Source organism: Rhipicephalus sanguineus, chromosome 5 (genome assembly GCF_013339695.2).
Source record: "Rhipicephalus sanguineus isolate Rsan-2018 chromosome 5, BIME_Rsan_1.4, whole genome shotgun sequence".
NCBI lineage: Eukaryota > Metazoa > Arthropoda > Arachnida > Ixodida > Ixodidae > Rhipicephalus > Rhipicephalus sanguineus.
In genome coordinates, this window is record NC_051180.1 from 77,717,380 (window position 1) to 77,850,688 (window position 133,309).

General features: G+C 46.3%; 5 protein-coding genes and 1 non-coding gene across 8 annotated transcripts in view; all 6 read right to left on the reverse strand.

The window, feature by feature from the left end:
- Positions 1 to 17,563: 17,563 nt before the first annotated feature.
- On the reverse strand, positions 17,564 to 26,436 carry LOC119393803 (alpha-tocopherol transfer protein-like). Its single transcript, XM_037660967.2, has 5 exons — positions 26,278 to 26,436; positions 23,105 to 23,344; positions 21,789 to 21,982; positions 20,099 to 20,209; positions 17,564 to 17,794 (listed from the first exon to the last, which is right to left on the reverse strand). The coding sequence occupies exons 1-5, from the start codon at positions 26,432 to 26,434 to the stop codon at positions 17,564 to 17,566; spliced, it is 933 nt and encodes a 310-aa protein (XP_037516895.1). The 5' UTR covers positions 26,435 to 26,436.
- Positions 26,437 to 28,597: 2,161 nt separating this feature from the next.
- LOC119393804 (alpha-tocopherol transfer protein-like) lies at positions 28,598 to 60,714 on the reverse strand. The gene is made up of 6 exons (XM_037660970.2): positions 60,562 to 60,714; positions 41,601 to 41,782; positions 40,175 to 40,417; positions 38,854 to 39,047; positions 28,958 to 29,068; positions 28,598 to 28,834 (listed from the first exon to the last, which is right to left on the reverse strand). The coding sequence occupies exons 1-6, from the start codon at positions 60,615 to 60,617 to the stop codon at positions 28,607 to 28,609; spliced, it is 1,014 nt and encodes a 337-aa protein (XP_037516898.1). The 5' UTR covers positions 60,618 to 60,714; the 3' UTR covers positions 28,598 to 28,606.
- Positions 60,715 to 63,040: 2,326 nt separating this feature from the next.
- LOC119392879 (alpha-tocopherol transfer protein-like) lies at positions 63,041 to 79,599 on the reverse strand. 3 transcript variants are annotated; one of them, XM_049416372.1, is made up of 5 exons: positions 79,366 to 79,599; positions 77,397 to 77,636; positions 73,304 to 73,497; positions 66,179 to 66,289; positions 63,041 to 63,306 (listed from the first exon to the last, which is right to left on the reverse strand). In XM_049416372.1, exons 1-5 carry the CDS (start codon positions 79,520 to 79,522, stop codon positions 63,073 to 63,075), a joined length of 936 nt encoding a protein of 311 aa, XP_049272329.1. In that variant the 5' UTR covers positions 79,523 to 79,599; the 3' UTR covers positions 63,041 to 63,072. The 3 variants fall into 3 exon arrangements, with proteins under 3 accessions (XP_049272329.1, XP_049272330.1, XP_049272331.1); XM_049416373.1 differs by lacking the exon at positions 66,179 to 66,289 and adding an exon at positions 72,765 to 72,875; XM_049416374.1 differs by lacking the exon at positions 77,397 to 77,636 and having other exon boundaries at positions 79,366 to 79,587.
- Positions 79,600 to 85,892: 6,293 nt separating this feature from the next.
- Positions 85,893 to 85,965, reverse strand: Trnav-cac (transfer RNA valine (anticodon CAC)). The gene has a single exon. It is a non-coding gene; the product is annotated as a tRNA-Val (tRNA).
- LOC119394732 (uncharacterized) lies at positions 85,956 to 113,715 on the reverse strand. Its single transcript, XM_037662039.2, has 10 exons — positions 113,284 to 113,715; positions 107,190 to 107,429; positions 106,090 to 106,283; positions 105,412 to 105,522; positions 102,352 to 102,580; positions 99,216 to 99,524; positions 95,564 to 95,803; positions 88,121 to 88,314; positions 87,817 to 87,927; positions 85,956 to 86,805 (listed from the first exon to the last, which is right to left on the reverse strand). Exons 1-10 carry the CDS (start codon positions 113,441 to 113,443, stop codon positions 86,575 to 86,577), a joined length of 2,019 nt encoding a protein of 672 aa, XP_037517967.1. The 5' UTR covers positions 113,444 to 113,715; the 3' UTR covers positions 85,956 to 86,574.
- A 2,645-nt stretch (positions 113,716 to 116,360) lies between these two features.
- LOC119393805 (clavesin-2) overlaps positions 116,361 to 133,309 on the reverse strand; it is a 20,419-nt gene continuing 3,470 nt past the window's right edge. Inside the window, exons 2-4 of the mRNA XM_049416378.1 lie at positions 125,808 to 126,001; positions 123,894 to 124,004; positions 116,361 to 116,790 (exon numbers count right to left, since the gene is read on the reverse strand). Of these exons, the coding sequence (XP_049272335.1) occupies positions 116,560 to 116,790; positions 123,894 to 124,004; positions 125,808 to 126,001 (536 nt within the window). The 3' untranslated portion in view covers positions 116,361 to 116,559. The remainder of the gene's footprint in view (positions 116,791 to 123,893; positions 124,005 to 125,807; positions 126,002 to 133,309) is intronic.

Here is a 133,309-nt window from a genome sequence, read left to right on the forward strand (position 1 = left end):
TTGTCCTTTCTTCTACATCGGTTGCTTGGTTGTAACTTTATCACATTGTCTTGCAGGTTTTAGGCGACACGGGCTCAGGCTTATCATGGGAGGATATTTCCAAAAAAATATATTATTACGTGAAATAGCCATTCTTGGTCGGCCCACTACAGGGCTTGGCTGGACTGGGGGCTTAAAATTAGCGATCGCGCGTCAATGGTCGTTATGAATGGCTGTCAGTCAGAGCGTATCTCCGCATAACCAGGTGTCCCCCGTGACTTCATTTCGGGGTCTTTGGTTTTCTTGATATTGAAAAGCGTAGATATCGGATTCTGATCTTCGTTTGTTGTATTCTTGGTATGAGTATTCAACGGTTGACTTTGGTGTCAGCATGCGCTTTCGGATGAAGCGGCATTCTTCGTGTTACCTGTTTTCCTTCTTTTTGTCCCTTGACCTCCTTCCCCCTGTGCGTGGTAGCGATGAAGCTTGGAAACTTGGGACAGTTGGTAGGGCATAATTGAATATAAGAACATCGCAATGGATAAGGACTGACGAAGAAAACACCACACAGGGCGGCGTGGGTTTCCGTTTCGCTTCTTTTCTCTGTCCGTATGTGTGGTTGCGCTGCCGGTAAATATGAAGTGCAACCAACTGGCCCAAGTTTCCGTTTTGTTACAGTCTTGTCTATTGCGCTGTTCTTGTATTCAGTTACGGGGTAACGAACCGGGCGGGCGTCTGGCTGACCTCCCTGCCTTTCCCTTTCCTTCTCTCTCTCTTTTTTACAGCGAAAGCTGTTATGAGATCATTTCAGCGGCTGTTTTTGGCGCCGTAGTTGTCCGCCGCCGCCGTCGGTGTCCGTAACCACTATCGGTCGAAATAAGAATTCCAGGATCGATCGAGGTTCGAACCTGGGCCCTCTGCGTGGGAGCCCAGTATTCAACCTCTGAGCCATGCCGGTGCTTGCGCGAGGCCTTCGTGTTAGTGCAGCGTGTAAGTTAGTTAGTTAGTTAGTTAGTTAGTTAGTTAGTTAGTTAGTTAGTTAGTTGGTTGGTTGGTTAGTTAGTTAGTTAGTTAGTTAGTTAGTTAGTTAGTTAGTTAGTTAGTTAGTTAGTTAGTTAGTTAGTTAGTTAGTTAGTTAGTTAGTTAGTTAGTCAGTTAGTTAGTTAGTTAGTTAGTTAGTTAGTTAGTTAGTTAGTTAGTTAGTTAGTTAGTTAGTTAAAATTGCGTATGTGCAGTTTTATTGCAAAATTGTTATTTCGTTGTTTATACTAATTCCTTATGTTGCATTACAGTGCATTAAGTTATAGATTGTTAGATTCTGAATACTTATGTTGTGTTAGAATAAACGACTTTTTAAATTTACGATACATACTTTTTCTAGACTGCACTGCGTAGATACATGTACCGTTTCTCATTTTTGTGCCTGGTAAATACTTGTTCTCTGAAATGTGCTGTATCACGTTCTACGCTCACGCTATAATAATATGACAGCCCGCTTTGCTCTCCATCTAGAGGCTTGCAGTATTGAAAATAAATGAAAAAAGTTTCTTACATCTCCTGGGGTAGAGTAGACAAAATTGAAAAGCACCCGTCGTGTGACTCTTTCGCGTGATACGAAGGTCACTGACTTGGGAAAGCTCCAGAATATAAGACGTCGATTCCGCAGAAAGAAAAAAAGGAGCATGAAGGAAGCTTTGTTTTATGAGCCCTTACAGTCATAGGAAAGTTAATTCCTCCATTATCTCCGTTTCTGTTGGGAAAGTTTCTTCTGCTGTCGTTCCGGTGTAGCCATACTGACTGTCAGCAGCGAAGAGTCTCTCTTCTGCGTCTACTCGTCTCCAGTAGGCCTCGTAATCAAGTGGTGGTCCTCGACCTCCGTATTCTTCGGGCAGCGCGCTGGGCGAAATTTCTTCGTGTAATCTTGCGTAGTTCTCTCCGTGGAAGTGAAGCTTTTTTTAAAGAAAGACAAACAAGAATAACGACGACTTGTTTACAAACAGATTCGTACAGGAACCCGATTCAATTTTTTTGGAATTCACTAATATTTATGATGTCTACGGAGCGAACTTCATTGAAAGTTTGAAAGCGATTGTATGTGCGCTCTGTTAAAGCGAGAACTTTTGAACTTACCAGATGTGGGACTGTATGTACGTATACCCGTATATATATAGTATATATTTTTGCTTCTTAATTTTTCATCCCAATAACAAAGAGCAAAAGGGTAGCCGTCGCCAAGAAATGGCGAGGGCAGCTCCTTCATTTATTTATTTTTATTTCAATACAAAAATAAACTCCAGACGCCATGTACTCCATGCATCCAGACATGTACGTACATTACAAAAAGATGCAGATGGTGTGGCGAGGTTGCCATGCTTTGTCACATGCTATGGGAGCGTCAGGGCTTAATACACAATTCGGACAGTGGCGATGCGCCGCCTCTTTCACCACCAGTCTCCGCTCGCGCTGGAAGAACGCACTGCTCAGCGCGAACCTGACAGCACAACTCTGGGCCGCCCAGCGTGCCGAGAAAGCCGCTTCGAGACAAGATCTCGCAACCGCGTTGTCTGCGGATGCTCAGACCCAATAAAAAGACTCCGCATTCGAGTGTTATTGATTCGGCATTAAAGCTTACGTTCATCTTCTTCAGAACATTCTTCGTTCATGCATTTCAACTCCTTGTGTAATTATGTTTCTGCACACGAATCCTCAAATGTTTGCCCTTAGGCACCTTACAGTTGTGATGTTGCACATATCAATTAACAGAGGAGGTATCCCGCAAGTGTCAAAGTGCACTCGAACCAGAAACGTATTGCGAGTTCGGCGGCTGATATGCTTACAAAACAAAGTTTGGAAGTGTTATCAATATTTTTTATTATTACATAAAGCGTACGGCTTTCCACACTATCATGGATTATGTCGTCACTAAACAACTCAATTCAGTGATGCCGTTGTACTCTAAATCCAATGCCTGGCTTTTTTTTCTTACATCCGGTGTGTCACGCGCGGGCATCAATTTAATGTGAGTTGTTTAGTTAAAAGATTATAATCTAAATTCTTGAAAGAAACAAACCTTGCTGTAATTTGAGCTGTGTTTCTACAAGCTCAAACAAATGAGACATGGTCGGTCAATAAATGTCGCCGGCGCCATAGTTTCATTAACAGGACTGGTCCTCGTCAAATGCAGCAAATTCTTTCCTTTGAAGCAGTTTTATGTACATGTTCCTTACTCTTCCCCGCCCTCAGCAGAGGAGAAGAAGGAAGAGCTTCGGGTAACCTCCTGCGCTGCTAAAGAAAGTAGGCATTTGCTGGTCGATGAAACAAGTCATCTAGCCGAAGTTGGCTGAAGCGACATTCTTTGTTCGATGACTTCTCACGCCTCCAAGCCTCCGTATTCCCCTGAACGTTTGTTTCGTTTGAACAGGTAAGAAAGTCGTCGTGCTTACCCTTTCCGATAGCTTGGGTTTTATAACGGGTTTGACCAGCATATAAAGGACGTCAAAAGCGTACGACTGGTTGATCATGTGCATTCCCTTCATCCTCATAGGCATGCAATCCTGTAACGGTAGGTAGAAGGAACCGGGGTAGCGTGGCAGTATAATGCATAAAGGTTTGTTGAAATTTCCAGAAAATCCACCTGAGCCCCAGTGTGCGTGTGCGTGTGTGTGCGTGTGTGTGTGGGGGGGGGGGGGGAGGGGTGGGGGGGGGGGGGGTCCTCGTTGTCCTTGTGCCGCTTGTAAGGTTGAAGGGACGGCCTTTGCATTCAGACACCGAATAGACAAAAAAAATAACGCTGAAGCAAACCAGAAGTAAAAAATAAGACAAAATAATTCTACACTTGTCACAGCGCTCGCTTGAAAGGTTGCAATTTTACTCATTTATTTCCTCTTATTAATACTGATGGTTTGCTTACGCATCTGTCAGTACGGTGCCATTTCAAACGAGTCTCTTCCCCTTTGTTTAAATAAGCTCGTCACAACTCTAGCACCAAAACAAAGCACTATTCACATGAGGAAGCCTGCTCAAAGTTGACATACATTTCCTTTTGTCGTCAGTTCCGTTCAATTTATTACCTTATAGTCTCCTTTTGTTGGGGCCGTTACATAAGGGGAGAGTTTTCTTGAAATTTAACAATAAGCAGGGAACATCGTTATTAGCAGTGAAGGTGATCAACAACGCGGACTTGAAAACAGGTGATGAAGCTATGGCGACGATGTCCTGGGGCAGCACGTTCCAGTCTGTAGCTTCTCGAGAAAAAAAAAGAGCCTTAAAGAAGTTTCTCGAAGAAACAAATATTTTATAGAAATATCGAGGTACAGTTTATACTGAAAGCAAAATGTTGTGATCGTGTGTTTCATGTTATGTGTAAGTATTTGTTTATTTTTCTGTCTATGTCAAGCCATAGAGAGCATCTGACTTTATACGCGTACAAGTGAACTTATTTTACTTGGTTGAACTCGTGTTCGACTATTTGCGACTCATGTGCTGTTCGATTGTACTGCGTTTGCACCTATTGAGTTCTACTGTATGACATATTTTATGCCCTTTTTTACTTTTTTAACATCTTATATTTCATCTGCTAAGCAAGAAGTAACCGGTGCCGCCATAAAGGCACCAACTACTCCTATTCATTATTTCAATAAAAACCCCAGGCCTGCGCTGAAACCGCAGCACAGTAACAGCGAAAGCTCGAAGAGCGGCGTTTCTAGAGCCCGTCAAGCTCTCTTGGGGCTACAATACAAGTACACTAGAAAGGTACCCACTACGCCATAAATCACAATTTTTGTCAAGTTGGGAAGCACCTACAAAGCCAATATTCATCATTCTGCGGAGAAGCGAGGCACCAGCTACACGTCTGTAAGGCATTATGTGCACTTTGTTGAAGCGACGACTGATGACGATGAAGAATTATGGCTCAGCCCTTTGTAATGGGTTGGGATCTTTAAACGGCTCACCAGTTATGTAATTTGCATGGGGTGACGCCCGGTCGCTATTTCCCTCTCCCGTCATGCTGTATAACATACGTTGACGTGGGAGAAAGACGGGGGGGGGGGGGCGGGGGGGCGAAGAACTTTACTGAGACCCCGAGGAAATGGATCATGCGCTTATGGGCTTCCTTGGCAACCAATACAAGTGCACTTGCGAGGAACCCACTACGCTATAAATCATTGTAATTTTTGAGAAGTAGGGCAGCAGGCACTGTGCCATTTTTCGTCATTCTTTTCCTGCTAAACGCATATAAGGCATTATGCGCACTTTGTTGATGCTGTGCCTCATGACGATGAAGAATTATGGCAGAGCCCTTTCTAATGGGTTGGAAGCATTCAACAACCTATTCGTTTCGCAATTCGCATTGTGTGACGCCTGCTTACAGATTCGCGTTGTGCGACGCTTGGTGCTTATTTTACTCTCCTACCACGCTATATTGCATATGCTAATGTGGTTTCTTCCCGACATGAAGCCTGTATAGGACCTTTTTGCAAAGCAGTTTCAAGCACCGGCATGGCTCAGAGGTTGAATACTGGGCTCCCACGCGGAGGGCCCAGGTTCAAACCTCGTTCCATCCTCGAATTTTTTTTTCTTATTTCGTTTTTTTTTCTTATTTTGAGCCATACTGGTTACGGACACCGGCGGCGGCGGCGGACAACTACGGCACCAAAAACGGCCGGTGAAATGATCTCATAACAGCTTTCGCTGTAAAATTCACACCATCTCCCGCTAAAGGGGACCATGAAGCGATGCGAAGCAGCGTTTCGGCATGTCGAGCCCGCGTTTCAGAGGGGGAGGGGAGAGGGAAAGTCAAAGGGGGAGTGGGGAGGGAAAGTGGAGAGGGAGCGGGATAGGGGTAGAGGAGAGGGGAAGGGAAAGGGGAGAGGGAAGTGGGTAAAGGGGGAGAGGAGGTGTGGGGAGAGGGTCTGCGCATGCGCAGTAAGGGTGGTCACGCCGCATACCACCACCACCACCGGATTGAACTCCTCCATAAGATGCTTCGCATCTAAAGAAGAGTTGTAGTGCGCGGTAATGGGCGGGTGACCTGAAATTGTTTACCGGTGCGGTGATATGTGAACGCTGCCGCTGTTATATAAAGTCCTGTTTGCCTGTTTTCTTGCCGCTAACTTATTTCTTGTCAGGTCATCAAACGAAGCGTGGGTGCAATTCGGTTTGGTCACCTGAACATATTCCAGAGCTTTCTTCAGCAGGCCGATACTGATACCAAAAAGCTTGTCTATGGTGAATCCCTTGTAGTCGAACAAAAGAACAACTCCTAAAACTTGTGTCACAGGATCAGACGCTATGTGGTCTACGCAGATTGCCCAGGCCTTGTGCAGTTCCGGAAATGGCAACTGAGAGGGTATCCACTCTCCTGAGAAAGAATTTAAAAAACAAGGAAAGAAGAAACAACAACGAACCGGCGTTAGAAAATACTATGCTCCGTTCTATGCATAGCAGTCAACGCTGTGGAGGCTACGCAAGTTCGGTCAGCAAAATGTATCACTCCGCTCGTCTTATAGCCGCGTTTCGTCGTTCTAAGTGTTCGTGCGAGTGGAGCAACGGCACGCGCGTCAAGCGTCGCGACACTTCAAGTGAAAAAGAAAGAAACTTTTGCAACGAAACGCTAAGAGATATAGAACAATATGTGGTAATGCACACGAAACAATGGAAACAGTAAGAAGTGTGAAAATACTTCGAGTTACCTCCACACAAGATATGCTTTGAGATGCACACATCGAATCGGTGTTAGGCAAATTATTCCGTGTGGTCGGCATGATGGCGCGTCACGGATTTATATTACCTTTTAAAATAAAGCTTCTTGTTTACAATACACTCTTTTTTTCTTCCTTATATTGTTGTTTTTGGTATGGGTTACGACGACATATACAAATCCCGAAAGGTTTCATATACTGCAGAAAAAGTTTGAACAAGCACTTTTTAATGTACCGTATAATTCCCATACTTTAGATATTTTAAAGGAAATATCATCCGCGTGTTTAACCTTTATAGTTATAAGTTAAGTCTAGCGTTCAAACGAGAGATAAAAGAAAACTTAGAAGTTTTTCCATGAGTTATCTAATCTTGCTAAAAACATGCCTTAATATGGCACTCGTTACATAGAACTGTGGAAGGTGGTCACTGCCAGGCAAATTATTCTATGCAGAGAATATCATACACACTACCAACCCATTTAAAATCATTTGATAAATTACACATTGAATTGCAAATAACTTCTGCACGAACACTGCGCGAACATTTCATCAATCCACGCTCACGAAGTAAATAAGAGTAACGTCTTGCATTCTTCTGATGCTTCTTCTTACTTTCTTCTGATTCTTTCTTACTGATGTGACTGTTTTAGATGCGAAGCATCTTATGGCAGAGTTCAAACCGGTGGTGTGCGGCGTGACCACCCTTACTGCGCATGCGCAAACCCTCTCCACACACCTCATCTACACTCCCTTTCCCCCACTTCCGTCCCCTCTCCTATTTCCCCTCTCCCAATTTCCTCTCCCTTTCCCCTCTCCGCTTCTCCATCTTCCACCCCTTTCCCCTCTCCCCTTTTCCCTCTGAAACGCAGGCTCGACATGCCGAAACGCTGCTTCGCATCGCCTCATGGTCCCCTTTATTTTTTTATGAAATTGTATAAATTTTGGGATCATTTGTATTCTGAATATGTGTTCTGCATGATTTTCTTCTTTTTTTTTTCGAAATCTGTGCTATCGCTGCCTGCATTGTAAAGGTGGCGGAAGGCCTCTGTCAAATTGCTTGTGTTCCAAGCAACTTTTACTCGCAGTCTCCTCCATCGTTGATGGAAATAAAGTAATTATTATTATTATTATTATTATTATTATTATTATTATTATTATTATTACTATTATTATTATTATTAAAAACTGTCTGTATTGTATTGTTTATTTTTATTGTTTTTTTTTGCGTGCGCCAGCACAAAGACCTTACGGTTGTTCCTGGGCACGTTAAATAAATCATTGATTGATTGATTGATTGATTATTATTATTATTATTATTATTATTATTATTATTATTATTATTATTATTATTATTATTATTATTATTATTATTATTATTATTATATTCACAGCCGTATAACAGAGTTTGTTTATCTCTAAACCATAAAAACTTCTAATTTATTACTCCGCATATAAGTGAAAGAAACCACATTGTGGGTGCGAAACAATAATGGACTGTCTTTTGGTGCGAACTCGTGTACTGCAAGAAGTGTCGCTAGCCTCCACGGCATTGACTACTACGTATGGAACGAAGCATAGTACATTTCCAGCATACCGGAAGAAAATCATCGGTAAATACTGACTGAGGAAGAGTTGTATCGGGGCTCGAAATATTTCGTAGTGATGCCTTCGGTTCTATTACATCCCACGCTTATCAACCACACCAGCCGATCCCATTCAATAGGCGGGCGTAGCGTCGATCCGACCACGACGAAGCTCGAGGCCTAGTAGTATCAGAGAAGGCATCGCTACAAAATCACGGCCAGGGTTACTTTTCACGCGTCTGTATAGAGATGACTGAATCTGCAGCAATGTTCAGTGCGGAAGTGTTGAATGAGTGTAAAGCGATGATTGGGGCTAGTCGATTTATGCGGACCTTGAGTGTGCGCCGATTGAAGATATCACAAGAACGACTGGGACGGGTAGGAACAACTCAAACCATAACAGTTTGGGACGTCCTGTTAACCCGTGCCTGCTGAGTTCGTGTGGTACTTGAATGATCGCAACGTTTACCTGCAAAATGGCGCGCAGGCAAGGTCGTAAATTCTCTCAAGACTGCATCAGCAACAACCGCGATTCAAAGGAACTGTTTGAACACACGGAGACAGGAAATGTAAAAAAAAAAGAAGTACCGTAGGTGGCACTGGGGAGCAATGCTAAAGAGACAGCGGAACTGATGGGCACCTATGTAGTCCTCGTTCTGCCGCTTCGCTAAGTTTTGCCAATTTTATATTTCTTTCTTCTTCTATTTCTTTCTTTCTTTCTTCTCTCTCCTTCCTGCTTTTTCTATGTCTTTTTTTCTCTATTTATTTCTATTTATTTGTTTCTCTCTATATTTCTCGCTCTTTCTTGCTCTTTCTTGCTGTTTCTATCTTTCTTCCAGTTTCATTCCTTTCTTTCTCATTCTTTCTACGCATTGCTTTACTCTCTCCCCTCCTTCTTTCCCTCGTCCTCACCATCGCATCTCTCCTCCTTACGCTCACTTCCCTTTCCAACCCCCTTGCTACGCTATACTATGCAAGTCTATGCTATGCTCTGCTAGCGTGCCTGGAGAGACGAGTGGTTACGGCACTCGATCGCCTTCGGAAAGAAATTTTTTTTCGCCATGAATTTCTCCTTTTCTCTTTATTTCTATCTCTTTCTCTCTCTCTCTCTCTTTCTTTCTCTCTGTACCCGTTCTCTCACCCATCAGGGTTATTACAGGCCACGCCGGAGAAATCGGCGCATGCGTTCTCGGGGCGAAGCAGAAGACGACAAAGATGAGGATGTAGAGAGCACGTGCCGGTTCACGATGATGTTCACGAACCGTGATCCGTGATCACGGTTCCGTGATCCGTGATTCGTGAACCATGATCATGAACCGTGAACCGGAAACAGTGTCTGTTTCCGACAGACACTGTGTAGTGGACAATTATATTGTAGTATTGGGATCAGGTGTGGGAATTCGCGCTGTTTCTGTAATTATTGACAACTTCACGATGAAAATTCTCGTGTAAGAAAACAGGAGTTGCCGGAGCCGCTCATAGGCACCAACCTCTGCTTAAACACATTTATTTTAGAAGCGTTTAATAAGGAAATGTCATCTTGGTTTGCTTTGCATTACCCCTTTTCCAACTTCACTTACCCTACTTAATAAGCTATTATCGCACCGCTGACACAAACAATGCGAATGTTATGGCTCTTTGGATATGGGGGAAGCGAATGGTCACATGAATAGGGCAAAAAGCTCCGCCGTGCATTAACACAACAACGTCAGCTGCAGGAAGCATTTTTCAGTGCTATAAGTTGTCGGAAGTGAAGTGTGCGTTCGAATACGCATTGAAAATAACGTGGAAAGGCACTCAGTGTTCTGACATTCATTGTTGCCACTTTAATGCTAATAGCACACTCTCATGCTTTCCTGAAAGTCGCGGGATAGAATCCCGTCCGCGGAGGCCGCATTTCGACGGATGCGAAATACTAGAGGCCCGTGTGCTTATGTTTAAGTGCACGTTAAAGAACCCCAGGTGGTTCAAGTTCCCAGAGCCCTCCACTACAGTGTCTCTCATAACCATATCGTGGTTTCGGGACGTAAAACTCCAACAAATATGTTAAAAGCACGCTCTTCCTACAGCTTGAAACTCGAATTTCCAACATGAAACGGAAAATTAGAGAAAAAACCCACTTTTAAAGGAAACTCAAATGTGCCGCAAGCGCTTCTTGTCTAACGTTGCTCACATCCAGTCTGCGGGTGTTATGAGAAAGGATACTTGCCTATCTTCAATAACAGGATTGGACGACCGTGTACGTCCTTTTCTGGCATCACCATTAACAAAGTCCGTGCGGCTGGAGATACCTTTGTCGGTAAAAAGTCTCGGTACACGGGCCCACAAGATAGGCGAACCTTGTAATATCTTCGAATAGTGTGCATGGCAGCGTCTACGTCGTACTTCCTTACGCGAAGAAAACGCAGCAGGAAATCATCGTCTCTTCTCGAGTTCAGTTCCGGTTCGTCTGCGTGAAATGAAATATCACGCCTCAGGCAAGCACAACAGTAAGCCTGGAATCACGCTTATTCAGTCATAGTTATCTGTACTTTGTTAGCAACATTTAACCCTTTAATGCCTGAATTATGAAAGCGCCGAAGAAAAAAATTTGTTTTTCGTTTTTCAGCTTTAAATAACAGCCGTAACACAAATCAGCAGTTGTATTATCCAAAATGCAACTTTAATGCATACTTTTAGGTATGTCGCGAATTCGCGACAACCGGCACTTAAGCCAATGGTAGCTCAATATGTTCAATGCAACGTAAGTATGGCATCGCCGCATCAGTGAAGCGGATCTCTTCAGGGCGACGTAACGTGGCGTCGTCATTGTTGTTAAATGCAAGTTTGACTTTATTGCCTCCTACCAATCACGTGACATCGTGTGGGCCACCACGTGTGCCCTAGACTCCGCCGCCCAGTATAGCCGACTTCATGGGAGCCGACAGAATGGCATGAAGGCACCGAGAAATAGATCTAGCTCACCACGCAACAGAGCCAGTCCTTTGTTCGGATTTTTCTGCGTCGCAAACAGATTGCTCTGCTGAACGATTTGTTCCGTGAAGGTGTCATAAAAAATCCCTTGAAATATTCAATAGGAGCTCGGACAGTGTCACACTGAAGATGAGCGATTTTCCAGTGTGGCATTTCCCGCTGTTCTTGACAGTCTTTCTTTTTTCCACCGCACTGCATGTTTTAGAGAGGCACTAGCTTGGCTGGTCTACCACATCTTCGTCTTCATCCTCACTGCTCGATGAAGACACTCGTGCTTGTGCATGAGGATCGACATCGACATTGTCGTCTTCGCTGTCATTGAGACAGCTGTCGTCACTTTTATCTTCAGGTAGCAAGCGCATGCGAAGCCTTTTTTTCTCATAAAATGAGCGGAAATCCATCATGAACTTGTCATACCGGCAGTCATCACTGACTGACTCAAATGCCGGATGTCGCGAATTCGCGACATGCCACAGAAGCGAGGATCGCGCAGAAAATAACGTACTTCAAAACAACGTGACATGTTGTGTGCAACCTCTTGTATGCGTACACATCGAAAACATTTTATAGGAGATGGAACTTACGTCCCTTGGGCAGAAAACAACGAAGTAGTGAGAGCTGTTGCACGTGCTTCGCGCTCTCCGGCAACTGATACACATCACTCGGTTCCAGCTTTCAATACCTTAATGCAATGGCGCTAGATGTCTAGTGCTGAAAGCTACGTTCGCCGCAAATACGCGACAGCCGCCGGTGAAGGCATCAACGCGTTTCGTGTGTTACTTAATCGGCGTCTTTCGGTATGTCGCGAATTCGCGACAACCGGCAGTAAAGGGTTCACAATAAGAATTACGCAACAAAACTCGGTGCGGTCAAGTTCGGACATCAAAGAAACGGTCAGAGCCAGATTGTTGTGCTTTTTCACGTATGAAGTTTTAACGCGATAGCGTTAAAGAGCTCGTATCGCAGAAATTCCGCCGTCGGCGTCGGCGCCGTTGGTTGTGAGCGAAAAATCATCATCTTGTCCGTGACCGAAAAATCGAAAAAGCTGCAAATAAAATAAATAATAAGAATGTTCGGTCCGAGTGAGAATCGAACCCAGGCCGTCTGCGGGGCAAGCAGGTGTTCTACCACACAGCCACGCCTCTGCTTGGCGCTGCACTGAAAGTAACTTTCATGCTTCCCAAAAATACGCGTGCTGTATGCTGGTGCCACAGTACGAGATGTAATATCGCAGTAATATTGCATGGTACAAGCGTACATTGCCATCGGGCGTCACACCATGTCATTGTCATAACGACTTGGTGGTTTAAAGACAGCCACCCATTACAAAAGGCACACACATTACTGCGCGTATTCTCTTAAGACCACGTAGTGGGGTGCATCGCAACTTCGAAAAAGTTTCTCGCGCATAATTGCTCCTGGTTTAAGGCATGCTACCCATTACATAAGGCACACACCTTAGTGCGCGCATTCTGTTAAACACTCGTAGTGTTCGTAGTGCGCACTAGGGGCAGGATATCGCTACGCGTTCAACTCATAAAGGCGAAGCTTAAGCGTCCCCCAATTTTTTTTTTTGTTCTTGAACCAAAAGACACTTTATAAAAAGTGAAAGGGGGTTTGATGGGTTTTACTGCGTGATGCATTTTATTTTTATGCGGCACACTTTAGCGAGAAATTATTTGCACGTTTCGACTTCAGCAGTATTTTCTCACATTATTAGCTCCTTGTGATTCCTAAGTCGTTTCACTTAAGTTCATATGCAGATGCGGTCAAAGACGAAATGTTAAAATATTTGGCAAAAGAGCACATATTATACAACATCAGAAATGTGTGCAAATTGTGTACTCCTAGAACCAAGAACAAATACAGCAGAATGAGTGACTTCAGAAAGCATTATTGAAACCAGGGTAATATTTCTAACACATCCCTTTCCAAATTGTAGTTACATATGATTACAGATTTGTGATTATTTGAAAGTTTGAATAATAATCGAAAAGTTTTGGTTTTTGGTTCTTATATATTTGAGTCGAGTATTCACTATTCAAAATTGTAAATAACTTTCTTAACGTTTCTACCTGGGCCTGTTGATATAGTGTGTTGGTCATTAGTATGTGTACCGTTACGCTTAAGGGGCACGCACGATGAAAATTAAGAAGTATCAGTAAATACGTAGTAAATAGCTATCAGTAAATAACAGTAAATAACTATTCCTCTTCAAACATAAGGAATAACTAGGTAAAAACCTTTTCACGCTCTCAGAACCTAAAGATCGATGCTAGTTCGGTTTATTCAAAATTAACTTCCCGAAATACAGCCTCCTGAATTGACCAGGTGTCAAGCGATCATGGTCAATACGTGCGCATTCCGACACATGTGTTTATAAACGACTTACCAAATTTACCCCAAATATTGTTAGCGAAGTAGCAAGATAAATATATTTAATTTTTTTTAATAAAAAGCAATACTCGGTCTTCGATTAGGTATTAAAAGAGAAAATTGACGACCACCCGCTTGTAGCACTAAGCTACAAGTAAATACGTACGGATTTCTCAGAAAGTAACTCGTCTTAGTTGAAAGATTCGTACTGCTACGGAGACAAGGGCGAATTTATTTCTTAACTAGGAAGTTTTACATTCTGAGAAATCAACACGGATTTCCTGGTAGCTTTGAGCTACAAACGGGTTGTCGTCAATTTTCCTTTTCATAACCCTACCGGCACCTTGCGGGACTCTGCAGAAGTGATTTACAATACGCGATTAGATATGCAAAGTATTTCTCCACTAGAGCTCTTATTCGGTGCAGTTCAACATCCTCAGTTTTGCAAGACATAAAATTATTTCCTTCGACATCTATTTCTTTTTCTCTAAAGTAAATGCCAGTGGAGGAGAAGAAAAACGGAAAGACAGGGAGGTTAGCCAGTTCTCAGACCGGCAGGCTACCCTGTGTTGGGGAAAGGGGAAGGGGGAGTGCCATTGAATGGCACACTGAGCGATGCGTCTAAGTGTAGCTCTTCATCTTCGTTTGCAGATAATGCGAAAATATGAAAAGACTGACACGTGCTAGACACATACCTCTTAAGTTAGAATTAAACTATTAGGATAACTCAAGAAGGTCATCGCGTGTCTCACCCGACACAAGCCGCACAAGTTTCTCTAGAGCATCTTTCCTTCTTGAAGGGGTTTCTCCGAGCTCTTCTTCAGCGACGCGTTGCAGGGCGAGCGGAAGCGCTCCATTGGACTCATCAAGAGTATCATCTAGCGATTTTTTTCTGTAGGCACCCAGCATAGCAGAACCTCGAGCAGACTACGCTTTCAAACAATGAAATCAAAATCGTCCAGCAGGGTTATACGGAGATGTCTCTACCACACATCTACGCAAACACGTCTGGCAGTAAAAATTTTGTGGAATGCGGCAACGATCCCAATTTTTAATGTGTCAGCCACGTATACGATCTCGCACATGGTGCTTTTGGCGACTAATTTAATGACCACGCGTGTTTTAAATAAATCAACACAGTATGGGCTACATCAGCTAAAGAAAACATTTGGTATTGCTTCTAAAGAATGCGAAAGCCTGCGTGTTTGTGGCCGCGAGTATGCGTCAGGCTATGACGATTTTCTTTTTTTTTTTCTTTTGTACGCGATCACTCACTACCAGCAGCCCAGGACGGCTTCAAAGGCACGAAATGAGTTCTGTCATTCAAGTGCACTTGACCAGCAGCGTGCCTTGATAAACTCATCCCTGAGCTCAAGTCCAACATTTTGTCAGTTTCTCCCCATAGCTATTTTTTTTTTGCTTTTCATTACTGGCACCTCCACTAATATAACGCCGTGATGCCCCTTCATGAAAATTAAAAGAATTAAAAACAGCATTACAAGTGTTCCCGCCGACCATACCTCTCGTTCTGTGCACTAGTGTCGTTGCATCTAGCAAATTAATGAACGGAATCCTATGGAGGCACTACATTCTCTCCCAAGGCTATGTACAGCGTCGCATGTGAAGTTTTACGGCATGTTCCACATATCTTGTTACGGTCGGCAGCTGTATATGCGGCTACAACTGCGGCTAAAATTCTATGATGCCTTTGGTTACAGCGCGTGACGTCTCTCTTTGATAGGTTTGCTTTGAACGTTGCTTTATTAACAAAGCTTTTTTTTTATATTGATGACGATCAGGCAGCGTTAAAGAGAAATAAAATATGATTTCAAAAGCCTCTAGAAGGAAAGAGCTCCAATCATGGCGCAGAAACTGCAGCGGATGCGTCTGCAGCCAATGACAGGTGTTTTACTTCGGCACATGTTTTACCACATGTGATAAGATATTTATCTCCGTACTCATTTCTGCATTCTTTTATATATATATATATGGCGATCAGGCTTAATGTCAATGAACTTACACTTACCCGAAAGAGAACGTTGGGTTAAAAAATTCGGCAGATCCCACGCCCTGTGGGAATCGGTTTCATAAGAAGCAGCCGGCCAGTGATTGTCTAGGCTGCATTTTTGGCTTTGAGCCAAGCGTCAGGAGGCGAACCGACGTGTTTTTGTAAGTTGTGTGCACATCGTGGGCTTATAATAGCAGCTTGCACCAAGTCGCGCAAGGCTTGGTCACATCAGAGCTGGTGGACTGGTGGTGGATTTGTGCAGGCATTTGTCATGTTCAGTGTGGTTGGCTAGAACCAATCGTAGTCTCTCCCGTGTTCTACAGGGTGAGTCAAATGTCCGCGGTCGAATCAACACATTCGTTGGTATCCTTGCGGCATGACTGAGAAGGGCAGAGGCGGGAGCAGACATCCAGATCGCTAAAAGACCATAAGGGAGGATTCCTTCTATTGGCCGGGGCGAATCGCGTAGAGCCACTTTCTCCCCTGGCAGTCAACCATTGGCGTAGCTAGGCGGGGGGGGGGGGGGGGGATTCAGTGGGTTCAGCCTCTCCGCCCCCCACAAACAAGAAACGAGCGGGGGTTGTCTGTCTTGTGCTTTCCCCGCGATGTCCGCGCTGAAGTCACAGAGCGTACGAAGGTCACTTCGCTCGCTGCAGCGGCCGCGTTTGCAAAAGAAACGCGCTGTTCAAACAAAAATAAGTAACAACTGTGACAGTTCGCGCTCGTCCTGTGTTTACCTGTTCGTTCGTTTCGTGCGTCCTGCTTTATGTGTGAGCAGTGCGCTTCAAGTATCGAGCTGTGACGCATGATAGTTCGCACTCATCCTGTGTGTGTTCTTTTCGTGCATCCTTTGCGCTTGAGCGACGCACTGGAAATTTCGAGCTGGTTTCCGTTCTTCGCGTTACATTCCAATTTGTTGCTATCGCATTCATTGCTTCGCCGTTGCGACAAAACTGTGACTTTTTTTTTTTTTTGGTCCTCACTCTCGTTTCCGCTGACGGCTCTCCACGGTTTCGCATTCGCCAACCGCTAGCGCCATGTCAGCGCGGCGGCGGTCCCACTTCGCTGCTTTCTAGCGGTTGTTTCCGGGAGTTGATTGATCTAGAGGACTAGGTTGAACCCCATAGTTCACAACAGTCAATGTTACGCGGTAACATGAAAAACGTTCTCTAACAGCACCCTGGAGCGAAACATGAGGCTAAATAGCGTTCATATAAGTGCCAATCTCGAAAATAGGCATTTATAGGCACTTGTAAGCATTTAGGCACGAACGCCAAAAATAGGCTCTAAAAGCCCTTCGTAACCTCTAATTCATGCTGATATATCAAAATGGCGCGATAGGAGCGCAAGGAACAAAATAGGCATTTACCTAAAATCCGGTCTCTAATGACCATTTTCTATCTACGACACACGGCCAACCTCGACTTTATCAGCTTTGCTGTAAAAGTTCAGGACGTCGAATGCCAGTGGCTAGTCAGGAATGCTGCAGCAAGTTTCAATCGACGTAGACTTGTACGTGTGCACCTGTGAATGATCATGTTATGCTTGGTATCCATGGTCTCGTCTTCGCTTACCTCAGGCACTTCTTTACAATGAAATTCCTGGCCCCGCTCAGGAAGAATTCTATGCATGAAGTATTATTGGCTGAGTTGTGAAAGTATCCGTCAGTTTATTCAGCATTTACTAGTGTTTATCTCGACAACGGCGCGCGAGCAGGTTTATTTTGCGCGTAATATCAATGGACCGTTCGCCAAGGCTACCTACACCATGTAAGTAATGTTACTAGAATTTATGACTAAATGCGCATCAATTATCTATCAGTGAAGTCTTGGTGGAACCCGGCATAAAACACTTTCGTGCTAAAATCTTTATTGTGATCTATTTCAGACACAAAAATACAACGTTATGCGGTTTCGTGTTTCTCCATGGCCTTGTTCTTATCATCAAAGCGTAGTAAGTTCATGCGGCATCTCAGTGTTGGCGACCATGTCATCCTTGTTTTGTGTGGCATAGCCGAAGCTGTTTCCACGCACGAAAACCCCTTCCTGTTCGTCTACTTGTCTCCAGTATGCCTCAAAGTCGAGTGGCGGTCCCTGGCCAGCGTACTCAACCGGCAGTGCGCTGGGCGGTATGTCTTCATGAAGCTTCTCGAAGTTCTCTCCGTGGAATCGATACTTGCATGAAGAAATAAGAGAAACAAACAGTATTCGAATACCGTCGAAGCGCATTGTCTAAGATGGGAAATTGTTGTGGATCACTGAAATGCGCCGGGTGATTTTGCGCAAGCTATAACGACGCCTTCTCGTTGCCCTTCGTGAAGCTAAGCGGACTCAAATGTGGGAATAGGCTAGCGGTGTTCGAGTATGAAAACTTGCAATTCTACTCAGATGCTAACATTTAGCAAAAATGACTCTCAGCTTATAAATCAAATATAAAGTTTCGCTTCGACGTTTAAAACGACATCAACCACGAAGCTTACCTGAGGTCTCTTTTGGTAAACTAAGCTTGTATCGAATGAAACAGGTATGTAAAATCACTCACGCATCAAGTGTTCGTATAACTGAAGAGCTTTTTAATGGTAAGTATTTTCATTTCTATGTAATGTCACTCATGAATTTGAAGTCAAGAAAGAGCTTGTTAATGACACGTCATTATGCTGAATCATCTTAGTCGTCTTGGCAATGATTCTTCTGAAACGAGGACACAGTACATTAAATGCCTGTACAATGTGGTTCCGCTGAAGGAGAACAAGTGTGGTGCTAGAGCAACTTCCCTGTTTGTAGATGGCAGCTATTCAATATATAAATTTTTAACGGCTAAGCAGTTTAAGCTAGCCGTAATTTGTGCGGCCTCTCAGAAAACCATCATCATCTTGAACGGGTGTGTGCAACAGAAATTGGGCAAATCTCACTACTCACCACTGGTGCATTAAAAAGGAAGACGGCAACAATTAGCCCAAGAAACTGCCATCATCACGGGTGTGTGCCACAAACATTGGGCAGAGCCCACTACTCACCACTGGTTCACTAAGAGAGAGAGAGAGAGAAAGCTATAGAAAGAAAGGGAGAGAGAAACACTGAAAGAGAGAGAAAGAAAGATAAATATAAAGATCAAGGAGAAATAAAGCGAATAAAAAAGAGGGAGAAAAAGCAGAGATAAAGAAAGGGGAGTAAGAGAAAATAAAATAAAAAGAGCGAGAAAGAGAAAGAAATAGAAAGGAAGAAATAGGAAGGAACAGATACGAAATACAGATAAAAGAAACAAAGAGAAAAAAAAGAGAAGAAAGGAAAAATAAAGAAATGATGAGAAAAAAAGAGCGCCTCCCAGCTGCGCTCTGCCTTCAGGCTTGGCACCATTCCCGCAGCCGGGGGGGGGGGGGGGGGGATAGAGGCCCGGGCCCCCTCCCCCCTGAAATTTTGGTGAAGTAGGCGTTTTTACCAAAAATGAATAATGAAAATAGGTGTTTTTCTCAAATAGTCAAGGTTTTCAGCAAGTGCTCCCTCCCCCCGCCCTCCCCCCCCCCCCCCCCCAAAAAAAAAAAAAAATTCCTGGCTACAGGCCTGCTTGGCCCGACTAATACGAAGCTGCCATGAACGGGAAAGGCAACGGCGGCTGCGAGAAGAGCCCGAAGCAATGGAAGCCCTGCGCCAACGACGTGTCCGTAGATCTATGAGAGGTGCGAACGCTCGGTTCTGGACGTTGGACGTCCGTGTCGTGACTAACCTAGCTAAAGCCTATAGCAATAACCTAGATGCAACCAGATTAGACTTCAGAATCGTCCAGTTTCGCTGTTTCAATCCTTGCGCGACTTAGTGCAAGCTTCGCCATTTTTTTATTTATTTATTTGTTTGTTTATTTATTTGTTTATTTATTCATTCGTACCTCAAGGGTCCCGGGGACATTACATGAGGGGTGGGCAAGGGAAAAAAGAGAGAGAGAGAAAAAAGAAAAACAGCAGTAGTTCATACGGACTCCACTGCGTTTTTCTATTACTTGTGTATTCGAAAGAAAAGAATGTTTGACATCTTAGAATATAACTTTGCGAAGCGTATAGAAATTGAATAAAACGGCGTACTCAATTCGTATTCGAAATAGCAAATATTTGCACGCGCTTAAATTTTGTTTTTCCTTGAACGGATATTTTTCATCAGTGATGATTGTGATGATAACTTCTGTTGGCATCTCCTTTGAATCATAGCGGCTACAAATAGTCACCTAGCCGGATTCAGCTAATGGTGTTTTACATTTTAAAAAAATTATAATTGTGCTAATTGTGTTTTTTATTACAACCTGTACGTTTATGTTTTACAGTTGCCTTGACTCCTGTACCGTATGTTTACGTCGGAAAGCTTACCTTTATGCGTAACATTCGTCTGGTTTGTTTATTTTCGTTGAATAGGAATGTGGTTTACTGCGTAGGCTTCAGGAAATAAACATCATATGAAAAACAAACTGTGTTGATTGATGCACTTGCTTACCCGTTCGGCCATCTTGGCCTTGATGAAGGGTTTGAAGAGTGCGAAAACCATGTCGAAAGCGTACGACTGTCTTACGATGTGCACCGCTTTCAGTCGCATCGGCATACCATCCTGAAAACCCCAGAAGTGTGTTGGTTGCATTTCACAAATACTGCATCGTTTATGAACCCGAGGCGGGTCGTATCAGAAGTCGAGCTCAGACGGCAGGCATCCCAACAGATTTTGGCTCAGAAATTGCTTTCGGGAGCTCGCATGCCAAACTGTCCTATAGTCTGTTACGACCTAAGAATAAATAGAAGCTCCGCCCTCAGAAATGCGGTGCACCTGCCATTCGTCCGTGCAAGATGAGTCGTGCTAGGTTATTTCCGTTGTACAGGGTCGACCACATCTAAGCTGAACACCTCATTAGTATTCACGACCTCATAGAAGCTGTTGTTTAATACATAATTCGGAAAATCATTACTGTGTTTGTCGACACCATGATTAGACGTTCTATAACGGGCATTGCACTCGTGAAGTATAAGAAACGTTCTAGTTTTACCGGTTTGAATACTAATGAGGTGTTCAGCTTAGATGTGGTCAACCCTGTACATTTAAGTGCTTTTTCGCTGCTAATGTAAATACTACGCATATTAATAACTAAAAGTTCGTCATCCCTACTTAAAATATTACGGTTCCTCGAACAGTGATGTCGGAACCTTTGCTGAAATTTGACGCAGGCAGTTCAATATTGCGGCCGAAATCCAGCGACAGAAACACGTCTGTAGAAGAAAATGGCCTGCCTGAAACAAAAAAGGTGTTTGAAGCCACGGAAATGAGCAAGCACAGCTGGATGGGACACGTATACAAATTTTCTCAGGCCGGGGTAGGGACGGCTGTGGGCGGAGATTACGTTTATTCTTAAGCTGTGACGGCTGTTGGGGCAACGTGTGTGGAGGCGAAAGAGAGTACAGTGCGTCTTGTTTAGCCTGATCGACTGTCGCCGTGGGGCTCGCCTGCCTTGCCCGTCCTCGTTAACGTGTACATTGTACATTGGCCGAGCTGAGTTGACCTACGCCTCAAGCAGTCGATCTGGCTTCTACCGTTTGTAGGATGGCGAGACGGCAAGCGAATTTCAGTTCCTCGATCCTTTCCGCTTTCCCTCCCTCTTCCCCCCAGGCTACTGCGACTATGACTGCGAACGGTAGCACACGTTCAAGAGCCGAATGAGTTGTGGAAGTGCATTACGCGGCAGCTGGTAGAAAAGTTGAATGCTTTTAGTACTGTAACCTCAACCGTAATGGCAGTAACCGTCAACTAATACAACAGGTAATTCAAAAAAGGCAGAAGTTCAGGGAAAGGTGGAAGCTTCAAGAGATGAGAAATTCTTCGGTGTGGCTGGAGCCAGCGTCACCTCGTGTTCAAGAATTTTTCATCTCTTCGACGGGTGATGTAATAGTTCGTACCGGTGTGGAACAAACATTTCCGGCTAATACGTTTACTAAAGGATTGCATGTAACAAGTAGCAAAAGATGACAAAATGCGCGTCACCACCTAGTTCGCACGCCGTTGCCTGCAGTACTATATGAGAAATGCAGCGTGCTGAAACTGCTCATTTTCAGCGCGCTGTCTGCAGCTCGTTTTTCCAGCAGTAATGCTGACTCTTCGCTACGAGCGTCACATGAAAAAAAAAAAGACTGCGATTTCCTACCTGTACATAACCTAGGGCTTTTCTAACGAGCCCTATGTTAACGGACAATATCTTGTCCGCCGTGAACTCGGCGTAATCAACCAAGAGAACGATTCCGGAGGTTTGTGTCGAAGGGTTCGGCGCCATGTGTTCCAAACAGAGCAGGCAAGCACGATGTAAATCAGCATACGGCAATTCTTCGGGCATCCATATGCCTGAAAAAAAAATCCCAGCAAGAGACAGTCGCAAAACAGATCCTTTCATACCCAATAGTCACTGCAGATTTTTTGCACCTTTGTTGTTGTTGTTTTTGCCACGAGGGATTAATAAAGCCAATATTAACTTCCTTCGTCGATCCACAGTACAACTTGAGATCACCTCCTGAGTATCGAACACGAGATTATAGAACATCGACCATCTAACAGCAGAAAAGTGTCTACCGAACATTCCCATTCAACTCTACTAAGTGCTAAACTAATGTGCCTTATGAGCGCAGATGTCCTATTCTCGTAAAGACGTTGGGTTTTCTGCCATCCTCGGCAGGGTTAAACTTCGCTATATCGGCACCCATATCATTCTTAGAATTGAAATGTAGTTCTCTAGTGCACGCATCACATGATTTACTGCAGCTGGCCCCGTATTCACAAAAACATCTCACGCTAAACATTTTGGCAAGAGAACATTTCAGCCAATCACGATGCGGAACATATGATTCGCGAAGCTGCCTCACCAACGGGAAAGCGCACTTACGAAAGAGACGTTTCATGCAGTCGACTTCTGGACTTCTCACCCCTCTCCTCTCGTCTATAGATAAAAATTTTTGCAGCTCTTCTAGAAGGCAGCCAACTCTAGCCCTGTACTGAATGAACTAGCATTCTAACTACGACAGTATCGTTTATCTTATTCTTATGGAAAGCTTCCAACCAGTGCCTGTTCACAGTGGTTTTGGCGTCACTTGCCCCGTCATTGGACAGATTTAGTTGAGCGTCCGCAAGAGCTTTACGGACGCAGCCTGACATAGGAAATGGCTGGCAGGCGGGGTCCTCAGAGCTGCTGTGGACGCGCGACTAAATCTGTCTATTATATTGGCAGCCCAACGTGTACTGCGCGAACAACTGGTGACTGGGTCCCAGATTCATCGAGCTTGCGTAGGTTAGTTATGTTGTATAAATAGGTAACGCAACATATTTTTTGCCTGTTGGACTTCCCTTATTATACTATGCGTTGGAAACTTAGTCGAATCAGCGTTTGATACTGATGATCAACGAGGGTCGTTTCCTGAGACGCGATACCGTGTGCGTAAGGTTCATTGACTAGACTAAGTACGTCGTGCTCACCCGGTCTGCAGAGAAGAATCAGCCTCCCGTGGCGATCCGTCTCGGGCATAACCATGACCAGATTTCGAGCAGCCGGAGGCACCTTGCTCGGAAGTAATTCCTGGTAAGAGGACGCGCTGACCACTCGGCTTCTGTAGTAGTTTCGAATAGTTTGCGCAGCCGATTCCACGTCGTACTTTCGCACCCGCAGGAAGCGCAGAAGAAAGGCAGGGTCTCTCTGAGAATTTAATTCCGCCTCCTCTGTAAAATGTGACGCGTACAACCAATGCGCGTTATGTAAAGATCTGGACACGAACATACAGCAAGGTTAACCAGCACAAAGGAGGACGACGCTAAGAAAAAAGATGGCTGATACCTCAGTCATAGGAATCGGTATAACACGAAAGTGACACGTGTCGTCACAGAAGTAGCTGATTGCTTTAGTGCATTGGTATATCAGAGCTTGTGTAATGTCTATTGTTGTTTGGCAGATGTAGCACCGCCTGATGTGGACGCACTCACGTTGACGCCTAGTGGCACATCTCCATACCGACGACTTACGCCCATGATCATGATTTAACCCTTGCGGTAGCTGAAGTTCTTAACATATACGTGGACACCGCATATGGTGAATTCCGCGCAAATATGGCATCAGCAAGCACATAATAAGCACTGATACTCGATATGCACTCCTCCAAAGCGTCGTGAAACGCGAAAAGAAACGCTGCGCACATCGTGTCTTCCTTTTAGCCTGGCAGTTAATTCTCACAAGGCGAGCGGGGAACGCGGTGCGACAGCAGGCGAGCGTCGGAGAGTGATTTTTCGATATGGATGGATGCTATGAGCGAGGCTTGGTTTAAAGCCACCACCTCGCGGTGTGCTAAACGAAATTACACTTCTATGGGAGTGGAACGGTCGCAGCAACGTCGCGTTTTTTTTTTTTTTTCGTGCCTGGTGGCACACATGTCACCACCCCGTTATAAAGGAGACTCTCATAGCATCCATTCATCTATCCATGCAAGAGCACTGTGAGAGGATAGTGTGAAAGATAAAACGCGTGTTCATGTAGCCTCCGTTATGTGTTTGACGGTAGCTCAGTGGGCTAAGCGCCCGCCAGCCACCGTCGTGGACCGAGAGGTCATGTGTTCGGCGCCTGTCAACGGAACTTTTTGTAATAGTTTTTTTTTTCTTTGCCATTTGATAGCGTTCATGTTGCTGACGTATTTCCGTGACGGAAGTACGTCATGAAAAGCTTGGTGAACCTCGGCATAAAACACTTTCGTGTTAAAAACGCGAATACACAGGACGAGCGCTTGCGCTGTGTGTTCGTGTTTTTCCTTATAAAGCCTGTCTTTGGACCAACTTGTCCGTACAGAAGTTTTCCTGAATAACATGCAGGGTGGTTTGCAGTTGAAGAAAACACTAGATTTATGCTCTGCTATCGAATACTGCTGAAATATCGATGCAAGCAACCAGACTATTCGTTTTATTGCTTAGATATTAGCCAAATGTGTACTATAAATCATTTTGTTCACTAAATAACGCAGATGTATTTCACTTATATTGGTTTTACTATCATCTTTAGGTGTCCCCTTTTAATAGTGAACCGTATTGTATATCAGTAACAAAATAAACTCGATAATCCAAAATAAACGATAATCCGCTCCCCATGTTTTCAGCAATACTTAAGTTGTATGCCCGGTGAGGTCATAATTTTCGGAGGTATCAGTAAATTAGTACTGAAGAATACCTTCGCTATTCAACCAATTATTAACTTAAATTATTTAATGCGATCATTAACTTCTCGAAATACTGCAGCACCAGTTGAGAAGCACAGCTCAGGCCAGCCAGTGCTCGAGGTGGTATCGCTTCACGGCAACGATCCTTAATTCAAATAGCGCGGTACACAAGAACAAGCACATTATGCCACGAAGCAGCAGACATATCTCGTGAATTGCGTAAAACATTAAAAAGGTTATGCTCGTCGAAAACTCGCTTAGCACACCGACGTACTTCGCAGGCTGCACCACGCTTTTTGTAAAAGAGTGCGGCATGCTCGCTTTCTTTCCCTTTCATGTTTTGTACAACGCTGCTAGCAAATCAAATACCTATATACAGAAAAGAACGCTACTTCTGTGTAGATGCGATTGTGAAGCGCACCTCGAGACTCGAGACAAGTGCACGGCTGCATACCTCGGACCCATATCTTGAACTACGCATCCCGTACGACGTTACTCTACCCTGCTGGTCTGTCTATGGCTTGGAGTGGACTTCTCAAATGCCTATTATTGGAATGGCTGAGAGCCCGCCATGTGAAGTCTACGCATCCCGTCCAGCTTATCACGACGTGACTCAACCCTGCTGGTCTGTCTATGGCTTGGAATCGACTTCTCAAATTCCTATTATTGGAATGGCTGAGAGCCCGCCATGTGAAGTCTACGCATCCCGTCCAGCTTATCACGACGTGACTCAACCCTGCTGGTCTGTCTATGGCTTGGAGTGGACTTGTCAAATTCCTATTATTGGAATGGCTGAGAGCCCGCCATGTGAAGTCTGCGGGTGCAGCGAAACAGTCGCGCACCTTCTCTGTCAGTGCACCCGCTTCATCTCCGAAAGAGCGGCCCTCTCAGCCGCATTAGGCCAGCTGGACAACCACCCTCTCACGGAGATCAAAATCCTAGGGCCGTGGCCTGCACGGTCTTCAACACGAGCCGCTCTGAGGGCGTTGTTGCGGTTTCTTCAATCAACAGAGCTCAATGACAAACTGTGACTGTTGGCAGAAAATGTTGCTGTGTAGTGCTTGGACTACGGTCATGACTTTGTTCTTTTGTTTTTTGTCGCGTGCTGTCGTCACAAACTATTCTTCTTCTTCTTTTTCATTCTTTTACATCCCATTTCCCCTTCCCAAGTACAGGGTAACAAACCGGAGAGTTCATCGGGTTAACCTCCCTATCTTTCCTCTCTCTCTCTTTCTGCGCATATGATTGGTCCAGCGGTTTGCGACTGCAGTCGTGTGACTGAAAAATCGAGCAGCGAGCAACTGAAGCCAAAGCAGTCACTTTGCGACTGAAGCGGCCACTTGCGACCAGTCGCTTTTCGATTAGCTTGGTCGCGGGACCGGCGCCAGTCGCAGGTATGAAAGAGCCTTAAGACCACGTACACTTAACCTTAGAAGCGGAGTGTCGGTTCCTTACCTTCCAAAAGTTGTGAAAGCCTTTCCAGGGCTTCCTTTCTCTTCGCAGATGTCTCTCCCAACTCTTCTTCAGCTATCCGCTGCAACTTGAAAGGAAGCGCTCCTTCCGAACTATCCCACACGTCATCGACACATTTCTTAGTGTAAATTCCAGACATCGTTGGGAAAATAGGGTGAACGAAAATATAACGATCCAACAAGCTGGCAACTAGACGCGTCGTCCCACAAGTGCTCCGACTGTGAAGACTGCGAACACTGTTCTACATACAGGAAAAACGACGTCTATGGGAGCCGCGTGAAACAGTAGAGGGAAGGTTCCTTAGCGGCTTGCTATAGTACGTAAACAGACGTGAACCGGTCTCGAAGGAAAGTTCGCCAAACGGCGCTTCTGGAAAGAATGTTAATTCCCTGGATATATGCACATATGCGCGTGCACGCTGACGCAAAGCATTTGTTTATGTCATCCTCGTCTACATTGGTCATCCCCCTTGACTGCTTTTCCCTTTAGGCGGAGCTTTCCATACAGTGAAGTGAGGCATGAACCGTAGTCAATAGAAGCCACATCAAGCAGCCGTGGTCAATGTGTACAGCTTCTGGCACTCTGCGAGCCCGTCACTGTATATAGTTTATGGCCCTCTGCCAGCTTTTTTCATGTTATTTTGCGCCTACCTTTTTAATTAGATCGCTATCTTGCTGCTCACGCCAAGCAGTAGCGAGTAGTAATTGAAACCATGGAGCCAGTTAAAATTATATATTAAGAGCTCGATACTAAGGTGCATATTTAGCCAACAAAATTCACGAGGAGGAAAAAATAATGAGATGGGAAGAGACGTGCTCAAAAGCAAGAGTGAAGGAGACAGAAATCATGACAGAAATTTCTATACTTGCTTCGTGGCAGTTCCGTCATCGCGAAATATGATTCGTTCAGTCGTCCTACTGCAGGCAATATTATACAAAAAAAAATAATTGCGGAGCCCTTTCACTACTGTGAACACGGAAGCGAGCAAAGCTGTGGTGGAAGCGCCGGTAGCGGCAGTGGCTGCCGCTGCACGTTCTGCGGCAGCGGTTTCACGTCGTTTTTGCGCCCATTCGAGCTTATGTGCTCGTTGGCACTCCTTCAGTTGCCGCTCTTCTTCCTCCGAGCGAACGACACGCATCCGTGCCATAGCGAGTCCAAAGGGAAACTGCTAATAACAGCGCTAGCGCAATCTCTACATCACGAGACACAGGAGCACAACGATTGGTCCCAGCACCACGTATCGCGACACCTGCGAACACAGGTCGACAAACTCACTCATGAGTCGACTCACTCAGACTCAGATCGAGCCGTGAGCAGGAGGCTGAGTGAGCAATATGTTGTTGAGTTTGAGTCCGGGTGAGTCTGGTTGAGGAAAAATTTAGTGAGCGGAGTCCGAGTGAGTCCGGTTGAGGAAAATATTGGTGAGTCTGAGTCCGAGTAAGCCACAAGCGAAAAATATATTTATTGTGTGAGTCTGAGTGAGCTCCACCTTCTACTGCTGACCGATGGCCCTACATACTCACCTATCGACATTATTATCAGCCTTATATCGGCTTACGTAAATACTCAAACCTATTCACGCATGCCTCAACGCACTAGCGTTCATGCTCCACCACAATGTTTATTGATAAGAGGCGTGAGTTGGGGGGGGGGGGGAGGGGAGGGAGGGCATGACATCGCAAACTCTTTCACGGGATGTTTTTCATAGAAATATCTCATGTGAGTCGCATATTTCATAAAAACGTCCTTACTGGATCGCAACCACTGATAACTCGTATGTGAAGGTACGAGATCAAAAGGCGTATTCTAGAGCACCGATTATGTGAGCTATTGGCGTTAAAGAGCATTTACACTATGATCGGAAAAGCTAATTTTACGCCAGCGGACTCATGAGTCGACTTACTCAGGCTCACTCAGACTCAGGTCAAGCCGTGAGTCTGAGTCTGAGTGAGTGCGTCTGAGCAATATGTTGGTGAGCTTGAGTCCGAATGAGTCCGGTTGAGAAAAAGTATAGTGAGTCTGAGTTCGAGTGAGTCCGGTTGAGTAAAAGTTTGGTGAGTCTGAGTGCGAGTGAGCTCTCAGAGCAAAATATATTTTTTTGAGTGGGTCTGAGTGAGTTCCAATATTTTTGCCGACCTATGCTTGCGAAAGAGGCATCGGCGGTGGTTAGGGGCACCTGTGCTGAGGCGCTTTATACATAAACCGATATATGTGTATATCCGCCGCCGAAAACTGTTGCTCTGCGCACGCGTCGTTTTGTCTGCGGACGCGATGTCCCATAACCTATAGCCATATGCAGTTTGAGTCTTTATTACAAAAAAGTGACTTCGTTTTCAATTTCCGCATCCGTGGCGAAATCGTGGTTATTCGTGATGTATCCGTAGTTATTGCCCTCCTTGTAGTCCTCCTCATAGGCCTCCAGTTTGCTCCAGAATCCATCAAAGTCGAGTGGGGGTGCGTCTCCACCGTACTCTTTAGGCAGAATTTGAGGGGATATGTGCTTGTGGAGTTCTTCAAAATTTTCTCCGTAGGGATGAAACTGCGCAGCAGCAAAAGAAAGAAAAGCTTGCATAGTATTGATATTGTCATGAAAATGTGACATGCACATTTCCCCCTACGAGAGATATAGTCGCTGTCGCAAGATATTTAGCTCACTCCTTACCCTTTCAGTCATCTTCTTCTTGAGGAATGGCTTAATCAGAGCGTAGAGCAAGTCGAATGCGAGCCCCTCTCGCACAGCATACATAGCTTTCATACGCATGGGCATGCAATCCTATAGACGAAGAAAAAAAGAAAGATTCGAAAATAACTGGCCAAATATCGCAAATATCATCCAGGTTCTAGTGCACATAAGCGAAATTATCGTAGCACGGCGGACCGTCATTTGGTAGACAGCTCAATCATCGGAGTGAAATTGAACGAAGACAATGTAGCTATCATAACATCCAATAGCCAACATTAGCCAAAGCCAACACAAGCAAAAAAAAAAAACATGGTTGATCCCTCCGTCATAGGAATCGGCATAACACGAAAGTAAAGCGTGCCCTTACAGAAGTAAGTGAATGTTTACTGCACATTGATATAAGAGAGTTTGCACAATGTATATTGATGTCTGGCAGCTATAGCACCGTTTAACGTGGATGTGCTCACTTTGATGATTGGTGGTACATCTCCATCCCGACGACTAACGTCCATGCTAAATGATTAAACAAACGCTTGTGGTAGCTGTCGTAGTTAACGGTGAAAGCCTAATCAGAGACGTAGGTGTGATAGCCAGAAGAGCGTCGCATATTGGACGCAGAACTTGGTCGCCATCCCGCGGCTTGTTAAAATGTGATTAAACACCACGGCCGGACTAGAGGGAAACGCAAAGCGCGTCGTGCCGCCCCGGTAGATCGGCCGCGACTTTAACACGAAAGTGTTTTATGCCGGGGTCCACCAAGACTTCAGTGACGTATTTCCGTCACGGAAATGACGTCGAGAAAATGTATACGATCAGATGGCAAAGAAAAAAAGTTCCGTCAACGGGCATCGAACCCACGTCCACTCGGTCCGCAACAACAGATGCCGGGCGCGCTATCCACTGCGCCACGGTCACAGACTCTATAGTCGGTGACAACCTAAGAATAAATATAAGCTCCGCCCACGAGGCCGCATTGCTCATATTTTGCATGCCTCCGCGCTACAAACGAAGTAGTTCCTTAACAATGGCAATAATTTTCACTCATATAAACCTTATTTTCCAATACTGCACTGATACTGAAATAAAGAAAGCAAAGCTAGATAAAATAAATTGTGAAGGCACAGAGTTCAGCGTCAGCATAACAATATATGTGTTGTTTATATCGCACCCCCCGCCGCGTTCATCTCGGAGTCTATACGAAAAAGTAATGTACATCTCAAAGGCGATGTTTCTGAGCAGTATCTAATATGGTATTAAAACAAAGGATGCCAGATTTAACATAAAACTTAAAATAAAGAAATCGTTGTTTCACGGTTTCACAGAACAAAATAGGGATATTATTCGCGTTTAATAAGGTCGTTTGTAATTTTTTTGCGAAACTCTCGCCGCCAGTTTTCTTCACTGTCTACTGTAACTACGGCAACTGTGACTCAAAGTGAAGTATGGCGAAGTGGTCTGAGATCGCCTTTGTGAATTTCGACTCTGGTGTTGCCGTAAACACCGCATTTGCGTTTCTAGTCGCCGTGCTTGTCATCGTGTTTGAGGAAGACGCCCATGCTTCATTGGAAGCCTTGTTTCATCGAAATAAAAGCATGTTGCACACATGGCGTTTAACTGTTGGGGGCCATTGCGTGCGTTGCCGTTCACGCCAAGGAGGGGCACGCGGCTAAATTGGCATTGACTAAAAGCTTTACGTGGGATTGTTTCTCGCTTCGACAACTTGCAATGGCACTGCCATTACCCCTTAAGCCCTTGAACATTCAGGTTTTTAGTTAATTTATTACTTATCTATTACATAACTGCGTCACCCCAGTGGAAATTACAGCAGGGGGGCCCACTTTTGCTAGAAGAGGGGCCCCTACCTTCTATATATGTGTGTATCTGTGCGAAGGTATATATATATATATATATATATATATACGTAGATTATGAAGAGGCTATCATCGGTTGCCTTAAGACAAATAGGAAAAGGATACACACTTCTCAAAAGAGTTTATTTGTCAACGTTTCGATCGGAGACCGATCTTTATCAAGGGAAAATTTACGAGGCTTCGATGCGCTTTTATAGCATCGTCCTCCGTGCAGGTAGAGCGACAAGAAAAAAAGAAAAAATGCAGAAATGAAAAAATCAGGAGGCCAAAAGATGACACATATACACTCGGACATAGAAAAAGCATGTGCATCCTCGAAGAAAAAAAAGGAAAACATATAAATGTCTACATAGGTAATCTCGGTGGACACAATCAGTAAGTACATTCCTTTCGTACATTGTCAAGCCCCAGCTCTCCGGCTCCCCCCTCCTCATTTGTTCGTGAAGCATAGTGAGGGGGTGAGGCTTCAGAAGAAGGGATAAGCGCTTAAAAAAAGGGTCTATGCACTATACGCTTCACGACTCTAATATAAACAAAATATCACTGCGTAGTACATGAACACGATACACGCGAAATGCTAAAAAACGCACGTTAGACAAAAACAAGGTATTCCAAATATGATATCATGAAATATGATGCAACGCCATTAAAAACAAACGCTTTTTTTCACTCAGTAATAGTTTTAGCGGCGTCACTTCAGTTACGATCACAATCCATGCAATCGACAATTCACAGCGAGCGCAGCATTTCACGGTTCGTAGACAACGATTACCTCGCATGGCGTTTCTCATTGCAAGGCGTTCGTGCATCGAGCGCGATACTTACGCAACGGACACTTCAACCTAGCACATCATTCTGGGCTGGTGGAACTGAATTCCGTTAAGACGACGCAACTGCGCCAATGGGCACACGTCACATAATCACACACGCACCAGGTTACCACAATTATCTTCTTATAATGCACACACCACTGCATATTCTCCACACCTGGTTTGTTTACTTTCGCATTGTGTTGCACTAACGGGTTATGTTGGTCGCTTTCTTTCTCGCACGCTTCGTCCGCACATACGTCGCTTATATAGGCGCACAGCACGGCGCATATCACAATAGATCACCAAGATTCCCATGTCGCGAGCTCCAAGCAACACACACACGCGCACATGTGGCAACGCTAATGCCATGGCTTTTGCGGGCGGTAAATCGTACACAGACGCGCACATTCCGACTTCACTTTCACCTCACTGCACACGAATGAACGCGACGACAATCGCCGATGTGGTGACCCTCAGGCGATATGCTTGATGTATCCGAGCGATGAAGGGAACACACGCCGTGTTGCAACTTGACGCTGCCGAAACGACGGAACGCGCTAAAGCGTTGCAAAACACTCCGAGCTGCTGCAACGTCGGTGCACTTCAAACGCGGCACAGTCACAAGGTTCTACTGCATCGAATGACGACCGGTGAGGACGATGCTGGGTACGTGCGAATAACTGTAGGAAATAGCACCTTCTGGAAGAAACAAACACCGCAGGAAATTCGAAATGACGGATTTCGGTCTCGATGCAGCGGTACCTCGCTCCTCGTTGCGAACGGCGCCATGTTGCATTTTTCATTGGTTCGTCTTAACTAGTCTTAACCGTTACGTCAATGAAAAGATCGGCCGTAGTTGGACGCGCATAATACAAAAGGACAGCGGCATAGTTTACTTTTTATTCTTAGCTTGTCACCGACTATAGACGTCAGACTCTGGAGTTTCCAAGATGTGTGGCGCCACCTGTCGGAGAAGTATTGAGTAGTGCATAGACCGACTCTCTCGCACAGTTTTCTATGGGACCAGGTGCAACTAGCGAGTGCGAAACAACGATTGAGCTTAATATCGCGTGTGTTTGCGCATTTAGCACTCAGAACGAGAGCTGTGAATTGCTCTCCGCTAGTCGGACGCGCCACCGAGCCGTCGTGAAGTGCTTGCTGGATCACTCGCCTGAACGACTGCGAAAACAGCAGCAGACGAGCGCCCTCCGCACGCTACGAAGAAACTCCGCAAAAGACGCACTGTTGCGTTGTGAATTGCCACGGACGTAAAAGACTGAATAACAACGTTCAGTTTTACCGATTTCCATAGTTGTCGTACAAAGAAGAAAGGCGAGAGCGCTGGATACGGGCCGTTGCGAGCGCGTTGGGTAAGCGAAGTGCCCGCGTTCTCCACAGCCGGTGGCATGAATGTGTGGCTCTGCTGTTGTTTTGCGTATCCCTGATGCAAAACCGTGGTAACCTTGACTATGAAGCTCAGCAGAGGTGCTTGTCGTGTAACACGAAGTGAGCAGCTAGAGGCAGACTGGAGACGCGTGATACGCACACCGCGACGAGTTGGTCGTCACAACACAGCATTGCGGACGTATGTACGTTTTGAAGGCTCAGAGTTCTGGTTCTAACTAGCTAACACCGCGTGCGTCATACAAGTAAATCGCAGAATGTTGGTCGTGACCCGCTTCAGGTTTGTTTCGCCCGTGTCCTCCGCGGTTGCCGTAGCTATCTCGGAGGCCACGGTTTTGCCTTTGGTTGTACCCCGCGAAAGTGGACACGCACGTATCCCCATTTGCAGTACATACAAACGGAAGACGACCATCAAGAGACCATTTGAGGATGCGTAATAAAACACTCCAATGCACAGGAAGCGAGAGATTAAGGGAGAATGCAAATGAAAAAGCGAAAATCGCCGGAGCCATTCGCCCCTGATGAATCGAGTTTTGTAGCACTGATCGTAAGATGCATAGCTAAGTAAATTGATCGTGTATGTAGGTACTTTATCGCTGTGGCATACGTATATACCCGATTTTAACGCATTTAGGCTCTAGAGAACGGATGTCGGAGGGCTTGCCTCGAACTCGGTGTCGTGTGATGCTCGCTTGTACTTGCGAGTTGCAGCGCGCGGGAATAACTAAAACTTATTTTGCATTGTACTCGCAGTTCGCTTTGATCAGCTTCCTTTGTTTCTGAAGCGTGGATTGGCGGAAGAAGCTTTCCAAGCTTTCCAGGTCCTTGATTTTCAGGAAACCGCGCCTCGACACCAACGAAAGAGGAGGGTTATATTGCGGCCTATGCACATTCGCTTGCGGGCGGCTCTCCTTGCACTACCCAGTTAGTGCCAGGGCTACGATGAAGGCGCTGGTGGCGGTGTTTTTCGCAGCGCCGCCTGGGCAGAGTCTGACGTCTATAGACGCTTTACAAACGCGCCTTTTATATCTACCACTCTCCCGGTCGGCGGGGCGGTGTTGCCCTCTGAGAGAGGCAAAGTAGAGTAATTCACGATTACTGTGGCTTCCGCGATTAGTACCTGCAGCGCGTTACACGTTCGTCATATTCGGCGCGTTTTCAATAGAAGTGCAATTTTGTCAATGCCTTAACACACCGCAAGGTGGCGACCTTAACGCAAGCGTCGTAAAATTGTTGGCCTCGCTCATAGCATCACGCTAATCAAACCAAAAATAGCTCTGCGACACGCGCCTGCCTCAGCTGCCTGTAACACCGCGTTCCCCGCCTACGCGCTCACCCCGAGAAAAACTGCGGCCGGGCTACCGGGGCGGCACGACGCGCATTGCGTTTCCCTCTAGTGCGGCCGTGGTGTTAATCACATTTTAACATGCCGAAGGATGGCGACCAATTTCTGCGTTCAATATGCGACGTTCTTCTTGCTATCACAACTCGTTCTCTGATTACGCTTTCACCGTTAACTACTGCAGCTACCACAACAGTTTCTTTAACCATTTAACATGGACGCTAGTCGCCGGGATGGAGATGTACCACCAAGCATCAAAGTGGGTGTGTCCACGGTAAACGGTGCTATAGCTGCCAGACATCAATATACATTGTGCAAACTCTCTTATATCAATGTACAGTAAACATTCAGTTACTTTTATAAGGGCACGCTTTACTTTCGTGTTATTCCGATTCCTATGACGGGGGATCAACCATGTTTTTTTTTCTAGGGGCGAGCGCGTGAGTGGGGAACGCGGTGTTACAGTCAGGTGAGACAGGCGCGCGTCAAGGAGCTATTTTTGGTTTGGATTAGCGTGATGCTATGAGCGAGGCCGATGCTTTTACGACGCTTGGGCTAAGGTTGCCACCTCGCGGTGTGTTAAGGTATTAACAAAATTGAACTTTTATTGAAAACGCGCCGAATGGGAAGGATGGGTAACGCGTTGCAGGTGCTAATCGTGGAGGCCACATTAATGATGAAATACCTTGCTTTACCGCTCCCAGAGGGCAACACCACCTCGCCGACCGGGAGAGTGGTAGATATAAAACGCGCGTTTGCAAAGCCTCTAGAGTCTGTGATCGTGGCGCAGTGGACAGCGTGCCAGGCATCTGTTGTTGCGGACCGAGCGGTTGTGGGTTCGATGCCCGCTGACTTATCTTTTTTCCTTTGACATCTGATCGTGTATATTTTTTCGACGTCATTTCCGTGACGGAAATACGTCACTGAAGTCTTGGTGGATCCCGGCATAAAACGCTTTCATGTTAAAATTTACCGTAATTTTGTAAACACTATTCACACTATCATTTAGCAACACTGACCGACATATCAGTTACGGAGTCGCCCTCTATCGGACGCGCCTCGATTGCGTGCTATGGTAGGACAGCACCAGCGCACTCCCCATAGGTTTTGCTGTCGGCGCTCTACAAAAACACCCCGCGGAAGCCCCTCCAGGACATTTGTGTTAGTACTTTCGAAACGAAATATGTTCTTTACTGTCAAAAGAATAATTTTCAACGAACAGAAAGCACAAGATAGTCTACAGTGGCTGTCTCTTTGCAGAAAATGGAGCGCCCGCTTCTCGCGGTCACCGCGTTGCAGACCCTTGAACCGGCTTCTTGCGTGAAAGGTAATCAGTCGCTAAGCGCAAGCAATGTGAAATATCTCGTTAGAGTACACGGAGCGTAACAGAAAGAAGCCTCAAGTCAGCGATCGCATGATTTCGCGGCGAGTGATGGTGCTTCTGCATGCATGAGTGTCTGCATGTATGTCCGTGCTCATGGTTTCGCTTTTGCAACGAGCGCGTTTTCGCACCGTGCTCTGAACTTTAGGCCACAAAATATGAGAATTTATGAGCACACAAACGGTCGTTGTTGCGCGGACGCTATCAGAGCAGTTCAAAAACAATTTCGTTGCAACTACGACTTTGGTGCGCCCATGGCAACTTTGTGATATGTGCCGTCCCGACGATTCAGTGTTTTTTATGTTTTTTTTTCGGTCTAAATTCGTCTACGTTTTAATGTCATTTGACAAGTTGTCTCGCACTGCATATTCATCGGTCTTCTCAGCGAGCAAATGCCGCTGCTTCTATTTCTTAATTCACTGCATTAGTTTCGTTTGGTGCTCAAACAAAGCGTGAGCAAATGCGATGCCTTTTATAATATGCTCCTTAATTATCGTTCCTGTTGCATTCCAGTGAACTTGCCGCTCTCTCTACCATCAACAAATTCATAGACCAAAGCTTCACCATTTCGAGATTGCTGACACAAGGACAAGCGGTCTACGAGGCCAAGCATGTAGTAGCATGCAACGCCAAGGAAAAGAAAGAAAATACAGTAACGTTCGCCGGACTTGCTCTGCAAACGTCGGATGTGAACAAGGACCCACATGAACTTGAAATAGCGATGGAAGAAACACAAGTTATTGCAGCAACCAGCAGCTGCAAAGCAGGGTAACAACAACACGTAAAGAGTAAAATGCAAGATTTTAATTCGCAGCATTATTTGGCGAGTACCCCAGCAGCATGTCGCGTCTAACGCAAACAACGCGGCATCTTTCCCACATAAATAAGTAAGGCTCCAAGAAAATACATGGGGCTGGAGACGCCCAACTTGTGTTTGAGAGTGGTACAAATAAATTTGGACTTTTTAGTACATAGTGTTTGCGTCAGGAGGATGTAAGCTTGACTGAAAGAATGTTACTGCCAACATAAATGCAGCACACATCAGCCGCAGCATTTGACTCGGTCGCTATGTGCATCCACCAGCAAATGCCGTCTAGCTTATGAAGGCGAAAGCCTTAAATGCCTCACCAAACGGGAAGATTGACCGTCGCCATCGGCGTCCCGCATCGGCGGCGTCAACACAACTGACGCAAAAAATCATCATGTGATGACGTCACCATATGATGTCATCATGAAGTCACAGATCGACAAAATGTGCGGCGTCATTATGACGTCATCATGACACCACATAACGTGACGTCACATGATGACGTATTCATGCGACGTGGTCGTCACTTTGTACTGCCTCCGTGATAGGTCCACCGATCGCGGAGGCAGTGAAAAACCGCGTTAGGTGCAGAAAGTTTTTGGAGGGGGGGGGGGGGCGGGGGAGAATCAGTACATCGACTGACAAGAAGAAGATGGCTTTCGCCTTCCAGTCATCTTTGGGGAATGTATAAGGGACCCTGTGAGTTCTTCAATCCAACGTATCTAAAGAATGACTTAAGTATCTGCAGACGATTTTGTGGACGCTGAGCACGGGGCCGACGATCAAGAGGTCGCACGGGAGGGTTCTGAGATGGTATGGCACCTTTCTGAGAAACTAGCGCCTTTTCCATCCTACGGATGATAAGCACCATTAGCCGGCGGGAAGCGCGCGCGAACGATCGTCTCAGTACACGCTTTACTCCCCGAACATCGCAGCCCCGACGCAGAAGCGAAAGTCTTCGTCGTGAATGTGCTTGTTGCACACATGACTCGTAGCCGATGGTTGCTTGCCGGTTCTTGTCCCGCGGGTACTGGTGCAGGCTGACACTGGGCTCCGTTGCGTAAGTCCGGCAATGCGGCACCGAGCAGTAGAGCACCATGTTCGTCGCCTTCGCAGGCAGCCACTCCTATTACAATGGCTTCACTTGTGTTCAAATTGCGAGAAAACCTCCGCATCTGAACAGACCTCAGCGCAGGTGGAACTTTAAAACTCGTTTTCAAAGCACGCGGCAGCGCTCCAAAAGCAGCCGACGTGGCCGCTGAGACCACGTGATTCTGCCAATCACGTCCCGCCGATGGCGCCGGCGTTTCCAGTGGTGGGCCTCGCGCCCAATAGTTCGGCTGCGCTAACCAGCATTGAAATTAATTTAACCTCCTTTAGTCGGTACCAATCAGTACTGGTAGTACCGTAAAATCCCTAGAAAGCGCCCCCCCCCCCCCTATACGGTGAAAGATAATGGAACAAGATAATGGGACTCGCTCGGTCATTGGCTGATATTTCAAGTCTCCAGAAAAAGGGATGGGGGCGCTTGCTCAAGTGGGGGCACTTGCTCAGGATTTTACGGTACTAAATTGAATACAATGTTGTAGATGAGTTCCGTCAGAAATATTTTTCGCAACCTGTTGCAGAATATGGGAGCAAGAGGCCTACCAAGAGATTCTCGTAAACACTGAGGCACAGAATATTCCGGACTTTAGCGATCTAGTCACAATCAAGGAGAAACATTTGATTGAAGACAGCTTACAGAATACAGTTCTAAACCATAGGCATGGCGCGTGGTCTTTCAGCAGTCAATTAACGCTGCAACTGCGACACATAAACTTTAACGGCTCAGCTTTGCGTACTTTCTAACTCTTTGACTTTGTGGGCTTGCAGTCTGACTCGGTGGTACAGTAACTATGGTGCTCGGCTACTGACCCGGAGTCGCGGGTTCGAGCCTGGCCGCGGCAGTTGCATTTCGATGGAGGCGAAATGCTAGAGGTCCGTGTACTACGCGACGTCAGTGCACGTTAAAGAACACCAGATTGTCAAAATTTCCGGAGTCCTCCCCTACGGCGTGCATCATAATCATATCGTGGTTTTAGCCCATAAAACCCTAGATATGATTGTTATTCTTATTAGACCAGCAGAAGAGGCCTGGAAGATGGAGATTCCATTAACCAATCAAAACTACGTGGTAATACCTGACTAAAGCAAATACAGTCGTTGTCCATTTTTAACGCGAACACAACGTGTTTCAAAACGTTCGCACACGTACCTGAAGGTACTCAAAGCCTTTTCGAATGAGGCCCACATTGATGGAGAGCACTTTTTCCGGCGTCAAGTTAGCGTAGTCGAAAAGCATGACCATGCCCAATGTTTGCGTCGTGGGATCCTTCGCTAAATGTTCCAGGCAAAGCATGGATGCCCGGTGCATTTCGACGTAAGATGTTTCCACAACGTCCCAAGAACCTGAAAAGTGGCAGTGTACAAAACGAAATGAAGTTAGAGTACCTTTTGTAGCACGTTTTTACACCTAATATTTATCGTTCGAATTCCGTGACCGTACGAAAGATCTATAACATTAGAGTATAACCATCAAATTACATAACAAATTTCTTGAGCATTGTAAAATGAAACAAATGAATACTAGTATCGCGTTTAGGGCTTTATAACTCCATAATAGAAAACAAGCCGGAGTCTCATACACTGCACGTGATGGTAAAGAAAATTGAGGAAAATTTGTTTGTTTTTATGCATTGCTCTGATATAGACAACTCGTTTACAATAGCATGCACGGCTAAGGAAAGCAGTCGCTGCCCTGATGAAGACAAGGCCCATTGTTGCAACGTTGGCTCCAGCAACTACGCCTTCTTCGAGGACTTCTCATTGCTTGCCTACGTTTGAATGAAGGTTTTGTAATATGCTTATAAACTTTGCAACAGTTTCGTGTAACCTTTAAACTTATTTAGTAAATTTGTCCGCTTGAAATCACGTGACAGGTTCCAGTAACTAGAACTGCGATTTCTTTATTTGATGAGTTACAAATTTGATAACTCCGTACATCAAGACTTTATGCGTTGCGATTTCGTAAATATTATAAATAGCATCTAGGCCCTAAATCGAAGTTATGCTTCGTACTGTCACTACTACTGAGCTAATCCTCCGAGATGCGAACAGTTTTCACTAAAAAAAAATAATTACCATACTAGATCAACCGAAACGGAAGCATTAGTTCTAGATTTTGCTGCGTGTGAACGCAGCAAACGCATCTTCCGAAGCTCTTCTTATTGTAACGCCTGCGCAGTCAACATAAGAGTGCTTTATGGTGACAGATGCGTTGGAAACCACTTCAAGCATGTCACTAACAGTCAACAGTTAGTTAGTTAATTAGTTAGTTAGTTAGTTAGTTAGTTAGTTAGTTAGTTAGTTAGTTAGTTAGTTAGTTAGTTAGTTAGTTAGTTAGTTAGTTAGTTAGTTAGTTAGTTAGTTAGTTAGTTAGTTAGTTAGTTAGTTAGTTAGTTAGTTAGTTAGTTAGTTTCTCGCGACAGGTCATGCGCTTATCACGGTGTGACTCTCGTAGATGACGCCATACACACCCATCTTGATGAAGAAGATGGGGCGTCCGTAAACGTCTTTTTCCGGCATTATCATCATGATCCGGCGCGTTGCTGGCGATATGCTGGATGGCAGTAAGTCCCGGAAGACGGGCCCGCTCGTGCTGTGGTTCCTGTAGTAATTCCGGATGGTGCGCAGCGCCGCCTCGACGTTGTACTTCCGTACACGTAGGAACCGCAGGAGAAACGCAGCATCTTTTCTCGGGCAGAGGTACTCTTCCTCTTCTAGGGAATCGGAAGCAGTGGTGTTGATTGCCGAAATATCTCGTCACTTATTCTCATGTACTGGCGAAAAAAAAAACATCAATTTACTCGCGTCTATGGTCTGTTCTTTAACTATCATTATGATGCCAATTATGTGGACACTCTCGGCGTCGTTTCCTTTTCTCGTCCTTTTCTTATTAATTAGTGGTTAGTGTTCGTCTTTTGCTTCTTGTGATGTCACTTCCTGGCCGGACAGGAAGTGACGTCAAAACCTTGACTTCATAAACCTGTTGTCAACGTAACGATTTGCTTTAAGTATACGCTTCGCTCGCTGCTAAGCAAGCATTCATAAGTGCTTGCCCGCTTACAAGAGCACAAAAGACTAGGGTAGTCTACTTACCATGAAAGTTAGGTTCTTGGTCCTGGTGCCCAGGCTGTTACAATCATTGAGGCAGCAGTGGTGACATGAAAAGCACTGCCATACATAGGTAGACGGGCAGTACTCAATCAAGTATCATGTAAAGTTACACAATCTTCCAAAATTTACAGTTATAATGTGTATCGTCTGAATAGGCTAAAAATGCCGTAATTAAACACGTTTAATTGGCGAGGTGTGCGCCCGTGAGGATGCATGGTGCATTACTGTCCCTTCACCGGCGACATAGTAGTGTCGCGAGCTCAGTCACAGGCGCAGTCTAACGTACTCCCTCTGATGCTTCAAAAGCGCCTCACACTTTCGAGCGCCCAGACACTGGCACGAAAAACAGGCAAAACATTGTCATGAAGTGTAATATCGCCAACTTGAAAAATGGATGACTGGTCTGAACACAGTGCACAATAGAGAACTTAGTGCGCCTTTGTGTTTAGCCTGCAGAACACAATGCACGACTGCCCGTATAGCTGTTTTCAACAACATATTTCAAGTTCAACCACCCGGGTCAATAGACAGTTTTAGAATAAGGTTAGTAGCATTAGAGTTCGTCGGGTACGACACGCTATTTTCGTAAATTAACCTGGGTACTCAATGGGATAGCGTGTGACGCATGCGCAGCGGCAACAAGCGCTAACGCAAGGCTTCGCGCTCGTTATTCTAAAAAGGTCTATTTCCTACAGCTTCGCTATTCAGTGCAGCATAAAAGGCGGAATTGTACATCTTTCGACGATCACAATGTTCAATACCTTTGTTCGTTTAGAGCTCGCTTACCTGATAACAATTGCCGCAGCTTTTCGAGAGATTCCTTTCTTCGAGCTGGAATTTCACCTAGCTCGTCTTCGGCAATTCGTTGCAGATTGAGAGGCAGCGCTCCTTCGGACGTGTCGATCTCGTCCAAGGGCTTTTTGATGTAGTACACGCCGCTCATGGTGCTTGGCGGGCGGCCAATGCGACTGAAATGACGAGCACAGTCAACAGCTTCTCGTAAACAGCTCTTTCTTTAGCGCACACTCTTTCCTCACTGAAAGCGAACGAGTTTCAGACATGTGGCGCGTGCCTAGAAAACGTATTCGGTTCAAAGAGCTTGTTGGAGATGACGAATGACGAATACCCGTTCACAGCCACTCACGGGCACAACGACATTCGTTCCGCATGGCGAACTCGAAGTGGTACCGGGTCTCACCTTCGCAAGCTGCGAGTCATTTGTATTGTTAAACCGTGACCTCAATATCGCCGCGAGAGGGAGCAGCAAGCGGTGCCCTTGACGCGAACGTGATGTTGTTTACTTTCGACTTTCTGCCAAGGCAGCCGTGAACTTCGTTCGCGCCCTCCACCGCCACCAGAGCGTGGTATTATTTATTTTATTATTAAGGCGAAAGCCTTAGATGCCTCATCAAACGCGAAAATTGACCGGCGTCTCGCGTCGTCGTCTCCCGTCGGCGTCCACACGAGTGATGCAAAAAATCATCACCACGTGATGACGTCACTATATAACGTCACCATGACGTCACAGATCGCCAAAATTTGTATCGTCATTATGACGTCACAGTGACGTCACATGATGACTTCATCATACGCACCTTAGCTAGGTCAATGGGGGGCCCATCACGGAGGCGGCGCAAAACCAGGAGACGCGCCTCCGATCCTGGAGGCAATGCAAAATCACATTAGGTGCAGAAAGCTTTCGGAGGCTGGCGGCGCAGGAACAATACGTCGACTGAGAAGAAAAAAAAGGTGGCTTCCGCCTTCTAGTCGTCTTAAGTGTGTGCATTAGGGACCTTGTGTGTTTTCTTATCTATTGATACTGTCAACCCAACAATGGGTGAATGCAGTGAACAACAAAATGTCAGGATGCAAAAATAAAAAGGCTCTACACTTTGTACAGCACAAATTAATGCGCAATATTGCTTTACAAATTGCAGGAACATTTGAACGGATGAGCACTGACCTTTGTCTACACTGCCGACATGCACACATGCGCTCAACAAATAACGACGGTCAGTGATAATAAAATTGTTGGGCTTTAACGTCCCAAAACCACGATATGATTATCAGGGACGCCGTAGTGGAGGGCTCCGGAAATGTCGACTGCCTGGGGTTCTTTAACGTGCACCTAAGTCTAAGTACACGGGCCTCAGGTATTTTCGCCTCCATCGAAAATGCGGCCGCCACGGCCGGGATTTGGTCCCGCGACATTCGCGTCACCAGTCGACAACCATAACCACTAGACCACCGTGGCGGGTCATCAACTGTCAGTACAACCAAAGCATATCGAAATCTGTATACTTTTTTGTCTCCCCACAAAAAAAAGCAATAATCTCGATACTACAGCACGAAATAATAGCGAAAGCTAACGAAAGTTGGTGACGGACTAAGCAGCACAGAAATAAATAAAAATAACGAGAAATAAAATTGGCCTGCCGACCGAAGCCGCACCAGAAGGTTTGTGACTTCCAGTGGTTCGTCCTGGTGACGTGAGCAGCGTCAGATAAATGTGGTCTAGAAGAGCGATTTGATGTTTTGTGCAGCACAACTTCGCGGTTGACTTCACTTAAGCGATGCAGCACTCCCTAGGCTCCTACGTGGATGTTCGACTGATCGATCGATACGGGTGTAAACTGTGCTAGAGGTTCTACAAAATGCCTTTCCATGGATATGTGAGTGATATTATGTTGTTTTTCGAAGTTGCGCTCCGGAATTTCCTAAAGATTGATGAGGCGCATTGAAGGACGCCGTGTTTATCTGGACCTCCGGCTGTGGCACTTCAGTGTGCACTTTTATTTTTTTCTGGTATTCGCTTGTTTTCCGCGTTCTGCCCTCTTTCTCAGTGCCACACAGGCACAAGGGCGACAGTTATTTTCGAGGTCCGCAATGGGCAGAATATATACGTATATGAAAAATTCAAGAAAAAGTGAGCACCATGGAGGAAAGAGAAAACATCAGGAGGGAGCGCGCGTAGCGTTCAGCAGCAAACCTCCTCTGAAGCCCCCTCCTTTCCTGCCTGTTGTATGGCGCGTTGCACGTTGGGAATTTTATTTAGACACATAATGAAAATAGAGGAAAGTGGAACCCGTGTGAGCGCACGCTTTACACAGGAAACAAGTGTGCGTGGAGGCCAGGTGCGCGGCGCGTCACTTGTTATTTTGCGGGATCACGAGTTTACGGCAGAGTTTGATTTTTTTTTTCTTTTCTCTCTCTCTCTCTCTCTCTCTCTTCTTTCCGGCAGGTGGGGCGCAGGATGGTCTTCCATGATGTCCTGTGAAGCTCCCTCTTATTATTTTTTTTTCATTGCTGCATGAACAGCTCAATTCTTGAAATGGTGGGGGGATCCATGCAGTCATATGGTTTAATTGCTTGGGATGGTGCACCACGGTACCTGCACAATGCAGCCTTCGGGAAGCTGGACATTTGCCACGGGAATAACTTCTCAGAAGTGTCGTAAGGGGGCGTTTAACAATCGCTGATGGAATCAGGCTAACCAGCCGATTTCATCTTTGACCACAGTAGAAGAAACCTAGTACATCAATAAACAACCACAGAGCGACGCTATTGGGTGAAGCTCCTTCGGAAAATAACGCTATATGAATGTGATGTAGTGGAAGGAGTCTCCTTAACGCATGTAATATTGCGTGGTCGAAGCGTAGAATTGCGCCAGGCTTCAAAACACGTGAATTGTGCAACGAGGTGCTGTTTTAAAGGCCCACCCATTACAAAGTGCTCAGACATATTGGATCATCTTCAGCTGCAAAAGCATCAACGAAGTGAGCAGCTGCGTACGTTCGCGTGTGCCCTTAGGAACGCATAGTGGGCCCTTCGCTGATTTTCAAAAGGAAGAATTATGTGGGCACTTAACAACTGTACTTGAAGTAGGCATTCTAGGATAGCTCGAAACGGCCAATGTTACGCACACAGTCGTTCGTTTCCTTAAGGTACGATTGAGGCATTCACCGAGAACCGAAGCTAGGCTAGCAAATGAGAAGGCGATGCACACGGGGCCCGATTACGCTATCGCGTTCTACTCTTGAAGGCGAAGCCCAAGCGTCCTCCAAGTATTTATTTATTTATTAAATGCGAAGCATTTCTTAGCGAACCTTTGGCACTTTGAGCGTTTCTATCTACGTATCTATCTATCTATCTAGCCGCCTACGTCTGGGTGCTCTCATGATCGCCTTCTGAACTGGGTGTATACCAAAATTGGCAGGGGAGGGTAAGAGGATTTGACGAATATGTCTGTCGGGTCATGACATGAATAACGTGAAAATCCTGTCGCCTACGTCGTCAAACCCTTTCCTCCAGACACGTGTGGCACATACCCGTTTACCACGGGCCGCGGTGTACGGGTGTGCGCCACAGGTGATTGATAATTTATCTCTACCCAGGAACGGCGAGAACAGACATTGGTAATTTAAATGAGGGAGCGTTAAAAAAAACCGAAATTGGCCGCGTTGACCCGACGAATGGAAAGAATAAGGATCCTAGCAGGAATCAAACCCAAGCATTCTGCGTGGCAATCAGGTATTCTACCACAGAGCCACGCCAGGTCGATAAACTGGTTTGGAAAAACAGCCTATGCAGGCATAATGTCGGTTCAACGTCAATTGTGTTTATGGTGCTGGCTGTCTAATTTTATAAGAAAGCAATAAACACTACATAAGTACTCCTACGATACAGGCGTCATATCAGATTAACATCTGTTGTTCCAGAGTTTCCTCCGCTTTTATAGCAGTCTAATAAACATTACACATGTATTCCTATGATTCAGCAAGCTATATTGAAGCATTGCTCGACCCCAGTGGAATACATTAACGAAAGTTACTTGTGATATTCACATGATTGCAGCCTAAAGCGCACTTAGTTTCGATAATACTGACGTATGTACTCTAACGTGAGTGCTGCCGTTACGTCGCACCATAAGTTACCCCTTAAACGCCAGTGTTGTCGACGTGCCTAGTAAGCTCACGATGTGCACACAGCTCCTACACTTACAAAAGCACGTTGATCCACCTCGTAACGCTTGGCCCAAAGCCATAAAATACTGCATAGAAGTCGCTAACTGCTTCGCATGAAACCGATTCTCACAACGCGTGGGATCTGCCGAATTTTTATTTATTTATTTATTTATTTATTTATTTATTTATTTATTTATTTATTTATTTATTTATTTATTTATTGCAGTGGTCTTCTAAACATTGCCCAACATCATCCAACTGTTGCTGCAGTGAAACACTTGTGACATGAGTAAACTTAGTAAACTGGTAACAAAGTGTATTCCTCTACAATCGCGACTATTCGTGATGAAATTTCATGTAATTGTGCTAAAATTAACCACTCATATTACAATTCACTTGCACAGTTAGCTTCTGCTGAATATTTGGCAACATGGTGCGTGTGGAAATGGTCCTCACATGTGGCCAGCTATTGCGAAATCAACTAAACAATTTTCATAACATCTTGTGAAGGGCAGCGCGGATGTAAAACGAAGACAAAATGAAGAGGAAACATTCATAACGTCACGAGCCAAGAGGTGCAAGAAAAAGGCAATGGGCAGGTGACTGTTCTTTTCTGTTCTCTTTTTAACAGTCATATGACAAGAATATAAATCAATAGGAAAGCGGCATGGGCCGTTGTCATGAAGAGAGCTAGCAGTGCATATCTGCGCAATGCGAAAGCACGTACTAAAATTTCCATGCAAATCGTGCCCCACTAAAGGTAAGGACAAGCATTAGAGTTTTAAATGTGAAGCATTTCTTAGCGAACCCAATGCACTTAAAGCGTTTCTATCTATCTATCTATCTATCTATCTATCTATCTATCTATCTATCTATCTATCTATCTATCTATCTATCTATCTATCTATCTATCTATCTATCTATCTATCTATCTATCTATCTATCTATCTATCTATCTATCTATCTATCTATCTATCTATCTATCTATCTATCTATCTATCTATCTATCTATCCAGCCGCCTACGTCTGGGTCCTCTCGTGATCGCCTGCTTAACATCGTGTAGACAAAAATTAGCATGGCAGGGTAAGAGGCTTTGACGAATATGACTGTCTGGTCATGACATGAATAACATGAAAATGCTGCAGCGCACATCGTCAAACCCTTTCCTCTAGACACATGTGGCATATATCCGTTTACCACGGGTCGCGGTATACGGGTATGCTTTGCAGGTGATTGACAGTTTTTATCTCCCCGCGAACGGCGAGAACAGGAATTGGTAATTTAAATGTGGGAGCGCTAATGAAAACCGTCATCGGCAGCGTTGACCCGGTGAATGAAAAGAATAAAAACTAGGATCCGAGCAGGGAATCGGAGCCAATCATTCTGCATGGCAGTCAGGTATTCTACCACAGAGCCACGCCAGGTCTGGAAACTGTTTTGGAGAAACATCCTATGCAGGCTTAATTTAGGTGCAACGTCAATTGTTGTTGTAGTTCTGGCTATCCGATTTTATAACAAAGCAATAAACACTGCATATCTACTCCTACGATACAAGCGTCATGTCAGGGTTAACGTCAGTTGTGGTTCTAGTGTTGGCTTCGTTTTTATCGCAGTCTAATAAACATTACATTTGTATTCCTACGATTCAGCAAGCTATATTAAAGCGTCGCGCGCCCCCGGAGGAATACACTAACGAAAGTAACGTACGATATTCACATTATCGCAACGTAAAGTGCACTTCGTTTCAATAATACTGACGTTTGTGTTCTAACATAATGCTCACTTTACGTCAGGCCATAAGTTACCCTTCAAACGCCGGTGTGGTCGACATGCCTGGTAAGCCCACGATGTGTACACAACTATTACACTTACAAAAAACGCCAGGCCTGCGCGGAAAGCGCAGCACAGTCACAGCGAAAGCTGGAAGAGCGGCATTTCAAGAGCCCGTTGTAAACTCTCTTGGGGCTACTAATACAGGTACACTAGCAAGGTACCCACTACGCCATAAATCACAATATTTGCGAAGTTGGGAAGCACCTACAACGCCATTATTCGTCATTGTGCGCAGGAGCGAGGTTCCAACTACACATATGTAAGGCATTATGTGCAGTTTGTTTACGTGACGACTGACGACGATGAAGGATTGTGGCTCAGCCCTTTGTAATGGGCTGGAGGCTTTAAACGGCTCACCAGTTACGTAATTCGCATTGTGTGACGCCCGGTCGCTATTTCACTTTCCCACCATGCAATATAACATACGTTGACGTGAGAAAGAGAGAAAGGGGGGAAGAACTTTATTGAGACCCTGAGCAAATGGATGATGGGCTTATGGGCTTCCTTGGCAACCAATGCAAGTGCACTTGCGAGGAACCCACTACACTATAAGTCATCATAATTTTTGTGAAGTAGGGAAGCAGCCACTATGGCATTTTTCGTCATTCAACGCAGAGCCGTGGTACCCGCTAAAAACACGTAAGCCATTATTGCGCACTTTGTTGGTGTTGTGCCTGATGACGATGAAGAATTATTGCCGAGCCCCTTGTAGTGGGTTGGAAGCATCCAACAGCCCGCTCATTGCGCAATTCGCATTGTGTGACGCCTGGTTACAGAATTCGCGTTGTGTGGTGCGTGGTTATTGTTTCACTCTTCTACCACACTAAATTACATATGTTAATGTGGTTCCTTCCGGACATGAAGCCTGTATAGCGTCTTTTTGCAAGGCAGTTCCAAGCACCGGCATGGCTCTGAGGTACAACACTGGGCTCCCACGCAGAGGGCCCAGGTTTGAACCCCGTTCCATCCTGGAAATTTTTTCTTATTTCGTTTTTTTTTTTCTTATTTCGAGCGATAGTGGTTACGGACACCGGCGGCGGCGGGCAACTACGGCGCCAAAAACGGTCGTTGAAATGATCTCATAACAGCTTTCGCTGTGAAACACGTCGATCTACCTCGTAACGCTTGACTCAAAGCCCAAAAATATGCAGCATACCACTACTCGCTAACTACTTCGCATGAAACCGATTCCAAACAAGGCGTGGGATCTACCGAATTTATGATGTGCCGCATTCAGCGCACGCTTTAACGGCTTGTCATTTTAGATTAAAGGGCGTACACGGTAGCACGTTTCAGACGTATATAGAAGAAACATCGAGAACACACATTTAGATTGGGCAATGCATGTTAAGAAATAGAACGGTTGCGCGGCGCATACTTCAGAAACACTGCATCTATTTGTCTAGTCTTCTTAATCGAAGCAGCTCCTTCAAGGATATAAATAAGTTTCTGCCCGGTGACATGGTTTCTTTAAATGTGCCATTATAAGGCTGTCCCGCTAATGCCCAGTTTGCTTTTGTGCCTGAAGATTAGTCACGCAAATGATTGGGACGGAAAAGAATAACAACGCGTATTTTAACTCGAAATTTAAGTTTTAAGGCCTCCCTCTAAGCTCCCGCTATCGACAGATGCCGCCAACTTTGCATATATGCTGTGTGATGTCATGAAATTAACTACCGCTGTGCAGTCTGCTTTGAAACAGTCAGAGCGACAACTATTTTTGTCCTTGCTGGGGTCAAGCGAGCGTCTTCGATCATTCGTCCCTGACAGTCCCAGACTGCATGCCCGAGGCGGTACGCTCAGCCTTTCAGTGCTGCGTATGCAGTGTCTCGGGCTCTCAAGGACACTCCGAGCGGAGTGTCCTGGACGACTCCGATGCATTAAAATTCAACGCATTTACAACGTTACCAGCGTAAGGGCCGCGCGATTCTCTATTGCGGTGGAAGACTGTCTGCAGATGGTATGGTATGACAAAATTTAATTCCTTCTTTCTTGGTTGTTCAAGTAAGACAAACTAACATGTTAACGAAAGATGGAGTGATATGCCAAAAGATAATATATTTTAAAATTCTATAAAACGTTTTTATCAAGGCATGTCATGCAGGGTCAAAATGGTCGAGCGTTATACGATCACACCAAACGAATTCAAGGAAAACGAAAATAACAGCATAGCGACAGAAACATGGATGCCATGAAGATAGGCGACAGCACTGCGAGGTATTCAATTATGTACCCAACAGTTTGCACTGTCGCCTTGGGTTCAGGCGTGTTCCCGGGGTACAGCCAAAGACTTCCGCAAACTCTGGCACAAACTGAAAGCTCATGTCGCAAAGCCCGTGGATGCTGCCCTCCTGCATGCCCACACACTTCAGATAGCAGGCAGCTATAAACAAGAGCTGCAGGTTGTCGTAAAATTCCAGTCCCACTAATCGGTCGTCACCATCCTGCCGCGCACCGCTCATATAGGTGTCAATCACAGCTTTGCTGGTGATGATCTCCGCCATGGTGTGTACGGGGTTCTGGCCGTGCGAGAAGCTACTGGCCATGATGCATTCCAACGTGGCATGGATGTACCTGTGCTTGGACGCGTTTTGTAAATACGCTGAGACTAATAGCATACCCAGCGCTTGGGCCACTCCTAAACCAAGGCCTCCGTAGTTAAGCGCCGCAATCAGGTCGACGTTGAAGTGCAGGAATGACAGGGAGTAGGGCATAATCTGAAAGTCTTCGCCCGGCCACAACGCAGCGAACTCGAGCGACGCCATGGCGCTTACGACGGCATCGTCCCACTGGCTCCAGTCGGCCACCAGAACCGACTTACGCCAGTTGGCAACGAACGAGTCGCCAAGGTCCAGCGAAGGCGACGGTTCCGAGTGGCTGGCTTCGTGGCTCTCATCGGCTTCGCTTTGGCTGCGGAACGCCCCGAACGGCGTGTCCAGCGAGCTCCAGTTGGCTACTACCGCGATGCCCTCGTCGTAATGAACCCACTTCGACAGTTGCTGGTGTACGGCTTCGCGGATCCGAAGAACGAGCCCTCCGGCAGCGCTGAGCGTGTACATGTTTAGAGCCCTTTCGCCGTATCTATTGGAAAGCGCGTGTTTCGAGAACCGGTAGGCTCTGCTCAAGCAAAAGGCACCTTGACGGACCAACGCCCAAACCTTCGTTCCACCGTAAAACTTGAGGATAAGGTCTTGGTTTGCGTACAGCGCCGCAACCTGCACGGTGCCCCAAGAGACTAGCCAGTACACGTCCACCTCTCCGAGAAAAGCCCACAGCTCAACGAATGCTTGCACGTATTTCAGCGTCAGTACGCGGAAGAAGAAGTCGCCGGTCACGTTGAAGTCGTGTTCCGCGAGGACGCGACGCCAGCTGCTCTCGGAGAGACTCTCGAACGATCCCTGACTGAAGTTGTTGGGCGGTAAATCGACCGAAGCCGTCGTGTCGTTGTATACCTGCGACAGCTCGCCCATGGCTCGGTACTCAATGTCCATCATTTCCCTGAAGGTCACTTCGTCTCCCACGTCGTCATTTTCGAAGCTATTCTTGAGCGCATAAAAGTAATCTTTCTTCTCGGTAAACGACCTCTGCGTCGCGAACTGATGGAACAGCTGCACGAAGGACGCCCCACGGCCGATGACGATTGCGTGGCGACCGTCCACTCGAGTGGGAATCACGCGCAGGAAGGCGTCCCAGCCGAGCTTGGCGCTGGTGTACAGGAGCACGTGAAGCACATCTACGCTGGCGGGACGGTGCGGCCACGTGATGCCAGCTTCGAGCAGGGCTTGCCTCACGGCGGGCAGTTCGTTTCGCGTGCCCTGGGCTACGTCGTAGCAGCTCTTGAAGGCGGCGGTCGCCCTCTGCAAGTCGTTCTGGCCCTTGTCGGGGACCTTGATGCGCTCTACCAGGCGTCTGATGCGGTCTATGGTCTCCCACACGAGGTCGTCGTGCACCGAGAGCATGTTATCGCGCCGCCAGCCGTCGCAGACGAAGTTGGTAAAGCTGTCGCACGGACTGACCGAAGTGTTCAGCGAGGCGGCCAGTCGGCGGCCGTACTCGCGGCACTCGTGCGACTTGCACGCGTTGTTGCTTACGCCAGGGAGGAACATCCTGCTCATCAAAATGCCGAGCGCGACCACGGCGGCGAGGAAGGCCGGGAAAGCCGTGACCAAGTACTGATGTTTCGACAGGCCACTATCGCTTCCCTGCGAGTTTAGTGTACGCATTAGTGATGCATGAAAGTAGGACTCAATGAACGACGCTGATAAATGCCTCGAACTTGGGGAGAATATACTAAACAGAAAGCGCTTTTACTAACCCAAATAAATACCCTGACCTATTTACGTCGTCATTTCTGTCCAGCTCAAACCTCCCCCCTACCCTCTTCCAACCCGCTTCGCATATTTCGTTCTATAAGTGCAGTCCTTTTAACCGATATTAGGTATTATCTCGCGTTCGCTCTCGCTCCGGTGTACACTACTTTTATCTCTATGATAAATTATTGGCACATGCTGTATTCGTAATCGAGTGCGGTAGCTTCGTAGCTAAACACAAGTGCGGGTTTGATTCCCGGCCACGGCTGCCGTATTTCAAAAGGGGGAAATGCACAAAAACGTGTGCGTGCTTACAGATTTATGTGCACGTTAAGAAACTCCCGGTGGTCAAAAGTAATCCAGTTTCTTCAACTACAACGTGCCTCACATGTCGGCTTCACAACATAAACTACCAGAATGCAATCATAAAGTTCTATAAAAAAGATACACAAACGTGCAGCGCCAGAAGAAACCGAAATGCACCTGTGCGTGAGTGTCTGCTTCCGTAAAGGCCTATTCCAGGCTAACTGACAATGAACACCAATAGAAGGGGGTTCGTGCATTCGAAAATTATACGAGCGGTATTCAAAAATAACCTAGAAATATTCCAAAAAATAATTTATTTGTATTCTGCATGGCTTTCCAAATTAGCATTCCCTATAACCCAGCACACGATCTATTCTTGATAATTGTGACGTGTTACGTGCCAGAGGCCCGATATGATTATGAGGCACACCGTAGTGCAGGGCTTCGGAAATTTAGACCATCTGGTGTTCTTTAACGCGCACTCACTTCGCACAGTACAGGGGCCTCTAGAATTTTGCTTCCGTTGAAATGCAACCACCGGGACCGGGATCGAAGCCGCGAATTTCGGGTCTGCAGCCGAGCACCGTAACCAGTATACCGCCTCGGCGGAGATCTATTCTTAGCTTCAATTTCATGAACGCATACGGAAACCCACGCACATCGATGAGACCCAAGAGACCTCGCTGAGAGCTTTTACGGCTCGGGACGGCCCCGCTGAGAGAGTTTACACCGTCGTGCGCCGAATTAGACGCGGCTGTCTTCATGGAGTCCGGCTTGGGCAGCGATCCCTGGGCTTCGCCTTCGGACATGGTGGTCAGCAGTGTGCGCACTTCCGCTGCCGTAGGTTGCGGGGCGGGTAGTGGCGCCGGCGCATTCAGGTCCTCTTTCTCGGGCTTGGGCAGCGATCCCTGGGCTTCGACTTGGGACATGGTGGCCAGCAGTGTGCGCGCTTCCCCTGCGGTAGGTTGCGGGGCGGGTAGCGGCGCCGGCGCATTCAGGTCCTTTTTCTCGGGCTTGGGCAGCGATCCCTGGGCTTCGCCTTCAGACATGGTAGCCAGCAGTGTGCGCACTTCCGCTGCCGTAGGTTGCGGGGCGGGTAGTGGCGCCGGCGCATTCAGGTCCTCTTTGTCGATCTGCTGTGCAGCGAGCCCCGGAGCCTTAGGCACAGCATCCGTCGCCGTCGACTCCGGGGCGACTGGCACAAAGGTCACCGGTAACCGGGGAATTGCTGAAAGAAAACAAAAAAAATGAGAAGTCAGAGCTGCTTTTTTTTTTCGGCAAATGCGAATGAGATGCGTTCAGCATTACGTCGCGAAATGGGGCATCGCCAGGGTTGAGCAAGTGTACTCTTCAAAGTGATCAACAGCGCTGCCAGTGGTGGCGCAGGCAACTAGAAGAAATAAATCACTCAAACAAAACAAATAAATAAATTCGCTATATCCGAGTACGTGTGCGTCAAAGAACATCGTACATACTACGCCTGTATCCACCAATGAAAGGAAATCGCCACTCCTATGACACGTCTATGCGTGTATCAGTGCAGCATCTAATAAACACTTGTCTAGCACCACACTTGTCTGGAGCAGCCCGTCGGCCACTTCGGCCGCCGGTATATAGCTTACAGCTAACGCGAGGTAGCAGCTGCGGACGGCGCCAACGTCCACAGGCTCGTGCTCGACCACTTTAGACAAGCGATTCAGACTGTACAGTCATCATCATCATCATGAGACTGACTACACCCACTGCAGGGCAGAGGCCTCTCCCATGTTCCGACAATCAACCAGGGCCTGTGCTTGCTGCTGCCACGATATGTCCGCAAACTTCTTAATCTCATCTGCCCAGCTAACTTTCTGTCTCCCCCTCGCGCGTTTGCCTTCTCTTGGAATCCAGTCAGTTACTCTTAATGACTAGCGGTTATCTTGCCTACGCGTTACACGCCCTGTCCATGTACATTTCTTCTTCATTTCGACTAAGACTAAGACTGTAAAGTACCTGAAATGGCAGGGGTGCATTGGTCCGCAGCGACGTCCGGGCTCTCAGCTATCGACTTTAGTTTCTTGGCGGCTGGAAGCACCTTGTGCCGTTTAATTGAAGACTTCGTTGACGCCTCGGTCTGCGTGGGAGCGCTAGGCCGACGCGAAGCCCCGACCAGTGACGGGTCTGTTTCCTCCACTACGGTCATGCTGGGAGAGACATCACGACGCGAAGTCACCAACAGCGACGGGTCCGCGTCCTCCCCTACGGTGATGGTTTGAGAGGCGCTACTGTCCCTGCCGCGCTTTGGCAAGCGCCGCTTGGACTTCTTCTTAGACTTGGACTTTGACTTGTCCTTGGACTTGGAGCGTTTCGAGGGTTCCTTTTTGGTAGCCGTGACAGACCGCTCCATACTCGTCGCCAGTTGCTTCTTCTTCTGCCCGAAGCTCGAGCTCACGAGGAGGTGCGTCGATGGTACGGGATTATGATGATGACGATGCTCCTGGGATGATTCGCATCTACCCACTCAGCGGGATTGGCCAAGAGTCGGGGGGATCATATTGCCTGAAATTTTGTAAGTGCTACTGAAGGTTACAGTGTCAATTTCAATGAAGGGTTATTTTTCAGAAATCCCAATTTTTGCCTAAGCCATGTTGCGTAACCTCTCAAAGGACCAAAAAATCTATTGTACTAGGAGGACACAATGTAAAAATTATTAGCGGTTGATGTATGACATAAATCGATTTGACCCGCATATGAATTTCGCTCCAGCGTTGCATATTGCACTGCATTGCATATATGGGGCGGGATCATGCAACACAAGTGCCCGAAAAATATGAAGTAAAAATAAATTAATCACTAAATTAAGTTAACCATTCACTTATTCACATGCAGCTCTAGCCTGACCCACCAGTCCACCAGTACCCTCTCTGTAATTTAATTGCGATAGCAATTATATGGGCACTCTCGGCTGTTTTTTTTTTTGCTGTCGCCGTCATGTACCGTATATATATATATATATATATATATATATATATATATATATATATATATATATATATATATATATATATATATAATTCAGAAGAAGGCTTTAAAGGTCGGGTGCACATGAAGTCGAAGAAATGAAGGAGCACACTTACGAAAATTGCATATTTTACGTATTTACGTTTCGGCCGTATATGTGTGTGTGTGTGTGTGTGTGTGTGTGTGTGTGTGTGTGTGTGTGTGTGTGTGTGTGTGTGTGTGTGTGTGTGTGTGTGTGTGTGTGTGTGTGTGTGTGTGTGGAAGCTACAAAGAAAAATAACCCAGAAAAATACTTTCCGAAGCGCGTATTCGAACGGGCAAACCCTCGCTACGCAGGACGCGGCTTTAAGCGGCTCGGCCATGGAGCGTACGTCCCTCAGCATACTAACGGCAAGCTATTTATATACACCATTTGCCGCTGGCGGTACGCAGAGCTCGGGGACATTTCAGCGTGTTCTCTGCATTACCAGCGAGAGCGCGAAGGGCACGCTTTAAAGGTCGTCGCTCCGCGCTCGTTGCGATGCGCGCACTCCGCTACCACTTGAACTTGGCACTACAGGGCGTAGTCGCCCGTGCGCGCGCTTATCTCTTGATAGGGGTGGTTTGTTCGTCTTGTGCTTTCACCGGAAAGTTTGCGTTATTACAGAGCGCACGAATGTCCATTCGCTTACAAGAATGTTTCACACTGCTGAAGCAAGGAAGGCATCAAAGAAGACGACGTGATGTTGCTGTGTGCGGCACGCTCTCCGCCATCTTGTCTAACGCTTAAGCGTTTTGTAAATACATTGTAAATACGCACTGCTTCCCTGTGTGCCTTCACGTAATATTTTGGTGGAGATGCGGGGTAGCAACGCACAACGGAGCTCCGCAGCGGCCGCCAAGTCGCCACTTCAAGCATGTCTACCGGCAGGGATCCTGCGTCAACAGCCGCGCCCACCGTACCAACGGCGCTCACCTCGCCTGTGGTCATTGTGGCCGCTCCACCCCGTGATCCTGGCAACTTTTCGGGCACTGACGGCGAGGACGTAGATGAGTGGCTTCAACTCTACGAGCTCGTGAGCGAAAATCACAGGTTACCTTGACGACGTTATAGTCTTTTCCCCGACCTTTGAAACGGACCTCGAACGTCTTTCCTCCATCCTTTGTTTTTCGCAATGCCGGTCTCCAACTGAACTCGTCAAAGTGTCACTTCGGACGACAACAACTAACCATGTTGGGCCATCTTGTCGACTCCTCTGGCGTACGCCCTGATCCTGATAAAGTTCGAGCCGTGCAGAACTTCCCCGTCCCGACCTGCACGAAGGATGTCCGCAGCTTTCTCGGTCTCTGCTCGTACTTTCGACGTTTTGTGAACAATTTTGCGGACGTCGCACGCCCTCTCACAGACTTACTGAGGAAAGATGTCCCGTTCTCCTGGGGCACTACGCAGGCTACGGCGTTCTCTACACTCATCACATTGCTAACCACACCACCTATTCTGGCTCATTTCGACGTTTCCGCCCCAACAGAAGTCCGCACCGACGCCAGCGGCCACGGAATCGGTGCTGTATTGGTCCAGCATCAAACCGGGTGCGCCCGTGTTATCGCCTATGCCAGCCGTCTCCTCTCCGCAGCCGAACAGAACTACTCGATCACCGAAAGGGAGTGTATTGCACTCGTTTGGGCGCTAGGCAAATTTCGGCCCTACTTACATAGTCGACATTTCACCGTCACAACCGATCACCACGCACTCTGTTGGCTCTCTTCTTTGAAGGATCCCACTGGACGTCTTGGCCGCTGGGCACTCCGACTCCAAGAATATAACTACTCCGTGTGTTACAAATCTGGCCGCTTACACCATGACGCTGACTGCTTGTCCCGCAATCCAGTGGACCCTCCTGAGGATTTGGATGAAGTGCCACCATGTGTACTCTCCATATCCGCTTTACGCAACATCCGTGATGAACAGCGTCGAGATCCCGTCTTATGTGACATAATTGAGAAGCTGAATTCTCCGACACCCGATCCGTCTACCCGACTGTTTGTGCTTAAGGACGGTACATTGTACCGTCACAACGTTCACACCAATGGACGCGAACTGCTCCTTGTCGTACCTTCTCATCTACGGGCGAGCGTTATCGGCCAGCTACATGACGCCCCCACTGCCGGTCACCTGGGTGTTTCTCGGACGTACGATCGTGTGCAACGTCGATTTTACTGGCCCTGCCTTCATCGTTCCGTCCGCCGCTACGTCGCCGCATGCGACCAGTGCCAACGCCGGAAGAAACCTCCTATGAGTCCCGCCGGACTCCTCCAGCCACTTGATGTTCCCTCTGACCCGTTCTTCCGAGTTGGCCTGGACCTCCTAGATTCTTTTCCTGCATCTATTTCTGGAAACAAGTGGATAGCTGTCGCGACGGATTACACAACCCGGTACGCCATTACACGAGCTCTACCAACCAGCTGTGCCACGGATATCGCCGATTTCCTCCTGCACGACGTCATCCTTCTTCATGGTGCCCCACGCCAACTACTCACAGATCGTGGACGCTATTTTCTCTCCCGAGGTATTGATGACCTGCTTCGCTCCTGCGAGACGAAACATAAATTTACGACGGCCTACCACCCACAAACTAATGGACTGACTGAACGATTCAACCGGACTTTAACTGATATGCTCTCTATGTACGTCTCCTCCGACCATCATGACTGGGACGTTGCATTGCCCTTTGTTACATATGCATATAATTCCTCACGCCACGATACCGCTGGTTTTTCACCTTTCTATCTTTTGTTTGGCCGCGACCCAACTTTACCTTTTGACACCATCTTTCCGGCAGCCGTCGATGCGCCGACTGAATACGCCCGTGATGCTATCACCAGAGCTCGCGAAGCACGAGAAGTCGCTCGTCAGCGCATTTTAGCTTCGCAAGACCACCAGAGGCAGCGTTACGACGCCCATCATCGCGACGTTTCTTTTACCCCGGGTTCACTTGTGCTGTTGTGGACCCCGACTCGGCGTGTTGGACTTCCTGAAAAACTGCTTCCCGATACACGGGCCCATATCGTGTATTGCGCCAGGTGACCGATGTCACTTACGAGATAGGCCCACTCGAGTATACATCTGCCTCCGCTTCGCTGCCTACAGACACTGTTCATGTGTCCCGCCTTAAGCTCTACCGCTCAGCAACACCATAGAAAGCACCGAGACGGTGCTTCACCACCCGGGGGTCATGTTACAAGAATGTTTCACACTGCTGAAGCAAGGAAGGCACCAAAGAAGACGACGTGATGTTGCTGTGTGCGGCACGCTCTCCGCCATCTTGTCTGACGCTTAAGCGTTGTGTAAATACATTGTAAATACGCACTGCTTCCCTGTGTGCCTTCACGTAATAATATATATATATATATATATATATATATATATATATATATATATATATATAAGCCACATAGAAAAGTAAATCAGAAAAATACTTTCCGACGCGCGGAATCGAACGGCCGACCTCTCACTCCGCAGCACGCGGCGTTAGACGGTTAGGCCACAAAGAGTACCATCTTTTACCATGATAACGGCAAGCTATTTATATACACCATTTACCTCAGCGTGCTTTCTTGCTCACCAGCAAGATGGCGCGCAGTGTGCGAGGGGCGCTATTTGAAGGTCATCGCCCCGCTCGAAGCGATGCGTGCTTGCCTCCGTGCACTTCGCCCTATAGGGCGTGGTCGCCTGCGCGCGCGCTTATCTCGTAAAAGGAAGGGGGGCGGGGTTGTATGCCTTGTGTTTTCACCGCGATGTCCACGCTGAAGTTACACAGCGTACAAAGGTCATTTCGCTCACTGCAGCGCCCGCGTTTGCGAAACGAGCACGCTGTTCAAACAGAAATACGTAACAACCGTAGCAGTTGTTAGTTCGCGCTCGTCCTGTGTATACCTGTGCGTTCGTTTCATGCGTCTTTCTTTATTTTTTGAGCAGCGCGCTTTATGTGTCGAGTTGTGACACCTGATAGTTCGCGCTCGTCCTTTGTGTGTTCTTTTCGTGCGTCCTTGCACTTTAGTGACAGACAGACAGACAGACAGACAAGTGACGCGCTGGAAATCTCGAGCTGCTTTCCGTTCTTCGCGTTACATTCCAATTTGTTGCTTCGCATTCATTGCTTCGCCGTTGTGCTGAAAGTGTGACTTTTTCCTTTTCTCTTTTTTATTGCGATAGCAATTATATGGACAGTCTCGCTGGATTTTGCCGTCGCCGCCGTCATGCACCGTATATGTATAAGTATGTTTATATATATATGTATATATATATATATATATATATATATATATATTTATATATTTATATATATATATATATATATCTATATAAAAGCCCCAAAGAAAAATAATTCAGAAAAATGCTTCCGAAGCGCGGAATCGAACCAGGGACCTCTTCCTCCGCAGATAGTGGCGCTAGCCACTACGCCACGAAACGCAGATCCTCCACGTAGGTAACGGCGAGCGTTATATACACACCCTTCACCGCTGGACGGACTCAGAGACGGCTGCGCTTATAAGCGTTTCTTCATTACCAGCGAGATGGCGTTATGAGCGCGACAGGCGCATTTAAAAGTCGTCGGCGAGCTCGCTCGCTTCTTCTTATACTTGCGCAGGGAGAACCTTGCCCTTCCGCTGTCTGCTCGCGCGGTTTTCTTGTGCTGAGGGGAAGAGGGATGTTTCACGCTTTCACCGTGATGTCCGCGCTCATGTTACGGAGCGTACGAAAGCCACTCGAGCTCAAGGGACGCCGCTAAACGAACAAACAGAAGATGAGCGCGAGCTATCAAGTGTCACAGCTCGACACTTGAAGCACGATAGTTTCCTTCGCTTCTTCGGCCGCCTTTGCAACAAGAGCGCTGTTCAAACTGAGAGTATCCATTGGCGAGCCTCACTTCATATAGCATTAGTTTCTTGCTATCGCATTCATTGCTTCGGCCTTGCGGCGAAACTGTGACTTTTTTCTCTTTTTTTTTGAGGGGACGCTACTAGCTTCCGTGATTTCCTTCTAGATCATCGAAATTATTGGTTCGAACAAAACCCACTATGAAGCAATAGCTGCTCAGACCAAAGCAAGATTGCATTAAACCTCAGTAGCTTTAGAATTGATTTAAAATGCGCTATGGTTGCAGTGCCATGACCGTCACTTTAATATAATATTTCCAAAGTAAGTATTAAAAGAAAAAAGGGCGAAAGCTTGCACTCGGCCGCACAAGGCTTGACGCACAGCGAAGTTGGCCGAGCATGTAGCCGCTCGTACTCGGCTTTCTGGTAGGCTGGATCCTGACGTAGACCTCGCATATGCGTAGCATTCCACTCACGGTGATCGGCGATGTCTTCTCGTAGTCTCTTGTTCTCCTTTTCCCTGGCCGCGCATTCTAGATATCGTCGTCGCGGCCGTTGCCGTTCTCTTACATCGACAAGCTTCGCATCACGATGCGCTGCTGCTTCTTCGGGAATACGTACTTCCTTTGCGCGTTCCATGGCTGTATCTGATCGAACGGCGGAAGCACGGCGGAACTCGATAGCAGCTGCGTGGTTGTCACTACTGCGCATGCGCGGCTTGGCATGATGTCATGAGGTTATGACAGGCGTTCTAGCAGCTGCAGCGTGGCTGGTTGCCATGGCTACGGCGCGGCTGGCTTTTCGTGAAACGCGCACGTTTTAACGGCGGCCTAAAGAGCTCCGCTGTTAAAGGAGCAGTGACATCAACTCTACGCATGTCGCGTTTTGTGCTTCCATGTGTAGTTATCGACCCCATTTACCGATTCACCGCTGATATTGCCACAGGGGGGGGGGGGGGGGGCTGAATAAATATAATATTTGTAATATTGACAAGTATGACCAGTAACGAGCGCGGTTCAAAACAGATGCAAAGCCCGCCACATTGTAGCGCTGGCCCCGCGCGGTCACGCCCCGAGAGGGCCCCCATCCGATTTGCGTGGCCACATAAAACAGTGACGGGAGTTTCAGCTGTCATTTCGTCTGCTAGGCGCGCACGTGCAGCCATGTCTCCGTCATCACCACCGTCGTCGCCGCCGTCATCAGTGTCTACAATTTAAAGAAAATACTGAGGTATTGGAAGTCGCTGCGATTCGCGACGTGTCGAGTCATTCTCGCGTCGATCCTCTGCAAAGAAGCATTTCTGAAATCGACGCCGGTCCGAGCAGCGACGAGTAGGCACCTGGAGACGAACGCTTGGGCCATGCTGGCTGGCACGAACACAGAACAGGAAGAAATGTTTTAGACAGGACAGGCGCTCCTGTCCGGCCCACAAAAGTAAGCAATCCGGTGACTAACTACAACAGATTTATTCAATGATTTATTAAAGGTGAAATACGTCCGCACTGCTCAGAACACCATTCGCGTCTGCCGATTCTTCCATTACGCCGGGCTCGCCTTCGTTCACCCCCCCCCCCCTCCCCGCAACACACACACATGCTCGCTGTCAACGCTCTGCGATCCTCGTCCCAAGCCAGGCGTCCGTGCTGGCGCGCTTCGCCTATGTCACCATCAAGCTCCAAAGAACAGCACATTTTTTGGGTGTGTAAGGCCAGCGCCTGAGGAGGCGCTGGTAAGGCCACGTTCAATGCATCGCGGAGACGCATGGAGAGGCGCAAATTGCATGCGCAGTCCTACCTGGAAACTTTTATAAACCAACTTTGCAGCTGTCCGCGACAAAGACATTCCTTCTTGTGGTACTTGAAACGCCACTGGCGTAAGACGCACACAACTGTTTCACGACATGCTGGCACGTGATGCAGTTGAGATCGTCGCTCCCAATTATCACACGCTGACGAGCACACGACAAATCATTCGAAGCGGCGCGGTGAAGACGCAGTGCTTGGAACAACCAACCCAGACAATCGAAGTGAAGCCGCTGTTAGGCGTCGCTGCTTGTCGGCACCACGACAACACTGAGATCGATGACCTTATCATTGCTAGCGCATCATCACTCAACGCCTGGGGCGCAGCCTGGGGGCCAGCTGAACACCTCATAATACTGTCGATGTCGCAGGTTGCTGAACGCACCTTTGAGCTTTCGTACGCTGTTCGCCCTCGAAATAAAATAACTTCTACGCAACGGGCGCAATTCATACTTGGCTCAAAAAGCTTCTACATGCCAAGCTATTGACTGAAGGTCACATCTCGAGCTTCAAATTGTGTCACTGCTCCTTTAAAACGTAACCTCTTGGTCTGCTTTTACGACTGTATAGCCTACAACGTAGAATGCAAACACAACCCTAGGTGTACGAGAGGGCTGGGAACACACATGATGCTAGGTAAAAACCGCTAGGGCCGTCGCTTGCGTTCCTAACCAATCAACCATTCGACCTCACTGCTGCAAACAACGCGAAAATATGACAAATAATACGGGTATACAAGACACAAGTACTAACTGCCAATCAGTGTCCTGTGTACACCGTTATCATGTTCCGTTGTTCGCTGTAGGATGTCATCGTACAAACCAGCCCGCCTAACCCAATATAACGTTCACCCTTAACAGGTGGAGTTTTGGGACAGAATCCACAGAACTTCTCTTTCGTCAGTGCTTCTTCTTACTGGCCAGCAGGCTCCGCTAATGAGATGTCCCATATCGTGACGAAAGATTTTTTAGTTTAAGATGTTATTGTGAATACGGCCTCTGTTTTTCGCCATAACGCTTACCATTACTTACTTGATGTATACATCCGTGATTCTTTGAAGCGCTGCTGAGCAATGCCGAACTGTATTTTTTTTTTATTTTGCCGAAAAAACGAGACACCTGCGACGTATCATTAGTCCGCTGACGACGTCGTAAAACTCGACGTTCGTGAGAATTCGTGCCGCAGTCACAGTGACGTCAGCTCCTGTTTCAGTTCCTCATTCTCAGGAGGCAAATCGTCCTGGTCTTTCATGGGGTACCCGAACCGGTTGGCCGCGGCGAAGTCCTCTTCCGCGGCGTCCACTCGCTTCCAAAATTCGTCGGGGTCGATAGGTGGGCCCTGACCTCCGTACTCCTCCGGCAGAGTCTTCGGGGAGATCTCCTCGTGGAGCTTCTCGAAGTTCTCCCCGTGGAAGCGAAACTGAGGAATGAAAAGCACGCAGGAACACCGAAACTGGAAGTAAGTTTTGCGACGCAGGTATTCTCACTTGTTCAAGCGTACATGGAACATTCTCGGCAAAGAGCGTAAATGTTTCTCTAGTTGCTTAAAAATTTCGAATAAGAGAGGAGCTCAGGGTAAGATGGAAGATGGAAACGATGAGATCTTTTGACAGAGCCAAGCTTTTGACAAGTTGTTGCTGCCCAAACGAAGATAAGTCCCTTTGCCGAAAACTTGTCTCCAGCGGCATTCCCTGTTTGGTGATTTCTTAAAACGTGTACTGACACGAATTTTAAATGTTTTCGTATTGTTGCTCTAAATAAAAACACAAGTGTCGAGAAGCCAAAAAGGATATCGTGGTGCGTGGAAGTACATCGAATATATTGCTAGTACCACTACGTTAAAAAAAAAACATTTTCGGTTTCGATATCAAGGGGGCGGTTTCAGTGACGAGTAAACGCAGTATGACGTCACGGGGAGACAGCAGCTCTGTCATCTGTCGTCAGTCGCACGTAAACAACGATGAGTAAATTGCCGTCCAGCAACTCCAGCAGACATTTCTGCGATTTAGGCTGCAGGCGTGACGCCAAGTTCGCAAAACCAACGAACTGTGTTGACTCGACGTGATGTCCAATGCAGTGGCGCTGGCTTTCAGAAGCTTGGTGTCGGAAACTTTAAAATGAAAGTAACATATTTTGTACGTGTCCGACTCCGGTGTGTAAAGGGCGTTAACTCTGCATACCAAGTAAACGAAAAATACGCCTAAAAATTGTGTCAGTATTCCTTAAAATAATGGCTTAGGTAAGAGAAAAAGCGTTTCAACCAACTCTGAAATAAATTTTTTGAGCAAATAAAAATCGATTAAGCTGGAAGACATCATTATCTTCTATACATATATTTTTGACCGCTGGCTTTTAACAATGAACCTGTTTAAGCCGGCCGTAAAAACTTTGGTGTCCTCAGAATGCCACAGTTGTGTATCCTCCACAGGAACTGGGCAAGCCCCAGTACCGAGTGCAGCAGGCGCGAGCGTTAAACGAAAGCTCTGCTCGGCGAAGTGGAGCACGAGAAACACGGGAAAGAGAGAGAGAAAGATATAAAAAGAAAGGCAAGGAGAAAACAGAGAGAGAGAGGAAGAAAAGGATAGACAAAAATGGAAAGAGAAAAATAGAGAGAAATAAACGGATTACAGACATAAAAAGATAAAAAAAAACAGAGAAGAAAAGAGACGGACAAGAAAATGAGATAGAAAAAAACAGAGAGCACAGAAAGAGGAAGAAAGGGAAGAAAGGGAAATAAAGATAGGAAGAGCGAGAAATACAAAGAAATTGATAGACAAAGAAAGAAAGAAAGAAAGAAAGAAAGAAAGAAAGAAAGAAAGAAAGAAAGAAAGAAAGAAAGAAAGAAAGAAAGAAAGAAAGAAAGAAAGAAAGAAAGAAATGCAAAGCAACAGGTACGAAAACCAGATGCAGGAAACAGGCAGAAAGAGAATGAAAGAGAAGAAAGAAGGGGAAAAAACAATTAAAGGCAAACAAGGAAGGCCTCCCAGCTCCGCTTTTCCTTCAGGCTCGGCACCGCTACTGAGAAGTTGCCATAATTCTTTAAGAAAGGAAATGAAATAGGTTTCTACCTAATCCTTACGTTATACCAACAGATTCATCCTTAGAACAGGACAGTCACCGCAGCTGTGTTTGTTTGTTTGTTTGTTTGTTTGTTTGTTTGTTTGTTTGTTTGTTTGTTTTTGCTTGCTTGCTTGCTTGCTTGCTTGTATGCATGTATTTTGTTTGTTTGTTTGCTTGTTTGGTTTTTGTTTGTTTGTTTGCTTTTTGTTTGCATGTATTTTCTTTGTATGCATGTATTTTGTTTGTTTCTTTGGTTGTTTGCTTGCTTGTTTGGTTCTTTTGTTTGTTTGTTTGTTTGTTTTTGTTTGCATGCATGTATTTTCTTTGTTTGTATGCATGTATTTTGTTTGTTTGCTTGTTTGTTTGTTTGTTTGCTTGCTTGTTTTGTTTTGTTTTTTTTAGTTTTTTGTTTGCATGCATGTATTTTCTTTGTATGCATGCATTTTATTTGTTTGTTTGTTTATTTGTTTGTTTGTTTGTTTGTTTGTTTGTTTGTTTGTTTGTTTGTTTGTTTGTTTGTTTGTTTGTTTGCGTGCATGTATTTTCTTTGTTTGCACGCATTGGTTTTCTTTGTTTGTATGGATGTATTTTGTTTATTTGTGTGTTTGTTTTTCTGTTTGTTTGTTTGTTTGTTTGTTTGTTTGTTTGTTTGTTTGTTTGTTTGTTTTGTTTGTTCTGTGCAAAAGCGACTTCAAAATGCTACCGCACGCACCGTCACGCAGTATTTGGGAAGCAGTAGCAAGCACCTCGGTTTTTGTCACGTCGAGTTTGGGTTTTGCGTCAGTTCGCCGATTATAGGCGGCGCTTTTTCCGTGTTTTGTATAGGAAATATTGAATTTTACTATTTCTGCTATTTCTGCTATTTTTACAAATATCGCTAGAAATTACGATACTAAGTTTCACTTGAGTTCTCTTTTACGGAAATTAGCGAAACCTCTTAAGCAATAATAAAGCTGTAGAACACATTGATATGAGCCGAATACCTTATCGTATATGGTAGGCGAGTCTGACTATTAGTTCGGAAATTTGTTTCTTGCCGTACTTTCTACCTCAGATTGTTATTTCATGTGAGTGGTGGGTCCGATGTTACCGAATCAGCAACAAAAATTTTAGAAGCAGTTTATCAACCTGTTGTCGTGGTAACTGCTGTTCCGCAAACTTCTCACAAACAACACACACAATGTTACGCTTACTTTGCGAAGTATGAGGGAAAAGGCAGTAAGTTGTCTTACTCTTTCGGCCAGCTTCGTTCTGATGAAGGGTTTGATGAGGGCGAAAAACAGATCGAAAGCGTACGACTGCCTCACGATGTGTACTGCTTTCATTCTCATCGGCATACAATCCTGAAAAGGTGATAACAGAAGTTGCTGTTAATTTATACCGGACCAAGTACCATTAACATGCAACAGAATTATCTTAAACCATCAATACTCTTAGGATGCATGGGTGCTTTCATTATATTCTTTAGTATAGATGGAATACCAGTTACGTTGTGATTTTGGTAGAGTATACCGCCGACGTCTCTCAATATTCGTGGTCGTCATATGTACTGATATATAAGGATGCCTTGTTTGCTTAATTCCACCGATACGCTCACCTATTTCCCTCCGTTTTAGTGGTCCGCCGTGCGCGCCACTACAACGTGACTTTCTTTCAAAATAAGCATTTCTTTGGCACGAGACAAGCACTACGGGGTTTATGGAACGCTATTTCAACAATCAACGTCGACTTAATATTGCATTTAGTGTCCCTTTAAAGTCGGTGTTCACACCTGTATGTACTCGAGGGCTCTCCTGATAAGGCCGATGCTGAACGACAGAATCTTGTCAGCTGTAAAATCGGCGTAGTCAACCAACAGCACAACTCCGAGGATCTGCGCTGCCGGGTCGGCCGCAATGTATCCCATGCAGATAAGCCACGTGCACTGCGAGTCCGCGTAAGGTAGCTCGTCTGGCATCCATACACCTGAAGAAAAAGGATAGGATTGGGAAAATCGTTTTGTTGTGAACCTTACTTATGTGACACTTGACAATATTTTTGTCGGACCTATACTAAACGGTTAAAGGATAGTCTTGGGACTTCGAGAAAGAAAGAAAGAAAGAAAGAAAGAAAGAAAGAAAGAAAGAAAGAAAGAGAAAGAAAGAAAGAAAGAAAGAAAGAAAGAAAGAAAGAAGAAAGAAAGAAAGAAAGAAAGAAAGAAAGAAAGAAAGAAAGAAAGAAAGAAAGAAAGAAAGAAAGAAAGAAGGAAGGAAAGAAAGCGCAGATAATTCAAGAGGTCATATCATGCACTCTTCTCACATTCTGTAAAGCATTAGCTCGTAATATGGTCTTCATATTGACAATAAACGATACGTTCAGGTGGAGAAGCGTTGTTGCTAAAGAGTGAAGTTAGGCTTACTTCACTTGTAGCAGATATCGTTAACACCACTCCCGTCACCACAATTATCACTACAGCCGTTATTATTGATAAGGAACAAAAGTTTGCTTAGGTGCTTCGTTTTCTTTCTTCTTCTTCTTTTTACTCTCCTCTGAAAGGCACTACACGCGTGAACACGACATCAAAAGTTCTCGATAGAAACTAGCAGCCATCAGTACGTCGAATATATCAGAGCAGGATAGCAACTACTACAAACGAGTCAATGTCAGTTGTGGAAGCGGTGATTCTTTTATATTATTCTTTGTAAACGATCATACAGTTAAAACTCGATGTAAAAACCCCGATTTTACGAAGTTCCTGATCTAACGAAGAGAGTTCCATTCCCCGGCAAATACCCATAGGGTTCCGTGTTGCCATGCACCCCGAATTAAAGAACTAATGCAGCAACCAAACCCGATTTATCGGAGCTATTCCTGAAACAAACGATAAACAAGCGGTAATCCTCCTAACTTTGACCAAGACTGTTTTTCTTCGAGCGTGCGCTCTAACTCTATCGTGTTAAAACATATAGGTGTCATAGTTACGGCCCTAGCTCTGTTTTGACGAGGCTGCGTGCCGCGTCAATGCACGGAACAACGGAGTCGGCAGCAGGTAGCGTTCTTACGTGCGGGATTGTGCTAGAAGTGTAGTGGTTGCTTTGTTATTTCATGTTTATGCGACGGATAGCACTGATCATCCCCGACCATCTTTCCTATTTCTGCTCACACAGGTCACCGCATTCGTTCTCGGGCGTCATCGCATTTCGGTAGCGGTCATAACTCCATGTGTCCATCTAGGTGGCCCTATCGCCCGGACATGATGTCCCTTATCTCTGGCCGCCCTCGGGACGCCCGCGCGGACTGTTAAGACGCGCAGGCATGGTTGCCGACAGAAGAATGCCTTGGTAGCTTTTGGGTGCCGCTGCGTTACAATTTTAAATTTCGAAGGACCGAAAAAATCTCTCTCGATTTTACGAAATTCTCGATTTAGCGGAGTAAATCGAGCGTCCCTATCACTTTGTGAAATCGAGTTTCAAACTGTATGCGAGCTCTAGGGTGCAATCATATATTTCATTTCGCCAAACATAATATCACCTTATTTATGATCAGTTATATATCTGCGGAGGCGACCCAGCACTTTCACGTGCATTTGAACAATTTCGAACATTAATTTACTATAGGACACAAAGAGGACAACGTGTGCCATGGTCTTCTTGATAGAAACGAGCAGCCGTCAGGTACGTCAATACGTCTCATGTTTCACAGTAATAAAAGCCAGTGTAGTAGAAACTCTGCTCCGATTGTTCAGTTTCTGAAACATAACATTTTACTTCGTTTCCGTGTCGTCCACAAATGTGTCATATTTTGCAAGGGCAGACTGTTTTCCATGATATCTCTGGGGAAATGGAACAGGGGGGGGGGGGGGGGGGGGAGGAGGGGGGGTCATCCATTTTAGTACAAGGTGATTCATTGTACAACTGACATACTTCATTTGGCTGTAGTTTTGTTACAGATTATCCTATTTTAATGTGGTTTTCGGCAAAAGATTAAGAAAGGAGAAAACATTAATGGCCCATTCTTATTTTAGATGTGCAACGACCGAAAATAAAGAATACTTAAAGGACCCCTGACACCAAATTGAAACCTCTAGATCTTTGTGTTGTTTGACTTTCCTGTTACGGGCACCTCTGACCGATTATAGTGAAGAACGTAACCTCTTGGTCTGCTTTTACGACTGTAATAGCCTACAACGTTGAATGCAACACAACCCCTAGGTGTCGAGAGGCTGGGAACACACATGATGCTAGGGAAAAACGCTAGGGGCCGTCGCTTGCGTTCCTAACCACTCAACCATTCGACCTCACTGCTGCAAACACGCGAAAATATGACAAATACTACGGTATACAAGACACAAGTACTACTGCCAATCAGTGTCCTGTGTACACCGTTTCATGTTCCGTTGTTCGCTGTAGGATGTCATCGTACAAACCAGCCCGCCTAACCCAATAACGGTTCACCCTTAACAGTGAGGTTTTGGGACAGAATCCACGAACTTCTCTTTTCGTCAGTGCTTCTTCTTACTGGCCAGCAGGCTCCGCTAATGAGATGTCCCATATCGTGACGAAAGATTTTTTAGTTTAAGATGTTATTGTGAATACGGCCTCTGTTTTTCGCCATAACTCTGACCATTACTTACTTGATGTATACATCCGTGATTCTTTGAAGCGCTGCTGAGCAATGCCGAACTGTATTTTTTTTTATTTGCCGAAAAACGAGACACCTGCGACGTATCATTAGTCCGCTGACGACGTCGTAAAACTCGACGTTCGTGAAATTCGTGCCGCAGTCACAGTGACGTCAGCTCCTGTTTCAGTTCCATTCTCAGGAGGCACTCGTCCTGGTCTTTCATGGGTACCCGAACCGGTTGGCCGCGGCGAAGTCCTCTTCCGCGGCGTCCACTCGCTTCCAAAATTCGTCGGGGTCGATAGGTGGGCCCTGACCTCCGTACTCCTCCGGCAGAGTCTTCGGGGAGATCTCCTGTGGAGCTTCTCGAAGTTCTCCCCGTGGAAGCGAAACTGAGGAATGAAAGCACGCAGGAACACCGAAACTGGAAGTAAGTTTTGCGACGCAGGTATTCTCACTTGTTCAAGCGTACAGGAACATTCTCGGCAAAGAGCGTAAATGTTTCTCTAGTTGCTTAAAAATTTCGAATAAGAGAGGCTCAGGGTAAGATGGAAGATGGAAACGATGAGATCTTTTGACAGAGCCAAGCTTTTGACAAGTTGTTGCTGCCCAAACGAAGATAAGTCCCTTTGCCGAAAACTTGTCTCCAGCGGCATTCCCTGTTTGGTGATTTCTTAAAACGTGTACTGACACGATTTAAATGTTTTCGTATTGTTGCTCTAAATAAAAACACAAGTGTCGAAAAGCCAAAAAGGATATCGTGGTGCGTGGAAGTACATCGAATATATTGCTAGTACCACTACGTTTAAAAAAAAAAATTTTCGGTTTCGATATCAAGGGGGCGGTTTCAGTGACGAGTAAACGCAGTATGACGTCACGGGGAGACAGCAGCTCTGTCATCTGTCGTCAGTCGCACGTAAACAACGGCTTAGTAAATTGCGTCCAGCAACTCCAGCAGACATTTCTGCGATTTAGGCTGCAGGCGTGACGCCAAGTTCGCAAAACCACGAACTGTGTTGACTCGACGTGATGTCCAATGCAGTGGCGCTGGCTTTCAGAAGCTTGGTGTCGGAAACTTTAAAATGAAAGTAACATATTTTGTACGTGTCCGACTCCGTGTGTAAAGGGCGTTAACTCTGCATACCAAGTAAACGAAAAATACGCCTAAAAATTGTGTCAGTATTCCTTAAAATAATGGCTTAGGTAAGAGAAAAAGCGTTTCAACCACTCTGAAATAAATTTTTTTGAGCAAATAAAAATCGATTAAGCTGGAAGACATCATTATCTTCTATACATATATTTTTGACCGCTGGCTTTTAACAATGAACCTGTTTAAGCCGGCCGTAAAAACTTTGGTGTCCTCAGAATGCCACAGTTGTGTATCCTCCACAGGAACTGGGCAAGCCCCAGTACCGAGTGCAGCAGGCGAGCGTTAAAAAAAAAGCTCTGCTCGGCGAAGTGGAGCCCGAGAAACACGGGAAAGAGAGAGAGAAAGATATAAAAGAAAGGCAAGAAAACAGAGAGAGAGAGGAAGAAAAGGATAGACAAAATGGAAAGAGAAAAATAGAGAATAAACGGATTACAGACATAAAAAGATAAAAAAAACAGAGAAAAGAGACGGACAAGAAAATGAGATAGAAAAAAACAGAGAGCACAGAAAGAGGAAGAAAGGGAAGAAAGGGAAATAAAGATAGGAAGAGCGAGAAATACAAAGAAATTGATAGACAAAGAAAGAAAGAAAGAAAGAAGAAAAAGAAAGAAAGAAGAAGAAAGAAAGAAAGAAAGAAAGAAAAGAGAAAGAAAGAAAGAAAGAAAAAGAAAGAATGCAAAGCAACAGGTACGAAAACCAGATGCAGGAAACAGGCAGAAAGAGAATGAAAGAGAAGAAAGAAGGGGAAAAAACAATTAAAGGCAAACAAGGAAGGCCTCCCAGCTCCGCTTTTCCTTCAGGCTCGGCACCGCTACTGAGAAGTTGCCATAATTCTTTAAGAAAGGAAATGAAATAGGTTTCTACCTAATCCTTACGTTATACCAACAGATTCCTCCTTAGAACAGACAGTCACCGCAGCTGTGTTGTTTGTGTTTGTTTGTTTGTTTGTTTGTTTGTTTGTTTGTTTGTTTGTTTTGCTTGCTTGCTTGCTTGCTTGCTTGTATGCATGTATTTTGTTTGTTTGTTTGCTTGTTTGGTTTTTGTTTGTTTGTTTGCTTTTTGTTTGCATGTATTTTCTTTGTATGCATTTTTTTGTTTGTTTCTTTGGTTGTTTGCTTGCTTGTTGGTTCTTTGTTTGTTTGTTTGTTTGTTTTTGTTTGCATGCATGTATTTTCTTTGTTTGTATGCATGTATTTTGTTTGTTTGCTTGTTTGTTTGTTTGTTTGCTTGCTTGTTTTGTTTTGTTTTTTTAGTTTTTTGTTTGCATGCATGTATTTTCTTTGTATGCATGCATTTTATTTGTTTGTTTGTTTATTTGTTTGTTTTTTTGTTTGTTTGTTTGTTTTTTTGTTTTTGTTTGTTGTTTTTTGTTTTGTTTGCGTGCATGTATTTTCTTTGTTTGCACGCATTGGTTTTCTTTGTTTGTATGGATGTATTTTGTTTATTTGTGTGTTTGTTTTTCTGTTTGTTTGTTTGTTTGTTTGTTTGTTTGTTTGTTTGTTTGTTTGTTTTGTTTGTTCTGTGCAAAGCGACTTCAAAATGCTACCGCACGCACCGTCACGCAGTATTGGGAAGCAGTAGCACGCACCCTTCGGTTTTTTCACGTCGAGTTTGGGTTTTGCGTCAGTTCGCCGATTATAGGCGGCGCTTTTTCCGTGTTTTGTATAGGAAATATTGAATTTTACTATTTCTGCTATTTCTGCTATTTTTACAAATATCGCTAGAATTACGATACTAAGTTTCACTTGAGTTCTCTTTTACGGAAATTCGCGAAACCTCTTAAGCAATAATAAAGCTGTAGAACACATTGATGAGCCGAATACCTTATCGTATATGGTAGGCGAGTCTGACTATTAGTTCGGAAATTTGTTTCTTGCCGTACTTTCTACCTCAGATTGTTATTTCATGTGAGTGGTGGTCCGATGTTACCGAATCAGCAACAAAAATTTTAGAAGCAGTTTATCAACCTGTTGTCGTGGTAACTGCTGTTCCGCAAACTTCTCACAACACACACACAATGTTACGCTTACTTTGCGAAGTATTGAGGGAAAAGGCAGTAAGTTGTCTACTCTTTCGGCCAGCTTCGTTCTGATGAAGGGTTTGATGAGGGCGAAAAACAGATCGAAAGCGTACGACTGCCTCACGATGTGTACTGCTTTCATTCTCATCGGCATACAATCCTGAAAAGGTGATAACAGAAGTTGCTGTTAATTTATACCGGACCAAGTACCATTACATGCAACAGAATTATCTTAAACCATCAATACTCTTAGGATGCATGGGTGCTTTCATTATATTCTTTAGTATAGATGGAATACCAGTTACGTTGTGATTTTGGTAGAGTATACCGCCGACGTCTCTCAATATTCGTGGTCGTCATATGTACTGATATATAAGGATGCCTTGTTTGCTTAATTCCACCGATACGCTCACCTATTTCCCTCCGTTTTAGTGGTCCGCCGTGCGCGCCACTACAACGTGACTTTCTTTCAAAATAAGCATTTCTTTGGCACGAGACAAGCACTACGGGGTTTATGGAACGCTATTTCAACAATCAACGTCGACTTAATATTTGCATTTAGTGTCCCTTTAAAGTCGGTGTTCACACCTGTATGTACTCGAGGGCTCTCCTGATAAGGCCGATGCTGAACGACAGAATCTTGTCAGCTGTAAAATCGGCGTAGTCAACCAACAGCACAACTCCGAGGATCTGCGCTGCCGGGTCGGCCGCAATGTATCCCATGCAGATAAGCCACGTGCACTGCAGGTCCGCGTAAGGTAGCTCGTCTGGCATCCATACACCTGAAGAAAAAGGATAGGATTGGGAAAATCGTTTTGTTGTGAACCTTACTTATGTGACACTTGACAATATTTTTGTCGGACCTATACTAAACGGTTAAAGGATAGTCTTGGGACTTCGAGAAAGAAAGAAAGAAAGAAAGAAAGAAAGAAAGAAAGAAAGAAGAAGAAAGAAAGAAAGAAAGAAGAAAGAAGAAAGAAAGAAAGAAGAAAGAAGAAAGAAAGAAAGAAAGAAAGAAAGAAAGAAAGAAAGAAAGAAAGAAAGAAAGAAAGAAAGAAAGAAGGAAGGAAAGAAAGCGCAGATAATTCAAGAGGTCATATCATGCACTCTTCTCACATTTCTGTAAAGCAATTAGCTCGTAATATGGTCTTCATATTGACAATAAACGATACGTTCAGGTGGAGAAGCTGTTGTTGCTAAAGAGTGAAGTTAGGCTTACTTCACTTGTAGCAATATCGTTAACACCACTCCCGTCACCACAATTATCACTACAGCCAGTTATTATTGATAAGGAACAAAAGTTTGCTTAGGTGCTTCGTTTTCTTTCTTCTTCTTCTTTTTACTCTCTCTGAAAGGCACTACACGCGTGAACACGACATCAAAAGTTCTCGATAGAAACTAGCAGCCATCAGGTACGTCGAATATATCAGAGCAGGATAGCAACTACTACAAACGAGTCAATGTCAGTTGTGGAAGCGTGATTCTTTTTATATTATTCTTTGTAACGATCATACAGTTAAAACTCGATGTAAAAACCCCGATTTTACGAAGTTCCTGATCTAACGAAGAGAGTTCCATTCCCCGGCAAATACCCATAGGGTTCCGTGTTGCCATGCACCCGAATTAAAGAACTAATGCAGCAACCAAACCCGATTTATCGGAGCTATTCCTGAAACAAACGAGTAAACAAGCGGTAATCCTCCTAACTTTGACCAAGACGTGTTTTTCTTCGAGCGTGCGCTCTAACTCTATCGTGTTAAAACATATAGGTGTCATAGTTACGGCCCTAGCTCTGTTTTGACGAGGCTGCGTGCCGCGTCAATGCACGGAACAACGGAGTCGGCAGCAGGTAGCGTTCTTACGTGCGGGATGGTGCTAGAAGTGGTAGTGGTTGCTTTTGTTATTTCATGGTTTATGCGACGGATAGCACTGATCATCCCCGACCATCTTTCTATTTCTGCTCACACAGTCACCGCATTCGTTCTCGGCGTCATCGCATTTCGGTAGGCGGTCATAACTCCATGTGTCCATCTATGTGGACCCTATCGCCCGGACATGATGTCCCTTATCTCTGGGCCGCCCTCGGGACGCCCGCGCGGACTTTTAAGACGCGCAGGCATGGGTTGCCGACAGAAGAATGCCTTGGTAGCTTTTGGGTGCCGCTGCGTTACAATTTTAAATTTCGAAGGACCGAAAAAATCTCTCTCGATTTTACGAAATTCTCGATTTAGCGGAGTAATCGAGCGTCCCTATCACTTTGTGAAATCGAGTTTCAACTGTATGCGAGCTCTAGGGTGCAATCATATATTTCATTTCGCCAAACATAATATCACATTATTTATGATCAGTTATATATCTGCGGAGGCGACCCAGCACTTTCACGTGCATTTGAACAATTTCGAACATTAATTTACTATAGGACACAAAGAGGACAACGTGTGCCATGGTCTTCTTGATAGAAACTAGCAGCCGTCAGGTACGTCAAATACGTCTCATGTTTCACAGTAATAAAAGCCAGTGTAGTAGAAACTCTGCTCCGATTGTTCAGTTTCTGAAACATAACATTTTACTTCGTTTCCGTGTCGTCCACAAATGTGTCATATTTTGCAAGGGCAGACTGTTTTCCAGTGATATCTCTGGGGAAATGGAACAGGGGGGGGGGGGGGGGAGGAGGGGGGTCATCCATTTTAGTACAAGGTGATTCATTTACAACTGACATACTTCATTTGGCTGTAGTTTTGTTACAGATTATCCTATTTTAATGTGGTTTTCGGCAAAAGATTAAGAAAGGAGAAAACATTAATGGCCCATTCTTATTTTAGATGTGCAACGCCGAAAATAAAGAATACTTAAAGGACCCCTGACACCAAAATTGAAACCTCTAGATCTTTGTGTTGTTTGACTTTCCTGTATACGGGGGCACATCTGACCGATTATTAGTGAAGAACGTTGCCTTTAAGATATCTTAATTTGGTTTTAAAGTAAGCGTGAGTGCTCACTTGAGTTGGCTGCACCTAAAGCCCCTCCATGCGTTTTCCGCCGGCTAGGTTAAGTAGCGCCAACTCGTCCGCCCCCTCTCCCTTTACACCGGTTCCCCGCATAGCGGAAGCCGAAGTGCCGCCATGATGTTTCTGCTGCTTTTCCGGTTGATGCACCTGCCCCATGCCCGCCTGATGCCCGCCCATGCCCTCGCGACGCAGAAACACCGAGCGAAAACTCGCTCGGCGGCAGGCACTTTACGACGAACCTCAAAACAACAACACTTGCGAAACGGAGAAGCAAATATGAGCTTTCTCGCGTGTGCATATGCGTGCGCAGAAACAAGATGGAAGGAAAAAGCGGAAGGAAGTGGCTCAAGAACTTCCTTCCGGAAGCTCCGGAACCAGAAGTGGGCGTCGTCGTCGAACAATAGATGGCGGTACTTAAAAAAGCGGCAGTAGACGCGATGGAGGGGCTTTAGCTGCACCTTGCGACATCCTGGTACGACGTAGATAGAGGCCCCTTGTGACGTTCCACGAGTAAAGCAAGTATTGTGGACGTCACAGAAGGTTTGCGGGGCGCACGTGCACAATAAGACGACTGGCACCCGGCGAGGCCTATTGTTCCTCACCCCTCTGGCTCTGTTGTCGGGCTGCTCTCGAGGTAGTTTTCGTGAGGGGACAAGGTTTAACCCATACCGAGGCACCCACATACTTTCAATCTCTACTGCGCGCGGGGCCCCGATTTGAAAACCGCGCTGTCAACGTCACCACAGCTTGAGTGCACGTGGTCTTTGACGCTCCCCCGCATGGGGCGCCGGTTTCTTGTGGTTTTTAGGCGGGCGTTTTGAAGTGATGCTAAAATGGTCACAATTAACTACGTTAGAATTAGTTGTACGATACGCTAGAGCATTTACGATTTAATTTAGAGATTACCAGACACAAAGCTACAAATTACAGCAAAAAAGTCACCAACAAAAATTTCGCTGTCAGGGGTCCTTTAATAAGAAATAATGAACGCCGCGATATTCCATACAAGATGCCTCCGTGGTCACATGATCCATCATCCCCAGATTTCTTCTTATGGAGTTTTCTGAAGTGTCGTGTCTAGCGCGATAAACTACGGATACTGGACGAATTAGAGGCCGACATTTCTAGGGAAATTACAACCATCGCTGGCGATATATTGCGGAGTGCTGCAGCCACCATGGAGAGGCGGGTTCGGCTATGCCGACGATAGGAGGGTGGTCATTTTCAATTCCTGCTGAGGGTAACTGATTAAAGCACTTTATAACATTTAGAACCTTTAAAAACCTTTGCTAGTCACGTTTGGTATGCCGCACGGAAATCTGACTTTTTAACAACATTTTATAGGAGCAATCCATCCCTCGTTGTATAGCATTTCACGGTTTTTGTTATCTCTAATTTATTCCCTTTTTCTGCGTTTCATATCAATAAACGGGATGTACCATTAAACTTTCATCTTTCCTAAATATTTTGCTGCAAACCGCATTAAAATTGGATACTTTGTAAAAAAAACTACAGCCAAATGACATAGGTCAATTCTAAAAGAATCACCCTATATTACTGATAGTACCGTTAATGCAGTAGGCTGCATACATTGAATTGTTCAGCGTGCTTGAAAAGTACCTTGAAACTGTAACACTCTTTCATTGCGTCACGAGGCCTAAAAAAACACTTGCCTGGTTTACATAGGATTATGGGGCGTCCGTGAACATCCCTATAAGGCATCACCATCATCAGCTTGCGACCTGCCGGACGCGCTTTTCGCGGCAGAAAGTCTCGATAGATGGTCACACAGGAAGCACGATTTCTGTAGTAGTTGCGGAGGGTTTGAAGCGCACCGTCCACGTTGAACTTGCGGACGCGCAGGAACCGGATCAGGAACTTGGGGTCTTTGTTTGCTTTGAGATCTGTCTCAGCTGTTTGCACGAGAAGTGAAAAACGTAGCCATGGTTAAATATGAGTTGAGAGTCTGAGTGCGGTTAAACATCCTTTGGTCGCTACGAAGCAGTGCGTCACTCAGTGTATAGCTACCGATTGAAATGTACCACACCCGCAATTGTAAAAAAAAAAAAAGGTGACACCTTCACCGGAAGAACGAAGCGTTGAAAACGATGGCAGTGTTTAGCGGTGTTCCGAAGCTCCCCGTATGGTGTTTAAAAAGATGCACGGGTTAACATATTCGTGAGACACATCACGCATGAAGACTGCCGGCTAGCGGCAGAAAGAGTAGCCTAGCAGCTAGTAAAAAGGTGGCGTGATATGAGAGCGTCCTCCACTCCCCCCCCCCCCCCCCCCCCGGCATTCTATAGACGTCACAATAGTGTAGAAGCTGGAGCAGGACAAAAAATGCCCCCACCTCCCCGAAGAGAATCGTGAGGAAATGCGAATGCATTTCTTGCGCCGAGAGAGGGTACCGTTGCCGTCAGACATTCGCCTTCACCGACTTCTGCCATCGCCTTGAGAGGCGCCCAGCCAGCGAACGGTCGAGAGTGAGCCGCGAGCGGACGGGAGAGTGGGGCGCAGGAAGGAGAGAGAGCGAACGGCGAGAGAAGGAGCGGCGAAGCACTGCACCTACCCTCTCCTACACTCTCTCGCACCACATGCTCCGATTGCTAGGGGCGAGGATAAGCGCGCGCTCCCGCAGCTGTTGCTATGGGAAAGGGCGCCGCGGACAACGCCGGATGCCTCACATAGCCCGACTAAGAAATGCATTCGCATTTAAAAATAAGAATGAGTGGACAATAATGAAGAAAAGAGTGCGCACAAATACACAAACGGCAGAAAAAAAAGGAAAATATAACCTCGCAACTTCCTCCTCCTTGGTCAATCCCCCGTAGTTAGTGTGAGCCAGTGATGCGGAATGAAAACAAAGAACCCCTTATTAGTGGCGTACACAGGTGTCACGGGCACTAATCAACATACCTAGAACCCCTGAGCGGGGAAAGAGATAAAGCAGCAGTCCAGCTGCCCCCCATTCGCTTTCTTGAACTATCAATTCGTTCAGACCGGTAAGTTTTGGGCCTATAGTTCCCCTTCTTGGTGCGTGCTAAGTCTTGAAGAGTCATCACAATCATAGTCATCATCATCCGTGGCAAACGCTGGAGCAATATGATGATTCAGTGACTGATAATTGCGACAATTTCAGAGCTGCGCTGCGCTGGACGATGAACGCCATCGTCTATTCCTTTCTTTGGCTGGGCCCGCATTGATAAAAAGTTTGTGATGATGAAAATTATGCTACCGAAGGCGGCCAGCCAATAGCTTTGACAATTTGATGCCTGGTCTGACATTCCTCGCAGTTGTTTTGAAAGGTTTGAAAGTTTGAATGTCTTTTCACCACAAGACATGTATACGGTGAGAAAAAACACGCCTTCGGGACCCAACATATTTGTTATAGGGCCCCTGCCGATTGTTACCAGGAAAAAAAAAAACACATCTATGGCAGCTGCTAATACATACATTGTAATGAGATCAAACAAAAGTTTCTGAATTAAAACAAACAAATAACGTACCAAAGAAAATGTCACAGAGATTACGAACGTTTCTAATAATAGTTTATTTTAAAACGCGTTTCAGGAGAGGACGAAAACGGACAACATTCAAGGTAGAAAAGAACACTTGTTACACATTTGGCCGTTGTCTTACCTTCTAAGAGCTGCGTAAGCTTCTCCAGAGCATCTTGTCTCTTAGCTTGCGTCTCGCCCAGCTCTTCTTCGGCTATCCTTTGCAACTTGAAAGGCAGAGCGCCTTCCGAAGTGTCGAACACATCGTCCACGCATTTCTTGGTGTACACGCCGGACATCACGGGTCGCTCAATGAGACGGCCACCTTGTAAGCGTCGGCGTGCTTGCCGTTTATCCTTGAAGTCCGCAAAGTAATACGAGAGTGAAGGGCTGTGCGCGAGACTACGCAGGGAGAAGGACCGCACGTGGCTCTAACCGCCGCCCCTTTGAGCCCCCCCCCCCCCCGACCCGTGACAGCGAAAATGTCTCCGCCATTGCGGTATCCGGTAAACAGGTTACTGGGAAAGAGCGAATCGCAGCGAGTACGGCAGCCTTGAAACTGTCCCGCGATGCCTGTTGTGCTTTAAATGAATGGGCATGCATGAAGCAGACGCGGAATGCCCCTCGCGCCGTGTCCTGGTTTCGCAGCGCGGCTCGCTTTGCACCAATGCAGTAGGCGCACTGTCCGTATTATCTGTATCGCATCGATTATGATTTGAGCAACACATAGGTTTCGGGATCGAGTTCCCATGCCACGTGGCATCTTTCGTGACCTCAGTAGGAACCCATTTTTTGGTTTGATTACACAGAGCAGCGCAACACTAACGGGACCGAGAGCGCTAAATTCCCGACAACGCTAAATTTCAAATGAAAGCGTTATTTTGCGATCACATGTGCTATTTATACGAAGGCATCGGTTCCAATAACAAAAACAATTACACAACAACCAAAGATAGTGTACAGAACTCGCACCTGTCATCACTGCAATCAGAACGTGTCCTGTCATTTCAATGACAAGACACGTTGTCTTGTCGAGGTGCACCACGGTATCACTTTAGCAGCGTGCGTTGCGCATCCAACTAAAAATAGAAGCGTGACTCGGACATCCACCGCTATTTGCAGAGCAACTACCATGCCACCGCATTTCTAGTCAATGCGACTATTTCAAAGTGGATGCTGTCCGCGTTTATCCCATTTATTAATTATCAGACGTAATTTCTTCAACGCCACAGCGGCGTCATCAGTATACAGCCGGATGTCAAAGAAACAGCTTTGAGCATTACTGACATTTTTCAGGTCACATATTCTAGTAGTTCGTTTTGTCGTATTTTGTCGAGGCATTATGAAATGTTGCATTTATTTTCTCAATAGTTCCGTGCATATAAGCTGTAACCTGTCATGGAGAGCACATTGGAGAGCAGAATTGGAGATCATTGCCTGGCATGCATTGCCTGGCATGCCGCTCCAGATAGGCATGATGAAGAATGAAGTGATATAGAGCGTACACAAAACACACAGAAACACTAAATAAGCTAGAGTACCGTATTTACTCGATTGTAACGCGAGGGGTGACTCTTCATTGCGTCCAGTAAGAAAAAACAGTAGTTTTGGTATTCGACTGTAACGCGAGGGTCAACTTTAGGTAGCAAAAATCTGGAAAAAAAGCTCGCGTTACATTCGAGTAAATACGGTACTTCAGTGGGGCCGGTATCACTAAGAAAATTCAGTAGTACTAGTAGTACTATCGCTGCGTGATGCTCACAAGCAATAGTTTTCAGTAGGCCAACAGCATCTACGTACGTCACTTAAAGGGTGCAACCTATTGCTGCTTGAGACGCATGTTTTGCACGAATAGTCACATCTGTGCGTGTTTGAAAGCGTTCATATTCAAACAGCGCGAAAATAAGACATGTAACAGAGCTCGTGTCGCACCCGCTTCCTTGTCTTTGTAAATGGACGCGCTGGTTGAAGATGTACTCAGCTTCATTGACAGCCTGCATAATGCATTGCCTTCGGGAAAACGGTGCAATGCTAGTGTGTGTGTGTGTGTGTGTGTGTGTGTGTGTGTGTGTGTGTGTGTGTGTGTGTGTGTGTGTGTGTGTGTGTGTGTGTGTGTGTGTGTGTGTGTGTGTGTGTGTGTGTGTGTGTGTGTGTGTGTGTGTGTGTGTGTGTGTGTTCATTTTTTGGGGCGAAGCACCTCAACGCCGAGGCTTGGCGGTACGGCGTCCGTGCACGAGGCACAGCACGTGTAAAATCGAAACATCAGGTTTAACAATAAACTAATATCAACCATAATTGTGACGAAACAGTATAAAACACCTACAAGCACAAACCCTTTATACTAGTCGGCTACTTCAACGTACACAATAAGGACCTAAGGACCTAGCTTTGTCGTCGAATGTCACTGTCCGCTGTCGCGGTATATAGAAAACCGTTGCTATAGTCGAAACATATATATGTGTATGTGAATAAAAAAAGGTTTACAATAGACGAGCATCAATCTTAATTGTGACAGAACAATATAAAACACCTACAAGCGCAAACTCTTTATACTAGTCGGCGACTTCAACGTAGTCTCGTCTCGTCATCTGCAGCACAACAAGGAAACCATGAACGACCACCAACTAGCCCAATTCATCGCTCTTCAACGTAGACATTATGAACCTTAGGACGTAGCTTTGTTATGTAACTTTATATCACTTTATGTCACTCCATTTACATTATATGGGGCAACGCTCGGGTAACGTACGGTTACTCATCCATACGATACCCAGAGCTTCGCCCCCTCGTCACGATTCACTCCGTGGAGATGTGTGGATTTATTACTTGTCACTACACGCGGGACAGAACAAAAAGTTAAAGGGACACTAAAGAGCAAAACGATTTTTGTCATATTAGTAAAGTACTCTTTAACGATACCAAAAACACCACGCTTTCTGCGAGAAGACGCTTAGTAAGCGAGAAAACGCGCAAAAAGAAAATGTGGGTGGCGGCGCCACCTTGAAGTTTCCGCACCATTCGCAGTGACGTCACATGCTTTGACGGCGTGTACTAGGGACTACGTAGTTCCTAACCGGTAAAAATGAAGTACATTGTCCTCTGAGGGGCCTATAGACTTGACATACCAAGTTTGGGGTAATTTTGTTGAGCCAATGGCGCCAAGTTACGGTAAGTACAATTTGAAATCCGTGACGTCACGCAGGTAGTTTTCGGCGTGAAACTTAAAAATTAAAATTTGAGCTTGATTTTCTCCTCTATTAATAAACCTATGATAGCGAAATTAACGACATTATAGTTGTCAGAGCACAATTTATCCATCAAAACCGATTCATTGTTTCTCTTTAAAGCCTTTAAAGAGAGCCTTTAGACCCTTTAAAGAGACTAAACGCTCCCATTGTAACCAACTAAACGGAAGCTCCTAGGATGCAGTTTTTCAGCCTCGGCTACGTACTGTGCGCGATATCTCTTAAGAAAGAGCAAAGGAAGAAGCTCCTCACTCCCACCTATACTACATTCCGCAACCCTATATTTTCTTGGCTTTATATTAATTTAGCGCCTTCCTCCTCCCAGCGTGTTTTTCGCTACGATCCCATTCCCGGTACAGGAAAGTGTTACCTCTAGGCACGCCAGCATAGACATGAACAGAATTATCTGTATTTCAATAAAAAACTTGCCTTCTCTCTCTCTCTCTCTCTAGGATAATGTAGACAACGTTATGGAATAAGCTACTAACCAATTACGACCATCTGTTGGCAAGCTAAGCTGCTAAGCGACAGGAATACCCAGTCGAATCTGTGCTTTTTCTTTGTAAATTCCTATCTCGTTTTGTGTCAAGACATCGAAGAAATGCAAAATAGATTGCAGTTTCTTGGAAGCGTTACATCGAGTTGCATCAGCACATAGCAACATGAGCGCGTGCCGACTTCGCCGTGTACTGGTTACGATACCTCCACGAATACCGCGAGAAAGAAACCAGCTTTGAAAAGAGAAGGAATTGAATTAGGAAGAAAGTGTAGAGCATAAAGATACGAAGCAAAGAAAACAGGCTGGAAAGAACAATAAATCAACACAGGATTATTTGACACCAACAGTGTAGGTGGGGGGAAATATTACTAATCCTTTGCACCGTCGCATAGGGATCATGAACGTGACATCGCCGGAGCTACCTGCATACCCCCGTGCTGCACGCAACTGTGGCTAAGCACTGATGTTTGTCTCCGTGCACCTTCTATCTAGATGTACGGTCAACACGCGCGGATTTTCTGTGGTTCTGGTCTCGAAGCTAAAGCCACAGTGAGCAGGATTAATGCTCTTTTCGCTCGGCTGCATTCTAAGAAAACATTAGCACCAAGGCCGCCCACGTGCTGTCCACTATCTTTTTACGACGTAAAGCTTTCGATTGCGCAGCCGCTACTGCAGTGTCTTTGTGTAAGCAACGCGTGCGCTACCAATGGGAAACCAATCTGTCTTGTGCTTCGATGTAGAGAGTTCGGCATTTTCTGATAGAACGAGGCCACCAAGTCTATCGGTAATCAGCGGTGGGTGGCGCAATTTGTAACACCACAATTTAAGGTAAGATCTGACCTGTCCAAGCCGTTCAATAAACATCGCGTGTCAACCGCCAACAGAGTCCTTGAACGGTTCTGTGTCTTCAGATCAGTGCATCTAGTCGCTGTTGTGTGTGTGTGTGTGTGTGTGTGTGTGTGTGTGTGTGTGTGTGCGTGCGTGCGTGCGTGCGTGCGTGTGTGTGTGTGTGTGTGTGTGTGTGCGTGCGTGCGTGCGTGCGTGTGTGTGTGTGTGTGTGTGTGTGTGTGTGTGTGTGTGTGTGTGTGTGTGTGTGTGTGTGTGTGCGTGTGTGTGAGGAACAGTTTTTGTAAAAATTAAGTAAACTGCATAACTGCTGTCGAGCGCTGCCTTTAATACGCAATTAGGTGTACAAAAAGAAAGAAAGCATCGCATTTTCCGCCTTCATGCTATTTATAGTGCGTATATATATAAGGTGACTTGACCTCGAAACAACCCATATACACCGAGCAAGGTCAAAGATGCATCCCTGCACATCAAGCTGTATAAAAAAAAAACTATTATATTTGTTGGCGGAAGCACTTGGGGTACAATCAAATCAGATTGCGTGCGGTCACGAGGAAGAACTGCGTGTCCCGTTACCACTATTATTGTGCACAAAAACAAAGTACTCCGACGCTACTCCCGTCTCGAGAGAAAGACCATCAGGCGGCACGTGGCAACCTTGGCCTCGATATAGGCTTCTGCCATGCAGCGGAGTGCAGGGGTAGAAGCACTGTCATATAATCATTCACCGTCGCCGCGCCAAAGGCGGGCAGCTCTTATACTAAGCATATGCGCGTTCTCACTATTGATCTCAACATCTTTCTGTACACATCGTATAGATATCAATGTGCATGCACGGTGTGGACTCGTATACAAGTGTGTCTTGTGGTTGATATTCCCGCTTCGCGTTATACGTAGTTCATGCGGTCAAAACTTGTAGTATTTCATTGTGGAGTCATTTGTGGTATGAGCCACGTTTCTGCAAGCCGCAGCATGTAGTGCTGTCGAGAGATAGCGCCAGTATCCTGGTCGCACACACACACACACACACACACACACACACACACACACACACACACACACACACACACACACACACACACACACACACACACACACACACACACACACACACACACACACACACAAACACACACACACACACACACACACACACACGCGCGCGCGCACTTTGTTTTACGCAGTATTTCGACGGTGATCAGGTGCGGAGCGCCGCCAGAAATTTCTTTCGAGGGGCGGGGTGGTCAACCCCCTTTATGTACGTTCATGCATGCGTTTGTATGTGTGCGTGTATATATTACACACGCAAAACTGGCAGCCTAGGGGGGGGGAGGCATTGAATCACCCCCCCCCCCCCGTTTACGCCAATCATTTGTAGGTATTCTTTAAAACGTTGTGCGAGTACTGCGATTGATATTGCCCATTGCGCAAAACCGATGTTACTCCCGTTTTTCTATTTCACAAGGCCGCTCTGTTCAGAGATGGAAGGTCGACGCGTATGCAGAATATGTATCACCCAAACGTCACTCGCGTGATAGCGTTTGCTATAATGCTGTGCGCAGGCTTGCCTCTAGGAAGCAGCGTGAACTATGTACAAGTGATACAACAATTGTAAGGCCTGATTCATTACATACGAATTCCAGTGTCTATAATGCCCACATAGCCAGGTGCCGCCCATAATTATCACCAATCATCCTGTCGTGCGTGTGCTGTCGTACATGACGTGTTAACCTCCTGGCCTTATAGTATGGGCACGGCTGCTACATAAAAAAAGAGGTATGTAGCGGTCGTGGTATGGGTTTCTGCGGGTATAAATGTGGCGGACACAAACTGCATAAAAAGAGTGTGACAGATAGCGGAGCCCCTATAGGTAGCGCGGAGAAAGGGTTTCGACAAGTTTAAACATTTTAACGAAATAATAGTAGTTTATGCCGCAAATTACTTTTTTCTTTGCTATGTTCATGGATCTTAGAGCAGAGCTTAGTGAGGCGCCAAAAGACAAATAAATCGTTATGACGAGCTTTTACATAAATATGTGATATCGTGGTTAAAAAAAATTGTTTACCCAGTGAAAAAAAATGTTTCCGCCCGGGATCGAACCGGGGACCTTGCGCGTGTGAGGCGCACGTGATAACCACTACACCACGGAAGCGCGACGCAGCGTGGGATTGCCAAAGTTGGAACGTTTCTCACAATAAGGTACAGCTGCTGGTGGGCCTTTTTGTGCATTCGGTACGTCAGTCAAGACAGCAGTTTTGATTGTTGCTATTTGAGCCTGCATGGCGCTATGCAGGCTATTAACAAGGAACAAGAATGATATTTTGCAGGTCGTAACCTGCAAAATATCATTCTTGTTCCTGGTAATTCAAGAACAGCCGAGGCCGTGCCATTGAAATATCAGAAACTGAAACTGTTGTGCTGCTTCTAGAACTTAAAAAACACCCACAAAATACACAGGAAGTATTTGGTGTTAAACGCAGTCATTGAACAGAGATTCTATTGAGGCATTTTTGTATTTTTAGTGTCCTTATTGGCTGCTGCGTTTTATTAGATTATACAAAAGGACACTTAGATCTTTTTCACGTTATAAGGAAACGCAAGTGTAAGTACAAACAATAGCAAATATGTATGGGTGGGTAGCGTGATGCACATTACAAGATGCATAAACGCTGTTCATCCGCGTTTAAATCTTTCACTTATCACAGTTGGCATTTTTCACTGACAAAAGAGATGTCCAAGGACGTTTTGCTTCGCCCAGTCATCACAATTGCGTGAATTCCTTCTGCTTCTCTGTGTTGTCAGGCGGATCGTCTTGGCTTTTCGAGGAGTAGCCGAAACGATTTGCGACAACGAAATCTTCTTCTTCGTCGTCCACTTGCTTCCAGAATCTGTCATGGTCAAGGGGTGGAGCCTGGCCGCCATACTCTGCGGGAAGGTTTCTCGGCAAGATGTGTTCGTGGAGCTTTTCAAAGTTTGCCCCATGCAGGTGAACCTACGTGGATAAAAAATTGCGAGAGAAAAAAAAAGAAAGAATGTTTTTTTTTAACCGAACTCGTTATGCAACTAGTACAACACGAATGTGTTGACTGATGCAGTAGACAACGTATTTGCCCTTCCTTTTTGGCACACATGCGCAGGGACATCTGCAGGACACTGCGCATAGTGCTTCAGAGCATACGCAGCCAAATCTCCGGCTTGTGTGTTGTTTTCGCTTGGCGTCTTAATGTAGTCGTCACAAAGAATGTTTTCTCTAAAAGCCACAAGGGCGACACTACCAGTTTGCTATATTCGGATTGGCTGGGTACCATGCAATAAATGCGACGCAATAGCCACATTTTTCATCTAACCCGAAAAAGTATCCCAGTTTTGTGCAGCGGTCTTTCTATCATTTTATATCTGGCGTATTCGTGTTAAGAGTTCCTTATACGCATTTCGTAAACAATACTCCTCCCTTCAGGACGGCTAAACTAAAAACGAAGGTTAAAACAGCAAGATATACATTTGTAAAGATTAGTGTTACATCTGAGCCTTGGCTCTAGCTTCAAAACACGAGGAGAAAACTTTTAGGCGTGTTCGTGATATTTTCCGGGCATTATGTCACATTTTATATCGAGGACACACGTTTGTGCAACGCTCGAATTGACAAATTCAGTAAGTGCTGATTGAAGCATGTGTCGTCTTACATGACACAATCCTCCTTTTTCAAGGTGCCACGGCGCATGCGCATTTACCCTGGCGGGAAAGTCACGCAACGCTGTGGTAAGGTCTCCGCACGCATTTCAATCTGGGGCGCTTTTGTTCTGACGATCCCGTTTGTCTAGGATCGCCCCGAAAAGCTCCGCCCCACTGCCAAAGCGGAGAAGGGCAGCGCAGAAAAATTAAAAAGGCGGATTGCCAATAAATACAAGTATCTTTGTCGGTTTTTGCGACTTTCATATTCGTGCTTAAAGGAGCCTCCAGTTTGTGAACTCCAGATGCAACACCGTTGTGTTGATATGCTTACCCTTTCGGCTAGTTTGGCCTTTATGAAAGGCCTGATGATGGCGAAAAGCATATCGAAGGCATAGTGTTGCCTCACAATGTGTGCCGCCTTCATTCTCATCGGCATGCAGTCCTGAAAAGAGAATACAAACAAAGAACCAGTGAAGTAGCTGTTCGACGTTGAGTCATCTTTCTGGCCTTTTGCGAATGCTAAGTAGGTAGCCTGTAACACACGTTGTAATTATTTAGCATGGACGGACGTGTCGCACAAGAGCGAATTTTGTATGCGAAAAAGAAAGAACTTCCGTAGAGGTTATTGCTCACACCTGAACGTATTCCACTGCTCGTCTCAAGAGACCCGGTCTTAGAGACAAAACTTTGTCGGGCGTGAATCCGGCGTAGTCTAACAGCAGCGCCACTCCTACAACTTGTGCTGCTGGATTGGACGCTAGATGTTCCATACACAGGAGCCAGGTCCGATGGAAATCCTCGTAAGAAAGCTCGCTTGTTATCCATGCACCTGAAGGAAGATGAATTGCATGAGTCAGTTTATCGCAGGTCTAAAGTACTTCCGATAAGTAAAAAAAACGAAAGAAGGGGATCTCTTGAGGGGCTCGTTACTTTGTTAGAGGCAAGCAAAACTAAATGAACAGACAATTAAGCTAAGAAAACACAGGGGACATCATTTGTTGTTTTTAACTGTAGTGTAGTAGTTACCACATAAACTGAAATTAATTAAAGGGGAACAAAAAACACCTCTTCTGTCGGTGGGACCCGAGCCCACAACCGAGGTGTAAGAGGTGGTTCGCGTTAGTTGCAGGTGGATCCAGTGTAGCGAGGACATGACCGACAATTACTCTGCTTGAGTGTCTGCCATTAAAACAAGTGGGAATCAATATTTCCCAACAATAAACTTGGCGTTACTACGTTGCACATTACTAAACATATCAACTGGTCCTCTGTATTAGTTAAGGCTTTCAAGATATGTAAACGATGCCACAAAAAGAAGCAGTAATCTCCACCAAGCCTACGCCATAGCCATACAACCCATTCACCATGTGAACCTCAACCACCATGTAAACCTCAAGGAAGCGCAACAGCCGAGATGACGACACCACCAGTGACAGCACTGAACTGTACACGGCGAGTAGTGAAGACAGCGACGACAATTTCATCCCTGCAGTGAAGCGCAAAGCTAAACGGCGAATGGTCGGTGCGTCTTCGCCAGCTAGCATCTCTACCGTGAAGGCTGCCTGCAGTCGTAAACGCCGTGCCATACTCTTTGTTCCTGTTGACTCTTCGGTCAACCTGAAGAACATAAACAGGCAAGTGATATCGGCATGACTCGAAGCTATCATACCAAATGAGATAAAAGATATTAGACTCAACCCACGGAAGAACATCTTGGCCATAGACGTTGAGCACCCGGCTGCGCTACATACCTTGCGAAATGTTACGGAGCTTGGAGACATCAGACTCAGTGCTTACATCCCGCAGGATAGCGACACGACGACGGGCGTCATTTATGACGTCGACGTTTCTATACCTAATGCAGATCTTCCTGTGCTGATAAAGCCAGCTACTGAGGCCACGGACATACTGCAAGTATGCCGGCTTGGCAACTCCCGTTGCATCAAGGTGAACTTCAGAGGCGATTGCATCCCATCGCATGTGAAGGTTGGTTACTTTCGTCACGTTGTCCAGCCCTACATTCCAAGGCCTCTGCAGTGCCACAAATGTCTGAAACTGGGCCATGTTAGTGGCGTGTGTAACAACAAGCCAACATGCCCACGTTGCGCCGAACCACACAAAGCAGAGGCCTGCAAAGCAACTCTCCTAAAATGCAGCAACTGCAGCGGAAACCATGACGCCTCATCGAAAGACTGCCCAGTACTCAAGAAGGAGAGGAGCATTCTGAGGCAAATGGTGAAGGACGGATCCTCACGAAAGGAAGTAGTAACGGTTGTTGAAAGACGGCGTTCCCGTCGGCGACGGTGCTCGAAGAAAAGAAAAAGCAGTCATCTGCCAAATGTGCCTTCACCTACGCCGCCACCACCGCCGCCGCCACGACCACAGCGACCGCCCCCGCCCCCGCCGCCAGGTGTGATTCGTCCAGAGGTGCAGAAAGACACTGAGGCGCAAAAGAGAGCATCCGACACTGATTGGCCTGCTCTACCGCGGGCACACGTGCCTACGGAACCAAAGCATCCACAGTCGACAACGACTACGTCAACAACAGGCAGTCTATCCGCCCAAGAGGTCCAGGTTTTTTCTGTCCTGAGGTCGCTGATGAGTGTAATCCGCACTCTCCTGGCTAGTCTGCAGATACCTGCCGCTAAATGCGCACTGCAAGTCTTGGACACACTCGAACCAGTACTTGCCGGCTTGCAGTAACAAGATGGCACACCATACAACACATCCGCCTTTCCGAGAACAAGTCAAGGGCGCTTCCATAATTCAGTGGAACGCCAGAGGTCTGCAGTCAAGAATGCCTGAATTTAGACAGTACGTTTTTGAGAACAAGTTCCCCATAATCGTCATTTGTGAACCACATCTTTCAAAAATAGCTCGACTGTCGGGCTATGAATAATTTGTTTCTTCGTCATGCATTGAGCGAAGTCAAGTTGCTGTGTACATCCGTAAAGAGCTCACGTATGTTCGCCAAAGAGTAGAGCCTATCGAAGGCAATCACTACGTGTGTCTATATGTCATAAAGAAGAAGTTGTCGTTCACACTGATAGGCGCATATATACCTCCGTCGCGTCACCTTGATCAACAGATCCTAAATGATATATTTGCAACGACTCCAGCACCTTGGATATTAATGGGCGACTTTAACACCCATTATCCACTGTGGGGAAGCGTCAGGACAAATCGAAGAGGCACGAGCCTTGTTGATCTTGCATCACAGCATGGACTTCAGGTGCTGAACGACGGCAGCCTGACTTATCTCCGAGGGGTAGCTTACAGTAGCTGCCTGGACTTGACATTAGTGTCGCATAGTATTGTCACGAAAGTTCAATGGTTCACAGATATTGAAATTCACGGCAGTGACCATATTCCCACGTACGTGACAGTAAGAGGCCTGGGCGGTTCTCCTTCTCCTGGGCACTCAAGACGTATTGACTGGGAAGCGTATCAGATATCAGTGGAGGACAAGTGCATGCACGAACCGCCGGAATCAATTGAAGAAGTGATTCGTAATGCGATGGAGACTTCCATGAAGATGTGCTTGAAAACATCAAGACGTACAGCACTCGACCAAGAGTTGGAGCAACTTCGAGCTATCTGCCGGCGTGCCGCAAGACGATATAGACGCACGAAATCCATCTATGACCTCAGAGAATCCAGACGCATTCAGAAGAAAATCCAGCGTCGTATGCACAAACTACAGGAACAACGATGGAAGAGCTTCTGTGACTCGCTGGATCCCCGCAAGCCTTTGTCCCCCGTATGGAGGACTCTTCAAGGCATTCACTCACATCCGCAACAGCGTCATACCTTCGCTGCGCTGGCACTACATCAACGTCACTCACAGCTTGAGGTCTCTGGTGAATTTTGTGCCAAGATCGCTGGGGACATCGCCATACCGAACGACCTGTTACCACATGACGTTCCAGTTGCACGAGATCAGCAAATGGAGGTTCCATTCTCTATGGAAGAACTTCATGCAGCACTGAACACGTGCAGGCACTCGTCGTCCCCAGGTCCAGATGGAGTGACCTATGCTGCCTTACGTCACCTGGGTCCGAAGGCACAACGCTGTCTCCTGGACATATTCAATCAATCTTGGCATGATGGCGAAGTCGCCGACAAGTGGAAGTGCAGCCGCCTGGTGCCTTTGTTGAAGCCCGGAAAGTCTCCGCTGGATTTGGCATCATACCGGCCCATCGCACTAGCAAGCTGCGTCGGCAAGGTCATGGAGAGGATGCTGCTGACACGCATGGAATGGTACCTCGAACATTATAACATCTATCCTGATGCTATGGCTGGCTTTCGACGGGGTCGATCTTCAATCGACAGCGCCATTGACTTGGTGACCTCTGTTCAGCAGCAGAAAGCTAAGAAGCGGCTGTCGGTAGCACTGTTCTTAGACGTGAAAGGTGCCTATGACAACGTGACCTACGAGGCCGTTCTCGAAGCTCTCGAAGCAGCAGAACTTGGAGGTCACGTCTTTCGATGGGTAAGAAGCTACCTCACAAAGAGATCCATGTTCGTCCTAACAGAAGATGGGCCTACGAATAAGCATTTCACAAGTCCTGGGGTGCCACAAGGTGGCGTGCTGAGCCCGACTCTTTTCAACCTAGTTCTGGTGGGGCTCACCGAAACGCTGCCACAGACGGCTAATATATCTATCTACGCTGACGATATCTGCATTTGGGCGTCCGGCGTGACACGGCCTCAAGTGCGCGCAAGAATACAGAAGGCGGCAACATTGACATCTGCATACCTTCGCCAGCAAGGTTTGACTATCGCTACTGAAAAATGTGCAGCAGTGGCATTTACACGCAAACCGATGTCTTTCTACCCAGTGTGCATCGAAGGCCAATCAATTGCTTATAAGAGCAGCCATAGATTCCTAGGTGTCATTGTGGATCGCGACCTAACCTGGAGTCCCCATGTCGCACATCTGAAGAGAAAACTGATATGCATTGAGAACATATTTAAGTTCGTTGCCGGAAAATCATGGGGACCATCCGTGCATTCAATGCTGCAGCTTTATACAGCCCTCTTTCTCGGATTTCTACGGTACAGCCTTCCTACCCTGTCCAACACGTGCAAGACTAACATCCGTGCACTACAGAGCGTGCAAGCCCAAGCACTTCGGACATGTCTTGGCCTTCCAAGATGCTCATCGACAGTTGCAACTATCGCTATCGCACAAGAACAGCCGGTCGCAACTCATATCATCGTTGAGACGCTGAGAGCGTACATGCGGCGTTTGTCACGGCTACCGTCACATCAATTAGCGTGTTTGCCAGCGCGGATGCCCCATGCTTCATTCTGCGGTATTGTGACAAAACACTACGACATATTACCACCTGGCTTCAAACCTGCGATGCATCCGGCATCTGCGTTATGGACTCTGCATCAACCTGACGTGTGCTTATCGGTTCCTGGAATCGTTGTCACCGCTAGCCCTGAAGCAGTTGTCTTTGCGTCTGTTGGAAGAAACCTACATTGATCGCAAGCATGTTTACACCGATGGCTCCACTAATCCCAACAGCTCTACCGGAGTGGTGGTTGTTCCATCTGATGACGTACTGTTACAGTTCAAGTTTTCTCACATCACGACGTCGACAGCCGCAGAGCTCGCAGCGCTTCAAGGTGCGGTCAAGTACATCCTGCAGCAGCCGCCCAACCGATGGGCCATCTTTTGCGACTCCAGGTCAGCCTTACAAACACTACGGTTTGCTTTACGCCACGGATTACACGAACAATCCGTGTACGAGATAAGGCACGACTACCAACAAGCACTCGAGGAAGAACATGATATTATATTTCAATGGTTGCCGAGTCATTGCGGAATTGTCGGCATTGATCACGCGGATGAAGCTGCACGATCGGCTCATGACCAAGATCTGCGGACACCCATACCACTCTTGAGAACAGACGCCGCGTGGCGACTACAATCACTTGCACGCCGTATCACTCTTCTGCAATGGAATACGCCGGGTTTTTCCAACGCGCGCCTGTATTCGATTGACCCAAATTTGCAACTTCGTTTGCCATCAGGGCTCTCAAGACGCGATGCAACTTTACTGTGCCGCATGTGGTTGGGCGTGGCATTTACGAATGCGTATTCGTGTCTCATTGGAATGGCCAGCAGTGCGGCATGCAACATTTGCGCCTGCGAGGAGACGCTTGAACACATTCTATGCCACTGCCCATCATACCAAACTCAATGACGTAGTGTGGAAGTCAAGCTCCGTCACCTGGACTCAAGACCACGGACAGAAAAGAAGATCTTGGGACCTTGGCCTACGGTCTCGCATACGCGCAAGGCCACGAAAGCCCTCTTGTGCTTCTTGAGGACCACCGGACTTCACGAGCGCCTGTGAACTAACAGCGCGAGTTCGTGTTGTGTAGTTCATCCATCCCTTTCTTACTGTTCTTATTTCTTCTTTACCCTTTCTTTTCTATTATTTCCCCTTCCCCCACCCCAAGTGCAGGGTAGCCAACCGAGCCAAAGCTTGGTTAACCTCCCTGCCTTTCCTCTTCGTATCTCTCTCTCTCTCTCTCTCTCACCATGTGAACCAGTTGGTAGAACTCGCTGGAATAATTCGCGTTAGTAAAAAAATTCATGAGACAAAACACTTTCTTTCTGAAAATTTGGTTTCCTTACAAGGATGTTTTCATAAGAGCCACTAAAGCTGCTCTAGATCTCACCCGGTCAGAAAGACCGTTGGCTATTCAACGTACTCTCGGAAATCGTGTGTTCGCTCGCTGTGTGTGCGTCAGTGCCTCCCTACACTTCTCTCTTAGCTTCTGCCTGCGCCACCCCCCTGTGTAAAGAGAGAAATTGGGTATTTATTTAAAAATATATGTTGTCTAGAATATGCTGGCGCCTATATATGTCCACTACGGCTACTCCTTTTTAAAGAAAATTCGGATATTGAAGGCCATGGGTTGGAACAAAGCACATACAGTAGCACCTAGAGTCACCTCGTATAGCTTGTTCAGACAAGGGGTAAGAAAAAAAAGCACCCGATAGAACACTCAAACTCACGAAAATTCTTTTCCCACCCTGCCTTTCTATGTTTCTAGCACACACAGCGAGTGAACGCATGATTTTCGAGAGTACGTTTCGTATCTATCTATCTATCTATCTATCTATCTATCTATCTATCTATCTATCTATCTATCTATCTATCTATCTATCTATCTATCTATCTATCTATCTATCTATCTATCTATCTATCTATCTATCTATCTATCTATCTATCTATCTATCTATCTATCTATCTATCTATCTATCTATCTATAATATTGGTAAAGTAACAAGCAAGGTTTCATATCACCAGGAATGCGACAATGAGTACATTACATTTCTTTAGTGCTTGACACGTTTTAGAATGCCAAAAAATCATTTTTAAGGCGTTGTTTTATCTCTACAACTCAGGCACTTCCTTGTTTCTAGAGCCTTACAGATAAAAAGAAACCGTCTGTGCCACGTACACACAATGAGCTGAAACTTATGCGCAATCCAAGTAATGCTGACAACCACACGCACACGCAGACATGCGCACTGTCTCTCTCCCTCTATCTTTCTTCTTCAGGTTTTTAAAGGTGAACTTTCTGAAAAAATTGTCCAAGACATTCTCCGTGTTCATTGATGACATTTAGACGGTTTGATGAGTTCAGGGGTCTCAAACATGCGGCCTCGCTCAAGCACTTTTTTCATGAGGCACCCCACACGGTAACCATATGTTGAAACATAACAGTGAAAATAAAGCAATCTACACTTCGGAATCAGCGTCCAGATTTTACTCATTCTTGAGACGGGCCTTACGAATCCTTACGCCAAATCCCCTTGAGAAATGACCGAAATATGAGACATGGGAAAGGCTGACTTTCATATGACAAGGTTAGCTGACATTTTGTGCAAACAAAATGTCAGCTTACTCCCTACCCCTTCGTTCCATCTTGCTTCACTGTCCCGGTCCTTGCGGGACTAAATTTCGTGACTGTGGACCGCTAGCTGAGGTGAGCTTGAGACCCCTGGTTTACATCTTCTGTGCGTTATACACTTACCCGTATACACTTACCCGGTTTGCATAGAAGAACGGGGCGCCCGTGCACGTCTTTCTCAGGCAACACCATAACGAGCTTGCGGCCCTCTGGCGGTGCATTGTGAGGCAGAAATGTGTTGTACAGGGAAGGACAGGATGCTCTGTTCTTGTAGTAATTGCGTATAGTTTTCTGAGCCGCGTCCACGTTGTACTTGCGGACCCTCAGGAAACGCAACAGGAACTGGGCATCCTTATTTGCCCTGAGATCTGGTTCAGCTGCAGATAGGAGTAAATCGATACGGAATTGATACCTCTTTGAACTCATTTCATCCTAAACCTTGCAGCGAATGGAATCAGCTGCCTCACAAATCACTAGTATCGCGGATTATCGCCAGTTTAAATATGCCATAACTGCAGACCTCACTGCGCTTGATTTAGGTATGTAACATTACGCTTGTATTAGTTATTTTATTTGTTCACTAGTGTAATAGATATCTCCATAACTGTTATGTTATGATTTATCTGTATTATTTACTGCTGAGTTATGTTTTTCTTTAATACCATCCCTAGTGCTGTTTTTTATTATTTGTGACATTATTTGTGTTATTATTTTGCTCATGTACTATGCAGGTATCCATGTTGCTTGTATCACGTTGCGTGGCTGACGTGCCCGACCCTCTCTTAATGCCTAAATGCCATGAGGGTAAAAAGAAATCATATTAAGTTAAATGAAGCACGCAGAAGTAAATATAAATCTCGTTGTTACTTAATAAACTTCCTGAGTCTCCAGTCACTGTGTTTGACGTGCCAAACAAATAACTGGGAGCAATGATTGTTGTCGAAGAACTGAAGAGCTGTTCCGAATCAAACTTAGCAGCCGTACGTAGGAAGCGTTAGTCCAATTCTGGGAGAGATAATATATTAACAAATCTCACCTGGGCCCCATCAGAAACGCCTTGCATTTTTTTAAATACTTTATTCTTGACGTTGTAAAAAGGTGAATAAGCATTTTGAGTTGAAGCTTAACCGTACCCAAGAGCCGACTTGGTTGTTTCAACTAGTATTAGAAAGATTAGAAATGAATAATGAAGTCCCAACCCATAGGCGGCAAGCAAAGTTTTATTTCTTATTTCTATGTCAATGACAATATTAGGAAATCAGTAACCTACTTTTGCGAAAACAAAAGCACACTTACTTACTCCTAATTAGCTCAAACAGATTTGCCGTACACAATGAAATTTTATTCATGCTCATATACTGTAGTGATACTTTACTACACTTTATTCATGCTGATATTCACACCGATACCAGGCCCCGGAAACTGAGCGTCACTAGCGGAACGTGCGCGCTCATAGCGGTTGTCGGGCATCCTAGGATATGGTTGAACGAAGTGATGTGTGAACGATGTGGATGTTCGCATTTAGTGTCTTTCACGAGTCTTTACAAATAAGGAAATTTGATTGAACTGTAAATAACTCTTCTTTCGTTTATTTTTCTTTTTTATTTCTTATTTTGTGAGTTTTAAATCGGGCGAAGAGGGAGTTCGTTGTGTTCGTAGCGCTTGCCTCCGCTCACCCTCGCCACTCGCTCAGCGATGTAAGTTGGATCGCGCTCGGCTATCTCGCTCGGTTGGCGTGCCAATTATCAATGCGGGAAAGATAAGACATTTGATGGGGTGTGTGGCGAACGGAAGCCGCAGGGAGCCACGTCGAGGAGGCCAACCGAGTATTAGACGAAGTTAGCTGAATCGGGACACCGCATGTATTTGAGTCCAATATTTGAGTCCAATCCAGTTATCTGCAAGCCTAACGCGACTGACATAAGCGCAGTGTCGCTAGACTAATTCGTCAGACGACAGCCTACCTGCTGCCGGCAAAATAAGTTTAATGAAAGGCTTGAACGCTTGTTGGGTCGGCGACACAGTTTGTTCATCTTATACTTTTGCCATGTAGTTCAAATGATGCGAAGCAATTACAGGCTCCTTTCTGTTCATCGAAATGCATGCAGCCAGTTTGAAACATTGTGGGCCTTTACTTCTGATACTGTCACTGAAATACATGTAATGGACTCCAACGTTTCATCATGTGGTCTTTTCTTCGTCAAGGCAATGCTGCTTCCCTGACGAAGACAAGTCAACTTGTCGAAACATTGTCTCCAGCGGCATTCCCGTTTCAACGATTTCTCATCGCTTAAGTCATGCCTCCATCATTCCCCAGAACTTCTGTCTTGTTTGGTACTAAGTTCTGTAACGACGTGGCCTGCTCGTGATTGTTAATAATTTCCGCATTGGTTCGGATATTCTGAGTTTAATGTTTGCTCATTATGTGCATATTTCAGTTGCGAATTAAAGCTGCTTTTGCAAAGTGACAATTTCACACTACGTGTATGTCTGTTTTTTGGTACGAAATATGTGATTTAAAAAAAAAAAGATTTAAATTTAACTTGTGTTGATCGAGTTTTGTCTCATTAAAAAATAGGCCAGCTTTAGTTTGTCCACTTCATAACACACGTAAAATATTAAAAAGACGGTTAACTAAATTAAACGAATGACCGCGTCGCCCGAGCAGCCAGCGTACCTGCAAGCGAGCGCGAACACATTCCGCTTGATGCGAAGTGGGAAAGGAGAGCTTTCGCGGCAACCCTCGTCCTCTCGGTTTCGCGCCCTTTCCCTCTATTTGCTGACCTCACCAGCGACGTCATGAAATAAATGTTTTGTTTGTAAATTATTTCTAGTAGATACCCGGCAGCCGCCAGTGGTCGAAGCGGCGCTGCCGCAGCGTATCGGCATGCGAGAGCGCGTCTCATGGGAGGTGTATGGAGATTCCGCCCCCTGCTGATACCATGTCGATGCGTTCCAAAATCTCCTCTTGCTATACAATTTCCTTGTAGGGGCCTCGTATTTTGCTGCGCAAGCGCCGCTGCAGTCGTCAACAGTTGTCTGTAACATGTCCACCAACGAAACGAGCAACGACCGTTGCACTGATCAGTTCACACGCACTCCGCACGACGTATACATACAAATCTTCCAGAGCTACGGTTATGCCTAGTTATGCCACCATTCTGAATAGTCAACGATACGAAGAGAATTGTTTCACAACCTTCACTGCACGACAGCGAACGGTTTAAAATAGAGCGGATGTGGAGAAGGAGGCACGGGAGAGAGGAACGGCGGCAGCGAAGACAAGGCGAAAGGGTAAGCGAGCGGAGGATTCGTAAAGCAAAGCAAAAGGTCAACGACACATGCCGCCAAGGCTGTCGGGCACCCAGTCGTGGCGCTAGCGTCGCATCTGGCCCATTGTGCAGTCCCGTCGTCCCGTCACCATTCGTGGGCGTAGAAAGCGAAAAACAAAAGCGACTTGCGCCAGTGAGGAACACATGTTTGTCTCTGTCTCACGCCATTTTCTAGTTTGATTTATTAATATCATAATCAGATTTCCGTACACGATTTCGTTATCCGTAAGGTGAGTAATTTTGGTTTCCGCGCGCGCTCTGAAAGGTGCGCCGAAGACCGCACCGTGCTCGCCACACAGCCGAAGTGCCACTGCCATCCCGTCATGCTGAGAGTTTGAAAAGGGTCACCACGAGACATAAACTTCTATATCCGAGTAGCATCCGTCTGCGCAGAATCTCGCGACCTTTTCAATTCACTTCCGCATGGATGCGCAACGCTGAATTACCTGCATCTCACCTTGCAAGAGCTGAGTGAGCGTTGCGAGCGTCTCCCGCCTCTTCGCCGGCGTCTCGCCCAGCTCGACCTCGGCCACGCGCCGCAGCTCGACGGGAAGTGCGTCGTCCTCCAATGAGTCGAAGGCTACGTCGGGATAAATCTTTGTGTACACACCGGACATCGTGGAAGACGGCGTGAGCGTACGGACGTTTGATAAGAGACTGTGATGCAGAAAGAAATGCGAGGCAACGACAAGCAGTGGTGCCAGCGAAGCACAACGGGAGGCGCACGTAGTGTGTTGCCCAGCAGCAACGCAACGTCTGTAAACAGCTCAGCAGGTCGCGGAGGGAGAGCGCGTGTTGAGAGGAAGCAATGAACGGAGGGGGCTCAAAGGGGTGGTTGTTTCGACGCTTATGTACGTCGCTGTGAGATAAACAAGCTCGAGTGTGTTGAGATAACATCGTTTCGCGCCACTGCAGTAGCTGCGGTGTTTCGTCTTATCTGTACGTCTCCGGCCAAAGACATGTTGCAAAAGCTGCGACTGGGAACTTGCAGTGAATTATGTGGTTCTTGAAACGCGGCTTATGTATGTTCTGTAAGCTGCACACGTTCAATTATCAACGACGGCGAATTTATTCTAAGACATGGATAGGATCCTCACGCAGTTTGTACTTAAAACACGAAGACGTTGAGGCGTTTGCAGAAGGTGCGACGATTACGCAGCTGTGCCAGTTTAGTAGCCATGCGACAATAAAAATATTGGAATTATTTGCTGCGTAAAGGTCTCTAATACGGTTTCTGTCGTCGTAAGCCCATCACAAACAACAGGGCTCAATTTTAAAATAATGCATTGCAATAGCACCATAAAATTGAGGTAGGCGAAGACGACCTATGCGCCGCCTCTTTCCTCCTTCTTTTATTATTATTCTTTAAATACGTTTGCAAGCCGAGCGGCACTGTACACGCACTGCATCGATTATACACTTTCCGAAAGTGTCTGAAACATTGGAACATCGTTTTCTAGAGAGGCAGCTGTCGGAATCTACATACAGCTGTCATTAAATTGCTGGTCTTATCATGATGATAAGGCTTATAATCCTATATGTATAAACGCAAGTGCAAGAGTAAGAAAAAAGATATGGCTGATCCCTCCGTCATAGGAATCGGTATAACACGAAAGTGTAACGTGTCTTCACAGAAGTTGTGCTTATCGTGTAGTGATATATGAGAGCTTCTACAATGTCTATTGGTGTTTTGCAGCTATAGCACCGTTTGACGTGGATGCATCCATGTTGACAGCATGTCTCTATCGCGACGACTAACGCCCATGATCATGATTAAACCGTTGTGGTAGCTGAAGTTGTGAACATATACTTGGAATCAGCGAATCGTGAATCGCGCGTAAAGATGACATCAACAAGCTCATAATCAACGCTGGTACCCGATATGCACTTCTTCAAAACGTCGTCAATTAAGGAGAGAAGCGGCAGTGTGTGCTTACTAGTAATGTGTTACCGACGCCTGTGTTCATGCATATACTACCACACTGCGCTTCAGCAACACAGGAGGCAGGGAATCATCGCTTGAGCCACAAACGCGTGCGTCCCGCTGGCCTCTGTCTCGCTCCACCAAGGCAGGACATTCTCCCGTCGAAATCGTGTCCTTTTTGCAAGGCGTGTTGCAGCAGTTTTGTTAGTCGGTGCTCTCGCCGGCGCACGCTAACACGAAGCGGGAGGCAAAGAACGTAACTGCGTCTAGGTTTCATCGGCGACGCCAGCGCGGCCAGTGTCACTCGCTGGTTACGAGACGCTTTAACCATGGCCTCTGATATCGCACACGGAATCTCGGAGTAAGCGCTAGTAAATGTCGATCGCGACGCATTACTTCTTTTCACGTCTCACAGATGGCGGCACCGCCCCGCTCTGCCCCGCCTACCTACGCCGCCAACAGAGAGCACCGTGCGAAAGAGGATGTGTGAAAGATATAAGGCGCGTTCGTGGAGTGTCCGTCATCTGGCAAGTTGGCTTAGTCGGTTGAGCGTCGGGCGCTTACCGTCGCGGCCGCAACGTCGTGGGTTCGATTCCCAGCGGCGAAAATTTTTCTTGGTTTTTTTCTTTCTCACCCGTTGGCGTCCATTTTATCAACGTCATAACCGTGACGGAAGTACTTGGTGGACCCCGGCATAAAACACTTTCGTGTTAAAAAAAAGAAAAATAGTGGTTATAGAAAATAAGACAGAGCAGCCAACTTTGAATGAAACTAAATGTGTTTCATTCTCCCAACAAAGTATATCTGCACCTGATGAAATCATGGGAGGGGAGACTTGTAGAAATCCGTCCTTTTGTTCCTCGGTATTTTATAGCTTTCGTCACTTTCTCATCAAACGACCGCCCAGAATCTAATATAATATAGTCAGCGACAATTAAAGACCATATACACTGGTGATGAGCAACAAAGGGAAATTTATCCAACCAGCACGCAAGCTGCGGAGGCGCTCATGCATTAAATGCTTATAATTTGCTTCGGTATAACTTATAAATAATGCAGATGCAAACTTATGCGAAGTGCAATGATACACCGTACACTACCAAGCGACTATGCAACAGGAAACATTAAAGCATGATACCTCCTTAAGTAGGATGGAGAAGGGGCGCTGCGCGCTGTGACTCTCAGTGTACTTCTCCCTCGTATCGGCGTCTACAGCTCGAGTACATTGTAACAGCTACGTTCTCTCATTTCTGTGACGTCAAGCACATTTGCATGTTTAAGACGGCTAGTCATACCATGCCGATTCAAATCTCTGTCAGTGGCCCATGGTTAAAACTTGAACTACCGGGCATGTGTTAAAGGTGAATTCTGAAGACATTGTTTTGATATTTGAGCGAAAATAAAGGTACGTTTTCATTTTCGATTAAGTCTGGCGTTTATTTTAGCGGAGCAAAAGCAAAAGCTGAGAACAGGCCCCAGCTGGCACGATTTTCTTAGTGATGTGAAAGGCACCATGGCATGTGGGGGGAACTTGTAATGAACTCTTCGGACCTCGTCGGGTACTACTCTTGCACAGCCGCTGAATGCCATTTCGTCATCAGCGAGGAATGTGACACTTCAGACTACACTCCGCGGATGCGCACAATAAGTCAGCAGTTTTGATTTGTTCACAAGGACGTGAGCTGCAGCTGTGGCTCGGGTTCTGCAGGAAGGCCGCCCTCGTCGTTCGTCGCAAATCCATAGCGGCTACAGGCCGCGAAGTAATCCTTGTCGGCATCCACAGCCTTCCAGCACTCCTCGGGATCCAGCGGTGGTCGCTGACCCCCGTATTCCTCGGGCAATGCCATGGGCGAGATTTCAGCGTGGAGACTTTCAAAATTGTGTCCATGTAGGCGTATCTGTGCAAAAAAAAAAAAAAAAAAGATGAACGTAAGAAATGAACGTCTACATGCATTTAAGAAACAACTCGTTATTCAAATACTGAAGCCAGCGTAGCAACCACGTTACTTCTGTTGTACGATGTAAATGTGCCTTATATGCAGAGGATGCCTATCAGTTAATTTTTCAGTACATGAAAGAATATTTTTCTGAATTTTATGTCGAACATTAGCTCAGCGCCTTTAGTTGGGCTAGTTGGTTCTGCGTGACGACGATGCGGATGAGCGTTGAGACGCGCACAGACGCGAACTAAAGGCACGGACATTTGCTACTATATGAGCGCTTGAATACTGATAAGGTGCTTCTGTTAAATTTATCTGACCCCGTAGTTATGTATAGCTTGAGAAGACAGGCAAACTTTAATGGGAGAGAGGTTTTGAGGTCGGCCTGATTTCTGTGGCTGTAGCTTCCTACTGCACGCTGGGGACGGGGAATTGGGACAGGACAAAAATAGGAAAGAAAAGCTCAGTATGCACCGCCCACGTGTCAGTACAGCGCTCACGTAGGGTCACAAGTGCTCGTATGGCCCTGCTGCCTTTAAGAAGGGCATCAGTGTCTTTATGGACTTGAGTATACTAGGGCTTTTCGGTCAAGGACACAGGATCGTTGCTAGTCAAATCGGCTTGTTATCTAAGCAGCTGGTACTCCTAGTCTGAGCACAACTTGTGAGTCTAAGGATGGTCACTGGTCAAGAGCACCAGTATACATGGCGAAACAAATATTTCAGTTAGTAACACTGTAAAGTCTCGCTGAGATTACTGACGTGAAGTATCCGCGATGCTGATTTAGTTGAGCTCTCTGAAGCTATATGTAAATCAGTTCTGAGGTTCATTCTCACAAAGCTTGAGCTGCGAGCTGTCAGCAAAACCACGAAGGAGATATGTGGAGTAATTGTAGTTTGATCTAACCCCGTAGAACGTGCATTTACCTATAGCATACCAGCGGAATTCCGCTGTATTCATGACGTCGGCCCACCCGTATTAATCTCAGCAGCTTAACGACCAAAGCTCTGTAGGCCACAGGCGGTCGGTAATCTTTCGGACCCCAATGTTCATCACCTGCCAACCACCACAATCAAAACATTTCACGCTCCTGGCCCATTTAATGTCAAGCCTCTTTATCCAACGGGCCTGGCGGTTGTCATTTTAACCGCACGGCAGGCAACTTGAACTACTTCGTGTGTGCCTGCGGGCGCTTGCCTGAATCGACAGTGTCAGCCCATTCTTAGCCAGTTCTCCAAACTTAGAATGTGACGCGCGTTGACGCAGCTTGTGCAGGAGTCACTGGTCAATGACCAGGATTTGGGCCGTAACTGAATGGGAAATAGGCGAAAAATATTCTATTGGACGAAAAAAGTTGCTTGTCGAAAACGACTCCCGGTCCTACACAGTAAAGGCTTATTTAAACATCCTGTTAAAATTACAGTGTCGCACCACAAATCGCGTGGCTTCCCGGAGTGTTTCAAACTTTACAATGGGGCCCCATGTGTTTCTAATGGGCGGTGTTCAATTGTCCTAGGAAACCACACGCGTTGTAGTGAAATACTGCAATTTTAGCAAAACGTTCCAGTAGGTCTCTGCTGTATAGAGCCCCGAGTCATTTTTGATAGCTTGCTTTTTTGAAGAGATGTGACTTTTTCGCCCATTTCCCATTCAGTTATGGCAGGACGCCGTTGCTACTGCCAAGAGATGGCGCCACGCACAAATGTCCCCAAATCCTGGGAATGGTGACGCAGCTTGTGCAGGAGGCACTCCAAATTTTTTTAATTTTACATGTCTATATATAGAGCGCTTTGCGATAGGTGGCGAGACACTGGAAGTTGTAAAGGAGTACGTCTACTTAGGACAGGTAGTAACCGCGGAGCCGAACCATGAGAGTGAAATAACTAGAAGAATAAGGATGGGATGGGGCTTGTTCGGCAAGAATTACCAAATCATGAATGGTAGTCTACCGCTATCCCTCAAGAGGAAGGTATATAACAGCTGCACCTTACCGGTACTTACCTACGGAGCAGAAACCTGGAGACTTACAGAGAGGGTTATACTTAAATTGAGGACCACGCAGCGAGCGACGGAAAGGAAAATAATAGGTGTAACCTTAAGAGACAGGAGGAGAGCAGAGTGGGTCAGGGAGCAAACGGGGGTTAAGGATATCATAGTTGAAATCAAGAAGAAGAAATGGATATGGGCCGGGCACGTAGCGCGTCGGCAGGATAACCGGTGGTCATTAAGGGTAACTGACTGGATTCCAAGAGATGGCAAACGCGTGAGGGGGAGACAGAAAATTAGGTGGGTAGATGAGATTACGAAGTTTGTAGGTATAACGTGGCAGCAGAAAGCACAGGACCGGGTTGTTTGGCGGAACATGGGAGAGGCCTTTGCCCTGCAGTGGGCGTAGACAGGCTGAAGATGATGACATACATGCACACATGCAAACGCATGCACAAACATGCATAAGGTATGGTTTAACACCCCCTCCCCGCCCCCCTCCGAAAAAATTTCTGCCTACGCCCCTGGCAGGAGCCGTGTGTGCATTTGCATATATGTCATGGTTCCGTGTGCGCAAATCTCTCGTGAACAACATACTCCTGACAAGCACCGCGCATGGCACTTGTCTTGGGCAAAAAGAGATCAAAGCAACAGGTGACGAGGTCGTGTGCGTAATATCCACTGTCGCTACTGTGACTCGCTAAATAAAGCAAGCTTCGCGGAATTTATATCCCGACATTGTCTAGTGTATGGACTCTACTTCGCCATATATTTATTTTACTGCGACGCGCCAGTTCACTTACCCTTTCTGCTAGCTTCTGTTTGATGAATGGCCTGATGAGAGTGAGGAACACGTGGAAAGCGTACGACTGTCTAACGTTGTGAGCTGCCTTCAACCGCATCGGCATACAACGCTGAAATAAGGGAAAGGTACAGAGTTAGTGATGCCGTACTGTCTGAGGCTACGTTTTTACGTTAAAGAACCTCATCTCTTTGTCAATAACCATATGCCTTCTGCCAGGCCCGTAGCCAGGAATTTTTGCGGGGGAGGGGGGGGGGGGGCACTTGCTGAAAGCCTTGACTATTTGAGAAAAACGCCTATTTTCACATTATTTATTTTCGGCCCCCCTGGCTACAGGCCTGCCTTCTGCATGCAGTCCCATTTTCTGCCATATATCATTTTACATTTGACTGGTGCATAACCACGCGGGAACAAACAGCTCTCTGACAGGTGTGCTTTTATCGACATTAACGTATTTGTGTTTGAAATCGGTCAGCTTGTACCGGTAACGCAGCCGCAGTAGGGCACGTGAAAAGTCATGTGCATGCCGCTGAGGGTTGATGGGAGCTAAGGAACCGAAATTATATTTAACTAAATATGCAAGTGATAGTTATTCCCGAATTATACAATTTACGCGGGACACGCGATCAGGTGGCAGTCGCGAGACAGTCATTGAAGTGAATGAAAATTTTTCACCAGCCTGCAGATATTCCAGACCCTTTCTGAAGAGACTGATGCTGACGTACAAAAGCTTGTCCATCGTAAATCCGCCATAGTCCACGAGTAGCACTATTCCTAGGACCTGCGCAGCGGGGTCACGGGCCAAGTGTTCCAAGCAGAACAGGCCGGCCCTATGGAGATCCAAATAGGACACTTCGTCGAGCACCCATGAACCTGAGAGAGAAAAAGCGACTCATGATGGAAAAATTTTAGCACGAAAACGGACGAAAACGAAGAAAGGGGACGCACCACAAACGTTAGGATGCGAATCAATACCCACTCACTCAATTTGCACTCCTTGTGAAAGGAGTCCTGACACGATTTTGAAGCACCGCAAAAGAGACATTCCCCCCCCCCCCCCTGTTTTCTTGGTATGCAGTATTAACGCTCTCCCCCCACCGGAGCCAGGAAACACGTGTACTATATTTTAGTTTCCATTTAATATTTTCGTCGCCCTGCATCTGCAAGACAGCCCCATCGCAACGGAAATTATCATGATGAGTCAACACAGTTTGCGCTGAGTTTGCGTCCTGCATTCGACCGAAACTTGCTGTCGCATTCGCTAGAGGGCTATTCACTCATGGCTGCTTACGTGCACCACGTGCAACTGACAGCAGACGACGGAGATGCTGCCAAGACGTCAGGAGTTGCCATCCTGTCGCGAATTATACCTACGTCAGGCTGTGCTGACATGTCACTGTGAACACCCCCCCCCCCCCCCCCGCCGATACCGAAACCAGAAGTGATCTTGTAATGTGGTAATATAGAGCGGTATTAAAATTTTATTCAATGGGTTCCGAGGCACCCGATCCTCTTTTTAAGGTTTTCAATACCAGCGTTTTTAATTAAACCAAAAAGAAGAAAGTCTCTAAAATTTGTGTCAGTTCTCTTTCAAGTAGAGAGTATAGAGATGAGCAGGGAATAACTTTCGCTTCCCTTTAGGGACAACACCTCGTCGCTTTGAACTTCACCCCGTATTCCCGATAAACATTTTATGCTATAATTGTCCTTGAGAGCGAATTTCAGCCCATTCTGATGAAGGACGTGGTAACGGCGCGCTTGCCTGCATAGTTCGCTTGCCTGGTTTCACGAGCAATACCGGCCGCCCGTGGACGTCTTTGTCTGGCAGTATCATGACAATCTTTCGAGCCGCCGGTGGTACATTGCAGGGTAGGAAATCGCGGTAAAGGGACTCGGTGGAAGCCCGATTCCTGTAGTAGTTCTTGATGGTCTGCAGGGCCGACTCCACCTTGTACTTCCGGACACGCAGAAACCGGAGCAGGAATTCCTCGTCCATGTTGGCCTTGAGACCCGGTTCAGCTGGCGATGAAACCCAGGTATTAGAAAGGCATCATGTGTAAACTCGTATAATGTCTTCTTTGGGCTATTTAAATGTAAAAAAAAACATGCTTGATCCCTTCGTCATAGGAATCGGAATAACACAAAAGTAAAGCGTGCCCTTACAGAAGTAACTGAATGTTTACTGTACATTGATATAAGAGAGTTTATACGAAGTATATTTATGTCTGGCAGCTATAGCACCGTTTAACGTGGATGCACCCACTTTGATGATTGGTGGTATGTCTCCATCCCGACGACTAACGTCCATGTTAAATGAATAAACAAACCCTTTTGGTAGCTGTAGTAGTTAACGGTGAAAGCGTAATCAGAGAACAAGGTGTGATAGCCAGAAGAGCGTCGCGTATTGGACGCAGAACTTGGTCACCATCACGCGGCATGTTAAAATGTGATTGAACACCACGGCCGGACTAGAGGGAAACGCAAAGCGCGTTATGCCGCCCCGGTAACCCGACCGCGATTTTTCTCGGGTTTGTTGGTTTGGATTAGCGTGATGCTATGAGGGAGGCCGACGCTTTTACGACGCTTGGACTAAGATCGCCACCTCGCGGTGTGTTAAGGCATTGTTTACCGGGTGACAGTTTTTGGTGATTTTTCATGTTCCTCGCGTAGCCATCGGTATTTTATTTGGCTACACTGGAAGTAGACTGGCCTGCACACCCTCCAGGCATGCCTCCGCCGTCGGCGGGCCCCTCGAGGAAACGGAACAGCGAACTCAGCGACGCCGACAGCGAGTCCACCGAAATGTATTCGTTGAGCAGTGACGATTCTGACGATAAATTCACCCCTGTTTACAGTCGTAAACCAAAACGAAGATTTATGGGTGCTTCACCAGCTTCAACCGCATCTACTGTGAAGCCGAAGGTGGCTTCAACGAACTACACCGTCTTATTTGTGCCTGTTACGCCATCGGACAATCTGAGACACCTGAATCGACAGACCATGTCTAGGAAACTCGAGTCTCTGGCTCCAAACGAAATCAAGGATGTTCGAGTCAACCCCCGCAAGAATGTCTTGGCCATCGACGTTTTACACTAGGCATCTCTGCTTGCTCTGACCAGGGTCACAGACTTCGACGGTATCAAGGTTCGAGCTCACCTTCCACTTAACAAGGACATGGTGGTAGGTGTCATATACGATGTCGACATCTCCATTCCTTGTGGCGACCTTCCAATGTTCATCAAGGAAGTTAGTGGCCATAGCAACATCGTCCAAGTGTCACGGCTGGGCAACTCGCGTTGCGTAAAGATTGTCTTCAAAGGAGACATATTGCCATCCCACGTGAAGGTGGGACACTTTCGTCACGTGGTCCGTCCGTTTACACCAAGACCACTCCAGTGCCGTAAATGTCAAAAAATGGGCCATGTAAGCGGAGTTTGCAGGAACGTGGCGGTTTGCCCCCGCTGTGCAGAGCCACACAATGCGGAATCCTGCCGAGCAACTGCCCTGAAGTGTACCGACTGCCATGGACCACACGAAGCCTCATCAAGGGACTGTCCATTGGTGAAAAAGGAATGGAGCGTCATGAAACAGATGGTACGTGACGGCTCAACGCACAAAGAGGCTGCTGATGTGGTGAGAAATAGACAACGACGCTCGCGTCGGCGACGAAGGTCTAAGACTACTGCTGCCCAATCTGGACGGACAACGCGACCTCCTACTCCGACAGGCTGTCAGACTTCTCTGAAGCGACAGCTACCACCGCTGCCGCCACCACCACCACCGCCCACTGCATCTCAATCGGAGAGCCGGAAAGACGCAGAGGCTTTAAAAGCGGCGGCGGATGTCGCGTGGCCCTCACTGCCACCACTGCGCGCTCATAAAGAGCCGATGCAGAATGGCCCGCAATGTACACCATCGTCCACAGATGATTGCCACGACAAAAACCTACAAGTCCTCGCTGTGTTGAGGTCTCTCGTGACCACGATGCGCACTCTCCTCAACGGATTGACCACTCCATCAGCTCAATGTGCTCTACAAGTTCTGGATTCCTTGGAGTCAGTCCTCGCAAGCCTTTTTTAACGCGTATACTTTTAGATAACCGCAGAGGAACCGATGTCATATTTCTCTGTTGTGACTGTCTCTGTGTGTGGTGAACACTGATGTGTGTGCGCGTATTACTTGTTCTCTCTTTCCTCCTCGCTCTCCCTATTCTTTTTTCTCCCCTTCCCCCTCCCCCCGTGTAGGGTAGCAAACCGGGTGCAACCTGGTTAACCTCCCTGCCTTTCCTTCGCTTTTATCTCTCTCTCTCTCTTAATATCATATATCAATAGTACAGTGGCATTATCAGTTACTGCAAGCTGGAAAATTACCATTGCGATTGCACTTTCAATAGAGAACAAAAACTGGTGAATAGCACCCTTGTCCCACTTCGCAAATATATAAAGATGCATGATGTTTTGACAGGTCTGCTAGACGTGCCTGGCTTAGGTGACACTTTTTATCGCATGCAACAAATCTCATATCCTTCTTCAACGTGACATACAAGTTATTCATTACTGCTCCTTCCGAGGCTAGTGAATGTCCTCGCAACAGTTTACAGAGGCAGTTATTGGTGACTGCTCTAGCTCGCGTTGATCGCAAATCGTCGCCAGAATCACCGATTCCAGAACTTCTTTATAAGCCATCATGGCATCGGAGAGCGAAGGCGCTATTACCATGGTTAAGAGGCAGACAACGGTTCAGAAGATATATCGGCTTAGATCGAAAGAATTGTCGCGTTGTTTTCATGCTATTTGCTAATCTCGCGGACGACAGTTGGATTCCAGCCCACGGCGGTCGTATTCCCATGGAGGCTAAATGCGGAAACATTCGTGTGCTTGGGTTTAAGTGCTCGTTAAAGAACCACAGGTCGTAACACTTAACACGGTGTCGCCATCACGGCGTGTCTCGTAATTATGTCGTAATTTTGCCCGTAAAATTACAGAATTTAACTCAAATCTGTTCTTATCCTTAAACGGAAATTTATATTTTTTTTAGTTCATCACAAAGGGCCACAGGTAATTACGCTTGGCGCCCAATGCGGCACAAATATGGCAACAAATAATGTTTCCTGTCACGTGACCCTCTGTGTATTGTGGCTTCTCAACAACTTTTCTTTTCAGAGAAAGCCCCATGCCTTTACTTGCGTATCGGTGCGTGTTTTAGCATAGTGCGGTGCACTGACATGCACACAGGTAGGAGGAGAGCACGGTAGGTGGAGAGCACATAGGTAGGTGGAGAGCAATCCCCCCCCCCCCCCCCCTGGCGCCGGCCCGCGATATTTTTTAAGAGCTTGGCTTAGGTTCCCGTCCACTGATAACAGAATATTTGGCCATCCTGTCTGGCAACCATCTCACAGAGGGCCGCAGCTGCTGTGCATGCTGGCTTCTTCATTTCAGGCTTTTCAAATTCGGATCGTGGACCAGTGACGAGTCAAACATTCAGTTGAAAATTCCACTCAGACGGATTTGTATGTGCAGAATATGCTGTGTCGATAAACAACTGAAGTGACCGCTTAAGCTATGACAAGTTAAAAGAAGTCATGAACTACGTAGCGACTGGTTTTGAGAACAGAAGAATGCTACAGAGAATACAAAGCAATCCCGACACCAAGGTCGTACCCAGCAATTTTTAACGGCTAACTTTGGCAACTGGGGGTCGTTGTGAAGGCGTGTAAATGTTTGAACATCACCCGAAAAGTCAAAGCATCAAAAATTTCGGAAGGGGTGGGTGCGGGGGGCCTAACCTTCTCAACCCCCCCCCCCCCCCCCGCCCTTAGTTGCGGCCCTGCGCGAAACGATCAGTCAGAGAATTCTTTCGCACAGACTTAGTTGTCTACAAATAGGTACCCTTAGACATGCCCGCCTATAAAACTGCCGAGAAAAGATGGCACGCATTTTTTTTTATTTATCAACAAAAAGTTTTAGTATACCAGTTCGGCGACCGCAAAGCAACTGAAATACTCGTCCAGAAAACAACATTCGGCGGAAAAATTCCTAACTCCAGCTTCGCACAAGGTCTATAGTGGCAGCAAGTTGTATTTGCTGCTGTCTGAGAATTATTTTTGGCCATCTTAAATTGAATTCTCTGGCATAATTAAAGCTTCTTGTGCCAGCATTAGCCAACTCTCTCCTGTCTGGTGCATGATTTACCAAGCAAGTAAAGCGTGCGAAAAAAAAAAATTCTGCAGATCACACGCATTGTGGGAATCGATTTCATACGATGCAGTCAGCGAGTAGCAGCTTATGCGGCCTTTTTCCCTTTGAGTCAAGCGTTACGGGGTGGATCGATGTCTTTGTGCAAATTGAAAAATGAACCTGGAGTCTCCGAGAGGTCTTCATAATGATATCGCGCTGTCAGCACCATAAAAGTTGGTAAATCCGACTCTCTCCCTGTCTCTCAACACACACAACACACACGCACACACACACACACACACACACACACACACACACACACACACACACACACACACACATATATATATATATATATATATATCGAATCATCGAATCACACTAAGCACCAGTACGCATGGAAGCGTTAGTCCAATCCTGAGAGAGATAATATGTTAACTAATCTCACCTGAGCCCCAACAGACATACCTTGCATTTTTTAACTTATTTATCGTTAATGCCATAATAAGGTGCATAAGCATTTTGAGTTGAAACTTTGCCGTATCTAAGAGACGGCTTTGTTGTTTCAACTTGCATTAGAAAGATTAGAAATGAATAATGAAGTCCCAACCCATAGGCGGAAAGCAAAGTTTTATTTCTTATTTCTTTGTCAGTGACATTATTAGGAAATCAGTAAGCCATTTTGCGAAAACAAAAGCACACTTATTTATCCGGATCCCATGAGTTACCTCCCGGTAATGTTCAGTTGTCACACTTATTTACCCCTAATTACCTAAAACGGATTTTCCGAACACAATGAACCTTTATTCATGCTAATATACTGTACTCCACATACTTTATTCACGCTGATATTCATACTGATGTCATGTCGATGCGTTCGGAAATCTTGGCTTGCTATACAATTCCCCGTGTAGAGGCCTCGCGGTTTGCTGCGCAAGCGCCGCTGCAGTCGTCAACAGTTGTCTGTAACATGTCCACCGAAGAAAGGAGCAACGACTGGAGCATCAGTTCACACGCACTACGCACGATGTATACGTACAAACTTTCCAGACGGTTATGCCTAGTTATGCCACCATTCTGAATAGTCAACGATACGAAGAGAATTGTTTCACAACCTTCACTGCATGACAGCGAACGGTTTAAAATAGAGCGGATGTGGAGAAGGAGGCACGGAAGAGAGGAACGGCGCCAGCGAAGACAAGGCGAAAGGGTAAGCGAGCGGAGGATTCGTAAAGCAAAGCAAAAGGTCAACGACACATGCCGCCAAGGCTGTCGGGCACGCAGTCGTGGCGCTAGCGTCGCATCTGGCCCATTGTGCAGTCCCGTCATCATTCGTGGGCGTAGAAAGCGAAAAAAAAAAGCGACTTGCGCCAGTAAGGAACACATGTTTGTCTCTGTCTCACGCCATTTTCTAGTTTGATTTATTAATATCATAATGACATTTCCGTACACGATTTCGTTATCCGTAAGGTGAGTAATTTTGGTGTCCGCGCGCGCTCAGAACGGTGCGCCGAAGACCGCGCCGTGCTCGCCACACAACCGAAGTGACACTGCCATCCCATTATGCTGCGAGTTTGAAAATGGTCACCACGAGACACCGCCTCCCATATCCGAGTGGCATCCGTCTGCGCAGAATCTCGCGACCTTTTCAATTCACTTCCGGATGGATGCGCAACGCTGAATTATCTGCATCTCACCTTGCAAGAGCTGAGTGAGCGTTGCGAGCGCCTCCCGCCTCTTCGCCGGCGTCTCGCCCAGCTCGGCCTCGGCCACGCGCCGCAGCTCGACGGCAAGCGCGTCGTCCTCCAAGGAGTCGAAGGCTACGTCGGGATAAATCTTTGTGTACACACCGGACATCGTGGAAGACGGTGTGATCGTACGGACGTTTTGTAAGGTAGTGTGATGTAGACAGAAACGCGAGGCAACGAGAAGCAGTGGTGACAGCGAAGCACAACGGGAGGCGCACGAAACCAGCCGCAACGTCTGCGTAAGCAGCACAACAGGTCGCGGAGGGAGAGCACGTGTTGAGAGCACGGGGTAAGAATATAATCAGGGGCTGATACTCTCCCCCCCCCCCCCCCAACAGGGGGAAAACGGCAATCCACGCGAGGCCAGATTATGTTCGGGTTCTTATCAGTTGCAGTTTCATCGGCGCCTTCTTGGAGGGCGCGAGGGCGCTACGAAAAGCGGGGCCGTCGTCTCCATAGCAACGCGCACGCTGCTGATAACGTGCCTTTTGCTGGCTTTTTGCTGTACACTGTGCATTTTGCGCCGCTTGGCGCAGAGCCGCCAAACGGCGTCGAGAGGCGAAATGGAGAGAGGGCACGGCAGGCGCGGCGGAGCTCACCACCGTAGTTCGGCTACTCGCAGGCGCTCTCCGCCTGGAGCCATTAGATGGCGCCACGCTCAATGGACTCACGACCGAACATACTTTGGCTACCGGGTCCCTAGAATGTACTTTGGCCGCTTAGGCGCGCTCAGTGTCAACACCTGAATATTCCGACACCGTGGTTGAGAGGAAGCAATGAAGAAAGGGGGCTCAAAGGGGTTGTTGTTTCGTCGGTTTTGTACGCCGCTGTGAGATAAACAAGCTCGAGTGTGTTGCGATACCCTCGTTTCGCGCCACTGCAGTAGCTGCGGTGTATCGTCTTATCTGTACGTCTCCGACCAAAGACATGTTGCAAAAGCTGCGACCGGAAACTTGCAGTGAACTATGTGGTTCTTGAAACGCGGTTTATGTGTGTTCTGTAAGCTGTACACGTTCAATTATCAACGACAGCGAATTTGGTTCCGAGACATGGATAGGTTCCTCACGCAGTTTGTACTTAAAGCACGAGGACGTTGAGGCGTTCCAGGAAGTGCGACAGTGGTTGATCCTCCAGAAAACTACGAATACTCGATCACGCAGCTGTGCCAGTTGAGTAGACATGCGACAATCTCTGCATAACTGGTCGCGTAAAAAAAAATATTGGGAATATTTGCTGCGTAAAAGCCTCTAATGCGGTTTCTGTGGTCGTAAGCTCATCACAAACAACAGAGCTCAGTTTTACAATAATGCATTGCAAAAGCGCCATAAAAGTGAGGCAGGCGAAGACGACCTATGCGCCACCTCTTTCCCTCTTCTTTTAATACTGTTCCTTAAATCTTTTTTCAAGCCGAGCGGCGCTGTAGACGCACTACGTTGATTATCAACTTCCTGAAAGTGTCTCAAACATTGGAACTTCGTTTTTTGGCAGCTGTAGGAATCTACATACAGCTGTCTTTGCTGATGTTATCATGATGATAAGGCTTATACTCCTATATATAAGCGTAAGTGCAACAGTAAAAAAAAAAAAGCATGAAACATAACTGCTATAGCAAATAAGGCAGAGAAGCCAACTTTGAAGCTAAATGTATTTCATTGTCCCAACAAAGCATAACTGCACCTGAAGGAATCGGAGGACGGGGGACTTGCAGAAATTCGTCCTTTTGTTCCTCGGTACTTAAAGGGACACTAAAGATCAAAACGATTTTTTCTCGCATTAGTAAAGTGGTCTTCCACGATACCAAAAACACCACGCTTGCTGCGAGAAGACGCTTACTAAGCGAGAAAACGCTCAAAAAGAAAATACAGGTGGCGACGCCACCTTGGAATTCCCGCACCATTTCCCGTGACGTCACATATTTTTGACGGCGCCTGCTTGGGCCTACGTAGTTCCTAATCGGTTAAATCGAAGTACATTGTCCTCTGAGGGGGCCAGAGACTTGATAAAACGAGTTTGTGGAAATTTCGTCGAGCCAGTGGCGCCAAAATGCGTTAAATGCTCTTTGAAATGTTTTACGTCACGAATTACACATTTCGGCGCGAAATTTAAAAATGAAACTTTGAACTTGGTTTTCTCCGCTAATAATAAACCTACGGTGATGAAATAAACTACACATGAGTTCTCCGAGCACACTTTATCAATCTAAACCAATTCATTGTTTCTCTTTAGTGTCCCTTTAATATCTTTCGTCACTTTCTCATCAAACGCCAGCCCAGAATCTAATATAATATAGTCAGAGACAATTAAAGACTATATATATACACTTACGTAGAGCAACAAATGGGAAATTTATCCAACCAATACGCAAGCTCCGGAGGCTCTTGTGCATTACATGCTTATTATTTGCTTCGGTATAACTTATAAATAACGTAGATTTAAAGCAGGGGCGTAGCCAGAAATTTTTTTTTTTTTTTGGGGGGGGGGGCTCAACCATACTTTATGTATGTTCGTGCGTGCGTTTGTATGTGTGTGTATATATGCGCAAGCAAAATTGAAAAATTTCGGGGGGGGGGGTTTGAACCCCCCCCCAACCCCCCCCCCCCTTGGCTACGCCCCTGATTTAAAGTTATGCGAAGAGCAACAATGCACCATACACTACCAAGCGACTCTGCAACAGGAAACTGTAAAGCGCGACACCTCTCTAAGTAGGATGGATAAGGAGGGGCGCTGCGCGCTGTGATTGTCGGTGCACTTCTCCCTGGTATCGGCGTCTACAGGTCGCGTACATTGTAACAGCTGCGTTCTCTCACTTCGTTGATGTCAAGCACATTTGCAGGTTTAAGACGGCTAGTCATACCATGCCGATTCAAATCTCTGTCAGTGGCCCATGGTTAAAACTTGAACTACCGGGCATGTGTTAAAGGTGAATTCTGAAGACATTTTTTGATATTCGAGCGAAAATAAAGGTACGTTTTCATTTTCGATTAAGCCTAGCGTTTATTTTAGCGGAGCAAAAGCACAAGCTGAGAACAGGCCCCAGCTGGCACGATTTTCTTAGTGATGTGAAAGGCACCATGGCATGTGGGGGACACTTGTAATGAACTCTTCGGAACTCGTCGGGTACTGCTCTTGCGCAGCCGCTGAATGCCATTTAGTCGTCAGCAAGGAAGGTGATACTTCAGACTACACTCCGCGGATGCGCACAATAAGTCAGCAGTTTTGATTTGTTCACAAGGACGTGAGCTGCAGCTGTGGCTCGGGTTCTGCAGGAAGGCCGCCCTCGTCGTTCGTCGCATATCCATAGCGGCTACAGGCCACGAAGTAATCCTTGTCGGCATCCACAGCCTTCCAACACTCCTCGGGATCCAGCGGTGGTCGCTGACCCCCGTATTCCTCGGGCAATGCCATGGGCGAGATTTCAGCGTGGAGACTTTCAAAATTGTGTCCATGTAGGCGTATCTGTGCAAAAAAAAATGAACGTGAGAAATAAAACTTATACACATCTATATGCACAGGGTCTGTTGCATTTAGGAAACAACTCATTATTCAAGTATTGAAGCCAGCGTAGCCACGACGTTAGTTCTGTTGTACGATGTAAATGTGCCTGGAGAGGATGCCTATCAGTTCATTTGTCAGTACATGAAAGAATAGTTTTCTGAATTTTACGTCAAACTTTAGCTCAGCGTCTATAGTTGGGCTAGTTGGCTCTGCGTGGCGACTATGCGGATGAGCGTTGAGACGCGCGCAGACGCGGACAGACGTGAACTAAAGGCGCTGACATTAGCTACTGGGTGATTCCACGAGAGATCGAACATGCCTGTCCGGTCGCAATTTTTGTTTTGCCTGGGTTTTTTATATGTTATGTGGGCACATTCAAAGTGCACGGAACTGAAAATTTTATTTCCAAGAAACGCTCCCAGCGCACCCAAAAAATATTTGAATGTGGCGGCGCATGCCTCCCGTTTTTGCTCACTGCATTGTTTTCGGATTTCACGGCCGAATTTAGCGCGAACTGTAAATGATGTGTCGAAACTTTCTTTTGCTGGTTTTAATACGCACTACTGTGAATTACATCCATGCTTTTTTTATGCCGTCCTCATTAAGAAGAAGATGTGAAAAAATGGCAAACACGGCCGAAATCAAAAAATGGTCCTAAGTTTGAGGCGCCTTGGCGCCTTTACTATTTCAAACAGAAACTTGAAAACAGTGTCAACTATAGAAAAGAGCCTTTGCAACATTTATGCAGAAGATAATTTTTCTACGGGCAACGCAAAAAAAGAAAAAAATAGTTAAAGAAGCGAGTTTTTTCAAAAAAGTACATTTTCAAAAAATAAAATAAAAAAAACCCCGGTCTCAATTTTGACGGCAATTTTTTATCGAAGAGCGCTTATGTCAATGAACATACGGTTTTAATATCATATGTCCTCATTTGCTTTGTTTACGAGATATAACTGACCAAAGTGACCCTTGCTGTGAGTGCTCACTTCAGGGCGACTGATGGTTGTTAATAGCTTGCATTGTGCCTAAATCGCAGTTTTAATTATTCTGCTGCAGCAAAACCTTGCTCTGGTGGCTTTTCGTCAAAAAAAATGTGTTCTCAGATTTTATTTGGTTCTACCGTGTGCGAAAGTGGGCTGCTGCCGCCCTCTAAAGGGTGATTCCACGAGAGATCGAACATGCCTGTCCGATCGATATTTTTGTTTTGCCTGGGTTTTTTTATATGTTATGTGGGCACATTCAAAGTGCACGGAACCCAAAATTTTATTTCCAAGAAATGCTCCCAGCGTGCCAAAAAAGTATTTGAAGGTGGCGGCGCAGACCTCCTGTTTTTGTTCACTGCAATGTTTTGGGATTTCACGGCCGAATTTAACGCGAACTATAAACGATGTGTCGAAAATTTTCTTGTTGGTTTTAATACGCATTACTGTTAATTACATCCATGCTTTTTTCCAAGTATTTCAAGGAGCCTTTGCAACATTTATGCGGAAGATCGTTTTCCTACAGGCAGCGCGAAATAAGAAGAAAATAGTTAAAGAAGCGAGTTTTTTTCAAAAAAGTACATTTTCGAAATATAAAACAACTCAGGCCTTAATTTTGACATTTTTTTGTCGAAGAGCGCTTATGTCAGTGAAAACACCATGTTAATATGTATGTCCTCATTTGCTTTGTTCACGAGATTTAACGGGCCATAATTACCCTTGCTGTGTGTGCTCACTTCAGTGCGATCGATAGTTGTCATCAGCTTGCATTGCACTTAAATCTAGTTTTAATTATTTTCCTGCAGTAAAACCTTGCTCTGGTGTCTTGTCGTCAAGAAAAATGCATTCTCAAACTTTAAATTATGTCTAGCGTGTGTGGGGATAGGCTTCTGCCGCTCTCTAAAGGCCAAACGCGTACGCAGTTTGCAGCTTACAACCTCAACTTACCCGCCAGTATTCGTTAATCAGAAGCACGCGAGACACCGCGAACACATGGTTTAGGTCACTTTGTCAAAACTCTCCTTGCACACAGAATAAAGCATCTGTATGCAGCGAAGGCCAACTTAATCTGTAACTAAATGCCACAATCAGCAGGCGCGCTGTTATGCAGTTGTTTTCTCACTGCCTGCTTGCTTCCCTTCCATTACATGCATTGTACGCTCTAACCATCTTCCCCATTCGACGCACATTGTGCCTAAACAACATTTGTAAAAAGTTAGCTCAATGATTTCCGAGCCGTTTATCTCACTTCCCGCAATCACATGTTTTCGGCGTCGCAGATAACGTCTTCCTGTATCATCTCGACCTTTACCTCAGCGTTTCAGCAGCCAGAAAACGTGCGGTGCGGCATGATTAAGCCATGAGTGGCCGAAGCTTCCCAATTGATGATGTTTTGTTGCTACTTTACTTAAGTGCTTTCCCACGTCGAGGACAGCAAAGGTCATTGGTGGCACCAGACGGACATTACCCTTAGTTTTGACAATGAGTGCGGCCTACAAATTAAATATTACAGCCCAAAGCGCTTAGACACCCTTAGTCATAAAATGTTAAACTGTAAGCAGTTCTGGAAAGGCATTCATGACAGCTGCGCAGATGTGAGATAATTTGTGCGGCGCCGTTCAGTATAAACGTTTCGGCTTGCTCTAGGTCTAGCTGTTCACTACACGCGATGCGCGCGGCCCATGGCTACGTCCGATTGTTCTGTGCCGATTATTTACGCGTTCACAAAAAGAAGATTGCTGAGGAAAAAGTTTTCGTCGCGCAAATTTTTTTTCTTTGCTCTTTTTGTTGTTGCCTACCTCCAGAAGCTACTGTCATAGGCTGAGGATCTTCGCGACACCTGCGAGGTCTGCTTGCATTGCTTTAGGCTCCTCAAGGAAAACCTGTCTACATCTAACCGCGATGAGGTAGACCAGGCATTCCTTCAGGAAGAAGAAGCGGTTGATATCTTGAACAGGCGCGCCCATCTTCCCTCTGATGATTGTAGGCGAGATTGTAGGCTGCAAACTGTTTACACGTGAGCCATTTAGAGGGCGGCAGCAGCCCACTTTTGCACACGCTAGACACAAATAAAATCTGAGAACACATTTTTCTTGACGAAAAGCCACCAGAGCAAGGTTTTGCTGCAGCAGAATAAATAAAACTGCGATTTACGCACAATGCAAGCTATTAACAACCATCAGTCGCACTGAAGTGAGCACTCACAGCAAGGGTCACTTTGGCCAGTTATATCTCGTAAACAAAGCAAATGAGGACATATGATATTAAAACCGTGTGTTCATTGACATAAGCGCTCTTCGATAAAAAATTGCCGTCAAAATTGAGACCGGAGTTTTTTTTATTTTATTTTTTGAAAATGTACTTTTTTGAAAAAACTCGCTTCTTTAACAATTTTTTTTTTTGTTTTTGCGCTGACCGTAGGAAAATCAGCTTCCGTATAAATGTTGCAAAGGCTCTTTTCTATATTTGACACTGTTTTCAAGTTTCTGTTTGAAATAGTAAAGGCGCCAAGGCGCCTCAAACTTAGGACCATTTTTTGATTTCGGCCGTGTTTGCCATTTTTTCACATTTTCTTCTTAATGAGGACGGCATAAAAAAAGCATGGATGTAATTCACAGTAATGCGTATTAAAACCAGCAAAAGAAATTTTCGGCACATCATTTATAGTTCGCGCTAAATTCGGCCGTGAAATCCGAAAACAATGCAGTGAGCAAAAACAGGAGGCATGCGCCGCCACCTTCAAATATTTTTTTGGCGCGCTGGGAGCGTTTCTTGGAAATAAAATTTTCAGTTCCGTGCACTTTGAATGTGCTCACACAACATATAAAAAACCCAGGCAAAACAAAAAATGCGACCGGACAGGCATGTTCGATCTCTCGTGGAATCACCTACTGTGAACACTTACTGATAAGGTATTTACTGATAAGGTTTTTCTCCTAAATGTATCTGACCCCGTACTTATGTATTGCTTGAGAAGAGAGGCAAACTTTAATGGGAGAGAGGTTTTGAGGTCGGCCTGATTTCTGTGGCTCTAGCTTCCTACTGCACGCTGGGGACGGGGAAATGGGAAAGAACAAAAATAAGGAAGAACAGCTCAGTATGCACCACCCATGTCTCAATACAACGCTCACGTAGGGTCACAAGTGCTCGTATGGCCCTGCTGCCTTTAAGAAGGGCATAAGCGTCTTTATGGACTTGCTTATACTAGGACTTTTCGGTCAAGGCCATTGGATCGCTGCTAGTAAAATCGGCTTTTAGGGGCGAAGCTCCTTAAGGCGGCACCCGTTCGTCCCTCGTAGTAGTCGTCGTCGTAGTAGTAGCAGTAGTAGTAGTCGTAGTCCGTAACAAGTCTTACGCTTTGACCTCCAAGGTGGTGCCGGTGGGAGATTTTTCCTGTGCGTTGTTGAACAATAAAAAATTCGCAGCGTGCGCGTTAACTAAAAGCCGAATTCTTCTGTCTCTCATTCCCCATTAGCAGCCATTGCCATGTTCCAGTAGGAAACGTTAGTAGAAGTAGAAGTGTAAGTGTTAGCTAAAAGCCGACTTCTTCTGTCTCTCATTCCCATTAGCAGCCATTGTTTACCTCCAAGGTAGTGCCTGGTGAGATTTCTCCTGTGCGTGATTAAACAATAAAAATTTTGTTCAAAACGCCGTTGATTGATGAAATAAACCAACGAAAGACGCCAGATGTTTTGTAAAAGCAAAACGAAAGAACGCCAGATGTTTCTAAAGCAAAACGAAAAGACGCCAGCTGCTTAACGAAAGACGCCAGATTTTTCTAAAGCAATGGTTTTCTAAACAATGAAAATTCACAGCGTACATGTAAAATTAAAGTGAGCTGCAAGTCGTCATAACTCATCGAACCTTTAGTATAAACGCGCCCGATCTCACGTCGGTTGGGCAGAATTCACGGAAGATTCACGGTTTACCGATGAACCTCCGCAGCTTCGCCCACTCATCATCATTCACTCCGTGGATATGCTGTGATTTTTTTATCTAGGCGGCTGCTACTACTACTCGGAGCACAACTTGTGCGTCTAAGGATGGACGCTGGTAAATAGTGCCAGTATATTTGACGAAACAAATATTTCAGATAGTTTCGCTCATATTACTGGCGTGAAGTCTCCGCGATGCTTATTTAGTTGAGCTCTCTGAAGCTATTCGCCTCGAGATCTTGGAGTGGCGCCCTCTCGCGTGTGACGTCAGAGCGGGGGCTCCGCTCTCAACCGCGCTGCAGCAGCCGCTGCTCCTGTATGCGGATCGTCTGATTCAGGCGGGAACTTTGTCCAACGAACAGCCTCGCGACGGTCAACTAAAGCCTGCAACGAATGTTTTCGAGTGTAATCTTGAACTTATTTTAGTTGCGGCCCAATCGACAGGGCCATGAAATCCCCTGGATGGTCGACGAGTGCGCCGATGCCACCGACCGCATTGCTGGTTAGAAAGTGAAACTATGTGTGAGTGTTCTCGCTCGTTATCTTGTTTCCGCCGTACGATACTTATTAGTTTGGGTGGCGCTTTCGATCTACAAGTATGTAGATAAAGCTTGTGAAAGGTAGCGGTGCCTCATCGAGGGTGAGGCAGTGTACGACGCAGGCCACGTTGTTGAATGCGCGGTCGAGGCCGTCAACGGAGATCGCATCACCGCCGCTGCTTTCGTCCTGCAAACAAGTGCGCAAGTGCCGCCTTGTTGCACACCCCCCTGCCGATGCCCATGATCGCAGTTTGTCCCGTAATGTTGGTTCACTGAGAACGATATTACGTCGTAGTTCCTATTAATACCGCACAGGGCCGTCGCATGGGTATTAGAATATAACAAATAGTTAATCGCTGATTATACCACGCACAGGGCCACAGAGATTAACGTGGCAAAGGCAAGCTGGGTCCTGTTTCACGCCATGCAGCCTAACGAAAAGAGCTCCGCTTTTGCGTCTGCACTGCCTCAGGTGAAAACTTTTTAGAGAATGTGCACTAAACAGCGGCAACAGGTTTCGCTTATGACATTGTGATAAGCAGTCCGCTAGGCGCGCGCTTGCCTTCATAAGTAAAATACGTATGTACGCCATCCAAATGCAGCCGTAGTCTCAGATATCCCGCGCCGCTCACCTGAGCTTACGAGGCGCGCTTTCCTGCGAGGCGATTCGGAGACCGCGTCGTCGGCTCTTTGTCTAGGGGCCTTCGCGGCAGGTTGTGGGACGGCACCACACCTGGTGTAAGTCGCCTATGCTTATAGCCTGCGTGCAATAAACGCCTTAAGTATTGGTGGAGCGCTTAAACACGGTCACAAGCTTACCTAAGAGTCGCGCGTATACGGTGGGTAGCAGAAGTCACTGTTCGCGAAGTGCTTGCTGCACACGGTCGATGAAGGCGTGGAGCGCTTTCCCATTCTGAGCTTGCGATGCACTTCTTCTTCAGCTTTGGTTCCTTAGGGTAGTTGTGAAAGCTAACGCCTTTTTCACGAGCAGACGAAGTACACTGAGGCACAGAGCAGTAGTTCACCATTGCGCAGCACTCGCCGCGGCGACAAGCGGCCGCAGTTCTAAAAAACAAAGATTTGTAGTTCTAAATGAACGTTAAAAGCAGTCACGGTTGTTCGAACAGCGTCAGTAGCCACCATACGCAAGATAACCAATTGAACTGCTTTTTTGTTGAGATTTACCACAACGGCGGTTTCAACACGGCGCTGGGCCTACGTAGCAGACGAAAGCGCGCGAATCCCCGCTCTGACGTCATACAAGCGCCGCTGGTAGCGCCGCCATCGGTCGCACACCAGGCCAATATGAAAATTAGTATTGTGGTACATTTTTGTACATACATTTTTGTACGGGCTGGCAGGAGGCATATGTGCATTTACATATCTGTGATGGTTTTGTGTGCGTAAATCTCTCGTCAACAACATACTCCTGACAAGCACCGCACATGGCACTTGTCTTGGGCAAAAAGAAATCAAAGCAACAGGCGACCAGGTCGTGTGCGTGTTATCTACTGTCGCTACTGTGACTCGCTAAATCAAGCATGCTTCGCGGAATTTATATCCCGACATTGCCTTGTGTACGGACTCTACTTTTTTGTATATTCACTTACCCTTTCAGCTAGCTTTTGTTTGATGAATGGCCTGGTGAGAGTGAGGAACATGTCGAAGGCGTACGACTGCCTAACGTTGTGAGCTACCTTCAACCGCATCGGCATGCAATCCTGAAAGAAAAAGGGAAACGTACAGAGTTAGTTATGCCGCACTGTCTGGGGATTCGTTTTAAAGACGATAGTCTTTCTTGGGGAACTTAAACGCAGAAATTTTGGTCTGTCTTTCTGTTTGTCGGCACGTCACCCGATTCAGCCACCCGGCCAAAGTTGAACCACTTGCTTATTGCCCACCCATCTTGAACTGGTATACGGCTGTTCATACTTGTCAACGTTGTCGATCAAAAAGTAAATATTACGCGTCGAATATCTGAGGCGCAACATCATTAGGTAAGTATTAGGTGGTGTGTTCCTTTAATAGAAAATACATAGATACACAATTTTAAAGACCCTAGTTTCTTAAGCTTCGCTGAAAATGCGACTGCGCTGAAACTTGTCTTCCTCCGTGCCCTCTGCACAAGCTCATGTTGTGTTTCGGTTTCGGTTCATATCGTGGTTTTGGGACGTTAAACCCCAAATATTATTATTATTATTTCGGTTCAGTATTGCATTGTCCGAATGACAGGGGGCGCCGCTTTGGCATTCCTGTTTTACCCAGGCGACGTGTAAATAAGAGAGTTTGTGGAGAGTACTCGTTGAGTGCGGACGTTTCTTCTCCTTCGGCGCATCGCGCCAAACAGCGTGTTCGGGCTGGCCGGCGTCCCCACCGGTCGCGTTGGTCACCGCCGATCTTCGCCTGCCGCTGCGCCGGGACTACCAGCCCGCAACACAGCACTCATGTTTCCCGACGTATTGCCAGATGGCGTCAATATCTCACGCAGCGCCTCTTCTATCGTCTTTAGATGACATTTGCAGCGAAGCACGCAGATACGCGGCCAATTTTTTTACGTTAAAGAACATCATCTCTTCGCCAATAACCATATGCCTTCTGCATGCAGTCCCATTTTCTCTCTTATTTAATTTTACACTTGACTGGTGCATAACCACGCCGGAACAAACAGCTCTCTAACAGGTGTGCTTTTATCGACATTAAAGGGGTCATGAACCACTTTTCCAAGTAATGATCTAATGGCCTCAGTATCGGAGTGTACTGCCTCCCGAATCGATTGCCGCAAAAATTTCTCGAATCCGTCAAGAATCAGCGGAGTTACGGGGGTTTGGCGCACGCTCCCAGCGCTTTCTCTCTTTTCTCGTGCCGACGAGCGCACTGGAAGCTAGACAGGGAGGGATGGCATGGGGGAAAGAAGTTACGCCAGCGCGCGTCATGAAACGCGATCGCTCTCCCGCTGTGATTCGCTTGCGCGAGTGCGGCGCCGGCAAGTGGCGGCATTCCGCGGCAAGAAGCGCATCTGATCCGAACGCCGCTCTCGATTTACGTCGGCTATCGGCCAATAAGCATGCTATGTCTTTGCGACGTACAGCGGACAGACGCCCCGCCCACCGACGAGAGTGAGAACCGGCCTCTGTTTGAAAAGAGGGTGCCTGGGGAAACGGCAACTTCGCGCTCCGCTTGTGGCCATTACGCGGCGCGCACGACTGTAATATTTGGCAGAGCAGTTCATAGCCGTGTCAGCTTTCCGCAGGATGTGTTTTTTCAATCAGCCCAAGGGGTGCTTCATGACCCCTTTAAGCTATTCGTGTTGAAAATCGGGCAGTTTGTACCGGTAACGCAGCCGCAGTGGGGCACATGAAAGGTCATGTGCATGCTGCTGGGGGTTTATGTGCGCTAAGGTACGGAAATTATTTAACTAAATATACAAGTGACAGCTATTCGCGGATTATACAATTTGCGCGGGGCACGCGATCAAGTTGCAGTCGCAACAGAGTCATTGAAGAGAATGAAAATTTTTCACCAACCTGCAGATATTCCAGACCCTTTCTGATGAGACTGATGCTGACGTACAAAAGCTTGTCCACCGTAAATCCGCCATAGTCCACGAGTAGCACTATTCCTAGGACCTGCGCAGCGGGATCACGGGCCAAGTGTTCCAAGCAGAACAGGCCGGCCCTATGGAGATCCAAATAGGACACTTCGTCGAGCACCCATGAACCTGAGAGAGAAAAAGCGACTCACGATGGAAAAATTTTTTCGCGAAAACGAACGATAATGAAGAAAGGGGACGCACCACAAAAGCTACGTTGCGAATCAATACCCACTCACTCATTTCGCACTCCTTGTTAAAGGGGTACTGACACAATGTTTGCGGCCGATATAGCCTGCGGGATCGATTTCCGTGAACATGCGTATATCATCTGCAAAATATCAACAGCGAACATAGGTTGGGAAGGTATCTTAAATGACTTTTGAAGTTTGCGTGAGCGGTCGACACCCTCGCGCTACTCACACCGTCAAAGGTGACCCTCGGTGAACCCCCCCCCCCCCCCGCCCTCTACTTCCCTCACGCTGCAACAAGTTATGATGACGTCACAGCCGACATGTTTTTTTTTTTTTTTTTTTTTTTTGCCGCGTTCGCTCCAGCAGCCTACTTCTCGGCGGCTGCTCGCGAACCGCGCGTAAGTGCGTCACAGTTCCGTGTGCTGACGTGATCGAGCGCTGCACCCGCTAGGTGGTGATAGTTGCACCCGGAGGCTTGTCGGTTTTGAAACCGAAACTGACACTGGACGGTAATGAGGAGCCTGTAAATAATAATCTGTCGTGCACTGCAGCAAACAATACACCGTGTTATGACTAACAGGCCCCCAGCAACACATTGAAGCAAAAAAACGCGAGGCCAAAATTTTTGTGTCAATACGCCTTTAAAAGAGTCCTGACACGATTTTAAAGCACCGCAAAAGGGACATTTTTCTCCCCGTTTTCTTGGTATGCGGTATTAACCCTCCCCCTCCCCCACGGAGCCAGGAAACACGTATAAAATATTTTAGTTTAAATTTAATGTTGTCGTCACCCTGCACCTGCAAAACAGACCCATCCCGTCCATCTGCAATACAGACCCATGCCACCGAAATCGCTGTCGCACTCGCTGGACGACTATTAAGTCATGGTTGCTTACGTGCACCACGTGCAACTGACAGCAGATGACAGAGATGCTGCCCGGACGTCACGAGTTGCCGTCCCCACGTCAGATTGTGTTGACACGTCACTGTGACCCCCCCCTCCAATTGATATCAAAACCGAAGGTGATTTTTTCATATGGAGTGGCATTAAAATTTTATTCAATGAGTTCCGAGGCACCCGATACTCTTTTTAAGGTTCTCGATACCAGTGTTTTTGATTAAACCAACAAGACCAAAATTTCTAAAATTCGTGTTGGTTATCTTTTGAAGAGCGTATAGAGAAGAGCAGGCGCTACGTTTCGCAGTCCTTTAGGGACAACACCTCATTGCTTTGAACCTCACCCCGTATTCTCGAAAAACATTTTACGCTATAATTGTCCTTGAGAGCGAATTTCAGCCCATTTTGATGAAGGACATGTTGTTAACGGAACGCTTGCCCGCGTGGTACCCTTGCCTGGTTTTACGAGCAATACCGGCCTCCCATGGACGTCTTTGTCTGGCAGTATCATGACGATCTTTCTAGCTGCCGGTGGTGCATTGCAGGGCAGGAAGTCGCGGTAGAGGGACTCGGTGGAAGCCCGATTACTGTAGTAGTTCTTGATGGTCTGCAGGGCCGACTCCACCTCGTACTTCCGGACACGCAGAAACCGGAGCAGGAATTCCTCGTCCTTGTTGGCATTGAGACCCGGTTCAGCTGAAGATGAAACCCAGGTATAAGAACTACATTATGTGTTAACACGTATAATATTCAACTTGAATTGACTTGCACAGCGCGCACGTGTGTGCTTCTTGTCGTCCGTGTTGTACCTTGAGCTGATGCAAGAGATGGATCAAGACCAACTAGCTTGGCTGTCCGTTGTGTTACGTGTGGTATTCGACTATACTATAATATTCGACAACCCTGTAACAGCCGGTATGGGCTTACAGTATTCTAAATAAATAAATAGGTAAATAAATAAATAAATTTTAAATGTTTTCTTTAGACAGGGAGGACCGGCTATCCCGAAATCTCAACTAAAGTACTCGGGAATGAATAGCGAGTGAAAATGTAACAACGCGCACTAGGCGTACAGATAGATCTCGTAAAGTTTTACTATATACAGATATCAGCACCGCAGTGATGAACCACTACCTCGTGCCGTCATCTAACCCACACGAGCGAGGAAAATGCACGCAAAGTTCATTCATCTGTGCAAATATATTGGTGAATTGCACGGAAATCTGACCAGGTAGGGGACAACACGGTCCATATATCAATAGTATCAATATCAATATCATATATCAGTAGTGCAGTGGCACTGTTTGTTTCTGCAAGCTGTAAAATTAGCATTGCGATTGCACATTCGATAGAGAACAAAAACTGGTGAATAGCATACTTGTCCCCTTTCCCAAAAAAGGACGCGTGAGGCTCGGACAGATCTGCTGGACGTGCCTGGCTTAGATAACACTTTTCGTCGCACGCAAGAAATCTCATATCCTTTTTCAACGTGACACACAAGTAATTCATTACAGCTCCTTCCGTGGCTAGTGGATGTCCTCGCTACAGTTTACAGAGGCAGTTACAGAGGCGGGATCGAATCCCGGCCGCGGCGGCTGCATTTTCGATGGAGGCGAAAATGTTTGAGGCCCGTGTACTTAGATTTAGGTGCACGCTAAAGAACCCCAGGTGGTCGAAATTTCCGGAGCCCTCCACTACAGCGTCTCTCATAATCATATCGTGATTTTGGGACGTTAAACCACAGATATTATTATTATATGACTTCGCCGCTAGTTTGCGCCATTTTTGCTTCTGCGTCAGCTTGGTCGTTCCAAGCTATGTCACGGTGACTGGGAATCCATTGCAATGCAACAGCATGTCCCTATTGAGACGCCTCAGTTAACATATTCATTATGTCGTACGCAAAAGGAGTGTATTCGGTTTCTTGCTTCATGTAATTGCTGATCAGTTGAAGTGCCGGTTTAGAGTCGCAAAATAATGTCCACTTCGCGGGACTCTGCTGTACAATGTAGCGCGCAGCTTGTCGGACGCCGGTCAGCTCAGCCGCAGTAGACGATAGCCGATGCTCTATCTTGAAGCGTTTCGTGATGCCCATGTGAGGTAACGTGAAAGCTGCTGCTGAGAAGGTCTGCGTGACAGAGCCATGAGCAAAAATATACACCGTATATCCGTACATATAGGCAATGTACGATAAAGCGAAACGCTTAAGTCCAGTGGTTGGTATTTTTCGACTTCATCGTTATCTCAGTGCTCGAGAGTCGCACTAGCTGCTTAGGAATCGTCCAGAGGGGTATTCCGGGTGTCGCTTGTATTGCATAATTCGAAGGCAGCAGATTCTTGCTGCGACATCACAGCTTCCGAGTATGCAGCATTGGGCCGTGTGTTAATAAAGTCTCTCAGTGGATGGTCTCGGTGCCTAGTCAACAATCTCTAATAATACCTGGGGTTTAACGTCCCAAAACCACGATATGATTATGAGAGACGCGGTAGTGGAGGGCTCCGGAAATTTCGACCACCTGGGGTTCTTTAACGTGCACCTAAATCTAAGTACACGGGCCTCAAACATTTTCGCCTCCATCGAAAATGCAGCCGCCGCGGCCGGGATTCGATCCCGCGACCTTCGGGTCAGCAGTCTAGCACCATAATTCTAGACCACCGTGGCGGGGCCTAGTCAACAATCTCAGATGCACTCGCAGTGGCTCGTGTTGAAGATAAACGCGAGCTGGACAAGCACGTGCTTCCGTAATAGTGCCCCATGTAGAAGTAGATGGAGAAGTATTGGCCGCGATATCGGCCTATAGGTGGCATCACCGTCGCCGCGTTAGTGTGGAGAGGCCGCCGGCGGCGCGTATACAAATACACACAGTGGCGCTTCGTTGTGAGCGCTTTGAGCCGATTCTCGGCGAATAAAATGCGTTGATTGCAGCCCACTGGTAATATATAAGCTCTTCATTGTTGAATCGATGGACGAAGATCATCCAATGGTATTATTACTAGTGAAAGAAGCGCAGTCTGCCGATGAAAGTGATGCTCGCCCTGGATGACAGTCTGCGCTTATGCACTTTATGACGCTTTTGGTTGTTTTCTCTGTACATGTTGGACTTCTGTTCTATTTACTACGCACTGCTGTAGCACGACTGAACTACTTAAGTGTTTACTTCTTGTTCATTTGTATATCAGCCCATATTCCTGTGCAGTTAGCACTGCTCGCGCAAATACGCATTTTTTTTATTATTGTTCAGTTTTTGATGAACTGTAGGGCAGTTGATAAGTTTAGTCAAGAAAGCTACGTGATCGACAGCGCTTTAGCGCCACGGAGACGTTCAACGCGTACGCACTTGTTCTTGCTCCAGTAACAGAATAAAAAGGTCAGAGTTTAGCACAGAGCTTTCACCGATTGATTACATGCACGACAGTGATGCAATAAATGTCCGGTTATTTTATGGAATAAGTGTCTTTTTTAAAACAAATAATGTCCGCTGCCTTCCAACAATTTATAACAACTCCACACAAACGCTCAAGATAATGTAATAAAAAACTATCAGACTTTGCGTGAAATTATACGACAGAAATGTAAGGCACGCCGTCAGGATTAATTTTGAACATCAGGGTTCTTCAAAGCGTACCTAAATCTAAGCACACGGCTGGTTCTGCGTAAATTTCGCCCCAAGTTAAAATTGCGCGCGGCAATTCCGTTTTATCACTGCTGCGTCATTCTATTGTCTGTTTTTTTAGGGGACAGCTTGAGTACCGAAGTGTCAGACTTCACTTGATAGAAATATTTCGCTGTAGCGGGACCACGACCGTACAATAAAAGGACATCTTAAGCACAACTAAAGCTCATCGCATAACCGATGAACTACAGTGCCGCAGTTGTACACATAAAAACAACGCGAAAGTGCACGGCCTAGAGCCCGTTTTGGTTTACCAACGAGTCGCTAAAGCGTTGCCTTCACACATTATTTAATGCTCCTCATGTTTGGGGCTATGCCAAGCGCACTTTAGGATGCTCTTAAACCAGAAAGCGGCACCAACACTGAAATGATTCTGGCGAACAAAGGGTACGACGCCAATACACAGCCCTCTCGAAAGTCGCACTCAGTGATATTATTACAATGCGCATGCAGCCGAACAAGACCATTTGCTTCTGTACACCACGTTAGGTATACGTACGAGCAGTTAGGCACGCGCTAACACAACAGAACACACCGCCCTTTGAGAACGTGCATGACGTACTCGCTCATGCAAACACGACGTGGCTAGCAGAGGACGCAGGGAGCAATCCACACTACGTGCGCTTCAGCCAGTAGCCGCCAGGCGGCGACTGCGCTCGATCTCGCGGCCAATAGGCTTCCCAAGCAACGCTTAGCGGCGCTGCTGCTCTTGACAGGCGGCGCCATCTCTGGCAGAAAAAGAGAAACTGGGGTGTAAGCAGCGCGCGTTTTCCCTTCTTTCCACCGCGTTGCTGCTCGCTTCTGTGCACGTGCAGAGCTCTCGCGGTGCACTTGCGGCGCCTCACAATGTACCGCTTGCAGTGCGGCTTCAAAAGGATTTTCAAGCTTGACTGGCACTTCCGAAAAGCGAACTTGATAAAATGAGAAAGGCTCGTCAATCGCGTTAACGGTGAAGAGCAGACGATCGACGACAACGACGCCCGACACAAAGCGAAATGCATTTCCCAAGTCGCGATTACACCGTGTAGGACGTATACCTCGAGGTAAGTCTCATTCTGTCATGTTAAAGATGAATAATGGTCCACATGCACTCCGAAATGAAGCCGTACGCGCTACCGATGTTCTGCGGCGTGGACTACGAATCATATGATTGTTGTTTTGATATGGCATGCTTGCAGTAGCAGCCGTGTACTTTCGTGAACAAACGTTTGCGGCGTGCGAAAAAAAGATTATACGGCCATGGCACTGCTTCCTGAGAAGGTTAGAGTCAAGTCCTCCGCGCCGCTGGAGAATCAAATTAAGACGCGAGGCAGCTAGCTGAGCTTTAATCACTGTCAAGCAAGATGAACTGCTCGCCTCGTTTTTTCGGCTCTCGCGTCATGCTTGCAGTCTCTTTTTATGGTATCGACTTGACAGGCGTATAAAACCTGTTGCGTGAACGCGGCTAGAAAATCGCACAAAGTCAGAAGGTGGTTACTTCGAGGTTGCAATTGCAAAGCATGTATTAAGTGCCAGTTATATTTAGCGGCTTAAATATATATCACCCTAATAAAGTGACAAAAACAAAGCAAACCTGCAGAACGATGTCAAAGCTTGCTGAAAATGCACAGACGTCCGTTCCGGCGTGATAAAGCAGCCTTCCCGACGCGTGAAATGCAGGCGCCGAACTTCTGACAATGTGCCGAGTTCAGTTGAATTCAACCAACCGCGCAACGCTAACGGTATAACGCGAATGTGAACGTTCAACAACGACGGGTAGGTCTCACGAGCACGGGGAATCAAAACACAAAGTTGTTTCACCTACAACCGTAACTGGACTTTAACAATGCGAGAAGACAGCGTGTAATCATTACTGTAGTCGCTGCGTGCATGCGCCGCGTTACTTACCGATTCAGGTAGTCGGAACGAACGAAAGCGATGAACTAAGACAGCCAAAATAGAAGGCGAGACAGCGCTGTCAGCTATCCACGCTTGCCGCCTTCATTTCTCGTGCGTCACTCCCGGGAAACGACACAGTTTAACACGTGAATCGTGTGCCTTGGTGTTGTCTGCACTGTTGTGGCTGGCCACTAAACCGCAATACTTCGGACCACGCTTGCCCTTCCGCGGGGTCGCTTCTGCCATCACGGAAATGCGCAGCTTCGCAGATCAAGCCTCTCGGTTCAACGCATCCAGCTGAAGGGTCCACCAGTTACCCGCACCGAGAGAAGAACGCGTGCGCACGTGCGCTACCGCTACCGCGAAAGGGGCTGAGTCGGCCGCGCTAAGGTTCAGAGCTTTCCGACAGAGCCGCAGCGCGGCTGGCGCGGCGCTGTCGTCGCGCCGCAAACTTGAGCTTGGGTTCCCTATAACGAAGGCACTATTACGATGGGTAAAAGAGAAAGACAACGGTTCAGAAGACACACCGGCCTAGATGGAAATACTGTGTGTCGTATTGTTTTCCTGCTATTTGCTAATCTTGCGGACGACAGTTCGATTCCGGGCCACGGCGGTCACATTCTCGTGTAGGCGAAATGCGGGAACACTCGTGTGCTTAGATTGAGGTACTTGTCCCCAGGTCGCAACAATTAACATGGTATCGCCACCACTGTGTGCCTCGTAATCATGTCGTAATATTGTCCAAAGAAGCACGCAATTCAACTCGTATTTGTTCTTATCGTTAAACGGAAATT

Bases quoted from the DNA above. Each gene is read 5' to 3' on its own strand.
- LOC119393803 (XM_037660967.2), bottom strand. From the start codon at position 26,434: ATGTCTGGAATTTACACTAAGAAATGTGTCGATGACGTGTGGGATAGT. The intron at 23,345-26,277 runs GTAAGGAACCGA...CACATTTTACAG, and splicing joins GCTTTCACAACTTTTGGAAG to AGGAGGCGGAATTAAATTCT. The intron at 21,983-23,104 runs GTGAGCACGACG...TTTTTTTTTCAG, and splicing joins GATTCTTCTCTGCAGACCGG to GCATATGGATGCCCGAAGAA.
- LOC119393804 (XM_037660970.2), bottom strand. From the start codon at position 60,617: ATGCGCGGCCAGGGAAAAGGAGAACAAGAGACTACGAGAAGACATCGC. The intron at 41,783-60,561 runs GTGAGTGGAATG...TCGTCATTTCAG, and splicing joins AGAAGACATCGCCGATCACC to TCGCATTGGCCGCCCGCCAA. The intron at 28,835-28,957 runs GTAAGGAGTGAG...GCTGCTGCGCAG, and splicing joins AGAAGAAGATGACTGAAAGG to TTTCATCCCTACGGAGAAAA.
- LOC119392879 (XM_049416372.1), bottom strand. From the start codon at position 79,522: ATGTCCGGCGTGTACACCAAGAAATGCGTGGACGATGTGTTCGACACT. The intron at 73,498-77,396 runs GCAAGTGTTTTT...CTTTTTCTTCAG, and splicing joins CATAATCCTATGTAAACCAG to GTGTATGGATGCCAGACGAG. The intron at 66,290-73,303 runs GTGTGAACACCG...TCACCTTTTCAG, and splicing joins GAGCCCTCGAGTACATACAG to GATTGTATGCCGATGAGAAT.
- LOC119394732 (XM_037662039.2), bottom strand. From the start codon at position 113,443: ATGTCCGGTGTGTACACAAAGATTTATCCCGACGTAGCCTTCGACTCC. The intron at 107,430-113,283 runs GTGAGATGCAGA...TTTCATCGCCAG, and splicing joins GCTCACTCAGCTCTTGCAAG to CTGAACCGGGTCTCAAGGCC. The intron at 87,928-88,120 runs GTGTGAGCAATA...TTCTCTTTTCAG, and splicing joins GAGCAGTGGAATACGTTCAG to GACTGCATGCCGATGAGAAT.